General features: G+C 44.0%; 1 non-coding gene across 1 annotated transcript; it reads right to left on the reverse strand.

The window, feature by feature from the left end:
• Positions 1-83,882: 83,882 nt before the first annotated feature.
• On the reverse strand, positions 83,883-83,989 carry LOC147708088 (U6 spliceosomal RNA). The gene has a single exon (XR_015296896.1). It is a non-coding gene; the product is annotated as a U6 spliceosomal RNA (small nuclear RNA).
• Positions 83,990-144,179: the final 60,190 nt, after the last annotated feature.

Raw genomic sequence — 144,179 nt, forward strand, 5'->3', positions numbered from 1 at the left:
TCTTCCTCCGGGGGGTTTTTAATATCCATTTGGACACCGCAGAGGCCCTGGATTCTCGGGCTCTTATGGATTTATCTGACTTGATGCAGCTGACCCAGTGGATTAAGCTGCCTTTGCATACTGGAGGCCATTTGATTGACCAGGTTTGCTTTTATTGTCTCTTTCATGGACCCAAAACGAGTAACCTGGACCGATCACTTTCTGATCAGGTTCTCGTGGACCATGGGGAAGCCTTTCTCTACTTCGGCTCAGCCCCACGGCCTGCCCTCTCGGAATATCAAGATTCCGGCTGAGGCTCTGCTACTTGCACGCCTGACACCTGTTCATGATCTCGGGCGGTAGATAGCTTCAATTCCTGGGTTAGCCAGGGCATTGGCTTTTCTTCCAAACCCCCTGCCTATAGACAACAGAGATCTTCTCCATCTAACCCCTGGTTTTCGGTCACTTTGAAAGAGCTGAAATTGGGGTGTAAAAAATTGGAACGCTGCTGGCGTCTGGTGTACTGTCCTGCTGCCAAATCTGCCCTTCGCTCTGCTCAGAGGGATTATTAGCTAAGAGCAACTTTTATGCGGAACGGATCGCGAACGCCAATAATAATGGTAAGGAGATCTTCTCTATTGTCAGAAGCTTTTTGTCTCCCTGCACCTTGTTTTTCATATCTATTCAAAACTCATCCAAATTTATGTGAAGAAATGCGTGCACCTTGGTAAAGTGCCTTGCCCAATCCGGCACCAGCATTCATGACCATGTAGTAAGATGGGGCGAACTCTCGTCCCAAACCAATCGCACAGCTGTATTGCGCCTTCATGGCTAATTGTTTCACCGTTATACCATTGTTTAGTCCATTTCCCACATGTATTCCAACATTTTACTCATGTCTTATAGCTCAACTTGTTTTTTATTCTACTCCGGAATGTATTGCCAATTTTCCAAACTTCTCATGTAAAAACTGTGCCCATCCGGGCCTCTTGCTTAAACACGACAGATGCAAAAGTTCGTTCCAAGCAGTGTTTATTTAAGACCCAATGCATTTCAGGCTACACGCGCCCTTCGTCAGGGGTATTATAAAATAACAATAAACATATCACTGTTACAAGGCAGAATGTTGTTACTCCATTAATAAAATTCAATTTGCCACTTATGGGAATCCTACAACTGTTCTATCCATCGTCAATTTCATACTATATTTTTATGCAAACAAAAATTGATTATTAGAGTAAGCCATGGCACCCTGTTCACGTAATGCACCCTTCGTTCTACTAAACGGATTCCCTATATACCACTGTATTTATTCTATACTTGGCCTCTCACTGTTTGCCCTTCCCTGTCAACTAGTAAGTCAACACACACCTCCCTGAATCTCCTCCATTTCAACACCCTGTGTATCTACGTGCCGCCTCTCACAACCCCACTGAAACACGCTTTCACACGACCACCCTCCCGTCTCCTCTCCTCCTTATTCACACAAATCCTCCCATATCATTCCCACAACATCTTCCACAGTGCGTGCATCACGCACCCTGTCACATTCATTCTACCTCTTCCCCCAATGTTCGTATGAAAACAACATTCAAAAATCCACTCGGGTTCCCCGTTGTTTGTATGGAACTCCCCTCCGTGTTATCACTTCTCTAGCTCTCACGAGACTATCGTTCACGTACCTGCTACGAATGTTAAAGCTACTCCGTCCTCCCATTTCAGATAGTATGTGTACCCTCGTAGTTCCTCCCATTCATTAAAACCATACCCTCCTAAACTACTATCTCCTGTGTAGTGTAGTTCCTATTTTCCCAATAGGCTCTGCGCATTGGAATAACATAAACAGCAGTGTAGACGTAGGACTTAGGTCATCTAGGTCTCTACTGAATATGTTAGACTTAATTTAGGTTTCCCAGCTAGCTCAGAGGTCACTAGAAACTTTCTTGATTAGACAAGAAGGGAATCAGTTTCTGACAACCGCATAAACATGACAACTTTGCTCCCTCAGAATAAAGAGTGTATCTCTAGAGTCGTGTGAAAACAATAGACGGCTATTTCACTCAGTTAATCGTGCATGCTTAGTTTCACCAGAGTGCAGAGAAATAGAAAGACGAGCGTTTTCAATAAAAAGGTGTTATTTTATTGAGCAGTCTTCTTTCTCATGCAAGAGAAATGAATTGCCACAATTGCAATACTTATCATAAAGTAAAGTGCGTACAGTAAAAGTAGTATTATGAAATAATACTGTAAAAGCAATGATATGGTTTCTTAGCCATATGATACTTTAAAATATATAAAATATATACATACATAAAAACATTGACTACCAAACTCAACTGGTGCTTCTAAGATACGCCTACCCCAGTGTACCTGACCTAAGCCTAATACGTGGGAAGGAGTAAGTAAGTAGCAGTTTTAAGTTAAAGTTAGGTTTTTGCCAAGGATAGGAATCAAGAATTCTCTCTAAGGTTTTAATCAGTTCCGTACCTTGGTTATAGAATGAAGGAGGTCTTGTATCTCGCTTCTCAGGACTCGATCTCCCAGTACCCCGCAACGGAAACTGGAAACACCAGAGCTGGATTTTCTCAGCGTGAGAAAAGGCAGCTTCTCTAGCTCGTCAAAAAGGGAGGGGCGGCTTCCTTCGGCTCTGGCAACAGCTGGGCTCTCGGACAAGTAGAACGTCGCTCTGCTCCCCACCACCGTGTGTTTGCTTAGGGCAACGTTGGTATATTTATACCTGAAAGGTGCCGGGTTTGACGTAAGGTTGGACATAAGACGTCATTGAGAACTAACAATTCTTGCTGGACTCTTGGAGTTCTTGTGCAAATCAAAACAAAAGCAGGAGGAGGATTCCCGGGGCTGCTGGAGGCTTAGTCTGTTTAAAGAACGCGTTGTGCTTCCTAGGAGTCTATGGGAGTTGCCTTGCCGTGCTTTGGACTGCATGGGCTATCACTAAATATGGATCTGATTCTTATGCCTTTATAAGGGTACTATTTATTAAAACCACACAAGGGCATGAATCGGGAATATCGAATTAGGGTCCTAGATAGAAATACAACACCCACTCCACGGATTAATGTCCATCATTACTAAAAAATAAGCAATAGTAAACATACGATGCATGTCTGTTTTCCAACCCACCTCAAAATACATAATTGCATTTGAAATGGTGTACGGTTTATACAGGAAAATGAGTTTTGGTACTGTACGTTTCCAAGCAAGGTTATCATTCAGTTAAGTTCATATATATCAGCTGAATGAATTGTGAAAATTATAAATGAAATTACACATGAAATGGCTCTGTAACAGAAGAGAAGGTCGAGACCATTTCATCACATACTTATACAATTTTGTACATGTGCTAGAGGCTGAGGTAAATTATTGTCTCTAATGTTTCTAAAAATAGAAGCTCTGTTCTCTAAGAATAGTTCGACTTTAAGCAAAGAACCACGTGCCAGAAAAAATTGTAAATATTTTGATTTGATAGAAAAATGATTTCGCTTTCAGGGGAAAAATAGTTCCAAATGTTCTCAGTTGCTTTGTTTAACAGAACTGAAGGCCAAATTCAGGGAACGCTGTGTGTTTGTTGTTAAAAAAGTTATTCCCGTTGTTCAGGGGAGAACATCATATCAGACAGACTCGCAAAACATTGGTCTAAAACATCAGGCGAAAGTTCGACCAAGTTTGAAAATACTGCAACTGTGCAGTTCTCTGCGTGATTGCTATCATCAGTGTTTGGATCAGCAATGCTCACAGAAGGTTGTACCTGTTTGGTGCTGCTTTCCTCTCGTACTTCACTGCCACCTACTCGTAGTGGTGAAGTCTCAACGAATGCCGTCATCAGAATAGGTAGCCTCTGGGGACAACACATTGCAGGAGTCGTTACCAGACCTAGCAAAGTATAGATACCCATTGGTGCTGCTGATGGTAGTGTAAGACAGACGTCCAACACGCATTCTTCTCCACATAGCAGACATCGAAGCACAAGTAAGATGCAATCCTGCCAGATCGTTCTGAATGAAAGAAACCAAGTTGTACTCTGATCTCTTAGCCGGGCCAATCCGAGGACCTTAGTGATACGGTCTTGGTATCGTATTGCTAGGATCGTTTCTTCCATCGTTGCTGGAGTCTTGTCTGTGGATTGGCTTGCCATATCGGAGCAGAAGGAGCAAAAATAAAATTCATGCTACGAGTCCCAAAATTAAAGGTAGGCCGCCAAAGACAGAATGGACAAAATTCGGGAAGATGCCCAGAACTGTTTCAAATGGTGTTAACAGTCCCGAAAAAATTGTCTTAAATACATGTGCAATGCCACTGGTATCAGACATGTTTAAAATTTGGCTTAACATTTCTGCGAAATACACGGGACAATTTGTCGATAAAAGGGTATGTATCTCTGCAGCTGTCCTTACAACTTGCAGGTCATACGTTTCTTTGGATGATGTCAAAGGCACAGTTGTCTGTAAAAGAATAGACTTCATTCTGCTGAAAGTATCAATTCGAATAGAAGAGATATTCACATAAGGCCATATTGCTGCCTCCATGTCTGGATTGCTGTTTGGATACAATACTTGCATACAGCAAACGACCCCGGAAGTAACAGTTACGAGATAACATTCTCCTGGCACCAATCCACAACAGCTGTGGTCAGTTATTATAACGTAGCTACCGTTGGAAAGTTGTCTGAAGAATGGTTCTATCTGTGTTGCAGGAGTGCCTTGCAGGTGACATGAAAGGTTATTTGAAGACCCTTCGCAAGCTCCATGCAAGTTAATACCTTGACACAGAAGTGTACCGCTTAGTGTTTTTTTACAATTATTGCCACTAAGGAATACCTCCTTTTTCCTTTCACTACAACATTTGTGTGTGTAAGATAAATCCCAGGTTGATTTGATGTAACCTTTACCCAACCTTTCATACTGGCCTGCTGGTATATATTCTTGGCAATATTTAAATTGGAAAGTTGTTATCGGAATTCTAATTGTTCCGTGTATTATCCATTCAATGACAGGTCTCTCTGACATTATCAATGGTAATCTCTCAAGTTTTTCAATGCTCAGAATCGTATAATCTGCTCCTTTTTGTGCCAAACTGATTTGTTTATCAGTAAGGTTAATGAAAGAAAATAATGACGTTATGTTGATTAGACGCCATGGCACGTAGCCTGAACGTAGGTTTTGCAACGTCCAGCCAAGCTGTACAATTTAACGCAATTGAGACTGACCATGTTGTAACATTAGCAAGTCCTGCTCTATTATATCAAAGGCAGATGATACAATACTGTCCAATGAATAAATTCTGGAAGACAGAGTCGTTAACCCATTGTCCACAACAGAAAGTGATTTCCCCAAATTTATACGATCAATTTCTCGTATTTTTTCTGCTGTTTCAATTTGCATTACTTTCCAAGCTTCGTTGTATGCAGTGTATATACAGGCCGCTATGAAACGTTTTTGACGCTGTTTGCGAGGTCCCATTATGAAATCTCGCAAGTCAGCACCTTCTTTAAGTAAAGTCAAGTGTTGCTTAATTTCAGCCAGTGTGGATGTTTGTAGCCATTCAAGGCATAATTTCCCTACACTGTATGTTGTAACTATCCCTGGATGTTGTCTCTTGGAATATCTTGGGTCTGGTCTGGTCATTTTGAACCCCTGTCTTTTATTCAGGAATCTATCTTGACAGTTGTTAGTGTCTATGGGCCAGATCAACCATTTTTTCAAATCAGGATTTGTTCTGTTTTGGTGAAAAATATAGGATATGTCTATTTCCATATCAGTAGTACTGTTGTAATCAGGTATGGACGGTTTGTTTAAGTCTTTTATCTTAGCTAAACCAAGACAAGTAGTTTGTTGAATGGTATCATTCAGGAATAGTATTTGTTCTGGGATCATGCAGGCTCTAAATAATGATTCTAGACCTTGTACATGCCAGTCTTTTGTTTCCCAGATGGTTTTTGTTTCAATGTTGTTTTTTCAAAATTCAAAACCAAATGTTGACATTTTGTCATAACATTTTTCAGAATAAATCAATTTAGTATTTGTCAGCATGTTTTTCATTCCTGTCCTATTTAACATTTTTAAATAAAACGTTTCTGGATCACTGTTGTTAAACCCTGAGAAGTATGGAAATTTCTCAAAAAATGTTTTCAAACTTCCTTTTGGTGGTGTTGGACAATGTTCCCATTGACTATAAGTAAAAACATTTCTAGGTTGTGCAGATTTATGCAAATAGTGATGACCATAGTGATTGTAACATTGTAATTCTTCATAATTTGATGAACCCTGTAAATAATCATGTTCTGTAAATGTGGCTGACATTACTAAATCTGACATCATATTCTTAATATTTTCAAAATCCCAATCATCAGAAAAGGAACTAGGTTTCACAAAATCACTTAAGGAAATCTTGAACTGGTGTGGATACTTCAAGAGCTCAATCGGGCCATATATATCATAGTCAGTTTTGTCCCATGCAATACCCCCAGGTATTGGATTGGCTGTGATGTTCACTGATGATAGTTCTCTTTTCTCGATGTGAGAGGATCTGTGAGACTTTAGGACCAAGTTGATGTTCTGACTTGCTGTGTCCATTGTACTATATTTTCCATGAATGAATCTACCCAAACATAAAACCATGATGAGCCAAAGCAGGAGGAAAAGTACACCTAACACAGTCCAAAATTCAATCCATGGTGAGATCAGATATGTCTCTTTCAGTTGGTAAAATAGCTCGGTCATTTTCTCTTTGAAAGTTTTTGTTGCTGGCTTGTCTCCGTGTTCACTTGGATCATCGGAAAAGTCATCAAAGTTGATAATATAGCCAGATGCTGTTCGGTCAATTGGTGGGATCGCCTCCGGATTTCCATTGATCTTTGCATTTTCTTTTGTTACGTTTGTACATTCTGAAGCTACATCGTTGTAGATTGATGTACCTTCACGAATTGTTGCAATTTTGGTTTCAAGAGGCACTAGTTCCTTGGCTTTGTTGCATAGTCCATTTTTATTTACTGTTGGTTTATCGAATGTGATTAGTCTCTCAGTTTGAACCTCTTGGATTGTAGCAAAGTTTGGTCTTCTGCTATTTCTTGGGAGTCCACTGGGCCTGCTATTTATTATCGGCCACATGTTTGTGGTTTCACCAGGTCGATTGAAACAATTCTGTTTTCTTTTTTACCAGCAAATGGCGGTAGTACTACTGATCTTGTTCAGCGGATAGCTAAGACAGGTACTGCTTTTCTGTAAGAAGGCCCACATTCCTTCTTCACCGCGATCTTTTCTCTGACCAGATCCCCAATCTTTGGAATCCAGACAGGTCTTGCTGGGACAGGTGGTTCTTCAGTGGTTGTTGGCTTATTCTTTATGTTACTTAGACTCTTTCTTGTTTCTTTCAAGTCCTGTAAAACAGCCAAACAATCTTTGATATCAAAAGATTTGTCTTCTATCACTGAAGTCTGACGATCCAGATCCTGGACAATCATTCTAGTTCCAAACAAAAGTTCATACAGACTGAAGCCTTTTAGAGAATCCTTTGGCATGTTATTAAGACTACGTTGGACACTTATTAAATGTTTGACCCACCCATCACCCGAACCTAATACCCTCGCCGTTATAGATTGCTTTATGTCACTTTTTTTCTATCCACTACCGCATTTCCCTCAGGATGGAAGGGAGAAGAGTACCGCAATGCAATGCCCATGCTGGTCATGGCCTCTTTGTAAGCTCGAGAGCTAAACGCAGGACCCAGATCAGAGTGTAGCATGCCAATTGCGTATGTGCCGATAAAGACTTGCAAATCTTTTATAACAGTTCTGGCGTCAGCCGAGCGATGGGGTCTATATTTTTAAGTGAATTCAGTCTTAATAATTATGGTGACACATTTCTCCGGCTGGATTTCTGCGCTACAGATCGCCTGATGCTCTCTAATAGTGGTATCTGGGCTGTTGTCTGGTCCGGTTCACAACTGCGATCTCTGTTGCCGTCCTCACAATTTCTTGCAAAATTGTAGATATCTACGCTCATTCCTGGCCACCAGTAATTTGATTGTTATTCTATCAGAGATTTCAGGATCTCTTGGTGCCTCAGACCCAATCCCTTGTGTGCGTCTTCAATCAAGAAAACTCTCTGGTTCGTGTTTGGAATTACTCTATCCCCCACGCCAGGGGTTTGAGCAAAAGGAACGGAGTTTGCATCAATTATGTATGTATTACTGAGTGGATAGTTGAGAAGTAATGCTGCATAATCGCCTTTTAATGACGCTTTTACCGCCAGCACTGTTTCTCCATCTATTTGTTTTTCTGAACACTTTTTAGTGGCTACGTAAGCCGGTTGAACCGCTTCCGCTGTGGCTTTGTTAGCCACTGAATTCCCTGCAATGTGAACGCCATCACGTCGATGACTCAGTGCGTGTATCACGTGAGTCTTTTGTAGTTTTTTCTGTAAAAGAACTACTTGTTCCCAAAGCTTTTTATGCTTTATTGTGGCACCTGTGTCATCTTTGTAACCGTTTTTGCTCCATGTCTGCATGTCATTGTTGTATGATTTGACGCAGTAATGTGAATCGCACACTATTAGTGTGGGGGATTCGCAATCGTCATTTTCAAGCACCATCTTCAAAGATCTTATTTCAGCTCGCTGAGCTGAACAGTTTCGGAGTGATTCAGTTTTGGTAATCATTGGTTTCAATTTACCAGAGCGCCAGCGACCTTTAACAATCGCGCATGGTGCATTGTAGGATTTTTTCTCTACATCGTAATGGTGTGCAAATCTGTCCATATAGATCACACATGTATATTGTTCGAGAGGCAGAGTTTCGATTGGCAGAGGATATTCTTGTTCATATTCTAGATTATCTAGTTTTTTCAATTTCGGGTCAAAATAGTATTTCACGTCTTCTGTAGCAGGAGGATTTTACCATTGTATCCATTTTTGATCTAATGCCACTGTATTCAGATTACGTGGACTTGTCAATGCCTCAAGGGCTGATTCTGCTGTATAAACAGTTATTCTTTTGCCTTGGGCTAGGGCTCTTTCTTTTGCTACAGCAGTTTGAACCGCTGTCAGAATTTTTTCTGTAGAGCTGAATTTCATTTCAGCTTGAGTGTACAAGTGTGAGTTGTAAGCTATAGGTACCGTTTCTCCCTCATTGAAGGTCAGGTATGTGAATCCGCATTTTCCTGGAATTACTCGGATTACAAGGTTGCGTATGTTGTCGCGAGATTGCAATTTTGTTTTCGTTAACATGTCTGTTTGCAAAGATCTCAAAATTTCTGTGTGTTTTTGAGTCCAATGTATTGGTTTGAAATCAGGTTTTATTAATTCATAGAGAGGTTTAACCCTCTCTGCATAATTTAGAATGTATGTTCTACCGAAATTCAGGAAGCCTAGTATTGATTGTAAATATTTCAGCGTCTTTGGTGCTTGGAGTACTGCACACTTCTCTAAGAAGTTGTCTGCCAGGCTTTTGCCTTCACTTGATAATTCATATCCTAAAAATAAGACTGTTAGAGGGGCAATTCTTGACTTTTTAAAGTTGAATTTGTAACCCTCTGATGCGAACCCAAGAATTATGGTGTTCACTCTTTTTAAGTGAGTCTCCAGGTCATCGTCTGTAAGGTAGATGTCATCGACATATGATAATGCCTCATCATCATATATTTGTAGTAACTATGTTACCCTTGCTGAGAATAATCCTGGGCTATTCTTGAATCCCTGTGGGAGTGAGCAAAATTGTTTTTGTGACCCCATTATTGAGAAAGCGTCAAGTACCTGCTTTCAGGTGCTATGTTTTGACAGAAGAATCCATTTGAAATGTCTAATGCCGTTTTACATTTTTTGCGCACGATGTTGTTCATTAGTGCTGCACTGTGTGAATTTTGTACTGCAAAAGTTTTGCAGCAGGAGTTTAAATGTCTGTAGTCCAAAACTAGACAATATGAATCGTCTGGCTTGGAGACAGGATACAAAGGATTGTTCATTTGTGAGGTGCATGTTTCAATCACCCCTTGGTATTCAAGTTGATCTAAGATCTCCCTGACTTGCTTTTTAGCTTCTTGTTTAACTGGGTACTGCCTTTGTGCAGTAGTTTGATTTTTTAACTGGATTTTGTGGGGAGGAGAGTCCTCATCCCATCCTACAGGATTTTTGTATAATGCAGGGGCTTGGGCCACTGCCCATTTTCTTGCCAATGTGTATTTTTTATGAATTGGAATATGATTTGAGAATGCAGGCTTAATCATTTCTTCGCCATGAGGGCACTCCCTGACAAACTCTGGTGGCCAGTCTTTTTCAGCTTACAGGATGTCACAGCCTTTAGAAAGTTTCTCCCAAAAGAGACCTTTTATTTTCCTAGTTTTAACTCCCTCTATACGTAATGTTATTTCATATAATTTATGGGGCACACTAACTCGTGTGTCTGCAGTTTCCACTTGAATGTATTCATTCGTGTCCACTGTCTCCAGAAGAGCATTTGTGTGAATAAGGAGAGGAGACGGGAGGGTGGTCGCGAGGAAGCGTGTTTCAGTGGGGTTGTGAGAGGTGGCACTTAGATAGACGGGGTGTTGAAATGGAGGAGATTCACGGAGGTGTGTGTTGACTTACTAGTTCATAGGAAAGGGCAAACAGTGAGAGGCCAAGTATAGAATAAATACAGTGGTATATAGGGAATCTGTTTAGTAGAACGAAGGGTGCATTACGTGAACAGGGTGCCATGGCTTACTCAAATTATCCATTTTTGTTTGCATAAAAATATAGTATGAAATTGACAATAGATAGAACAGTTGTAGGATTCACACAAGTCGCATATTGAATTTTATTAATGGAGTAACAACATTCTGTCTTGTAACAGTGATATATTTTATTGCTATTTTATAATTCCCCTGACGAAGGGCGTGTGTAGCCCGAAATGCATTGGGTCTTAAATAAACACTGCTTGGAACAAACTTTTGCATCTGTTGTGTTTAAGCAAGAGGCCCGGATGGGCACAGTTTTTACATGAGAAGTTTCGAAAATTGGCAATACATCCCGGGTTTTGTGGAATACAAAACAAGTTGAGCTATAAGACATGAGTAAAATGTTGGAATACATGTGGAAAATGGACTAAACAATGGTATAACTGTCAAACAATTAGCCATGAAGGCGCAATGCAGCTGTGCGATTGGTTTGGGACGAGAGGTCGCCCCATCTCACTACCTGGTCTTCAGTTAGACACACTGCAAGGGATGTTTAAACCACTGTCAGCTGGAGTGTCTCTGGTCAGTGTGTCGGAATGAAAGTCTTTGTTCCCTCTAAGTAATACTAGCAAGAGGTGCTGTATTTATACAGAAAAGTATCTAGGCTTCCTTTGTCCCTTGTTTCTTGTATTATCCATTGTTGGGTTTGAGGATGACATATGAGATGATCCTTGTACGTAGATATTATGCAGGTGGATGTAGCCACAGCCAGGTTTCCAATAACACTTATGAATATTCATTCATACTGTGTCAGTCTAAAGATGAAGTCATAGAATGCTATTGTTCAGGGAAACCCTCCTTCTGCGCCCAGGACTAGAACTAGGTCAAGGTTCAATCCAAAAAGGCTTGTTACTGTGTAGTGTAGGGGAGGTAATGTAGGTGAAAGGGTATGATGTTACCCGGGCCTATATTAGGGTACCTATATGAAACATAACAGTGTCCACCTTTTTAGATAAGACTGCTGAGATGCAGCAAGGGTAAGGGGAACTTGACTGGTTACACGTGAACATGTGTTTAAATACATGTGCACATGTGAGGGGGCGCACGTGGGAGAATCCAGTCGTGCACAGCCCGGTAACAATGCACAAGTAGCCTGGTGCAGAGGGGACTCTGCAGGATTGGATGTTGAACTGTGTTAGGCCTCATAATGTTAGTGTATACTCAGAGAAAGTCAGTGTGATTTACTGTCTTGTCTGCAGTGACACTGCATGATACACCTGCGGGAAAGGCTGCCTTATAGTGCAGCTTTGCTTTCCATTGGCATTTCGAATTGGAGCATAATCCAAGCAGGGAAACCAATTTTGCAAGTTTCAAAAAGATATTTGTACAGTATATGGGTCGTCCAAGATTGTCATAGTTCTCGGACTCAGCTCAGGATCAGAGCCCAGGTCTCTTGTCACCTGCGGTCCCAAGGTAATTACATTTCATTCCAGCAATAGGAACAAAGGCCTCCCCACACAAGGTGAGCAACTAACAGTACTCCACTCAGCTCCTGAGGTGGAATGATCTGCAAAAATCAATCAGCCAGGTATGGGACTGGCCAAGCCCAATAAACAAAGGATGGAGCCCAGACCTCTGGAGCCAACACTGGAGGGGGCTCTCTTTGATGATTTAGTGGGTATGGCCCTGGCAGTGATGTCAGTGAGAGGCCGAGCTGCAGGCTCCAGAGCAAGTCTGGCAAGTGACTCCTGGGTAGCACCGTTTTGAAATGTCCCAGCAGGCTTCGCGGAAAGGTTGGGGCAGGAGCAGTGAGGTGATGTGGCACCTCTAGATAGGCCAGAGGTGCCTCACTTCTGGAACCTACCATACCCACTTGCAAGGTCTTGCGCAAGGAGAAGAGCTCTATATGGGTTGTGTTTTTCTACTGGACATTGGGGCTGAAGTTGTCAGCCATGGACAGTTAGAAGGAAAAACTCCCGGATGGCCATCTGGATTAGGGTCTCTAACTTCAGTTGACCACAGGACCATGTAAGCTGGTCCTATTACACCCCCTAAGGACTAGTTGTGGAAAAGACTAGGCTACTGAGCCAAGAAGGAGAGAGGCCCAGAGGAAATTAAGGACAAAGGCTGGCACAGGGAGCCAATGGAACCAGGTCCTTGCAGATTTCATCGCCTTAGAGCCCAGGAGGTCTAAGAAAAGGGCTCCAGGGGGAGGGGGGTAAAACTTGGAGCACAAGGAGCCCAAAAGTGTGAAATGTCCCAACCTGAACCAAGATATAAGAAGAAGGAGAAGAATTATGATATTTGCTCCCCAGAGCAAACATGGAGTGCATGGAGCTCTGCTGCCGCTTTGAAAAATGGCCCTAGGCCTGGACTCAGGGGTCGCTGCATAGAATATTTGATAGAAGTAGCCCTAGGACGGTGCTCACATGGGATCTTCTAAGACACCCAGAGCTCTAAGGGCCCGGAGTTCCCAATCCCCCGACTGGATTTTCCTCATAAGGCCCTGGATCTCCAATGCCAGGCCCCATCATTGGCAGGATGCGGTGAGTGCTGTCTCACCACAGCGAGTAAGGTCTGGGGCCCGGGACCCTCAACTCTGGGTCCCACAGAAGGAATGGTGATGGGGGAGTGCCTCCGCACACTGAGTAGTGGACAGCTTACCCCCACTTCCCTTACCTGTGTCTGGGGGTATCGGTTGGCCATCATACAGTTCAGCACCCTCCTCGTAGGCATGGGAAAGTGAGAAGGTGTCACCTCCTGCTGGCTGTGCCAGGGGTGGTCTCCCTGGCCTGTCCCCAATGACCAATGGCCTCCTCGCAGTCATGGGAAAGTGAGAAGGTGTCACCTCCTGCTGGCTGTGCCAGGGGTGGTCTCCCTGGCCTGTCCCCAATGACCAATGGCCTGTGCGTTGCCCGGGTAGGACTGGGCACCCCAAGAAAATAAAAGAGCTGGGACTCTACAGCTGGGAGTGCTGCGCTTTCTAGGGGCCAAGTCTATGGCTGCAGCTACTGTGACTTAAAGGTATCTAAAAAGAGGACACATGTTGTGCAATGCCCTCTGAGGTCAACGTTTCTGGTTACATTATATGTTATCCAAATGTGAAGCGCTCTAGGGGCTGCTTTGATAATTGCATTTTCACTTGTTGAAAGTAGATAAAAAGCACACAGAGGCATGAGAAGTTCCTTTCATAAATGCTTTATTTAAGTAATAAAGTTGACAGTAACTATTAAGTGAAGGGGATATGCTTATTAATTAACTTTAATAGGTGCATTCACACCTAGCTATTTTTTTGATTACTGCATTTACTCCTAAAATGCTAGTTCTTGACATGTGGCTTGTTGATTTTGACCCCTTAGGCGATCAGATGTGATTAAGCAGTGAACACGTCCCGAAAAAATTGTCTTAAATACATGTGCAATGCCACTGGTATCAGACATGTTTAAAATTTGGCTTAACTTTTCTGCGAAATACACGGGGCAATTTGTCGATAAAAGGGTATGTATCTCTGCAGCTGTCCTTACAACTTGCAGGTCATACGTTTCTTTGGATGATGTCAAAGGCACAGTTGTCTGTAAAAGAATAGACTTCATTCTGCTGAAAGTATCAATTCGAATAGAAGAGATATTCACATAAGGCCATATTGCTGCCTCCATGTCTGGATTGCTGTTTGGATACAATACTTGCATACAGCAAACGACCCCGGAAGTAACAGTTACGAGATAACATTCTCCTGGCACCAATCCACAACAGCTGTGGTCAGTTATTATAACGTAGCTACCGTTGGAAAGTTGTCTGAAGAATGGTTCTATCTGTGTTGCAGGAGTGCCTTGCAGGTGACATGAAAGGTTATTTGAAGACCCTTCGCAAGCTCCATGCAAGTTAATACCTTGACACAGAAGTGTACCGCTTAGTGTTTTTTTACAATTATTGCCACTAAGGAATACCTCCTTTTTCCTTTCACTACAACATTTGTGTGTGTAAGATAAATCCCAGGTTGATTTGATGTAACCTTTACCCAACCTTTCATACTGGCCTGCTGGTATATATTCTTGGCAATATTTAAATTGGAAAGTTGTTATCGGAATTCTAATTGTTCCGTGTATTATCCATTCAATGACAGGTCTCTCTGACATTATCAATGGTAATCTCTCAAGTTTTTCAATGCTCAGAATCGTATAATCTGCTCCTTTTTGTGCCAAACTGATTTGTTTATCAGTAAGGTTAATGAAAGAAAATAATGACGTTATGTTGATTAGACGCCATGGCACGTAGCCTGAACGTAGGTTTTGCAACGTCCAGCCAAGCTGTACAATTTAACGCAATTGAGACTGACCATGTTGTAACATTAGCAAGTCCTGCTCTATTATATCAAAGGCAGATGATACAATACTGTCCAATGAATAAATTCTGGAAGACAGAGTCGTTAACCCATTGTCCACAACAGAAAGTGATTTCCCCAAATTTATACAATCAATTTCTCGTATTTTTTCTGCTGTTTCAATTTGCATTACTTTCCAAGCTTCGTTGTATGCAGTGTATATACAGGCCGCTATGAAACGTTTTTGACGCTGTTTGCGAGGTCCCATTATGAAATCTCGCAAGTCAGCACCTTCTTTAAGTAAAGTCAAGTGTTGCTTAATTTCAGCCAGTGTGGATGTTTGTAGCCATTCAAGGCATAATTTCCCTACACTGTATGTTGTAACTATCCCTGGATGTTGTCTCTTGGAATATCTTGGGTCTGGTCTGGTCATTTTGAACCCCTGTCTTTTATTCAGGAATCTATCTTGACAGTTGTTAGTGTCTATGGGCCAGATCAACCATTTTTTCAAATCAGGATTTGTTCTGTTTTGGTGAAAAATATAGGATATGTCTATTTCCATATCAGTAGTACTGTTGTAATCAGGTATGGACGGTTTGTTTAAGTCTTTTATCTTAGCTAAACCAAGACAAGTAGTTTGTTGAATGGTATCATTCAGGAATAGTATTTGTTCTGGGATCATGCAGGCTCTAAATAATGATTCTAGACCTTGTACATGCCAGTCTTTTGTTTCCCAGATGGTTTTTGTTTCAATGTTGTTTTTTCAAAATTCAAAACCAAATGTTGACATTTTGTCATAACATTTTTCAGAATAAATCAATTTAGTATTTGTCAGCATGTTTTTCATTCCTGTCCTATTTAACATTTTTAAATAAAACGTTTCTGGATCACTGTTGTTAAACCCTGAGAAGTATGGAAATTTCTCAAAAAATGTTTTCGAACTTCCTTTTGGTGGTGTTGGACAATGTTCCCATTGACTATAAGTAAAAACATTTCTAGGTTGTGCAGATTTATGCAAATAGTGATGACCATAGTGATTGTAACATTGTAATTCTTCATAATTTGATGAACCCTGTAAATAATCATGTTCTGTAAATGTGGCTGACATTACTAAATCTGACATCATATTCTTAATATTTTCAAAATCCCAATCATCAGAAAAGGAACTAGGTTTCACAAAATCACTTAAGGAAATCTTGAACTGGTGTGGATACTTCAAGAGCTCAATTGGGCCATATATATCATAGTCAGTTTTGTCCCATGCAATACCCCCAGGTATTGGATTGGCTGTGATGTTCACTGATGATAGTTCTCTTTTCTCGATGTGAGAGGATCTGTGAGACTTTAGGACCAAGTTGCTGTTCTGACTTGCTGTGTCCATTGTACTATATTTTCACATGAATGAATCTACCCAAACATAAAACCATGATGAGCCAAAGCAGGAGGAAAAGTACACCTAACACAGTCCAAAATTCAATCCATGGTGAGATCAGATATGTCTCTTTCAGTTGGTAAAATAGCTCGGTCATTTTCTCTTTGAAAGTTTTTGTTGCTGGCTTGTCTCCGTGTTCACTTGGATCATCGGAAAAGTCATCAAAGTTGATAATATAGCCAGATGCTGTTCGGTCAATTGGTGGGATCGCCTCCGGATTTCCATTGATCTTTGCATTTTCTTTTGTTACGTTTGTACATTCTGAAGCTACATCGTTGTAGATTGATGTACCTTCACGAATTGTTGCAATTTTGGTTTCAAGAGGCACTAGTTCCTTGGCTTTGTTGCATAGTCCATTTTTATTTACTGTTGGTTTATCGAATGTGATTAGTCTCTCAGTTTGAACCTCTTGGATTGTGGCAAAGTTTGGTCTTCTGCTATTTCTTGGGAGTCCACTGGGCCTGCTATTTATTATCGGCCACATGTTTGTGGTTTCACCAGGTCGATTGAAACAATTCTGTTTTCTTTTTTACCAGCAAATGGCGGTAGTACTACTGATCTTGTTCAGCGGATAGCTAAGACAGGTACTGCTTTTCTGTAAGAAGGCCCACATTCCTTCTTCACCGCGATCTTTTCTCTGACCAGATCCCCAATCTTTGGAATCCAGACAGGTCTTGCTGGGACAGGTGGTTCTTCAGTGGTTGTTGGCTTATTCTTTATGTTACTTAGACTCTTTCTTGTTTCTTTCAAGTCCTGTAAAACAGCCAAACAATCTTTGATATCAAAAGATTTGTCTTCTATCACTGAAGTCTGACGATCCAGATCCTGGACAATCATTCTAGTTCCAAACAAACGTTCATACAGACTGAAGCCTTTTAGAGAATCCTTTGGCATGTTATTAAGACTACGTTGGACACTTATTAAATGTTTGACCCAGCCATCACCCGAACCTAATACCCTCGCCGTTATAGATTGCTTTATGTCACTTTTTTTCTATCCACTACCGCATTTCCCTCAGGATGGAAGGGAGAAGAGTACCGCAATGCAATGCCCATGCTGGTCATGGCCTCTTTGTAAGCTCGAGAGCTAAACGCAGGACCCAGATCAGAGTGTAGCATGCCAATTGCGTATGTGCCGATAAAGACTTGCAAATCTTTTATAACAGTTCTGGCGTCAGCCGAGCGATGGGGTCTATATTTTTAAGTGAATTCAGTCTTAATAATTATGGTGACACATTTCTCCGGCTGGATTTCTGCGCTACAGATCGCCTGATGCTCTCTAATAGTGGTATCTGGGCTGTTGTCTGGTCCGGTTCACAACTGCGATCTCTGTTGCCGTCCTCACAATTTCTTGCAAAATTGTAGATATCTACGCTTATTCCTGGCCACCAGTAATTTGATTGTTATTCTATCAGAGATTTCAGGATCTCTTGGTGCCTCAGACCCAATCCCTTGTGTGCGTCTTCAATCAAGAAAACTCTCTGGTTCGTGTTTGGAATTACTCTATCCCCCACGCCTGGGATTTGAGCAAAAGGAACGGAGTTTGCATCAATTATGTATGTATTACTGAGTGGATAGTTGAGAAGTAATGCTGCATAATCGCCTTTTAATGACGCTTTTACCGCCAGCACGGTTTCTCCATCTATTTGTTTTTCTGAACACTTTTTAGTGGCTACGTAAGCCGGTTGAACCGCTTCCGCTGTGGCTTTGTTAGCCACTGAATTCCCTGCAATGTGAACGCCATCACGTCGATGACTCAGTGCGTGTATCACGTGAGTCTTTTGTAGTTTTTTCTGTAAAAGAACTACTTGTTCCCAAAGCTTTTTATGCTTTATTGTGGCACCTGTGTCATCTTTGTAACCGTTTTTGCTCCATGTCTGCATGTCATTGTTGTATGATTTGACGCAGTAATGTGAATCGCACACTATTAGTGTGGGGGATTCGCGATCGTCATTTTCAAGCACCATCTTCAAAGATCTTATTTCAGCTCGCTGAGCTGAACAGTTTCGGAGTGATTCAGTTTTGGTAATCATTGGTTTCAATTTACCAGAGCGCCAGCGACCTTTAACAATCGTGCATGGTGCATTGTAGGATTTTTTCTCTACATCGTAATGGTGTGCAAATCTGTCCATATAGATCACACATGTATATTGTTCGAGAGGCAGAGTTTCGATTGGCAGAGGATATTCTTGTTCATATTCTAGATTATCTAGTTTTTTCAATTTCGGGTCAAAATAGTATTTCACGTCTTCTGTAGCAGGAGGATTTTACCATTGTATCCATTTTTGATCTAATGCCACTGTATTCAGATTACGTGGACTTGTCAATGCCTCAAGGGCTGATTCTGCTGTATAAACAGTTATTCTTTTGCCTTGGGCTAGGGCTCTTTCTTTTGCTACAGCAGTTTGAACCGCTGTCAGAATTTTTTCTGTAGAGCTGAATTTCATTTCAGCTTGAGTGTACAAGTGTGAGTTGTAAGCTATAGGTACCGTTTCTCCCTCATTGAAGGTCAGGTATGTGAATCCGCATTTTCCTGGAATTACTCGGATTACAAGGTTGCGTATGTTGTCGCGAGATTGCAATTTTGTTTTCGTTAACATGTCTGTTTGCAAAGATCTCAAAATTTCTGTGTGTTTTTGAGTCCAATGTATTGGTTTGAAATCAGGTTTTATTAATTCATAGAGAGGTTTAACCCTCTCTGCATAATTTAGAATGTATGTTCTACCGAAATTCAGGAAGCCTAGTATTGATTGTAAATATTTCAGCGTCTTTGGTGCTTGGAGTACTGCACACTTCTCTAAGAAGTTGTCTGCCAGGCTTTTGCCTTCACTTGATAATTCATATCCTAAAAATAAGACTGTTAGAGGGGCAATTCTTGACTTTTTAAAGTTGAATTTGTAACCCTCTGATGCGAACCCAAGAATTATGGTGTTCACTCTTTTTAAGTGAGTCTCCAGGTCATCGTCTGTAAGGTAGATGTCATCGACATATAATAATGCCTCATCATCATATATTTGTAGTAACTATGTTACCCTTGCTGAGAATAATCCTGGGCTATTGTTGAATCCCTGTGGGAGTGAGCAAAATTGTTTTTGTGACCCCATTATTGAGAAAGCGTCAAGTACCTGCTTTCAGGTGCTATGTTTTGACAGAAGAATCCATTTGAAATGTCTAATGCCGTTTTACATTTTTTGCGCACGATGTTGTTCATTAGTGCTGCACTGTGTGAATTTTGTACTGCAAAAGTTTTGCAGCAGGAGTTTAAATGTCTGTAGTCCAAAACTAGACAATATGAATCGTCTGGCTTGGAGACAGGATACAAAGGATTGTTCATTTGTGAGGTGCATGTTTCAATCACCCCTTGGTATTCAAGTTGATCTAAGATCTCCCTGACTTGCTTTTTAGCTTCTTGTTTAACTGGGTACTGCCTTTGTGCAGTAGTTTGATTTTTTAACTGGATTTTGTGGGGAGGAGAGTCCTCATCCCATCCTACAGGATTTTTGTATAATGCAGGGGCTTGGGCCACTGCCCATTTTCTTGCCAATGTGTATTTTTTATGAATTGGAATATGATTTGAGAATGCAGGCTTAATCATTTCTTCGCCATGAGGGCACTCCCTGACAAACTCTGGTGGCCAGTCTTTTTCAGCTAACAGGATGTCACAGCCTTTAGAAAGTTTCTCCCAAAAGAGACCTTTTATTTTCCTAGTTTTAACTCCCTCTATACGTAATGTTATTTCATATAATTTATGGGGCACACTAACTCGTGTGTCTGCAGTTTCCACTTGAATGTATTCATTCGTGTCCACTGTCTCCAGAAGAGCATTTGTGTGAATAAGGAGAGGAGACGGGAGGGTGGTCGCGAGGAAGCGTGTTTCAGTGGGGTTGTGAGAGGCGGCACTTAGATAGACGGGGTGTTGAAATGGAGGAGATTCACGGAGGTGTGTGTTGACTTACTAGTTCATAGGAAAGGGCAAACAGTGAGAGGCCAAGTATAGAATAAATACAGTGGTATATAGGGAATCTGTTTAGTAGAACGAAGGGTGCATTACGTGAACAGGGTGCCATGGCTTACTCAAATTATCCATTTTTGTTTGCATAAAAATATAGTATGAAATTGACAATAGATAGAACAGTTGTAGGATTCACACAAGTCGCATATTGAATTTTATTAATGGAGTAACAACATTCTGTCTTGTAACAGTGATATATTTTATTGCTATTTTATAATTCCCCTGACGAAGGGCGTGTGTAGCCCGAAATGCATTGGGTCTTAAATAAACACTGCTTGGAACAAACTTTTGCATCTGTTGTGTTTAAGCAAGAGGCCCGGATGGGCACAGTTTTTACATGAGAAGTTTCGAAAATTGGCAATACATCCCGGGTTTTGTGGAATACAAAACAAGTTGAGCTATAAGACATGAGTAAAATGTTGGAATACATGTGGAAAATGGACTAAACAATGGTATAACTGTCAAACAATTAGCCATGAAGGCGCAATGCAGCTGTGCGATTGGTTTGGGACGAGAGGTCGCCCCATCTCACTACCTGGTCTTCAGTTAGACACACTGCAAGGGATGTTTAAACCACTGTCAGCTGGAGTGTCTCTGGTCAGTGTGTCGGAATGAAAGTCTTGGTTCCCTCTAAGTAATACTAGCAAGAGGTGCTGTATTTATACAGAAAAGTATCTAGGCTTCCTTTGTCCCTTGTTTCTTGTATTATCCATTGTTGGGTTTGAGGATGACATATGAGATGATCCTTGTACGTAGATATTATTCAGGTGGATGTAGCCCCAGCCAGGTTTCCAATAACACTTATGAATATTCATTCATACTGTGTCAGTCTAAAGATGAAGTCATAGAATGCTATTGTTCAGGGAAACCCTCCTTCTGCGCCCAGGACTAGAACTAGGTCAAGGTTCAATCCAAAAAGGCTTGTTACTGTGTAGTGTAGGGGAGGTAATGTAGGTGAAAGGGTATGATGTTACCCGGGCCTATATTAGGGTACCTATATGAAACATAACAGTGTCCACCTTTTTAGATAAGACTGCTGAGATGCAGCAAGGGTAAGGGGAACTTGACTGGTTACACGTGAACATGTGTTTAAATACATGTGCACATGTGAGGGGGCGCACGTGGGAGAATCCAGTCGTGCACAGCCCGGTAACAATGCACAAGTAGCCTGGTGCAGAGGGGACTCTGCAGGATTGGATGTTGAACTGTGTTAGGCCTCATAATGTTAGTGTATACTCAGAGAAAGTCAGTGTGATTTACTGTCTTGTCTGCAGTGACACTGCATGATACACCTGCGGGAAAGGCTGCCTTATAGTGCAGCTTTGCTTTCCATTGGCATTTCGAATTGGAGCATAATCCAAGCAGGGAAACCAATTTTGCAAGTTTCAAAAAGATATTTGTACAGTATATGGGTCGTCCAAGATTGTCATAGTTCTCGGACTCAGCTCAGGATCAGAGCCCAGGTCTCTTGTCACCTGCGGTCCCAAGGTAATTACATTTCATTCCAGCAATAGGAACAAAGGCCTCCCCACACAAGGTGAGCAACTAACAGTACTCCACTCAGCTCCTGAGGTGGAATGATCTGCAAAAATCAATCAGCCAGGTATGGGACTGGCCAAGCCCAATAAACAAAGGATGGAGCCCAGACCTCTGGAGCCAACACTGGAGGGGGCTCTCTTTGATGATTTAGTGGGTATGGCCCTGGCAGTGATGTCAGTGAGAGGCCGAGCTGCAGGCTCCAGAGCAAGTCTGGCAAGTGACTCCTGGGTAGCACCGTTTTGAAATGTCCCAGCAGGCTTCGCGGAAAGGTTGGGGCAGGAGCAGTGAGGTGATGTGGCACCTCTAGATAGGCCAGAGGTGCCTCACTTCTGGAACCTACCATACCCACTTGCAAGGTCTTGCGCAAGAAGAGCTCTATATGGGTTGTGTTTTTCTACTGGACATTGGGGCTGAAGTTGTCAGCCATGGACAGTTAGAAGGAAAAACTCCCGGATGGCCATCTGGATTAGGGTCTCTAACTTCAGTTGACCACAGGACCATGTAAGCTGGTCCTATTACACCCCCTAAGGACTAGTTGTGGAAAAGACTAGGCTACTGAGCCAAGAAGGAGAGAGGCCCAGAGGAAATTAAGGACAAAGGCTGGCACAGGGAGCCAATGGAACCAGGTCCTTGCAGATTTCATCGCCTTAGAGCCCAGGAGGTCTAAGAAAAGGGCTCCAGGGGGGGGGGGGTAAAACTTGGAGCACAAGGAGCCCAAAAGTGTGAAATGTCCCAACCTGAACCAAGATATAAGAAGAAGGAGAAGAATTATGATATTTGCTCCCCAGAGCAAACATGGAGTGCATGGAGCTCTGCTGCCGCTTTGAAAAATGGCCCTAGGCCTGGACTCAGGGGTCGCTGCATAGAATATTTGATAGAAGTAGCCCTAGGACGGTGCTCACATGGGGTCTTCTAAGACACCCAGAGCTCTAAGGGCCCGGAGTTCCCAATCCCCCGACTGGATTTTCCTCATAAGGCCCTGGATCTCCAATGCCAGGCCCCATCATTGGCAGGATGCGGTGAGTGCTGTCTCACCACAGCGAGTAAGGTCTGGGGCCCGGGACCCTCAACTCTGGGTCCCACAGAAGGAATGGTGATGGGGGAGTGCCTCCGCACACTGAGTAGTGGACAGCTTACCCCCACTTCCCTTACCTGTGTCTGGGGGTATCGGTTGGCCATCATACAGTTCAGCACCCTCCTCGTAGGCATGGGAAAGTGAGAAGGTGTCACCTCCTGCTGGCTGTGCCAGGGGTGGTCTCCCTGGCCTGTCCCCAATGACCAATGGCCTCCTCGCAGTCATGGGAAAGTGAGAAGGTGTCACCTCCTGCTGGCTGTGCCAGGGGTGGTCTCCCTGGCCTGTCCCCAATGACCAATGGCCTGTGCGTTGCCCGGGTAGGACTGGGCACCCCAAGAAAATAAAAGAGCTGGGACTCTACAGCTGGGAGTGCTGCGCTTTCTAGGGGCCAAGTCTATGGCTGCAGCTACTGTGACTTAAAGGTATCTAAAAAGAGGACACATGTTGTGCAATGCCCTCTGAGGTCAACGTTTCTGGTTACATTATATGTTATCCAAATGTGAAGCGCTCTAGGGGCTGCTTTGATAATTGCATTTTCACTTGTTGAAAGTAGATAAAAAGCACACAGAGGCATGAGAAGTTCCTTTCATAAATGCTTTATTTAAGTAATAAAGTTGACAGTAACTATTAAGTGAAGGGGATATGCTTATTAATTAACTTTAATAGGTGCATTCACACCTAGCTATTTTTTTGATTACTGCATTTACTCCTAAAATGCTAGTTCTTGACATGTGGCTTGTTGATTTTGACCCCTTAGGCGATCAGATGTGATTAAGCAGTGAACACGTCCCGAAAAAATTGTCTTAAATACATGTGCAATGCCACTGGTATCAGACATGTTTAAAATTTGGCTTAACTTTTCTGCGAAATACACGGGGCAATTTGTCGATAAAAGGGTATGTATCTCTGCAGCTGTCCTTACAACTTGCAGGTCATACGTTTCTTTGGATGATGTCAAAGGCACAGTTGTCTGTAAAAGAATAGACTTCATTCTGCTGAAAGTATCAATTCGAATAGAAGAGATATTCACATAAGGCCATATTGCTGCCTCCATGTCTGGATTGCTGTTTGGATACAATACTTGCATACAGCAAACGACCCCGGAAGTAACAGTTACGAGATAACATTCTCCTGGCACCAATCCACAACAGCTGTGGTCAGTTATTATAACGTAGCTACCGTTGGAAAGTTGTCTGAAGAATGGTTCTATCTGTGTTGCAGGAGTGCCTTGCAGGTGACATGAAAGGTTATTTGAAGACCCTTCGCAAGCTCCATGCAAGTTAATACCTTGACACAGAAGTGTACCGCTTAGTGTTTTTTTACAATTATTGCCACTAAGGAATACCTCCTTTTTCCTTTCACTACAACATTTGTGTGTGTAAGATAAATCCCAGGTTGATTTGATGTAACCTTTACCCAACCTTTCATACTGGCCTGCTGGTATATATTCTTGGCAATATTTAAATTGGAAAGTTGTTATCGGAATTCTAATTGTTCCGTGTATTATCCATTCAATGACAGGTCTCTCTGACATTATCAATGGTAATCTCTCAAGTTTTTCAATGCTCAGAATCGTATAATCTGCTCCTTTTTGTGCCAAACTGATTTGTTTATCAGTAAGGTTAATGAAAGAAAATAATGACGTTATGTTGATTAGACGCCATGGCACGTAGCCTGAACGTAGGTTTTGCAACGTCCAGCCAAGCTGTACAATTTAACGCAATTGAGACTGACCATGTTGTAACATTAGCAAGTCCTGCTCTATTATATCAAAGGCAGATGATACAATACTGTCCAATGAATAAATTCTGGAAGACAGAGTCGTTAACCCATTGTCCACAACAGAAAGTGATTTCCCCAAATTTATACAATCAATTTCTCGTATTTTTTCTGCTGTTTCAATTTGCATTACTTTCCAAGCTTCGTTGTATGCAGTGTATATACAGGCCGCTATGAAACGTTTTTGACGCTGTTTGCGAGGTCCCATTATGAAATCTCGCAAGTCAGCACCTTCTTTAAGTAAAGTCAAGTGTTGCTTAATTTCAGCCAGTGTGGATGTTTGTAGCCATTCAAGGCATAATTTCCCTACACTGTATGTTGTAACTATCCCTGGATGTTGTCTCTTGGAATATCTTGGGTCTGGTCTGGTCATTTTGAACCCCTGTCTTTTATTCAGGAATCTATCTTGACAGTTGTTAGTGTCTATGGGCCAGATCAACCATTTTTTCAAATCAGGATTTGTTCTGTTTTGGTGAAAAATATAGGATATGTCTATTTCCATATCAGTAGTACTGTTGTAATCAGGTATGGACGGTTTGTTTAAGTCTTTTATCTTAGCTAAACCAAGACAAGTAGTTTGTTGAATGGTATCATTCAGGAATAGTATTTGTTCTGGGATCATGCAGGCTCTAAATAATGATTCTAGACCTTGTACATGCCAGTCTTTTGTTTCCCAGATGGTTTTTGTTTCAATGTTGTTTTTTCAAAATTCAAAACCAAATGTTGACATTTTGTCATAACATTTTTCAGAATAAATCAATTTAGTATTTGTCAGCATGTTTTTCATTCCTGTCCTATTTAACATTTTTAAATAAAACGTTTCTGGATCACTGTTGTTAAACCCTGAGAAGTATGGAAATTTCTCAAAAAATGTTTTCGAACTTCCTTTTGGTGGTGTTGGACAATGTTCCCATTGACTATAAGTAAAAACATTTCTAGGTTGTGCAGATTTATGCAAATAGTGATGACCATAGTGATTGTAACATTGTAATTCTTCATAATTTGATGAACCCTGTAAATAATCATGTTCTGTAAATGTGGCTGACATTACTAAATCTGACATCATATTCTTAATATTTTCAAAATCCCAATCATCAGAAAAGGAACTAGGTTTCACAAAATCACTTAAGGAAATCTTGAACTGGTGTGGATACTTCAAGAGCTCAATTGGGCCATATATATCATAGTCAGTTTTGTCCCATGCAATACCCCCAGGTATTGGATTGGCTGTGATGTTCACTGATGATAGTTCTCTTTTCTCGATGTGAGAGGATCTGTGAGACTTTAGGACCAAGTTGCTGTTCTGACTTGCTGTGTCCATTGTACTATATTTTCACATGAATGAATCTACCCAAACATAAAACCATGATGAGCCAAAGCAGGAGGAAAAGTACACCTAACACAGTCCAAAATTCAATCCATGGTGAGATCAGATATGTCTCTTTCAGTTGGTAAAATAGCTCGGTCATTTTCTCTTTGAAAGTTTTTGTTGCTGGCTTGTCTCCGTGTTCACTTGGATCATCGGAAAAGTCATCAAAGTTGATAATATAGCCAGATGCTGTTCGGTCAATTGGTGGGATCGCCTCCGGATTTCCATTGATCTTTGCATTTTCTTTTGTTACGTTTGTACATTCTGAAGCTACATCGTTGTAGATTGATGTACCTTCACGAATTGTTGCAATTTTGGTTTCAAGAGGCACTAGTTCCTTGGCTTTGTTGCATAGTCCATTTTTATTTACTGTTGGTTTATCGAATGTGATTAGTCTCTCAGTTTGAACCTCTTGGATTGTGGCAAAGTTTGGTCTTCTGCTATTTCTTGGGAGTCCACTGGGCCTGCTATTTATTATCGGCCACATGTTTGTGGTTTCACCAGGTCGATTGAAACAATTCTGTTTTCTTTTTTACCAGCAAATGGCGGTAGTACTACTGATCTTGTTCAGCGGATAGCTAAGACAGGTACTGCTTTTCTGTAAGAAGGCCCACATTCCTTCTTCACCGCGATCTTTTCTCTGACCAGATCCCCAATCTTTGGAATCCAGACAGGTCTTGCTGGGACAGGTGGTTCTTCAGTGGTTGTTGGCTTATTCTTTATGTTACTTAGACTCTTTCTTGTTTCTTTCAAGTCCTGTAAAACAGCCAAACAATCTTTGATATCAAAAGATTTGTCTTCTATCACTGAAGTCTGACGATCCAGATCCTGGACAATCATTCTAGTTCCAAACAAACGTTCATACAGACTGAAGCCTTTTAGAGAATCCTTTGGCATGTTATTAAGACTACGTTGGACACTTATTAAATGTTTGACCCACCCATCACCCGAACCTAATACCCTCGCCGTTATAGATTGCTTTATGTCACTTTTTTTCTATCCACTACCGCATTTCCCTCAGGATGGAAGGGAGAAGAGTACTGCAATGCAATGCCCATGCTGGTCATGGCCTCTTTGTAAGCTCGAGAGCTAAACGCAGGACCCAGATCAGAGTGTAGCATGCCAATTGCGTATGTGCCGATAAAGACTTGCAAATCTTTTATAACAGTTCTGGCGTCAGCCGAGCGATGGGGTCTATATTTTTAAGTGAATTCAGTCTTAATAATTATGGTGACACATTTCTCCGGCTGGATTTCTGCGCTACAGATCGCCTGATGCTCTCTAATAGTGGTATCTGGGCTGTTGTCTGGTCCGGTTCACAACTGCGATCTCTGTTGCCGTCCTCACAATTTCTTGCAAAATTGTAGATATCTACGCTTATTCCTGGCCACCAGTAATTTGATTGTTATTCTATCAGAGATTTCAGGATCTCTTGGTGCCTCAGACCCAATCCCTTGTGTGCGTCTTCAATCAAGAAAACTCTCTGGTTCGTGTTTGGAATTACTCTATCCCCCACGCCTGGGATTTGAGCAAAAGGAACGGAGTTTGCATCAATTATGTATGAATTACTGAGTGGATAGTTGAGAAGTAATGCTGCATAATCGCCTTTTAATGACGCTTTTACCGCCAGCACGGTTTCTCCATCTATTTGTTTTTCTGAACACTTTTTAGTGGCTACGTAAGCCGGTTGAACCGCTTCCGCTGTGGCTTTGTTAGCCACTGAATTCCCTGCAATGTGAACGCCATCACGTCGATGACTCAGTGCGTGTATCACGTGAGTCTTTTGTAGTTTTTTCTGTAAAAGAACTACTTGTTCCCAAAGCTTTTTATGCTTTATTGTGGCACCTGTGTCATCTTTGTAACCGTTTTTGCTCCATGTCTGCATGTCATTGTTGTATGATTTGACGCAGTAATGTGAATCGCACACTATTAGTGTGGGGGATTCGCGATCGTCATTTTCAAGCACCATCTTCAAAGATCTTATTTCAGCTCGCTGAGCTGAACAGTTTCGGAGTGATTCAGTTTTGGTAATCATTGGTTTCAATTTACCAGAGCGCCAGCGACCTTTAACAATCGTGCATGGTGCATTGTAGGATTTTTTCTCTACATCGTAATGGTGTGCAAATCTGTCCATATAGATCACACATGTATATTGTTCGAGAGGCAGAGTTTCGATTGGCAGAGGATATTCTTGTTCATATTCTAGATTATCTAGTTTTTTCAATTTCGGGTCAAAATAGTATTTCACGTCTTCTGTAGCAGGAGGATTTTACCATTGTATCCATTTTTGATCTAATGCCACTGTATTCAGATTACGTGGACTTGTCAATGCCTCAAGGGCTGATTCTGCTGTATAAACAGTTATTCTTTTGCCTTGGGCTAGGGCTCTTTCTTTTGCTACAGCAGTTTGAACCGCTGTCAGAATTTTTTCTGTAGAGCTGAATTTCATTTCAGCTTGAGTGTACAAGTGTGAGTTGTAAGCTATAGGCACCGTTTCTCCCTCATTGAAGGTCAGGTATGTGAATCCGCATTTTCCTGGAATTACTCGGATTACAAGGTTGCGTATGTTGTCGCGAGATTGCAATTTTGTTTTCGTTAACATGTCTGTTTGCAAAGATCTCAAAATTTCTGTGTGTTTTTGAGTCCAATGTATTGGTTTGAAATCAGGTTTTATTAATTCATAGAGAGGTTTAACCCTCTCTGCATAATTTAGAATGTATGTTCTACCGAAATTCAGGAAGCCTAGTATTGATTGTAAATATTTCAGCGTCTTTGGTGCTTGGAGTACTGCACACTTCTCTAAGAAGTTGTCTGCCAGGCTTTTGCCTTCACTTGATAATTCATATCCTAAAAATAAGACTGTTAGAGGGGCAATTCTTGACTTTTTAAAGTTGAATTTGTAACCCTCTGATGCGAACCCAAGAATTATGGTGTTCACTCTTTTTAAGTGAGTCTCCAGGTCATCGTCTGTAAGGTAGATGTCATCGACATATAATAATGCCTCATCATCATATATTTGTAGTAACTATGTTACCCTTGCTGAGAATAATCCTGGGCTATTGTTGAATCCCTGTGGGAGTGAGCAAAATTGTTTTTGTGACCCCATTATTGAGAAAGCGTCAAGTACCTGCTTTCAGGTGCTATGTTTTGACAGAAGAATCCATTTGAAATGTCTAATGCCGTTTTACATTTTTTGCGCACGATGTTGTTCATTAGTGCTGCACTGTGTGAATTTTGTACTGCAAAAGTTTTGCAGCAGGAGTTTAAATGTCTGTAGTCCAAAACTAGACAATATGAATCGTCTGGCTTGGAGACAGGATACAAAGGATTGTTCATTTGTGAGGTGCATGTTTCAATCACCCCTTGGTATTCAAGTTGATCTAAGATCTCCCTGACTTGCTTTTTAGCTTCTTGTTTAACTGGGTACTGCCTTTGTGCAGTAGTTTGATTTTTTAACTGGATTTTGTGGGGAGGAGAGTCCTCATCCCATCCTACAGGATTTTTGTATAATGCAGGGGCTTGGGCCACTGCCCATTTTCTTGCCAATGTGTATTTTTTATGAATTGGAATATGATTTGAGAATGCAGGCTTAATCATTTCTTCGCCATGAGGGCACTCCCTGACAAACTCTGGTGGCCAGTCTTTTTCAGCTAACAGGATGTCACAGCCTTTAGAAAGTTTCTCCCAAAAGAGACCTTTTATTTTCCTAGTTTTAACTCCCTCTATACGTAATGTTATTTCATATAATTTATGGGGCACACTAACTCGTGTGTCTGCAGTTTCCACTTGAATGTATTCATTCGTGTCCACTGTCTCCAGAAGAGCATTTGTGTGAATAAGGAGAGGAGACGGGAGGGTGGTCGCGAGGAAGCGTGTTTCAGTGGGGTTGTGAGAGGCGGCACTTAGATAGACGGGGTGTTGAAATGGAGGAGATTCACGGAGGTGTGTGTTGACTTACTAGTTCATAGGAAAGGGCAAACAGTGAGAGGCCAAGTATAGAATAAATACAGTGGTATATAGGGAATCTGTTTAGTAGAACGAAGGGTGCATTACGTGAACAGGGTGCCATGGCTTACTCAAATTATCCATTTTTGTTTGCATAAAAATATAGTATGAAATTGACAATAGATAGAACAGTTGTAGGATTCACACAAGTCGCATATTGAATTTTATTAATGGAGTAACAACATTCTGTCTTGTAACAGTGATATATTTTATTGCTATTTTATAATTCCCCTGACGAAGGGCGTGTGTAGCCCGAAATGCATTGGGTCTTAAATAAACACTGCTTGGAACAAACTTTTGCATCTGTTGTGTTTAAGCAAGAGGCCCGGATGGGCACAGTTTTTACATGAGAAGTTTCGAAAATTGGCAATACATCCCGGGTTTTGTGGAATACAAAACAAGTTGAGCTATAAGACATGAGTAAAATGTTGGAATACATGTGGAAAATGGACTAAACAATGGTATAACTGTCAAACAATTAGCCATGAAGGCGCAATGCAGCTGTGCGATTGGTTTGGGACGAGAGGTCGCCCCATCTCACTACCTGGTCTTCAGTTAGACACACTGCAAGGGATGTTTAAACCACTGTCAGCTGGAGTGTCTCTGGTCAGTGTGTCGGAATGAAAGTCTTGGTTCCCTCTAAGTAATACTAGCAAGAGGTGCTGTATTTATACAGAAAAGTATCTAGGCTTCCTTTGTCCCTTGTTTCTTGTATTATCCATTGTTGGGTTTGAGGATGACATATGAGATGATCCTTGTACGTAGATATTATTCAGGTGGATGTAGCCCCAGCCAGGTTTCCAATAACACTTATGAATATTCATTCATACTGTGTCAGTCTAAAGATGAAGTCATAGAATGCTATTGTTCAGGGAAACCCTCCTTCTGCGCCCAGGACTAGAACTAGGTCAAGGTTCAATCCAAAAAGGCTTGTTACTGTGTAGTGTAGGGGAGGTAATCTAGGTGAAAGGGTATGATGTTACCCGGGCCTATATTAGGGTACCTATATGAAACATAACAGTGTCCACCTTTTTAGATAAGACTGCTGAGATGCAGCAAGGGTAAGGGGAACTTGACTGGTTACACGTGAACATGTGTTTAAATACATGTGCACATGTGAGGGGGCGCACGTGGGAGAATCCAGTCGTGCACAGCACGGTAACAATGCACAAGTAGCCTGGTGCAGAGGGGACTCTGCAGGATTGGATGTTGAACTGTGTTAGGCCTCATAATGTTAGTGTATACTCAGAGAAAGTCAGTGTGATTTACTGTCTTGTCTGCAGTGACACTGCATGATACACCTGCGGGAAAGGCTGCCTTATAGTGCAGCTTTGCTTTCCATTGGCATTTCGAATTGGAGCATAATCCAAGCAGGGAAACCAATTTTGCAAGTTTCAAAAAGATATTTGTACAGTATATGGGTCGTCCAAGATTGTCATAGTTCTCGGACTCAGCTCAGGATCAGAGCCCAGGTCTCTTGTCACCTGCGGTCCCAAGGTAATTACATTTCATTCCAGCAATAGGAACAAAGGCCTCCCCACACAAGGTGAGCAACTAACAGTACTCCACTCAGCTCCTGAGGTGGAATGATCTGCAAAAATCAATCAGCCAGGTATGGGACTGGCCAAGCCCAATAAACAAAGGATGGAGCCCAGACCTCTGGAGCCAACACTGGAGGGGGCTCTCTTTGATGATTTAGTGGGTATGGCCCTGGCAGTGATGTCAGTGAGAGGCCGAGCTGCAGGCTCCAGAGCAAGTCTGGCAAGTGACTCCTGGGTAGCACCGTTTTGAAATGTCCCAGCAGGCTTCGCGGAAAGGTTGGGGCAGGAGCAGTGAGGTGATGTGGCACCTCTAGATAGGCCAGAGGTGCCTCACTTCTGGAACCTACCATACCCACTTGCAAGGTCTTGCGCAAGGAGAAGAGCTCTATATGGGTTGTGTTTTTCTACTGGACATTGGGGCTGAAGTTGTCAGCCATGGACAGTTAGAAGGAAAAACTCCCGGATGGCCATCTGGATTAGGGTCTCTAACTTCAGTTGACCACAGGACCATGTAAGCTGGTCCTATTACACCCCCTAAGGACTAGTTGTGGGAAAGACTAGGCTACTGAGCCAAGAAGGAGAGAGGCCCAGAGGAAATTAAGGACAAAGGCTGGCACAGGGAGCCAATGGAACCAGGTCCTTGCAGATTTCATCGCCTTAGAGCCCAGGAGGTCTAAGAAAAGGGCTCCAGGGGGGGGGTAAAACTTGGAGCACAAGGAGCCCAAAAGTGTGAAATGTCCCAACCTGAACCAAGATATAAGAAGAAGGAGAAGAATTATGATATTTGCTCCCCAGAGCAAACATGGAGTGCATGGAGCTCTGCTGCCGCTTTGAAAAATGGCCCTAGGCCTGGACTCAGGGGTCGCTGCATAGAATATTTGATAGAAGTAGCCCTAGGACGGTGCTCACATGGGGTCTTCTAAGACACCCAGAGCTCTAAGGGCCCGGAGTTCCCAATCCCCCGACTGGATTTTCCTCATAAGGCCCTGGATCTCCAATGCCAGGCCCCATCATTGGCAGGATGCGGTGAGTGCTGTCTCACCACAGCGAGTAAGGTCTGGGGCCCGGGACCCTCAACTCTGGGTCCCACAGAAGGAATGGTGATGGGGGAGTGCCTCCGCACACTGAGTAGTGGACAGCTTACCCCCACTTCCCTTACCTGTGTCTGGGGGTATCGGTTGGCCATCATACAGTTCAGCACCCTCCTCGTAGGCATGGGAAAGTGAGAAGGTGTCACCTCCTGCTGGCTGTGCCAGGGGTGGTCTCCCTGGCCTGTCCCCAATGACCAATGGCCTCCTCGCAGTCATGGGAAAGTGAGAAGGTGTCACCTCCTGCTGGCTGTGCCAGGGGTGGTCTCCCTGGCCTGTCCCCAATGACCAATGGCCTGTGCGTTGCCCGGGTAGGACTGGGCACCCCAAGAAAATAAAAGAGCTGGGACTCTACAGCTGGGAGTGCTGCGCTTTCTAGGGGCCAAGTCTATGGCTGCAGCTACTGTGACTTAAAGGTATCTAAAAAGAGGACACATGTTGTGCAATGCCCTCTGAGGTCAACGTTTCTGGTTACATTATATGTTATCCAAATGTGAAGCGCTCTAGGGGCTGCTTTGATAATTGCATTTTCACTTGTTGAAAGTAGATAAAAAGCACACAGAGGCATGAGAAGTTCCTTTCATAAATGCTTTATTTAAGTAATAAAGTTGACAGTAACTATTAAGTGAAGGGGATATGCTTATTAATTAACTTTAATAGGTGCATTCACACCTAGCTATTTTTTTTGATTACTGCATTTACTCCTAAAATGCTAGTTCTTGACATGTGGCTTGTTGATTTTGACCCCTTAGGCGATCAGATGTGATTAAGAAATTTCATCTAAAAGTATTTCTACCAGCCTTATGTAAACTTGTAAATTACTGCATAGTATTGAGTAGTGTATGTGTAATAAATGTACTTTTTCTCTTTCAAAAGAAAAAGCTCAGACTGGACAATTGTTTATTGAGTGTTATTATAGCGAGCCAGAGTACGGTGATTACGAGCCCTCACTACCTCCATTGATTAGGTCTTAAACTGCTCTGCTCAACTACCCTGAGAGAGTCAAACACTACAGGGTGTTTGGTTCCCAGTGGAGGGCAAATGTGGACCCATTACTTGTACAGGCCACATAACTAATGGCCCATTTTATTACAGAGAGATAATGCAGCCTACCAAGGTCTGATTTCCTGTGAAAGTAAATACCTTCTTTAAAATCCACATTATTGCCTGCCACAGGGAGAGTGAGAAAAAAAGCAGCTGCAAGCACTTACCTGGTTGGATCATGGTTATCACTTGGTGCCTCTACAGTAGGTGTGTATCTGAAGCATCAACAGCCTTATAGGACCCAGCTGAGATTTCTTCTGTAAAGAAGTCTATGGGCCCTACTGCTATGTGCAGGTGGTCTCTTCCAAGTGGGCACATTCCAAGCAGAGGTTCCCTTTAGGGAAAGAGCCAACCCAGCACAGAGGTTATTTCCACAAACGATCAGTGCTTGACCAAGACACAGAAAACCTTGTAACAGTTACTAACACTGACACCCCAAGCTCAAAGTGGCAATTGATAGAGTAGACAGACTTGGTAGACTCGTTCTTTGCTTCACGGGTGACAGTCTTTGTCGGCAACAGCAGTACCAGTACTGCCTCTTCACCAACCCGGGAGGGTTTTATTGATGCCAAAGATGTTGTTACAGAGTCCACAACAGCTACTGACAGTTTAGAAAGACATGAAGATGAAAGGTATTTAGCAGACTTCCAGGGGACATTGCTCGAATGGTACTATGAGTAGATACTGTAAATGGCAGAAGAGTGTGTTGTGTGGATGCATGTGTACCTACCTTTTCTGTTTTGCCCATTCTGGCTGCATTTCCTGTCTTGCCTGTTTTGCCTGGTATTAGTGACATTTAGGATACCACAGCATACGCCAAGATATGTTCACTGAATATGGGTCTGACTGTCATTGAGAATTGCCCTGAATCTACACACATGTTTCTAGTGAAGTGAACACTGCAACGATTGCTGCCGCTGAGGGCTTTGCCGTACTCCATAATAATAATCTGGATTCAGCAGGGTATTTGAATCTCTCATACCAATGAAAACAAACAGAAAAAGTTGAAACTGGAGGATTAGGGGGGGACTCATTGCCAGGTTAAAAAATAGAGCTCTCTTTGATATACTGCATGCACATTGAGGGTGCAGGAGAGACTGACCCCATACCGACCCATGCCAATACTGGGCATAGACAATTAGATCAATTAAGATCTGTTGCTGCCCCTAGAGTTACTGCTAAATTGAATATGTCTGCAACAAGAGCGAACGGCACAAGATAGGTATGATGTAAAAATACGACAAGAAGAAAGAAGGGGTCTGGATTCATGGTGTTTGAGAGACCTAAGAGCACCAAGAGAGACTGGATCCTACACAAAAGGCTCTGTAGATGCAAGGGTTCAAATTATGTCTATTTCCACACAGCCGAGCAAGAACACGATTCTGATTAGTGGGTCAGACCATTAGTCAACAAACATGACCCATCAATCAATAAACCAGATTCAGTTGCCCCAAGACACTGTAAGGTCCATGCTGAAGAGCACATGGGGACCACATGGACTGATGCATGGAGAAAGAGCAGACAGAGCTGTCTATGGTGACTGCCTTACTTCCAATGGCAACCGCTTTCCCTCGATCCTGTTACAGGAGCTGGGGGAGCCAATCAGAAAAACCTTTACATAGGAAATACATTTTGGATTAACATATTTACAAAATAATAAACAGTATCTTGGACATGGAATTATTTCAGCCTATCTAAAACAAGCAAAAGAGATGCAAGTAATGTATAGAATGAAACGTGAAAAAGACGAATGGGGTACCCACGATGCAGATGTACACAATTAATTTCTAAATTGTAACAGAAAACTTCTCCACAGATCCTACTGTTACCGCCTGGTCCTCCTTCGACCTCGTCCATGAAGCCGAGATCCTCAACCTAATCTCCTCCTCCAAACCCTTCTCCCACAACCTCGATCCCATCCCCTCCCAAATGGCCAAAGACCGCAAACTAACCCTTGCTCCACTCTGGTGTGAAATCATCAATAGCTCCCTAAAGACTGGCACCGTCCCGGACTGCCTCAAAGTCGGCCAAGTGACTCCTCTCCTGAAGAAACCAGGCTTAGACACCAACGACCTCAATAACTTCAGACCAGTCTCAAGTCTGCCTTTTCTAGCCAAAATCCTAGAAAAGTGTGTATTACGGCAACTCAACAAACAGCTCGACAACAACAACCTTCTTGACCACAATCAATCGGGCTTCAGAATAGGATTTAGCACTGAAACCGCAATACTGAACATAGTAGATGACATCCGCAATTCCCTTGACGCGGATCGGTGCTGCCTACTCATCCTCCTAGACCTGTCAGCGGCCTTCGACATGGTTGACCACAAGCTCCTCATCAAGACCCTCAAGGAAAGAGTTGGTGCAAACGATGTGGTCCTGCAAAGGTTTGACTCCTTCTTTCAGAACTGCTTCCAAAGAGTCAAAATAAAATCCTTCACATCCGACCCTCTCCCTGTGACCAGAGGGGTTCCCCAAGGATCCGTTCTCTCCCCTCAACTGTTTAACATATACATGGTATCCCTCACCATCATACTGAAGAAAGCCAACATCCCCTTCCATCTCTACGCAGATGACACACAGATCTACATAGAAACCACCTCCTTCAACGACATTCTAAGGCTCAACAACACTCTCAAAGAAATCCAAACCTGGCTTGGGACGAATCACCTCAAACTCAATCAAGGAAAAACCGTACTCCTCCTCATCTCCAACAAGGACGACAACCCCCAAATCACAGAATGGGTGAAAGCTATTGACGCTCTCAATGAAAATCTCACTCTGACTAACTCAGTTAAATCTCTTGGAATCACCCTTGACCATAAACTTTCAATGTCAAACCACATTAAGAACTCCGCAAAGAGCGCCTTCCTCAATCTCAAACTCCTCAACAAAATCAAACCGCACATCCCGCAAAGGGATCTTCAACTAGCCACCCAATCTCTAGTGTTGTCCAGACTGGACTATGGGATCGCAACCTTATCAGGCACAGCCCTTTCACACCTTGCACCAATGAAAACCACCCTCAATGCAGCTGCCAGAATGGTCTCAGGGGCAAAGAAATTCGACCACATATCCCCCGCACTCAAAAACTTAAAATGGCTCCAAATGGAAATGCTCGCCAGCTTCAGAACGGCCTGTCTTACACACAAAGCCTTGCACACAGGGAAACCGGAATACCTAGCCTCCAAACTCAAGAGAGTGGGCCAATCCAGAAACCTCAGAAGTTCAAACTCCCTACTACTCATCCCCTTGAGAACCCGGAAACAAAAAACCGCAACTCGCTCATTTGCCGGCAATGCCCCAAAAATATGGAACTCCATCCCAGTGGACATCAGGACTACAGCTTCCTTTCCAGACTTCAAGAGACGCCTAAAAATCCTCTACCTCAACCGCGCATTCCCGAACTCTACCTCAGCAGCCCACCCTGCAACTATGTCTACCTCATAATCACTACCTCAAACACGCCCCTCAGGCGCCAAATATCAATGTTAATCCTTGAACTTGTATGAAACTTTTTTTTGATATACTGCTCTACACTTGTTCCCTCCAGCCGATTGTAAAGCGCTCCAATACCCTCGGGTCTGGCCAGCGCTATAGAAAACTCCAAAAATAAATCAATAAAAAATAAATAAAATAAAAATAAATATTCTCACAGATATCCTATCTATCTTCTCTTTTTTCTATCCTTCCACTCTGATTTTCTTTGCTCCCATCATTATTTTCTTTGTGTCACAACGCATGCTTACTCTCTTACATAATTGTGATTATTCAAATTCCAATTGTGAATGTCCTCTGTTCTCAATGCATTATTGAAGAAGGTTATGATTTTAATGTGTTTTACTTCTTAGGACCAGCTGATGTTCTTATCCTTAATAAAACTTCCATGTGAACTCCAGTAACATTTCTAAATGTAGATTTTCTTTTGCAAAATTCGATTTTTCTATTTTCTATCTTTCTTTTTTTCTTCCACACTCCATGAGGTCAAAACAGACAAGTATCTTCTCTGTTTTGACCTCTATTCACACATGCAGGACTTAGAGAGGTATTATGCTTCCTTCAACAGTCCAAAAGGTACCTACGCTTTTGTCGCATGTGGAATTAGTCTGTACGTAATCTCTTTCATCATTGCTTCTTTTCAAAGCTTACAACTTCGTCGAGCCATCTGCATTCCTTCTTTGAGCACTTTGTTCAACCTCTCAACCATTTTTTTAGTCTCAGAATGCACACTTATAATGAGTTACATTCTTTACCTTAGAAAATCTTTCATCTCTGGCCAAACTAAGGTGGTCATTATGATGGCGGATTCCCCGCATACTCCGGGTCGGCGGAAGCCACCGCCGGCCTGGAGTATGCGGGGAATCCGCTGAGGAGGCCTGAAAGACCCACCGCCAAATTAGGATGGCTGGTGGGTCTCACAATCTGCCCTCCACTTTTCCGCCGCGGTCGGAAGGCGACCACGGTGGAAAAGCACTAACATGGCTGGCGGTGTCTATCAGACACCGCCAGCCATATTAGGATGTAGGGAAAGTAATGCTTTTCCGCGGCGGCTTTTCCGCCGTGGAAAAGCATACGGACATTCACTTTGGGGGCCCGTTGTGGGCCCCCTGGGTGAAGGTTGCGTGGGGGGTGCACATGGGGGGTACCTATGGTACCCCCCTGCCTTTGCGTGCACAAAGCAGCAGGCACCGCGCGGTGCCTGCCGCTTTGTGCATGCAAATGCACTGCTTTCATTTTTTACATTGCGGCGGGTGCTGCTTCAAGCAGCACCCGCCGCAATGTAAAACATACAGGATGTGACCGCCAGGGTGGCGGTCACATCCTAATTGCCATGGAGGGACCGCCGCTGCCCATGCGGACGGTCCCTCCTACTCAGGGGTGGCGGACGGACGCAAGTCCGTCCACCATCCTAATCGACCCTTTACTGTATTCCGACATACATTAGTATACATTTGGTAGCAAATCTTCCTTACTAACTACTTTACTAAGAGACTCGATTGCTCTTTTTCTTGTAATGTTGTTACCTATAGCAATTTCCAACTAACAAGAGTACATATCTAAACACACCAGCAAGTTCTGCCCTTCTTTTATGCCATTTACTGGTCCTATTATATCAAATGTTACATCAATCCATAGTTTTTCCAGTGGCCTTCTCGGCCCCTTGTTGTACCCTTGGTTTACAAACCTTATTAATTGTGCAGCATTCTAAGCTTTCTTTCATTATCCTCCCTATTGTTTTATCTAACCTAAGCCACCAATATGTTTGACACAATCTTTGTTTTCTTTTGCATATGCCCATATTTCCTTCATGTGTATATCTCACTAATTTATCTCTTATGGCCTGTGGTGGATCAGGTACTACTTCTTTCACATGCTGTAGGAAATGCCCCTCTTTGCGAGATAATCTCCATTTTTGCTACATTTTATTGCTCTTTATTTGACTCTGCACACTGGGACTCTACTGTCCAAAGCCCAGCGTATGAACTCTGCCCACTACAACATGTCAAAATTGGCTATACTGCTGATTGGCATATTTAACTTACCTATAAGTCCCTAGTATATGGTACAAAAGTGAAGTTCTCCCAGCACCCGTAAGTCAAATGTCACTAATAGACTACAGCACATAGTGTGCCACTAGTAAAGTGACAATGCACAACATGTCCTCAGATCTGTGCTTGCAGCCTAGGTATGCAGTTTTAAAACTGACAATTTGACCTGGCAAAATAAACCTTTTGTTATACTAAACCTCCCATTTCAATAATTATACGTACCCCCCTAATACAGGCCCTCACAGCCCACAGGACAGGGTGCATTTTATTTAAAAGTTAGGACATGTACATTTTATGTTAACATGTCCTGACAGCGGAAAAACCTCCAAAGTCATTTTTCACTGTGGCAAGGCTGGCTGTCCCTCTACAAAAGCAAAGGGTTACGATATAACACATTGTAACACTTCATTTCAATGTGTGAGTAGCTAGAAAAATGGCTCAGTTGAATATTAATTTAAAATCCAACTTAATGATCAAGTTAGATTTCATATTACTATTTTGAAAATGACACATTTAGAAAGCGAGTCTTTTTCTGCCCGAGCCAAATGTACCTTTCTGCCAATGTTCACTGTCATCAAAGAGCTGAATGGCTCCTTGATTAGATGTGAAGTGGCTCCTAGAGCTGTGACAAAGGGAGCGGGTTGACCTTCCCCTGATAGGATGGCAATCTGGGCTGCGCCGAGGAACGTTATTAACTTCAATGGATGCCTACCCTATCACAGGTCTAATGTAGCTCATACCTAGGCCTGCTCTCTCTATTGTCCTGCTAGCCAGCCACGCATAAATCCCAGTGGGAGTGGAGCTACCCCCAGAGTGCCCTGGATGATCAAAAGAGATGGCTTGCCCATTATCATAGCCACACCCAAAGGTGGGCATAAGGAGCTGTGCACAAGAGAAGAAATATTCTGCCATGTTGGTTTTAGGTAAAGATGGCCCCAGTGGGATGTTTCACAGCAAAACACACAGAAAGTGCTGCAAAAGTAGGCAGGGTCACCACTTGGAACTTTGATCCCTTCGGTTAGGGAGTGACCAGGAGTTTCCTCCTCCCACAAGAAGGCACTAGGTATGAATGTGGCACCCCAATACCCTCCTCAGAACACTGTTGGATCTGTGGTAGACATAAAAATTAATGCAGCTACAGTTGTAACACGTGAGGAGAACCCTAAGGGCTGGATCTGCTCTGACTTGTAGCGAGGACCAGGAACTGGACTCAAAGTGTCAGTTTGCTGACCTCCTGTTAAGCTATAGTGCCACAAACACTGCAAGAAGCCCACTTTCTTAAAGAGCCCAGCTGACCAGTTTCAACCGGACCAACCCTGAAGCATGCTGGTGGCTTCTATTGGATTGAGTCCTGACCTCTAAGTGGTGAGCCTAGGGTCCTGAGGCCCTTAGACAGGTGTCCAGAGTGTATTTCCCCTGCCTATCACTAAAACCTGGGACTTAGAAACATTTTCAAGGATTATTGACAGGAGAACTGACAGAAAATCTAGACCAAACTAGGCCAAGTCATTCTGACAAAGGTGTTTTGGAGCTGGGCCAAAGAATCAGGTTGCTCCCACTCTGAGCTTTTCTGCTGCAGCGAATCGGTTTCAGCCAAACAGCATAAAGAAGTTATCTAGCCTCATGGACCCATGTCTCGATACAGCTTTCAGCGGTGTCTTCAGGATGAATCAAGCTCTGAAAAAGTGATTAAATCTGAAAGAAGAAATCTACACGGGCAAAGGTGCCAAAAGTATCCGGCTGGCGAGGGACCTTCCTTGGGTATGAATTTTGAATTTCTGCAACTCACAGCTTTCCTGCCAAATGTCAACAGCTTCACCTGGACTTTGTCTGGTGGTAATCCTGGCTCATGGAACCCATCTGGGGCACATTCTGCTGCCTTGCCCTGCTGAGAATATTTATACTTCCTTTTCAAAGACTAAGTCAGAAGGTAAAACTTTCAAACGGGAGGAACCTGATCACTGTATCTGACCTACACTTTACCACAGTCAGCCTTAACTCTTGCCTATACACCAGTCAAGCAAAACTAGATGACCATGGTTGGTGCTTAACGCTTGTTTTGCCACTATTTTTATTTAAAACTTTAAACATTAATATTCCCGGTTCAAATGATTGGATTTTTGTCCGTTTGTTGTCATTTTGTTCATTAAAACATTTAGTTCTTACAAATTGGCATGGGATTTTATTTATGTGGTCACTTCAACTCTTTAAATGTTTTGGCACTTTCAAATGCTTTTCACAGTTAAGCCTTTCAGCTATGTGCCATAGCTACCTGGGGTTGAGCTCAGGTTTAACCTACTGAAACCCTTACTTGACTTAACAAGGATAGTGTCACTATTACTTGTGGTGGACTACCATCCACCCAAAGTAAAAATCTACTTTCTCACACTTGCCAAAATATTTTGCATTCTTTATTGCATATATCCTGGTTTACCACTTCTCCGCCAAATACTTCTGCAGTTTCGGTAACACAACATCACTAATCATTTCTTCCTTTCATTTTTTTTCCTAGTGGTCCTTCAGTACCTATGCACACTTTCATTTCTGTTCTTCTTCATCGTCCTCTACTATATCTTCCTTATAACTGCCACTCGCAAATAGTGTTAACAAACAATCTGCTATACAATTTTCAATAACTGGAATGTATACAACTTTGAATTCATATTCATTCAATGCCACTACCCGCTTTTACATGTAATCTATCCCTTTCTTTGTGAATACTTCCTCTAGTAGTCTGCAATCTTTTTTTAATGCTGAAATTGCTCCATGTTAGAACTGGGGGTCTCTAGTTAGCAATGATTTGCACCCTTGTCCAAACTGGGACCCTTGCTTCTAGTCAGAGTAAGGGGGCAACACTCTTAAAATAACCCCTGCTCAACCCTGTGGTAGCTTGGCATGAGCAGGAAGGCTTATCTCAGAGGCAGTGTATAAAGCATTTGTGAACACATACAGTAATACAGTGAAAACACTACTGATGGACATAACACAGTTTTTATAAAAATAAGTGTACTTGTTATAGACTTAACACAAGACCCAAACAACAAAATTCCACAATACAGTATTAAGAAAATGACTTTAAGATAGTAGAAATAACTCAGTTCACTTTAGATGGTAAATGCAACACGTTTCTCACAAAGTACCTTTGGATGCGTCACACAAGTTAATCAAATAGTTTGCAGGGAGAACAATGTGTTGGTTCCTTGCCTTGAGGGGAAGGCGATGCGACTGTTCCTTAGTGCTTGCGCAAAGTAGGCGATGCGTATGTTCCTTACCGGAGAGGAGGTGATGCGACGATCTTGTGGTGCGGCCCGGTTGCGATGCGACAAGATGGTGCCTTGATGCGATGTAACGATCTGGTGCGATGCGAGGAGATGGCGCCTTTGATGCGATGCGACAATGTGCAGACGATGCGTGCATGCCCAATGGCAGTGTGGCGACTCTGTAACTTTGGAGCCTCGACAGGCCCTGCAACACACTTCTCCGTTGATGCGACGGAGTCCCTTGCAGTAGCGACACGCTTCTCTGGTGATGCGACAACACACAGCTATGGTGGAGACACGCTTCTACGGTGATGCAATGGCGGCCCTTGCGGTGGCGACACGCTTCTCCGATGATGCAACAGCTGCGGATGCGACATGCTTCTTCTCGTTGAGTCGCGCTTCCAGCTCCCAACAAAACACAGGATTCTGCAGACGGAATTCCCAGCAAGGAAATTCAGGGGGGAGCTGGTGGTGAAGCCTTTTTTTCCCTGAGACTTCAGCAGGAGGAAAGCACAGTTCAAGTCCTTTGAAATTCTTCTTCAAGATGAGGAAAGTTGAAAATAAAAGTCTGTCTCCTTTCCTTGGCAATAAAGAAACCACTGCAGCCAACCCCATAAAGCAACACACTGGCACAGGGCAAGTCAAAAATGCCTGAAGATTCCCTGGTTCTTCTCCTTAGCAAAAGGTGCATCTTGATGTCCAGAAGTGATTTAAAGTTCTGGGGTTGGGTCCCCCTTTTTATAGACACAAATCATTTGTCTCTGAAGGCAGAGAGTGTCTGTACCTAGTCCAAGCCAGTTCTGAGTGCATTCTGCCAGTGCACAACTTCTTCCTTTGTCAGTGTGGGCCAGTGTTATCAGACGCACCACAGGAGGTGGAGCCAGCATTGTGGAAGGCAGGCACAGCCCTATTCAGCAGGAGGGGGTGACCACCGCGCCTCCCATAGGCCTGGTCATCCCCTCCTGCTCCTGCTGACACCGACCACCACTTGAGAGCACCAGCCACCACAGAGCCGGCCGCCAGAGCACCCCAGCCACCACAGAGCCAGCTGCTCGCTCCGACTTTTCCCGCCACTGCCTCCCTGCGGCCCCGCCCCCCGCCGCCCATTCGCCGACACCCAGCCGACCCGCCCTCCCGGCTCCCTACTTAAGGGGACCGCGGACAGCCCTCATCAGTGACCACCGCGCCTCCCATAGGCCTGGTCACCCCCTCCCGCTCCCGCTGACGCCGACCGCCGCTTGAGAGCCCCAGCCACCACAGAGCCAGCCGCCAGAGCACCCCAGCCCCTCAGAGCCGGCCGCCAGAGCGCCCCAGCCACCACAGAGCCGGCCGCTCGCTCCGACTTTTCCCGCCGCTGCCTCCCTGCGGCCCCGCCCCCCGCCACCCATTCGCCGACACCCAGCCGACCCACCCTCCCGGCTCCCTACTTAAGGGGACCGCGGACAGCCCTCATCAGTGACCACCGCGCCTCCCATAGGACTGGTCACCCCTCCTGCTCCCGCTGACGCCGACCGCCCCTTGAGAGCCCCAGCCGCCACAGAGCCGACCGCCATAGCGCCCCAGCCACCTCAGAGCCGGCCGCCAGAGCGCCCCAGCCACCAAAGAGCCGGCCGCTCGCTCCGACTTTTCCCGCTGCTGCCTCCCTGCGGCCCCGGCCCCTGCCGCCCATTCGCCGACACCCAGCCGACCCGCCCTCCCGGCTCCCTACTTATGACGCCAACTCCCACACGCAGCGGGCGCGCCGATTGTGCGCCGAAGACGCACCAAAGGTAAGCCTGCCTGCGCCCGTCCGCGACTGGACCGCGCCCAGCGCCAGAACCCCTGGCCCCCGAAGATGCCAGCCCACCCGCGGGACCTATGACGCAGCCACCCTCAACTCACTCAACACCGGCCGAACCCCCGGCTGCTACCGCGCCACCCCGAGACGCACCCACGGACCCTTCACCTGCCAGTCCTGCGACTTCTCCTGCATCCGGACCTGCACCGCACCCACCAAGCCAACCCCCAGCAGCAACCACCTCAAGTGCATCCTGCTCAACACCCGCTCCATCCACAGACACGCTGTGGAACTCTGGAACCTCCTCGACTCGACATCCCCAGACGTCGCCTTCCTCACGGAAACATGGATGAACTCCTCTTCAGCGCCCAACATCGCCATCGCCATCCCGGAAGGATACAAGATCACCCGGAGGGACCGCGTCAACCAGACGGGAGGAGGCATCGCCATCGTCCATAAGAACACCATCCACATCAGGACCAACACCGACGACACCCTCACAGCTGCACTTCCAGATCCACACCAACCCCAAGACCACCCTCAGAGGAACCCTCATCTACAGACCCCCGGGACCATGCACACAATTCAGGGAAGACATTGCCGACCTCATCCGCCAACACGCCCTCCCCTCCGCTGACTACATCCTCCTCGGGAACCTCAACTTCCACCTGGAGAACAACAGCGACCGCAACACCACCACCCTGCTGGACAACCTCGCCAACCTCGGACTCAAGCAGCTGGTGACCACCTCCACCCACTACGCCGGCCACACGCTTGACCCCGTTTTATCCTCCAGCAAGGACATCTCCTTCAGCCACGCCACCGGACTCCACTGGACGGACCACAGCTGCGTCCACTTCAGCTTCAGAAATAACACGATCCACCACCACCAGCAACAGGTTCCACGCAGAAGCTGGAACAAGATCACAGCCGACCAGCTCGCCGCTCCCCTGAGCCAGAACCCTCCCGCCAGCTCAGCGAACCCCAACCATGCCGCCGACAACCTGATGAGGTGGATCAGCAACTGCGCAGACAACCTCGCCCCACTGAGGACCCCTCCCAGCAGACCCGGCAGCAAGAAGGCATCCTGGTTCACCGATGAACTCAAGAGCTCCAAGAAAAACTGATGAGCCCTCGAGAAAGCCTGGCGCAGAGACCCGACACCAGTCAACATGACCACCCTCAAGCTCGCCACCCGAAAACACCACCAACTGATCCACGCCACCAAGAAAACCGCATTCAAGGACTGACTGGACAACAACGCCCACAACAGCAAGGAACTCTTCAACATCGTCAAAGAGCTCTCCAACCCCAGTGCCGGAAACAACGACATCACCCCATCGCAAGACCTCTGCAACTCACTTGTCTTGTACTTCCACAGCAAGATCGCTGACATACACAACAGCTTCAGCACACAGCCGACGCACCCTACAACCGCAACAGCGCCCCCCACCACCACCCTCTGCGCCTGGACCCCGATCAACACGAGGAGACCATACGCACGATGAACTCCATCTACTCCGGATCTCCAACCGACCCCTACCCTCACCACGTCTTCAACAAGGCCGACGCCGTCCTCGCACCGCATCTCCGGGACATCATCAATACCTCCTTCGACACCACAACCTTCCCGGAGAGCTGGAAGCATGCCGAACTCAGCGCCCTCCTGAAGAAACCATCAGCCGACCCCACCGACCTCAAAAACTACTGCCCCATCTCGCTCCCCCCGTTTCCTGCCAAAGTCATTGAGAAGACCGTCAACAGACAGCTGGCCGCCTTCCTCGAGACAAATGGATCCCTCGCAGTCCGGCTTCCGGGCCAACCACAGCACCGAGACCGCCCTCATCGCAGCCACTGACGACATCCGAGCCCTGCTCGACAACGGTGAAACAGCGGCCCTCATCCTCCTGGACCTCTCTGCGGCGTTCGACACTGTTTGCCACCGCACCCTAGTGCAGCGCCTCAGCAACGTCGGAATCCAAGAGAAGGCTCCGAATGGATCATCTCCTTCCTCGCCGGAAGGACACAGAGAGTCCGCATCCCCCGTTCAGAACAGAAGCCACCGAAGTCATCTGCGGCGTACCACAAGAATCATCACTCAACCTCACGCTGTTCAACATCTACATGAGCCCCCTTGCAGCCATCGCACGCCAACACAACCTCAACATCATCTCCTACGCCGACGACACCCAGCTGATCCTCTCCCTCACCAACGACCCGCCACCGCCAGAACCAACCTACACGAAGGGATGAAAGATGTAGCCGAGTGGATGATGAACAGCCGCCTGAAACTGAACTCAGATAAGACGGAAGTCCTCATCCTGGGATCATCACCATCCGCCTGGGACGACTCCTGGTGGCCCCCTGCCCTGGGCAGCGCTCCCAAACCAACGGACCACGCACGCAACCTGGGCTTCATCCTGGACTCCTCCCTCTCCATGTCCGGACAAGTCAACGCCGTCTCCTCGTCATGCTTCAACATCCTACGCATGCTAAGGAAGATCTTCCGGTGGATCCCGACCGAAACCAGGAAGACGGTCACCCAGGCCCTCGTCACCAGCCGTCTGGACTACGGCAACTCCCTCTACACCGGAACCACTGCAAAACTCCAGAAAAGACTCCAGCGGACTCAGCACGACTCATCCTGGACATCCCCCGACACAGCCACATCTCCACACACCTAAGAAACCTGCACTGGCTTCCCGTCAACAAGAGAATCACATTCCGACTCCTCACGCACGCACACAAAGCTCTCCACAACCAAGGCCCAAGATACCTCAATGACCGCCTCAACTTCTACACTCCCACCCGCCAGCTTCGATTGACCAGCCACGCCCTTGCCGCCGTCCCCCGCATCCGAAGAGCCACAACAGGAGGAAGATCCTTCTCCTACCTGGCCGCCAAGACGTGGAACTCCCTCCCCACTCACCTCCACCTGACCCAAGACCACTGCGCCTTCAGGAAGCAACTCAAGACCTGGCTGTTCGAGCAGTAGCGGACCCCCCCCTCCCAAGCGCCTTAAGACCCTCCGGGTGAGTAGCGCGCTATACAAATGCTTTGATTGATTGATTGACTACTTCTCCCACCACTCCCAATAGGTCTTTTCAGCCTAGTGCGGACTCACCCTGCCTCCTGGAGCTCCTCAGCCCCCGTCACTCACAAACCAGACACGCAATACACAACCTAGCAGAGGCAGGCTGGATGGTTTAGGCAAGAAAATACCTACTTTCTAAAAGTGATATTTTCAAACACAGAATGTTAAACCCAAGATGTATTTTATCATTCTGAGTTCAGGCATACTAAATTAGTTTTTCTACCATGTTCCCTGGGTCAGTTAGGATTATAAGATGTTATAATCAAACTGCCCATTCTGGCCTATGGGGGCAGGTAGCCTTGCAATAGTGAAAAATTTAATTGGCTGTAGTTCACTATCAGGACATACCACACACATCGGGGCACGTCCTACCTTTTACATACAATGCACCCTGCCCTAGGGCCTACCTTAGTGGTGGCTAACATGTAGAAAAGGGAAGGTTTAGGGACTGGTAAGTGAGTGCACTTACCAAGTAGACATAGCAGTACTAAACTGCACACAGGCTCTGCAATGGCAGGCCTGAGACACACTTTACAAGTTGCTTCTGTGGGTGGCACAATCAGTGCTGCAAGCCCACTAGCAGAATTTGATCTACAGGCCCTGGGCACACATGGTGCACTGTACTATGGTCTGATGAGTAAATCAAATAAGCCAATCATGGAGTTACCAATCCATTACAGTAATTAACAATAGGGAGCACTTGCACCGTGGCACTGAATAGCAGTGGCACAGTGCCCAAAGTATCTTACCAGCAAAAACATATCAAAAACAGAGGAGACAACAGCAAAAAATAGAAGGGAGACTCACGCCAATGGTCCCAGGTCTAACACTCCCCCATGCAAATTATTTTGTCTCCTCACTGCCCAGAATACAACTAATGCTTCTCTTTCAATCACTGAATATATATGCTTAGGGACCCATTAAGATCCTAAGTATGATTGTAATAATTCTAGCACCTTCTGCAGTAACACAGCACACAACCATTTCATTTTGGCATCTATTGCTGTCCCACTTTCTTCTTTCTCGTTGAAATTTTGTAATGTGGATGCACACCCTAATTTTACTTTTACCCTCTCAAATTCATTGCTACCTGCTTCATTCCATTTAAATTCAGGCCCTCATTAGCAAATTTCTTGTGTGTTTAGTGTTCTCAGCCAAATTGAGAGTAAACCTATAAAATTCAGCCATGGCTAAATGTGTTTAGTTCATTCTTCAGATGAGCTGCTGAGAAGTTCCTGATAACATTCGCTAATTCTTCTTTAGGTTTAATTCTGTTACTAGTCAGTTTATATCCTATCTAATTTATTTTGTCCTTCCTGAGTTTGCATTTCTCTATCTTCAGTGCCATCCCACTCTGTTGCAGTGTACTTCATACACATTTAATTCTGTAAAGAATAACAAAAGGAGTGAGGTCCCTTAACTTTTCATTTAATCTTACTTGGTGGTAGGACAATACTGGGTCAAGGGTTGAAAAGACTTTTGTACCTCTCAACAATGCCAACATTTCTGTAACATTGGGAAGAGGAAATGTGTCTACCACCATGCACTTGTTGAATAAATCCAGGCCAATACACAATCCTATTTTGCCTCCAGGTGCCACAGGGGCAAACCTTTCCAAGGCTATGGCTTCATCATTCCTGCCACTTTCAACTTTTACAATTATTTTGTGGCTGCATTTACCTTTCCAACTGTAGGTTAAGCATCTTTTTTTAAACTTTATTTTGCAGATGAACTCTTTTAAGCAAACCAATCTATTTCTAATTATAGCAGGAAACTGTTTCTCAAACTCATTTCCTTTCTGCCCCCACGTTTTATTATTTAACTGCTTGAGCCTACGTTAAAAATAGGATGCACTTCTCCACTGTGCGCAAGAGCACATAGTTAACTGGGTGCACCAGGTGCATACTGGGACAGTGCTCACTGAATGCACTGTTCCCAGTGCAGGTGTGAATGCACTCCTGTCCTAGAACAATGTGCAAGTGAATATCAGATCTGCTGTTTAAAGCTGCTCATCTACCTTTCACTGCAGGTGTCAAGCCAGAATATAATACAAAGAGGCATGGAGATCTCCCTGCAAGCGGGTGCAGTGTTACTACTCTCGCCAGAAGAGGAATGTTTAAGGGGTGCCTAGTAAATGCTGTTCCCTTTCATGTGGAGCGTCTGAGGAGTCACTGACTCTGTGCCACCTCTACGTGGCACACCGTCAGTGTGTCTCCTGAGAGTCTCTTTGCATTTGTAGCGGGATCTGTAGCAGAACGTGGGTACATAGGTAAAGCGATTCATCATTTGTCCTTTCTGTCAAGTTAAGGTTTTGTATATGCAAAGTTTTTAACGTTTGAGAAAAGAAAACTTTTCTCATAGCTTATGCCTGCTTCGAGGAGGCATAGGTTTTTGGGGCAAATCCATATCTACCAATGTTAGTAGATAGGGATTGGTATCAAAACCCATGGGTGGTTGCTTGAGAACACCCATGTACTTTCAATGAAAGGACCCCCTTGATGCAAAGTAGCTCAGAGAGCTACTTTGTGTTACTTTAGGTGACTTTCGAATGCAAACCAGGATTAATCAATCAGGGAATTGTGAAGCATGCTACTCACCCAGGATGGTCTGAAGGAGCTGGGGGCAGTGGGTGCAGCTCCAATTTAGCCAAAAAATCAGGTCTTGAGGCTTCTCCTGAAGATGTGCAGAGTAGGGGAGCATCTGATCTTGACCGGTAGCTCGTTCCAAGCCTTGGCTGCAACGCAGGAGAAGGCTCTTCTACCCTCTCTGGTTCTGAGTTTGCATCAGCATTGTGACACAAACCTGGTGCAAAGTGTTGATAAATTCTCTGAAGAGTCCCTGGCTTACACCATACCACATTAGTGCCACAGCAGTATCATGCTACTCAGGATTTTTTGAATGCATATCCGGCAGAGCACTTTATGATGAGGCAACAAGGATGCAATGAAAGTTTTCTGGAAGAGCGCATGATGATAAGGTGAATTTCCATCTGAGCCTGGAATGCTTCCTTTTCTTACCTCTTGCCAGCCCCATTCACCGACTCACTTTGCAGGAGCACTACAGCTCTGTTGCATTGATAGAGACAAACGCTTGAGTTTTGAATAAGTACATTCACTCCGGCATCATATATGGACACTGAGGACAGTGGTAACCCACCCAGTAATCCACCAAGTTGAACTTATGGTTGGCTTTTTATTTTCATTTTCTAATAGAGTGACAGTCTTTTCTGGTCCTGGAGAATGCCTGTGAACTTGAGAAAGTCACTGAAGAGCTGAAACATGTTTACCCACTGAGATAGGGGAGTTGTTACCCCCTGTTTTTGCACCCTTTTAACCCTATCCAATGGGGGCACCAGAATAAAAAAGGTTTGCTCACCAAGATATAGTTTTATTGGCACAGTAGGTTCTTTTTTTCACTCTTCCCCTCACTCATTAACATCATTATTCTACTCATCAAAATACCTCTGCTCCAACCTGGCTGATGCTCGGGATTTGTAGCCCACCCAAGGCACCTTTCAGTCACTTTCGGGTGAGTGAGGGTTCTCATCCTAACAGCAAAATGCTCCTTCCTCGTATTACCAAACATACAATAGTGTGTGAGACTGATAATTTGGGAGCAGCATGTTGTTGGTAGGGTAGGTGCTCCTTTAGAGACTCAGTGTGTGGTAGTAGGCTTCCTTCCCACACTCTGTGTACGTAATTCAGAGTTCTGCATTTAATAAATCTTTAGATGCGGCACAGTGTTGGCCTGATCTTACAGGCAGTCAGGTACTGCAGGATGGGCCAGCTTGAAAGGCCTCCGTGTGGGCCCACAGCACTGGCCCTTTCATACTATTTCACCTGGCAGTGCCAGGCTGCCTGATAGGCCAGGACTGCACTGGTGCAGCATTATCACTCAAAGCTTTCAGGTGATGCTCCATGCAATCGGACTGCAAGCAGAAGATTCTTGTACATGCTCAGCTGCCAATGTCTCTGATAGAGCGCTTATAGCACTCTAAATTGTATGGGTGCACTATACTCATGGTTTAAACGCACTCACATGTATTTTTATCGTTTGCAGTGTTTCATGATAATTAAGATGCATTTATTCGGGTTATATTGGCATCAAAATGTGGTGTGCACATTTAGGTAGGCCTTTGTATGTATTAAAGAAACTTATAATTCCTATATGTGTAATGTGCAGGATGAAATTATACTTGTGTAATGTAATTCATATTTAGTTTAAGTTTACTGAATTGTAGGCCCAAACTGTAGGTTGTTTTGAGTTTCGTTTCTCCTTGGTTGCTCAAGAATTATAATTAAATGAATCCTCTTTGTGCTCAAAGACAGTATGTTCTCATCCTACTGCAGGTGCAGGAATTAGACCTCGTTATTCTTAGATTTAAGGAGATACCCAGCCTTTAAAGAAGTCTGGAAGGCGAAATGGTAGGACATCTTTCGTGTCTGGCCTCTCAGGGAAACAAGGCCACTGGAAGAAGAGTCAAATTAATTAAATCTTCTGTGGAAATGTACTGAAGATGGTGCAAATGGAAAAGTTTACCATGTGACGTATTGTGGGTTGAACATTGTCTTTTTGTATAATGCGCAGGGACAGATTCGAGAGACTTCTGTTTTTAGTAGGAGAAGGTGAAGCTTTGAGCAAGCTGTATGGCTTTAAGCTATGAGACCCATTTGATGTGAGTACTTCTTAGGAAGTCAACACACGCACACGCCTTTGGGATAGGATATTGGGGAAATAGACTTTCATTTAGAGCAGAGTAGGGAAAGATACGTTTGTTTTTCTCTCAAATGAAAGAGAATTGGACTCACCTTCTATCCTTTGTTGCATTTTGATTTTGGAGTTCATTATATTATACCTCTTATGCCAAATGAATTATATACATAGATTCGGCTCTGTATTGATTGTTATGTATCTCTATACTTTGATATTGAGGTGTGTTTATATTCAATAATTGTTGGCATTATAATAAATCTGCAAAATTGGAATTTGGAGTCTGTGGTCCTTTAGAGCATGACTAAATTGAAAATATAATCTTGAATTGGTTTCCTCCCCTCCATACTTTTTTAGCAGACAATAAAAGACCATCTGCCTTAAAATTGGATGGGAAGGTAAGAAGCAAAATTAGCTTCACCATGTCACATGAGTTTTAGTGTTTTTGTGCTGTTGTTTATCCCTACTTTTATACTGTTAATCTCTTGTCTTTCTTCTTTTCCATGAGATTTCACTTAAGTACTGATTTCGGCATCTCTTCCTAGAAATGCATCAAAATAGGGCGATAGAGCCAAAATGTGTTGCAATTATAAATAGTGAGCAGCTTAACTCTGGCACCTCATCTTGTTGCAAATCCAGATGAAGTAACAGATAATACTTTGAAACAACTCTCCCTCAAACCAGGCAAAACACCACTGCCTATCATGGCCAATCTATTTACAAGTTGAGACACTGTACATCCTTTAATGAGGGATTTTTTTTATATGTAATCCCCCCAGATTCCCAATGTGTGCTTCTCACCAGTGCATAAAAGTACGCTTCACTAGTATGTCTTGGAATGTTTATTCTATGTACCTCATACATGTATCTTTTCAGGTTCGACTTGCTCCAGCTCCTTTGAGCATCTAAAAATGCATAATCTAAGTTCAGTGTAACCCACTGACATTCTCTCATGGCTGGTGGATCAGGGCCTATGTAATAAGAACAACTCTGATATGCCACAGTGTCTCATCCCACAGTTTGATGAAACAGCAGTTGGGACTCCATTTTATATCAATGACAGACAGCTAGTACATGATAGATATTAGATTTAAGGGCACAATGCATTTGCAGTTCTGCTACTTGCTCTTTATCTCTTTTGGCCTTATGACCATGCTACATTGCCTGGGTACTTGTTTCAGTTCATCAGATTTCACAGTATCTTTTGTAATGTGACATCCTGAGAGGCTAAGACTCAATTGCCATGGATAGACACGTCTCTGGGCGGCCAATCAAGTATTCTAAATTCCTTACATAATGTATGCTCATTTGACCTGAAATTGCACCGTAATTGCATACTCATCACAGCCTGATGTACATGTGACAGACTAAAAATAGACCTCTTTTGAAAGTCAGGGTCCCTGATGTTCACAGCGACAGGCATCCAGGCTCGGGTATTTTTGGAATGAGTGTGGGATGGGAATGGACACTGGACTGATTGGGCATTTTTATCTGTGATCCAGCTCTGTAAAAGCTGTTTGAGTAAGGGAGTGTTGGCATGCAGGTTGACATATTTTTTAAAGGTATACATCTAAAATAGCGATGAATCCAAATAAAAATCTCTGTTGCTGAGTGGCTGAGGCTTAAAACTGCAGTAGATGATGTCAGTCTGCAAGAATGAGGCCCAAGTAAGAGGGCTGGCAGGGAATGTATGTGACAATATTAAATGACAAAATATTACCCTACAATATTATACTAGCCAGAATATCAACTACCACAAAAGTGTGAAGCAATTATAAATAAGTATTGATTTACTTTTCTTAACTCCTGAGCTATTTGCCTTGATATTCTGATATAAAACTGGGACAACCTCACCCATCATTCCATCCCGGAAAAGGCTAGTCAGCACCTTCTGAACTTCCTATCAGCCATGGAGGAGTGGAAAAGCTGCTAACAACAGTCAAAAAATGCCAACATTGCCAACAAAATAAAGAAAGGATACTTTAATCTTTATGTCATGCGTACCCAAAAACTACAATAAAGAAGTCTCCATTGATAATCAAACGCAAGGGGGAAAGTGAAAAATGAATAACTCACAAATCCAAGCATTGAAAATGTCCCAATTTCTAATATTACAATATACAAATGGAACGTCACCTTCTCCAGCGGAGAGCTGTGCTCATCACGAGCTGAGCTCGTCATAAAGGCTATGGAACGCCATGCGGGGCTAATTCCCCTCCTGTGCGGGGTGTTCCATTGAGTGGGTGGAGTCATCAGCACAGCTCAGCTGTGCAGCATGATGAGCTGAGCTCGTCACAAGCACCGCAGTGCCGCACGTGGCCCCTGTCCCCCCCCCCCGCACTGACCTGTTTGAAATCTTTCAGTAGTTGAATACCCAAATTTAAAGCAGGCTCTGCCCCGTATTCGTTTAGAATCTGTTTCACGACGTCTGGTATTACCACCATGGACGGAACACCATGTGTTTTAGTGTAGATAGCAGCAAAGAATGTACCCCGAGTTGTGCAGTCCTACAGATGTGGTGTGATCCCCATTGGTAAACAGATTGTTAAAATTCTGTGTTTCTCATGAGGGCAAGTATTAGGAAATACTGCTTCGATTTGAGTAATTTTTTGAGCTATCCAGAACGTAATTTGTTCACGCTTTGCAGGTAATTTACCTACGACTGAGTGTAAAGTCTGTGGTATGATTTTCAGTGTATTCCCCTGGTGAGAGGTATGTTGTGGAATTACTACTGGTGGTTGGACTGTAAAAGTCCGCATGACATATTGAACCAATTGTCTGTAAATTTTTATTAACTCTTTGAGTTGAGTTAGTTACTCTTTATTTGACATTTCTTCAATGTCAGGATGTGGTGTATAGCCAGCTAAAATCGGCCATGTTGCTCTTGGTCTACCTAGTGGATCGAGCCTGGTAATGTGATTTAAATGTTTTAGGGCGCCTTTAAACCAGAGCTCATGCTCCTGGTATGTTAGTGAAATCTCAATACCCTCGAAAGAACTGTATTCCTCTGGTGATTCATCTTCTTTGTAGAAGTGAAACATGTGTGTTACTAGATTTGTTTCTGGGAAGATTATCCATGAATAGAATACCTCTCTCTGGTGATATTCATGCGCCTCTATCACAAAAAACTTCCCTACCACCTCTTGATGTTAGGCCATGTTTTATAAGTTTTTAGTGATAGCTTTCCTTAAATTTGGAGGAATGACTACAGCATTTTCATTGGTTTCTTGGAAACCTGTTAAGTTAAAGCTGCTGGATCAGCCACTGCTCCACCGGTTTCGGTGTTGTTATCCTCGTCGGCCATTTTGTTGACTGAAAGTTTGCAGAGCAAGTTTCAATAAAACAAAGATAAGGTGCACAATATTTTGGAACACTGTATCCTTCAACATTGAACAAACCAAAAAGCTAATACATAGGATTTTCTTCCTACTCAGCTATGGCGGATATTATCCCATAACCCACTCCAGACGTCTATTGGAGTATTACAGAAAAAGGGGTCTCTGAGAAAAGCACAACCGAGTTACTTTAGTATCTAGCATTAAATTAGTGCCTTACCAAACAGCTGGGTGCCATGTGGTATAGTTCCTATATTCCCAATAGGCTCTGCGCATTGGAATAATATACACTATAGATTTGACATAGGACTGAGGTCAGTATGTCTCTATTGAGTATATTAAACGTAATTGTGTGTGTGTGGCAGCTAACTCAGAGGTCACTAGAAACGTTCTTGAATAAACAAGAAGGGATTAGATTCTGACAACCGCATAAACATGACAACTTTGTTTCCCCTAGAACCGGAACAATATCTTCAGAGTCGTGAAAACAATAGAAAACTAGTTCACTCAATCGTGCATGCTTCGTTTCTACAGAGTTGCACAGTAATAGAGAGACGGGCGTTTCAATAAAAGGATTTATTGAACAGTCTTCTTTCTCATGCAAGAGAGGTGAACTTCTACAATCGTTAGACAGAATGCAAAGTATAATGTTTCAGTGTAAACAATATTATAAAATAATGCTGAAATAGCAATGTCTGTTTCTATGACATATAAAAAGACATACATCAATAAGACAGGCTAAAATACTCAACTGGTGCTTTTAAAATACGCCTACCCCAGTGTACCTAACCTAGGTCCAGTAGAAGGGAAGGAGTAGGTGTTTGTCTTTAGCATAGGTTTAGTTCTGCCAAGAATTGCCAAAGGTTTCTCTAGGTTCTAATCAGCTCCATACCTTAGAATGAGAGGTTGGTATCTCTCTCTTGGGACTTGATTTTCCAACACCCCGCAAGGGGAGTCAGAAACCCTGGAGCTGGATTCTCGTCAGGAGGAGGACAGCTTCTGATCAGTGCATCAGCTGGAGAGTTGGCTTCCTTCGGCACTTGCTGTAGCGAGCTGCTTCGGGCAAGTAGGTAGTCGAACTGCACAGAACCACACTGTGCTTTGCCATAGCAAGTGAAGGTATATTTATACCTTGAAGGTGTTTTAGGAATGCCAGTATTGATGTAAAGTCGGGCATATGAACATCATGAAAGAACCCCTAAGGAATAGATGATCCTGCATAATAACTGAGAACTTGGAGAAATCAATATCCAAGCAAGGGGAAGTCCCTAACAGCTTAAGAGGCCGTTTTTCCTAGATCTCATTGTGACGTAGATGAACGGATGGAAGTAGCCATGCCTGTATTTGGGTAGCATGGACTATGCCTAAAAAAGGACTGGATATCTATGCCTATATAATGGCAATGTGAGTGTACCTATATAAGGGCATGTATTGGGAAATGCATTCAGAATCTAAAATCAAACACAACAGTACGTTTTATGTTTTTAAATTTTTTGTGTTTTGAGTGCATGCGTGTATGTATAAATGCATGAATTTGTTGTGAGTTTGTGTTGTGAATGTGTGTGCATGTTTGTGAATGCATGGGTGGGTGTTAGTATAAATGTGTGCATGTATTGCCCGCCTGCCCCCACCCCTGTCAAAATGACCATCCGCCACTGGCCTGAGAAGAAGGATTCAAAACAGATATAAGATTCGCAATAGTACATTCATCTCTATGATTGCTATTCTACCCAACCACAAGAACTATTGCAGCCTCCAATTGGCCTGATCTGTCTTTATGTCTTTTATTAGAGCTGGATATTCAGGGATATTGCTTGGGCAATGGAGCTGCAAAGTTTGATCCCCAAGTATGTTATGGCGGTCTCCCCAAAATTTATTAGGAAAGTATCATTCAGTTCCAGTGTTTGATTTAGCTTCTGATTTGGCTGTCGATTTTAAACCTCACTAGCTGTTGCTGTAGATCCAATTTCTGTATTAACCCCTTCGGCCCTGCGCACATTTTTGCCCTGTGTGGGTGATTTAAATAGTGGGCAGGATTTGGTCGGCTCCCAGCCATCCTCCGCACATGCCCACCGTGACACATGACGGCCGGGGGCCGTCATGCGCACTGAAGGGGTTAAGGGGCCTATTGAAGATGTTTAGTTGTGAACCATCACCATAATTTCATCTGCAAACATTGTCAATTACCCTCTGAATATCTGGTCCAGCTCTAATAATTTTTGCTAGGGATTCAAGAGTGAGCCCGAATAAGAGAGACAAGAGTGGGCAGCCCTGTCTTGGTCCTCTTTTGATATTAAAGGGCCCTGAATTCTGTCTATCAACTAATACATACACCTTGAGAAATGAGCAACCCACTAGAATCCATTTAAAAAGGAAGACACTGAATTCCTTTTTGTGTAAAACTTTATCCATTCAGGTCCATTCAACTTATGTAAAAGCATTTTCCTCATCTAGTTTAAGAAAAAGCAAATTCATGTATTTCTTATGTGCAGTTTTTATTATATGAAATAGTTTTTTTATTGTTATCTCTGCATTGTCTTTTGAAGATGATGCCTGATTGATCTGCATTGACCAACTGGGGCGTGATTCAGCTTAATCTAGCTACTAACATGGTTATGTTTAATTACATAGAAAAACTGTTGCATGATATGCAGTTGCTGAGAACCAATTTGGCCTCACAGTTTAATAGAAATTTGTGGGATTAAAGCAATTTACCATTTTTAGAAACCAATACATGGAACGTCTGTTTTTTAAGCTGGCTTTGAATGCATATTTATTTAAGGTCTAAATGCAATAATTACAGGTCTTACTTTCGAAAATGTTTTCATTGGAGGTATTTATAGCACTGGTTTACTTAGGGGACATTTTGAATGTATGTATTTTACACTATCAAAACATTACCATCCATTCCTCACTTTCTCACAACCACTAAACACCATCCATCCCTGCCCTCTGAAGCTCCGTACTGAACCTGAACTACACCCATTCCTGACCCCTATACTCTACCATACCTGAGGGCTGAAACTCTTCCTACTCTTTAAACTCTGCCCATCCTTGAACCCTAAAACTCCTTATTATACCTAAAAACACCAATCCCTGATCTCTAAACTATGCCCAATCCTGGACCCTAAAATCTCTTACTTTCCATAAACTTCACCCAGTCTTGAACCCAAAACACCTGTTTCTGCACCAAAATACCACCCATCCCTTAATCCCTAAAATCCCCCACCACCCCTAAATACCACCCACCCCTGACCCCTTACAACCATTTACCACCCCTAAACTCCACCCATCTTTGAACTCTAAAAACACCTTTCTACATCTAAACTCCACCCCTCCCTGAACCTGTAAAACCCCTCACTACTCTAACCTCCATCCATTCCTGCACCTTAGAACTCTTTCTACCCATAACCTCCCCATCCCTGACCCCTAAAACCCCTAATCACTCCTGAACTCCAAACATACCTGAACCCTAAGTAGCCATGAACTCCACCCTTCACTGAACCATAAAACCCTCCTCAGCTCCTAAATTGCCCCATTTGTGAACCATGAAAAACTCTCAACATCCCTTCACTCCACCCATCTCTGAAACCTAAAAAACCCTCACCACCTCTAAATCAATCAATCAATCAATCAATGACATTTATAGAGCGCACTACATACCCGTAGGGTCTCAAGGCGCTGGGGGTGGGGGGGTGCCGCTACTGCTCGAACAGCCAGGTCTTCAGCTTCTTCCTGAAGGAGAGGTGGTCTTGGGTCAGGCGCAGGTCGGTCGGGAGGGAGTTCCAGGTCTTGGCGGCCAGGTAGGAGAAGGACCTTCCTCCTGTAGTCGCTCTTCGGATGCGGGGGACGGCGGCGAGGGCATGGTTGGCTGATCGGAGGTGGCGTTTGGGAGCGTAGAAGTTGATTCGGCTGTTGAGGTAGCTCGGGCCTTGGTCGTGTAGGGCTTTGTGTGCGTGGGTGAGGAGGCGGAAGGTGATTCTTTTGTTGACGGGGAGCCAGTGCAGGTCTCTCAGATGTCCGGAGATGTGGCTGGTTCGTGGGATGTCGAGGATGAGTCTGGCTGAGGCGTTCTGGATCCGCTGGAGTCTCTTCTGGAGCTTGGCGGTGGTACCGGCGTAGAGGGCGTTGCCGTAGTCCAGTCGGCTGGTGACGAGGGCCTGGGTGACGGTCTTCCTGGTCTCCGTGGGGATCCACCAGAAGATCTTCCGAAGCATGCGCAGGATGTTGAAGCACGACGAGGAGACGGCGTTGACTTGCCTGGTCATGGAGAGGGAGGAGTCCAGGATGAAGCCCAGGTTGCGTGCGTGGTTCGTCGGTTTGGGTGCGGTGCCCAGGGCGGGAGGCCACCACGAGTCGTCCCAGGCGGAGGGTGAGGAGCCCAGGATGAGGACCTCCGTCTTGTCCGAGTTCAGTTTCAGGCGGCTGGTCGTCATCCACTCGGCTACCTCTTTCATCCCTTCGTGCAGGTTGGCTCTGGCGGCGGCGGGGTCGTTGGTCAGGGAGAGGATCAGCTGGGTGTCGTCGGCGTAGGAGATTATGTTGAGGTTGTGTTGGTGTGCGATGGCCGCGAGGGGGCTCATGTAGACGTTGAAGAGGGTGGGGCTCAGTGAGGATCCTTGAGGGACGCCGCAGATGACTTCGGTGGCCTCTGACTTGTACGGTGGTAGACGGACTCTCTGTGTTCTTCCGTCGAGGAAGGAGATGATCCATTCCAGCGCCTTGTCCTGGATTCCGACGTTGCTGAGGCGCTGTACTAGGGTGCGGTGGCAGACAGTGTCGAATGCTGCGGAGAGGTCTAGGAGGATGAGGGCCGCTGTTTCTCCGTTGTCCATCAGGGCTCGAATGTCATCGGTGGCAGCGATGAGGGCGGTCTCGGTGCTGTGATTGGCTCGGAAGCCGGACTGTGAGGGGTCGAGGGATCCATTCGTCTCGAGGAAGGCGGCCATCTGCTTGTTGACGGTCTTCTCGATGACTTTGGCTGGAAACGGGAGGAGCGAGATGGGGCGGTAGTTCTTGAGTTCGGTGGGGTCCGCTGTGGGTTTCTTGAGTAGAGCGCTGAGTTTGGCGTGCTTCCAGCTCTCAGGGAAGGTGGCGGTGTCGAAGGATGTGTTGATGATGTCTCGCAGGTGGGGTGCGATGACAGCGTCAGCCTTGTTGAAGACTTGGTGAGGGCAGGGGTCGGTCGGTGATCCGGAGTGGATGGAGTTCATCGTGCGGATGGTGTCTTCGGTGCTGATCGGGGTCCAGGCGTGGAGGGTGGTGGTGAGGGGTGGTTGTTCGGTCTTGGTGTGCGTTGGTTGGTTGTTGAAGCTGTTGTGTATGTCCGCGATCTTGTTGTGGAAGTATGAAGCGAGGGAGTTGCAGAGGTCTTGCGATGGGGTGATGTCGTTGTTTCCTGCGCTGGGGTTGGATAGCTCTTTCACGATGTTGAAGAGTTCCTTGCAGTTGTGTGCGTTGTTGTCCAGCCGGTCCTTGAAAGCAGTTTTCTTGGCGGCGCGGATCAGCTGGTGGTGCTTCCGGGTGGCCAGCTTGAAGGTGGTCCTGTTGTCCGGTGTAGGATCCCTTCTCCAGACTTTCTCGAGGGCTCGGCAGTTCTTCTTGGAGCTCTTGAGTTCGTCGGTGAACCACGGGGCTTTCTTGCTGACGGGTCTGCTGGGCGGGGTCCTCAGCGGGGCGAGTTCGTCCGCGCAGTTGCTGATCCACTTCGTGAGGTTGTCGGCGGCCTGGCTGGGGTTCGCTGAGCTGGCAGGAGGGTGCTGGCTCAGGGAGGTGGCGAGCTGGTCTGCTGTGATCTTGTTCCAGCTTCTGCGGGCGGCCTGTTGCTGGTGGTGGTGGGTCGTCGTTCTCTTGAAGGTGAAGTGGACGCAGCTGTGGTCCGTCCATTGTAGCTCTGTGGCGTGGCTGAAGTCGATGTCTGTGCAGGACGAGAAGACTGCGTCGAGTGTGTGTCCGGCGAGGTGGGTGGGGGTGGACACCAGCTGCTTGAGTCCAAGATTGGCGAGGTTGTCGAGCAGGGTGCTGGTGTTGCGGTCGTTGTTGTTCTCCAGGTGGAAGTTGAGGTCCCCCAGGAGGATGTAGTCGGCGGAGGGGAGGGCATGCAGGCTGACGAAGTCGGCGATGTCCTCGCTGAATTGTGTGCGTGGTCCCGGGGGTCGGTAGATCAGGGTGCCTCTGAGGGTGGTGTTCGGGTCGGTGTGGATCTGGAAATGCAGGTGTTCGGCGGTGGTCAGGGTGTCGTCGGTGCTGGTCGTGATGCGGATGGTGTTCCTGTGGATGATGGCGATGCCTCCTCCCATCTGGTTGGCGGTGCGGTCCCTCCGGACGATCTTGTAGCCCTCCGGGATAGCGATGGCGATGTCGGGAGCTGAAGAGGCGTTCATCCAGGTCTCTGTGAGGAAGGCAACGTCAGGGGCTGTGGCGTCTAGGAGGTTCCAGAGTTCGATGGCGTGTCTGTGGACGGAGCGGGTGTTGAGCAGGATGCACTTGAGGTGGGTGCTGCTGGTGTTCAGCTTGGCGGCTGCTGGTGCGAGGCAGGTCCGGATGCAGGTGAATTTGCAGGCGTGGCAGCTGAAAGGTCCGTGGGTGCGTCGTGGTGTGGCTTGATGGCATTCTGGGAGTCGGCCGGTGTTGAGAGCGATGAGGGTGGCGGCGGAGTACGTCTGGCGGGTCGGCCGGGGTCTTCGAGGTCCAGGGGTCCTGGCACTGGGCGCGGTCCAGGCGCGGACGGGCGTAGACGGGCTTACCTTTGGCGCGCCTTCGGCGCACAATCGGCGCGCCCGCTGCGCGTTCGCACGGTCGCCATATAAGGCCAAGTGCGCGGGTGGGCGGAGCAGCTGGGAGGCGGGAGCGGGGAGGGAACAGAAGGAAAAAAGGGGCGGGGTCAGCGGTGGTGGCGGGAAGCGGGGAGCGGGGAGGGAAGACGGAGGGCGGCGAGGTAGGCGGGCAAACAGGAAGGAAAAACGCTGACACTAGCACAAAACAACAATAAAATACAGCAGGCACAAATGGAGATCAGTACGTTAACACGGGCACAAGGAAAATAAAAACAGGCACAAATGACGGTAAAAACAAATCCAAAACAAACAACAGCGGAGTCAGCCGGCAGCGAGGCAGCGAGGCAGGCAGCGAGGCAGAGGGCAGGCAATGGGGCACACGCAGCAGCTGGTGGCCGTGCGGCACGGGGGTGTCCCACAAGTGGGTCACACTCACCTGTGTCGCACGGTCGCCATATAAGGCCAAGTGCGCGGGTGGGCGGAGCAGCTGGGAGGCGGGAGCGGGGAGGGAACAGAAGGAAAAAAGGGGCGGGGTCAGCGGTGGTGGCGGGAAGCGGGGAGCGGGGAGGGAAGATGGAGGGCGGCGAGGTAGGCGGGCAAACAGGAAGGAAAAACGCTGACACTGGCACAAAACAACAATAAAATACAGCAGGCACAAATGGAGATCAGTACGTTAACACGGGCACAAGGAAAATAAAAACAGGCACAAATGACGGTAAAAACAAATCCAAAACAAACAACAGCGGAGTCAGCCGGCAGCCGGCAGCGAGGCAGGCAGCGAGGCAGAGGGCAGGCAATGGGGCACACGCAGCAGCTGGTGGCCGTGCGGCGCGGGGGTGTCCCACAAGTGGGTCACACTCACCTGTGTCGCACGGTCGCCATATAAGGCCAAGTGCGCGGGTGGGCGGAGCAGCAGGGAGGCGGGAGCGGGGAGGGAACAGAAGGAAAAAAGGGGCAGGGTCAGCGGTGGTGGCGGGAAGCGGGGAGCGGGGAGGGAAGACGGAGGGCGGCAAAGTAGGCGGGCAAACAGGAAGGAAAAACGCTGACACTGGCACAAAACAACAATAAAATACAGCAGGCACAAATGGAGATCAGTACGTTAACACGGGCACAAGGAAAATAAAAACAGGCACAAATGACGGTAAAAACAAATCCAAAACAAACAACAGCGGGGTCAGCCGGCAGCCGGCAGCGAGGCAGGCAGCGAGGCAGAGGGCAGGCAATGGGGCACACGCAGCAGCTGGTGGCCGTGCGGCGCGGGGGTGTCCCACAAGTGGGTCACCACTAAACACTACCGATTCGTGATCCCTAAGAAAAGTCCCTAAGAAAAGTCACCACCGCTAAACTTCACTCATCCCGGAACCCTAAAGAGGCCTTTCTATGCCTCAACTCCACCCAGTCTCTGAATCGAAAAAACCCTCTACCCCGAAACTCCCCAAAGTTTAATGTCATTTTGGATCTTTCCCTAAAATTATTTTTCCTTTGAAATGTGAACTTTAATTATAGATTTATTTGTATTTCCTTAAAATTGTCTTCCCTTGCAATTAGTTTTCCATAATCTTGTTTCTTCAGTTTTTGTTCTCCTATCAATTCACATAATCAGCTAAGATAGCTCTGAATAACTTAACTTCTGTGTTCAACCTGGAAATCGGCCTATATGAGTCACTTTGGGTTTTGACTTTTCCTGGCTTTGGAACAAGGATCACCACCGCCTACCTCATAGATTCAGTCACCACCCTTCTCTCCAAAACAACTTTACAGTATTGTAAGTACTGGAGCAAAGGTAAAGCATAACATTAAGTAGAAGTCATTGTTGATCTCCGTAAAGTCACTGTGCCTTCCTGAGTTTCAGCTTGTGTATCACTCTCTCCGCTCCCCAGCTTTTTCTAAGGGTTCATCGAGTTTCTGTTGCCACTCAATCAGACTTGTGTCAGATAGTGTTGGCAATTTCCCTATCTTTCCAGTGTTATATGCCCTCCTCATCTTTGATGCCATGGACTCTTGTTGATGCCATCCGTGACATTAGTAGTAATGTTAAGAGTTTCCCTGCTTTATTTCCGGCTACATACAATATTTGCTTAATACACAAAATATTGTATTCAGCTTTGCTATAGTCAAAAGCTTATAACTGGCAGCCCCAAAACTTGGTGCAATATTTTAATAGAGCCCATCAGTTTATGGTGTCTTTGTAAATTAGTCAGTTTAGCATCTAGTCCCTCCCTTACTCTCTTTCTAGTGAGTTTCAAGAAGGATGCTGTTCATGTCCGGGTGTAGTTGATCTGTATGTATTCTACATGTATTTGCTCTATGTCTGCTTTGGTAGAAGGCTCCCTCAGTAAGTTGTCACTCAATAGCTAATTCCTGCTTGAGGATTGCTTTAACTGCTTCTATGTGTACTTGTAATGGTACATAGTGTGGGATAGAGATAGCACCAATGTGGTTCTCTCTATTTGGGCAGAAATGTTGTCCAAAACATCTAATCTGTATACTCTGCATGAAGGGTTTCTAGCTATTTACTCTTCCCACTTCCTTGAAACACCGCTTCCCACTGTATTTCTGTAATGTGTAGTCTTTGGAAGAATCAAGTGCCAGATTGAGAACCCTCTTATAATAAGTTCTCCCAAATCCAACTTAAACAATTCTGTGATGTGCTTATTGATGGAGGCCTTTTGTTTGTCACTTGGAGCATTCAGAGTCACTGTAGAGTATGTTTGTCTGAACTGGATCACTATCCCCACCTTTTGCCGGATTTGACCATAAATACGTTTAATATCTTCCTCTGGAATGTAGTGCTACGAAGTATCACTACCCTTGTTGTTTTTGATGAGTGGTACCAAAAAAATGTTGTGAGAAAAATCTGGAGTTCAGCCTATGTTGATCTTTTCTGAGGAGATGGGTTTCCTACAATAAGCAGATTTCGGGGTTTGATGATTTTTATTACTCTAATACAGATCATCTCTTCTGAGAGGAATTTAGACTCTATACATTTTGGCTAATTATTTTGAAGTTGTCTGTGCTAGCCACGTCCCTTCCCATAAAGAAGAGTCAACTCCACTTTTGTAAGCTTTGCAAGGGATTAGCTATAGAAACAGAATCATGATTTAATGTGTATGTAGAATTTGAGGTGCCTGGTGTTAAATCATCCTCTTCCCCAAGTCTCATTCTTGTAGTTTAACCGTGATAAACACTTAGGAAATGAAATTGTGTAAACTGTTAAACTGTTAAATAAGATATGTATGAACTTTAAACCACTTTGCTGGTATAAGTCATATTTTACAGTCACTATTTGGAGCCTCCTACCTCAGGCACCATTTTTCATTAGAATCCCTCACCCATTTGACCCATAAACAGCAGAAGTATTTGTTGATATCAGGCTGGACACTGCCTTCATGAACTATTGATGCTCGCTCGTCTAGGTAGTCCTTAGCATCCAAGCATATCTGAAATGTAGATACCTTTTTAATTCCTGCTTAGCTTCCTCTATTTCTAATAGACTTACAGAACTAACTTAAGACAAAATCCTAAACTTACTACCATTTTGGTATTCACAGAAGGCACTTACTCATTTTGGTATTCACAGAAGACACTTACTCCTTTCGGTATTCACAGAAGTTAGGAGTCCTAACTTTAGGACTCCTAAATGCATTCTATGAATACCGAAAGTCTTAAAATTAGGATTTTTCTCAATTTAGTAGTAGTAAAGTTAGGACTCCTAACTTTAGGACTCCTAAATGCCTTCTGTGAATACCGAAAGTCTTAAAATTCGGATTTTTCTCAATTTAGTAGTAGTAAAGTTAGGACTCCTAACGTTAGGACTCCTAAATGCCTTCTGTGAATACCGGAAGTCTTTAAATTAGGATTTTTCTCAATTTAGTAGTAGTAAAGTTAGGACTCCTAACTTTAGGACTTCTAAATGCCTTCTGTGAATACCAAAAGTCTTTAAATTAGGATTGTTCTCAATTTAGTAGTAGTAAAGTTAGGACTCCTAACTTTAGGACTCCTAAGTGCCTTCTGTTAATACCAAAAGTCTTAAAATTAGGATTTTTCTCAGTTTAGTAGTAGTAAAGTTGAGAAAAATCCTAATTTTTAGACTTTCGGTATTCACAGAATGCATTTAGGAGTCCTAAAGTTAGGGCTCCTAACTTCTGTGAATACCGAAATGAGTAAGTGTCTTCTGTGAATACCAAAATGAGTAAGTGCCTTCTGTGAATACGAAAATGGTAGTAAATTTAGGATTTTGTCTTAAGTTAGTTCTGTGAATCGGGCCCTTGGTGTCTCGGGTCATGGTGTAGTTTTGCTGTGATTCCAAGGATCTCTTTGGCTTATTTAAGGGATTTGAGCTTGAGTATGTATTTTTGGGAATTTCACATGAATATAAGTCTAAACAGATGACCCCATTGGTACAAAGTGGCGTAGTTGAGTGGGTAGTCTGTGATTTCTCTGAATTCTCCACTTCTTCTTTGTGGACTAGACTCTAGGTCATTGAAAAACAGGGGCTTGTAGCCTTGATAATCAAGTGAGGTGTTGTTCCAGGAGAATTCTATTATTTCTTTCTTCTCATCTTCGCTATCAGACCCATTGGAAATTCTCTATGGGCAAATCGTGACTGCTATTCTATGTTCTCTGTGAATTTCACTGTTCCTATAAGTAGCCCTCATAGTCATGCATTGTTCTGCCTTTATATGTCTTCAATATCTTCCTGTTTAACGGCTAGGTATTCATAATGCTATTCAAGTGTTGCTATCCTTTTCTTAGCATGGTGGATCTCCTCAGGGAAGTTGTGGCTGTATTCTCCATGTCATCTACTCTTCTTATGATATTGTGTATGTCCTTCTGCATCTCTTTAAGGTATTCCTTTAGCCCCCCAAATCATTGATACTTTCCCATTAAGATGAAGATATTATTGTGAGATAGGGGACGCTGAATCTAGGCCCTCTTTTCTGTCTGAAATGGGGCAATCACTGTCCATGTCTTGTCCTGTTTATCTCCTTTCTGAGCATGTGTTTGATTGAGGTAGTTTAATGTGGCTTGTGATCATCTGTTTTCATCTCCGGGCACCGCCGCCAACTGATGTCAGTGACACTGTATCAGACTAAGCCTTGTATATGACTTATACTGTTCTAGAAACATGTATGTCATGACAGACATACTACTTCAAAAAAAAGTGGGTAAGCTATTTGAACTGCACATCTATTAGTACCAGAATTCTATTTATTTTGTTAATATTCTTCAAGCCACATCTCGAGAGGGTGCTATCATAGTGCCACAATACCCGCTCACTAGGGTATAAGTCCACTAGAGTTGAAAAACAGCCTAGAAACAATGTCCAACAAGTACTCTGAAGCACACCACTTGGTCGTAACTCTTATCCTTAATGAGTGATCTGTATTACAACCAGTCAAAAGGAATTTTCTTTAGAAGAATTTCACAACTGTTGATGAGTCAGGTGACTTGGATTAATGTATTCCATTATGTTACAAACAGAAAGCAGCAGCAGCTGACTCGAATTTCGTCCTCCTGGAATTTCTGAAGGCTTCACTCCAAATTAACAATTTCAATTCTTATTTATATTGTTTCTTAAGTGAATTTCTGTTTGAGTTTCCAATAAAATAGCCAAGTCGATTACAATATGTCATGTCAAATATGAACCCAAGTAGCAACCAATGTAAATGTTACAAAGGATCCAAGTGTCTCACATCCCGTAATCATCTATGGAGGGCTCTCTTTTCCTCCGACAGCATAGGACCCTGATAATTCCACTCTTCAACTATGAAGAATTTGTGCTCCTCGTACCAACAGGAACTCATTGCCTTTGCATGGAAATGTCCCACCACTTCTCCTATATTGACCTGGTTCACGCTGCTTTGGCACTTTATGACCATGGAACACCTATCCCACAAACTTTCTCTTTTGGAGAAGAAATTAACACATCACTGGAAAACCCACCTCGATTATATGTCCCGAACAAAGTATTTATGCTTCAAGCCACCTAGGCTTCCCGCCCTTCACCTGTTTGATTGAATAACGGGAACTGCAATACAGAAACCTCTGCTTGGTCTTGACAAGCTATATTGCCTACCCAGCTTTTGCAACTGACCACTCCCCTCCGTCCATCTCCCTTCACATCTCTGGCTTGCACTGTGTCCTTATGGAAAATGCTGGAGGCATGTTTCTTCTTATTTTTCACGTTCTATATCCTTCTTGGCCCATTGCCCCCGTTGATCTCCTCTAGGTACAGTACAAGTATGAGGCATGCAGCTCTCCTTCCCCCTCCCTGCTCCTGAGACACCACACCTCCAAAGACTATGCCTGTAAGTGTATAATGTGGCTCCTCTTTGCCTACTGAGTGGACTTCCTTCATCACGAACCACTGTAACCTTCTCCTGCTACAAGTATGGCTGTATACCATTACACCCCTCCTTATTGTACTACATTGCCCCCCATTTGCTGCCTCTATCCAGCACTTAGTATTACTGTGCTTACCTTGCTAGCTGTTTGTTATATGGCTTTGCTATCTAAAGATTCTACTTCTCCTGTTTCCATTTGCAATGTTTGACACAAACGCAATAAACAGATTTGAAATTAAACTTAGACTTCAGGTCTACGTTTACCTTTCTAAATCGAGCCCCCAGTCACTAAGGCATTCCTTTATCGCTGGGAATGTTACATTCTGCACAATTATTGCAATTATGCATCTCACCAGCACCTTTACCAGCGTCATTACTGTCATACATATTTTCGTCTTAAATGGCACAACAACCCAATCATTGAGTCCAGTTCCACCAGCTTGAAATATTTGCATTCCAAATGGCAGAAGGATAAGCCTTTTTCTCTAGCGCTGAACTGTGTCAGCTTAAATCTTATATTAAGGGAGAACAAGGTGCCTTTCGCCCTAATGTTGAACTGTATCAGCTTAAACCTCATATTAAGGGATGTTTTTGAGATCGACCTACATGCCTTAGTCTAGCCCCCATATGTCAACTGCATTTCATAATCCTGTTCCCATTGTGTTTTAATTTTCATGGGCAGTTGAGAGTGTGTCCCACAAATGCTTTATACAATCTGTAGTCAAACACAGACCCATGTCTACCAAAGCACATCATTCAATTAACTGGTGGGAAGGTCATCCTGAAATTATCCCAGATGTCCTCGGTGGCTATGACAACACCTAATGCAATGTCGGTTTTGTATTGAAGGAAAACAACTCCCACTGTGTTTAAGGTAACAGTTTTTGTTTTGCTGTAACTTCTGAGTCCTCCATACTATTTTCATAATGTTTACACTCAACCCGTTTGAGCTAGAATCACTTAATAATAAACAGTTTTTTTAAAACTAGACAATGTTTGATTGTTGGTATTCTTTTGTTATTTTTTTTGTATTCTTTTTATTAACCATGAAACATATGCTTCCATAGAAAACAGTACAATATACATAGTGGTGGTTCAGCGCATACAAATACGTAGCAGTTCCCACTAGCCAGTCGTAACCCCCAAGGTGATCAGAGAAGTCACAAACCACATGCTCCCAGTCCAGGGGCCCACACGTGTAGCTAGTCAGTGGTCTCTGTAGTTCATCCAGGCCCCCCATATCTTTTCCCTCTTGCGTGGGCACCCTCTGCTCTGATATACAGTCTGTTCAGCCTGTTGACACCAATCATTTTTCCAGCACTCCACAGTTGATCCCTCCCCAGCACTCCATAGTTGAGCAATGCTCCTTTTTACCACCACACCCACCAGTGCGAGCCGCAGTTTGGCCCATTTGGGCCAGACTATATCCCCAGTCACCCTTAGGAAATGCCATGTCGCATTTACTGGGACCATGGACCCGACAACCTTTGGCATCACCCAGGCCAGGCTTCCCCAATATCTTTGAATCCTGGGGCACGCCCACACTATAAGAAAGAATGTCCCAGTCTTACTACACCCCCTTGCACACTCCTCAGAGAAACAATGTCCAATATGATATTGCACAGACCTGGGGGCATAGGACCTATCGAGAATTCAGAGTTGAATTAATCGGACTCTTGCCTTCATAGCTATTTCGTTGGGGCACTGCAGGGCCTCTGCCCAGTCATTATCCTCGAGGAGACCCACATCCAACTCCCAAGGCCTCTCTTAATGGTCCCAAGGGGTCTGGTGTGATATTCATCAGCTTCTTATAAGTGAGGGATATGGCCCTATCTATCATGGGATCAAGCTGGAGTCTCCAGTGGAGTGTACTCTAGCAGTGCATCCCCCTCTTTCAAGTGACAGTGAAGTGCATGTAGCAGCTGCAAATATCAAAAATACTCACCCTCCCCATCTGGTACTCTGTTTGTAGAGTGGCAAATTATAACAGTTTCCCACTTTTCCAGACATCACCTAGGAGGTCTATGCCTATGTTGCTCCATCTAGTGAAGCCCTTGAGGTGTACTGTCTCAGCCAGAATATCTCCCTCCCACAGTGGGGTTTCCTCTGTGAGTTTGGTCTCCCACCCGGTAATCTTGGTTGCCTTCTGCCATACTGCCACCACCGTCCAAGAGTAAATTGGGAGGGACTTGTTACCCCTTCTTTTCGTGTAGAGTGCAGAGAGATAACTACCCCTACCCAAGGCCAATCGATCAACCTGATATGCTGGCTCCTCGGTCGAAGAGAATACTCCCCCTTAGCATTGACAGGCTGTGTCGCCCAGTAATATTTTCTAATATCCGGCACCACCAGCCCTCCCTCATACACCCCCTGCTGTAGCTCGCGCAGGGTGATTCTGGGACTCCCCCCTACAACAGCGTACGCTGCTCTAACTCAAACGCATGAATAAAGCCTCTGGGATCAGAAAAAGAGCGTTCTGTATTGTGTACAGTAAGTGAGGGAGAGCCAAAATTTTAAACAGAACTGCTCGTCCCATGAGAGATACTGGTAGGCATCGCCAGTGGGCCACGTCTCCCTTCAATCTATCCAGTTGTGCATTTAGGTTTAATTGCATAAAGTCTTCCTCCGATTTGGTAATCCAAATACTCAGGTATTTGATAGTCTATTTGTGTACCAATTCCTTACATGCTGACATCAACACAGGAGGCTTAACCGAAAGCGAGAACACTAGGGATTTATCCCAGTTTATGTGATACCCAGAGTACGCACCAAAAGACTGTATGATGAGGATAAGTCTATGAAACATATGTCTAGGTTTGTGGGCATAGAGCAGGATGTGGTCCGCATAGATGGAGATACGCTCCTCCCATCCCCCTCCCATATCAATGCCACTTACCAACAAATCCCCTCATACCCATGAAGCCAGCGGTTCGATCGAGAAAAGGATCGGCGCGAGCTGGCAGCTCTGCCGTGTACCCCCATGCAATTCGAAGACCCTTGACATGACCCCATTCCCCCTAACTCATGCCAATGGCTCCGGGTATAGAAGCCAAACCCATGCCCAAAAACTTGGACCCAATACCAGTTTAGTCAAAAGTGCGAATAGATTTGGCCATTCGATATTGTTGAACGCCATGTGGGCGTCGAGCGACAGGAGTGCTGCCGGCACCACCTGCCGTTCTGAAACTATATGCATCACACCATATAAGCGTCGGAGATTTAACCTGGTGCTTCTGTGGGGCATGAAGCCGGACTGGCCCGGATGTATCAAGGATTGTATTACCGGGCATAATCTGTTAGCTAACACCGTCGCTAGCACTTTGGCCTCAAAGTTAAGCAGTGAAATAGGCCTGTAGGAGCTACAGAGATCCTGAGGCTTTCCCTTTTTATGAATTACAACAATGGTTGCCGTTCTCAGGTCCCTCTGCAGTTGGCCCTCTGCATTTGCCTCTTGAAACATGTCAAGCATGTATGGTGCGATTGTCCCCACAACACACTGGAAAGATACTGCAGGGAAACTGCTGGCACCCGCCGCCTTCCTGGCCCCCACAATTTCTTCAATTATCAGTTCCAAGTCAGCCGCTTCCAGTTCTTCTACACTAAGCAATGGCAGCATTATGTCCTTTAGGAACTTGTTACAGTCATCTTCCCCTCTCCCAGTCTGTGATTGGTAAATCTCCTCGTAGTATTGTGCAAACGCCTCTTCTATATCTGTGCCCGCAGCCCGCTGCCAGGTGCTAGAATCATTTATGTTTGTTAAAATATACCACTGATGCAACCTGTGATGGATTACGTGGTGAGTGTAGTGAATTCATATTTACCCACAAAAGGTATGGTTGCATAATTCCATAAAGCCAGCCAGTGAACTTACTTACTGTAATCAAAAGAGATGCATAAAATGCTATACTACACTATACTAAACTATACTATGAGGATTTATAAAGGGCATGGTAACCCATTGGCATCCCAGCGTTAAATGAGGTGACAATACCTCAAGAAGACTCAGTAGAGGATTAGTTGTCAAATAGCCATGCTTTAATGAGTTTATGAAACATGCATTCATTGCCACAGGAGAGAATTCTAGAGAGTGGCTGCAAGGAAGGTAAAGGACCTTCCCCTGCTTCTAGTTTTTTTAATGCGAGCAACAGCTGCCCTATACTCATTGGAAGAACAAATGGCCCTGGATGGGGTATACCGAATATGAGCTGACAAGCAATGGGAAGTCCCTGTCTTCTCAAAGCTCAAAAAGCGGTATAGAAAGCCTTGAATTTGATTCTGTGGGAGACTTGTAACAAAGGAAGGTCTTTTCTCACTGATGTGTGTCTCAGTATTTGTAAGAAGACATGTGCTGCAGCATTTTCCACTACTTGTAGTTTGCTTATTACTGCTTTGGGAGCTCTTAGAAAAAGAGCGTTACCCTAGTCGAGGCATGAAAGAATGAGCGACTGGACCCCTATTCTTCTAAATATCATGGGAAGCACAGGCAGATATTAACAAAGCATTTTTGAAAATTCCCATGCAACAGGCCAAGTGTTTGGTAGCCTGAGTCTCCATTGTAAGGTTTTTATCCATCCAGACTCTTTTATAGACATTTTGGTGGTAAGGGGAGGACCTAAACAGTCTGGCCAGCCCAGAGACTGTTGGGTGAATGGTAGTTCCCCATAATCATCAATTCGGTTTTATTGTCATTCAGCTTCAGACAAGATTTGTCCATCCAGCTGGTCGCTGCTTCCATGCAATTTCCTATGGTAGCTAAGGATGGATTGTGATCCAGTATGATCGAAAGGACCAGTTGGGTATCATCTTCCTATGACACTATAGAAATCCCAAATCGTTTTAACAATCCCGCAAGTGGTTGCATATACAAGTTAAAAAGTGTTGGGCTCATAGAAGAGCCCTGCATGACACCACATTGTAGGGGAAAGATGGCTGAAGAGAAAGACTTCTCATAGACCTGAAAAGATCTATCAGGGAGAAAGGACGTCGGCCAATCCAGGGCAGTCCCTGAAACTCCAGCCCTATGTATCCTTTCTAAAAGTACATCATGATGCACGTTGTCAACGGTTTAGAAGAATAATAGCTACAATGTCACCACGGTCAGGCCTCATTTTAGCGTCCTCCACCATCGCTAAAAGGGCGGTCTCAGTATTGTGTTTGGGCCGAAAGCTTGTTTGGGTAGTGTGAAGTCTATTGTTAGATTCAATAATTCAAAGAGGTGGATATTAACTTGTTTTTCCAACACGTTACTCAGCACTGACAGCAAGGAAATTTGGTGGCCGTTTGACAGGCAGGTGGCATTTGAATTTGATTTTTTTTAAATAGCTTTAAACATTGTGTACTATGACTTTTTCCCTTTTCTAGAGACAGATTAACCATCTTCCGAAAAATTGGGAAAATGGCTTAGGCAGCTATAGAGAGGATCATCAGGGGTGCAGGATCACGAGGGGAGCCAGAGTTAACTTGGCTAAAAAAAAATCACAAAGCTGTTATAAGACAGTGGAGGGTTTCTGTGAAAACCTTAGATCTTCCTTCTAAACTATCAGGCTGATCAATAGGGTCCCATGTTCCTTTGACATCTTGAAAAGATCTATAAATATTACTTACATTCGTATGAAATAAAGTGGAAAGCTGGTTAAATCTGAGATTGGTGGAATCAGGATCCAGGCTGTTAGATCTCGACTCTCATAGAGTATTAGCTACTTTGGACATCTCGCTGGAGGAATTTGCAGCACCATTGATTTTGAGTACATTGTAAGTAGCCTAGGCAAGCTTTAGCTCAGTGTGGTAAGACCTGACTGCTTCACAGTATTTCGCTTTTGAAATTTCACTGCAGTCATTCCCCCATGTCCTTTCTGCAGTTTTACACTTTTTTTCCATTCTCGCAGAAGAGGAGTACAGCAAGGTGCAGACATATCTCCTTTTAGATGCTTGAGTTTTCATGGATTTTTTTGGGGGGAGATTTATATAGCGCAAACTAGACCCAAAGGTATCAGAGCGCTTTACATGAACACCAGTTGCGTTACAGATGGACACATTCATTATTTTTGTTAGGCAAAGGTGCAGATTTAAAAGCCCCTTGCGTCACTTTGCGTCACTTTTAACATGGGTAAAGTGACGCAAAAGTGGCACAAGGGGCTTGTAAATCTGCCCCTAAGTGATCTGGCCAGAATCACAGGATGTTGAGCGTCCGTGCTGAGACTCGAACGCGGTTTCCCAGGGTCGAGGTCGACCACTATTTGGTTTAAAGAGTACCAAAGCCATTCTGAATGTATACTTATGAAATACATACCTAATGCAGATAGATGTAAGTAAAGTTGAACGCATAATTTATGGCAGCGAATTGGTAGTAACTCTTTGCCGGTTGGGACGGTGTTCTTGGTTGTGAATCGCGCTTTAAACAAAGGGAAGCTGCACATACGGCAAGAGACGCATTTAAAGAGAGGACAGTTTATAGTGAGACTTAGGGTGATGCCGTTGTATAAGAGCTTTATCACCCAGAGAGAAGTAACATCGCTATGTAGGACTTTAAGGTTTCATCCTAATGACAGGTAGCAATTTATTTGGGTCATAAGCCACAGGTTTTGGTGGGGAATTGTCAACAGTTCTTGGTAAGGACCCATAAGGTGCCTTAGGAAGGAAATAAATTGCGCATGATAATTACAATATATCTGCTACTTAATAGGGCTTCCCTTAATTGGAATGTGATCTCTTTCCGTCACCGGTCGGTAGTTCTTAGTAACAACAGGGTAACAGGTGGTGAGCCGCAGGCAGGCCATACATCATCATAAGGGAGGTCTGTTGGCAAGCAACACAATTACTAATGATTGGCCTTATGAAGGAAATTCATTTTGTAAGCACATTGCTATAACAGGTTCAGTTATGGGACGAAAACGTAATTGCCTATTGCTTTCCGGCAAAGTTTCTTTTCTTGTCATTTTCAGCAGAATCTACTAAGGATTGGGGGTGTGCAGCACTCTAAGTGCAATGCTACCCCTTTTGGCACCAAATACGCATATAACGCTTGTCTCAGCTACAGGTGGTGCCCACATCCTCGCAACAGGCGAAGGGTTATCTCAGGCGTACATCACAAGCATTAGGGATTGCTGGGTAACATTTCAACAATTGGGTGACTTTACTACATTGTCATGCATAGTGGGAGTCAGGGAATCCATTTACTCTGTGGGTGCCTGTCCTGAATTCAAACTGGGGGAGATTGTCCAGTTTTCTGGCACCCCGGTGGGCCAATGCGGGATGCGGTACCCTGGTTTTCAGGTAATAAAGTTTGCTGTAGCACATGGGGGCTTACTAGCTCGGCAGGATGGGACGGTCAACTTCCATGGTAAGGCCAAGCTCAAACGAAGGTATAAGGTGGTGCCTAATTTTCTAAATATAAAGTGGTACCTAATGTTCTAATATCGTGCCGGATTACTTAATGCCTCTTAAGGATAAAAGGGGTAAAGCATGATGCTGTGTATAATTTTATATATCCAAACAGTATGGTGTCTCCTAGTGGGCTGTTATTCTTGGAAATGTAAGGACAGTACGGGAATGCATTTACATTAGGAGGGCTACAGCCCAGAATACAACCTGGGGGAGTTTGCCCAGTCTGAGGCCCCCGGTGGGCCACTGCAGTATTCAGTGCCTTGGATCCCAGGTAATATCAGTTTGCTGTTGCATGTTGGGGCTAGTCGGCTCCATTTGCGCAGCTAAGTGGAGAGCTTGGCTGGATGGGTCAGTCAACTTCTATGGCAAGGCCAAGTTCAGCAGCAGGTATATGTTGGTGCCTAATTTTCTAATATCGTTCCTAATTGGCTTAATGCCTTTCACAGATTAATAGTGTAATGCTGTGAATCATTTTATATATCCAAGCAGTATGGTTTGTCCTACTGGGTTGTTATTCTTAGAAATTTCAGGCCAGTCCAGGAACCCATTCACGTTAGGGGGGCTACTGCCCTGAATACAACCTGGGGGTGGCTGCCCAGTTTGAGGCCCCGGTGGGCCTCTGCGATTTTCAGTGCCCTGAATTTATGGTAATGTGCGCAGCTAAGCGGAGAGCTTGACTGGATGTGTTGGTCAACTTCCATGGCAAGACCGAGCTCAATTGGCTTCCATTCATATATGAAGCCAACACTAGCTAAAATAGGTGGCAGGTAAGGTTTTCTGTCTCCCGCATTGGCACTTCTACTGCCTTAACACATTACTTAAGGGCTGAGATGAATTTTGGGGAGGCTGCCTGTGTTCAGGTACCTCAGAGGGCCGGTGCGTTATGCGGTGCCCTGGATTTCAAGTAAGGCAACTGTGTGTTGTGGCACGTTGTGGCCTGCCGGCACAATGTGCGCAGCAGAGGATTCAAGGATATGAACAACTTAATGCTATGGTCACTTGAGACTACAATTTTAATTTCATGGTGCCTTTGATATGGGTATGCAGGAAGGGTACCACGTTCTGGCCTGCTGGCACAATGTGCGCAGCAGAGGATTCAAGTCTACGAACAATGTAATGTTACGGTCACCTGAGACGACAATTTAATTTCATGGTGCCTTTGTATGAGTATGCCGGAAGGTTTTGCCATTGGTCAGGTACCTCTAAGGGCTGATGCGTTATGCAGTGCCCTGGTTCGGGTGATGCAACTGTTTACTGTAGCGCGTTGTGGCCTGCCGGCATAATGTGCACAGTAGAGTGTTCAGGTGGATGGTCAGCTTAATGCTATACTGAATTGTAATATCTGGTTTACCCTATGAGTGCTGTGACTTATGAATGTTGCTAGATTGTGAAGCATGTATATCTTTTCTGTACCCCAAGTAGGGCCGATGCGTTAGGCGATGCCCTGGTTCAGGTAATGCAACTGTTTACTGTAGCGCGTTATGGCCTGCCGGCATAATGCGCACAGTAGAGTGTTCAGGTGGATGGTCAGCTTAATGCTATACTGAAATGTAATATCTAGTTTACCCTATTAAGTGCTGTGACATATAAATGTTGCTAGAGTGTGAAGCATGTATATTTTTTATGTACCCCAAGTAGGAAATTATACTCATGTAGTGGTTATGTAGTATGAGCCGGTTCGAGGTGATAAAAATAGACGCCCTGGTCAGTCATACGTTAAGGTAGACATCATTCACTGGCAAAGCAATGAAACACGTCCTTTAATTGGGGCAGTGTACAAAGGTCGGGATTAGGCCTATAAACAGGTACCCCCAGAGAAAAATGGTATCTTTGGTACAGCCCAGGACGGGTTCAAGGGTCTGGCTTTGCTTAATTTTCCTTAAGGCCATTAAGTTAAGTTCTATAACAGTCCGGGGTTACGTTGGGTTGGCTCATACAAATAAGAAATCCCATACAAATAAAAAATACAACACCGTTCCCCTATCTGTCCCTGAGTCATTCATGCGGGTGGGAAGGGGATAATATCATTAATAAAGCATCTGTTTTAGGAGGCCTGGTTCACATATGTGGTCAGACGTAATACTGCAAGAAGGATGGGCTCAGGATGTCCCTGTTCAGGCAATAATAAGATCGGTAGAGCTGTCCCATTTCACTATAAAAAACCTGGCGGAAGCCACAAAAGGCACAAGTTGGATCAACTTGCGCGTGTATTTATAAGGGACCTCCCACAAAGAGGGGGTGCATCTCACAGGAAAGGCCCATAAGCTCTTTAACCGTGCTAAACTACTGGTGATTCAGGAGCTCTGTCAGCGCCATGGGGGGGGATGGTGAGTACGCCGGGTAGCTTCTCACCCTGTGGCGGAGCACTGACAGTTAACAAAGGGGTATGCACAACAAGGAAAGTTCCACAACTGGATGGACCCCAGGAGGGGGTAGGATCCACGTGTGCAGAGGGTAGGTGGAAAAGGAGGACCGACCTGACGACGGTCCTGGACTTTTACTGCACTAACACGCAATGTATGGACTGAGTAAAAACCTTGGGGAGGATGCCTGTGTTCAGGCACCCCGGTGGGCCGGTGCGTTATGCGGTGCCCTGGATTTCAAATAATGCAACTGTTTGCTGCCGCACATTGGGGCCTGCCGGCGCAATGTGCGTAGCCGAGTGGAGAGCATGGCGGGATAAGTTGGTCAAGTTCCATTGTAAGGCCAAGCTCAAGTGATGGTGAAATGTTGTGCCTAATGTTATTATTACCCTTGACATTTTGTTGCTGCTAAAGTGTACTGCCAAAACTGAAGTGCAAGTAATGTCGTGCCTGATTTACTGAAAGCCTTTGACAGATTGATGCGGCTAAAGCATGATGCTGTGAATAATGTTTATATCCAAATAGGATGCTTTTCTTCTATTGGTCTGTGGTGAATTACCTGGTTTGATGTGAATAAAAAGGCTACGCCCTAAACAACATACTCCGACTCTGAGAGTTATTGGGCATAGCGGGTAAAATGTTGGAAAGGGGGAACGTCATGTTGTGCGCATACTATGATCAGGCGCCCCCCGCACCTAGGGGAGGGGCGCCCTTAGTTGTGCCACAGGACTGAGCCCAGATTGGGTACGAAAGGGGGGTGTATGGTGATAGCCGACGTGATGTCATCAGGGCGCGCAGGGAGAGTTATTTAAGGCTATGCCTGGGAATAGTCAGCCTCTTTGTCCCCTCAGACCTCCGGCAAGCTGCAGAGGCGCGGAGTCGACCACCCACCCACCCGGCAGAAGAATGTGGCATCACGGAAGTAGCGGAGCACTGACAGTTAACAAAGGGGGATGCACAACAAGGAAAGTTCCACAACTGGATGGACCCCAGGAGGGGGTAGGATCCACGTGTGCAGAGGGTAGGCGGAAAAGGAGGACCGACCTGACGGCGGTCTTGGACTTTTACTGCACTAACACGCAATGTATGGACTGAGTAAAAACCTTGGGGAGGATGCCTGTGTTCAGGCACCCCGGTGGGCCGGTGCGTTATGCGGTGCCCTGGATTTCAAGTAATGCAACTGTTTGCTGCCGCACATTGGGGCCTGCCGGCGCAATGTGCGTAGCCGAGTGGAGAGCATGGCGGGATAAGTTGGTCAAGTTCCATTGTAAGGCCAAGCTCAAGTGCTGGTGAAATGTTGTGCCTAATGTCTTATTACTTACCGGTAATCTTCATTACCCCGATTAGGGTCCTCCCCGTCCCAGTCCTTACCACGTGAGGCAGTCCTGCCTCCACCCAGCCAATCAAAACGCCAGAAATACAAAGGTCGAAGGTGACATAAGCCACACCCACCCACCGCCATGCCTGTTATCAACAAGACTCAGACACAAACACAGCGGGAGGGAGGGAGGGAGGGAAGAGGACTGGGACGGGGAGGACCCTAATCGGGGTAATGAAGATTACCGGTAAGTAATAAGACATTACCCCCTCATGGGTCCTCCCCGTCCCAGTCCTTACCACGTGAGGAACTCACAAGCAGAGAACCAAGAAGAAAAAATGCAGGACACCAGGGATCCATGCACAAGTACAAAACATTAAACAATAAAGCATCAACGAACAGCAGCGTACAAGACGCCAACAGAAATCGTCAGAAGAGGCAAGAAAAACATCAAGCCGAGAATGTCGCACAAAAGTGTGACGGGACCGCCAAAAGGCCGCCCCACAAAGCACCAGGATAGAGACCCCGCCCCATCAGCACAGAAAGCAGACACAGAACCCACAGGAGACAAACAGGGCAGGAGAAACCCAAGACTGTAGTGAACATTGGAGGCAAAAAAGAAGAGCCCCGCGAACACCCAAAGAAGGGGAACAGGAGAAACCCCCACAGCAGGCAAAACAGGAAGCAACACCTCCAGCCGCAAAAGGAAACATGAAGAAACAGGCGGAAAAGCCCGATCTAAGCCGCAAAACAACTCAAACCTGCAGAAACTGCAAAGAAGGAAACAAAACGAGCAAGGCACCCAACCGACAAGCGGAAGTGAAGGCCAGCAAAAAAAAACCACAGCAGTGGACAACCACAACACGTCCGCCACCAACAAGGACATGAAAGGGGCAACCGCAGACCATGCAAAACAGCAGGCAAGGCCCAAAGAAGAAACGAGCACAGGAGAGCCCGGACAACGAAACAAAAGCTCAGAAGAAGCCGACCCACCAAAGGGCAACCACCACTGAGGAAGTCCCAAGGCCCCGACAAGCACAAACCGCCGTCAACGAGCAGACAAAGCGGAAGGGGAAAAATCCCAACAACAAATCCAAGCTGGAGAAACCAGCACAGAAACAGGAACCCCAGCATGGATTCCGACCAAGAGAAGAGCACCAGGAAACAAAAGAGCCCCAAAGTGCATCACAGCTCCAAAGAGCGGAAGGCCAACGCAACCAACACATGCCACAGGCCACCACAGAAGAACAGCCCAAAGACGCTAAAGACAGCCGCTCAAGAGACAGGCAGTCAGAAGCAAGCGCCAAAGACAGGGCAAAGACAGCTGCGGACCCAGAAGCAGAGCCGGAGGCAAGGGAGGCTGGCCAAATCCGACTCCCACCAGCAACAGCAGGAGCGGAAACCAAAAACAGCAAGGCCAACCCAACAACACCGACACCCCGCAAACCTCCGCAGAGCGCCCGGGAGGAGAACAACGGGAGGGAAGGTATACAGAAAACCCGAAGGCCAAGGAAACGAGAGAGCAACCCCCAAGGACAGACCACCCCGGAACAAAAACCGGGGGAGAAGAGCAACAGGAGGGGAAGCAAAAATGACCAAACCAAGAGTCCCAAACCAAATACAAAAGGACCAGGAACAGAGGAACAGACAGAAGGAATGCCACACGAAGCAGCAAGACATCCCAGCGCAGGGCCATTCCAAGCACCAGCGCACAGTCCCAAGCACCCACGCAATGTCCCAACAAAAGGACAGGTCCCGTCGAAACGAGCGCCAGAAAGCACCAAACAGAGGACGGCAGGAAGCGGCCCAAGCCACCAAAAGAAGGCACAACTAGAGTACCATTCCATTAAAGAAACCAACCGCCGTAACAGGGATGCCTCTCAAGACCCTCTGAAAGACAACAGAGAAGCCGCCGCCCAGACACAAGACAGGGAAGCCCGCAGGAACAGAGACACGTACTGGGACCCCCCAAGAAGGCCCAAACAACAACGAGCCCCCAGAGCGCCAGCCCGAACAACAGACAAGCCGGCCACCAAGGACCCCAATGGGGCCCCCAATCCAAGGACAGGCAACCAAGGACAACAAGAGGAGAGAGGAAAGCAGAAATACACCCCCCACACCAGGTCAGGAGAGCAAAGCCACCAGACCAGGGGAGAGAGGAACGAGAGCCCCGTAACCAGCAAGAAAAAGGACCCAACAAGTCATCAGAAGAAACACCAAGGACACGAGGTGCACAAGAGCCCAAGGAACCACAGCCGAGGAGGCAACCACCATCTGCCGAACACAAAACCAACCCCGAGCTGGGGCAGGAGGGAGACCCAGTAGGACCTGCAGAAGATCCAACAGGACAGAGAACAGATCCGGATATATGGAACGCCTCATGAAATGCGTGTCATCCTAGTGCAGGGGCCACGTCAACCCCCTCCAGCAACGCTCAACAGAAAGCATACGAGCCGCTGAAGCGAGCACTGAGAAACAGCCCCCAGCAAAGCGTCAAACCGGTCCCGAGGAACCAAAGCCCCCGAACAGGAACCAGATGAGGAACGGCCAGACCCAAAACGACCCCAGAAACCGGAACCAGGCCAGCAAACCCCCACAGCAGGAGCCAGCGCCGTGGAAAAAACCAGAGGAGCATGAGAGAGACCGAAAGGAAACACCTGAAAACAGGAAACGGAACTCAACCACCGCAAACCTCTGAGCAGCCGGATGGAGGGGAACGAGAAAAACAGGCGACTCCCACACCTAGGGAAGCCAAAACTACCCACCAAGAAGAGGGGAAAACCGGGCTGCAAGGGGCACAACTGAAAGGGACACAGCCGCACCAACCCGACCAAAGCCCCGGGAGGCAGAACCGAATAGAAAGACCAACGGGAGCCAGGACCTGGAACAGAGAGAAAGAGGACCCCCGGCCCCACTCCAGCACCGAAACCAGCACCACAGAGCGTAGCGACAAAAAATAGGCCGACGCCAAAGAAGATGGCAGAAAGCACCACAGCGCCAGCGGACAACGAAGCGACCGTGAAAACAGCCTAAAAGGGGGACGGCCCGGAATGGAAACCGGCAACCAAGAATGACGACCAACAGGAATCACCATTCTCAAAGCAGACCGGACCAATGACACCAAAGGAGATAGGTGACCCACAAGCAGGTCAACACCAGTAGCGGAACACATAACCTGAAGAGGAAGAGATGCAACCACCAGGCCACGGAGACTCCTCCCGGGCACAACATATCCCACTGACATTCAGGGGCAGCAGCAGGCGCCGCAGAGGCAGGGAACCAAACGCAGTGCAAAAAATGCAGGCATAGGACCAAGGCACCAGGGGAATGGCAAAGCACCAAAACGCAGGCCAGAGAGAAATCTCACAAGCCCCCGCCGCCCCGGTAGCCGAGGACAAGGCCCAACCATCCGGGACTGGAAGGAGGGACCCCTAAGAAAAGAACTTGTGAAGCACAGACCGAAAAAGAGCAAGCACACACCCCAAAAAGGAGAAGCAGCATACGAACTCTTGAGAGCGGAATCCACCAACCGCCCAACCCGGACCTCCAGGGAAGAAGCCTCCGAAGACAGAGGGAGAAGGTGCAAAAAAGAAGAAAAATGGAGGATACCAGGTGACAAAGATCGCCAGGCGAAATTGTGTCCCCAGAAAGAGAGGAACACCCCGCATGGCAATGTCAAGCCACACCAGGACAGCATGAAATGGCCGGTAAAAAACGGGAATAAACCCCGCCGGAGCAAACGAACCAGGGAGAAAGACCCAGCAACAAAACGCCAGAAATCTCATGGACCATCCCCGAATGTATACCCCAACAGGGAAAAAACGTCCACGACCCCACCAACAAGAGATGATGGCATAGCCGCATGCACCAGCAGCGCAGACAGCGCAAAACAGTCCAAGAAAAATAGCAAAAGATGCCACGTGGACAAAGAGAATGCAAATTTCCAAAGCACTGCATGAAAAAGAACATCCCAAGTCACATCGACAGCATAGGCAGGACTTGAACCCGCAGCACATGATAGCCTGTGACACCAGAGGCATATGACATACTAATGAGCAACAGCTCCGTGGATGCACCGGAGAGGAAGCCCTCTCAAACATGGCGAGCAAAGGAGTAAACCCCAGATATGGAACGGTTTCACGAATTTGCATGTCATCCTTGTGCAGGGACCATGCTAATCTTCTCTGTATCGTTCCAAGCTTAGTATATGTGCTGCCGAAGCGAGCACCAGGAAAACACCCAACACACCAATAAAGGAAGTGCCCAGCAACCTCCAGGAAACACTGCCCCAAACAGTAATCTCGTATGTGAGAACAGAAAATAAACAAAAAAGGGCAGCCCTGCAGTCTCCACCCACAGCCACATATGAAGAGCATGGCCACAGGGGCCGGCCGCTGCACTAAAGCACCAGCGCCGGAACGACCTGGGGCCAGAACACCAGGAGGGCTCCCCGCCCCAGCCCAGCACATGAACGGGGAGCATCCTGACCCCAGAACAGGAGCGTGGCCGGCCGGAGGACCGGAGCGGCCGCGCCGGTAAAAACATGAAAAGACCATAAACAGAAGCATTTAAAAATGCAAAAGAAACACTCACAGCACCGCCAAACCATCCAGAAGCAAACAGGAACAGAGGCAGGAACCGGGAGCACCAGCGTTCCGACAGCCATCGGAGCAGAAAAAAAACAGGCATGGCGGTGGGTGGGAGGGACTTATGTCACCTTCGACCTTTGGATTTCTGGCGTTTTGATTGGCTGGGTGGAGGCAGGACTGCCTCACGTGGTAAGGACTGGGACGGGGAGGACCCATGAGGGGGTAATGTTATTATTACCCTTGACATGTTGTTGCCGCTAAAGTGTACGGCCAAAACTGAAGTGCAAGTAATGTCGTGCCTGATTTACTGAAAGCCTTTGACAGGTTGATGCGGCTAAAGCATGATGCTGTGAATAATGTTTATATCCAAATAGGATGTTTTTCTCCTATTGGTCTGTGGTGAATTACCTGGTTTGATGTGAATAAAAAGGCTACGCCCTAAACAACATACTCCGACTCTGAGAGTTATTGGGCATAGCGGGTAAAATGTTGGAAAGGGGGAATGTCATGTTGTGCGCATACTAAGTGAAAGTGTTGTTCTACTACAGACATATAAGCTAGCTGCTCAAATTTGCCAATGAAAATGAGGTTTAGCCACTTTCCAGGGGAGTTACACCCCATCAATATTAAGAATTGCATTTTACGGATTGTTTCTCTAGCAACAAAAATACAACAAAAGAAGCTACTGGAATGAAAAAAAAGAATCCTCAGACAGCAGACATGTGAATGCCAGTCTACTTCGTTCTGACAAAAAAAAATCTTGCATTTCGTTTTCAGAACCTTCACGGAGCGGTGCATCTTTCATTTCCCGTGGAGCGCTGGGAGAAATTCGGCAAAAACATCTCACAACTGCCTTGTACATTTTTTGGGGTATTACTATTTAGGCTTGCTCTGTCTCTCACGCTGAGTTTTTGAAAATGTGCTAGTGCTGGGCAACTAAAACAGACTATTGTGTGCTTTGCTTAAAAGAACGCGCACTCATGGCAGTCTTTGAGGATTGGAGCCTGAGGATGCCGTTTAAAATGCAGTCGGCTGCATGTCAGCAGAGTGGCGTGGAATGTTCGGAATGTTAATGAGGCTGATGTCACTGCGTGCGCCGTCAGCACCACGCTGCGGGAGGCAACAGAGGTTAGGCAACAGATGCGAAAGAATGCGTGCCCGCTCAGTGCCCGGCCAAAGGACACGTATCCGGAATGTCGCCACCAAGGTACGACATCAGCATGCCTGGAAGGTGACCGAGTGCATTACTTTATTGTCCAATGACAAGTTGCCTTTGAGTCCTTAATACTCTTTCCTTAACAAAGACATCACAGGAAAAAGTACTCTGAACAATTTCAAATAAAACAGTTGAACCTTACAGCTTTTTTGAGATGAGATGAAAAACGGAACACAAATAATTTAGTAACTCTCCGATAATCTGGATATATTATTGCAAACTATTGTCTGACAAATGCAATCTTATCTGCATGCAAGTAAGTGTAACATTTGAGCTACAATGTATTCATAATATCAAGGCGGGCATATTCATGAACAATATTATGATTAGAAGCTAACTGTTTTAGGGTATTAATTCATTAGGCATTTCCGTCTGTACTTAACAATATATTTTTTGGGGTGATTTTATCTGTATTTTCCATATTTATTTTTGATTTTGTGGAAAAATTAAGCTAAAACTAGTATATTTTCACATTTATTTAACCAGTTAATGTACGTTGGTACTAGAACACCTGACAATTTTCAATGGAAAAAATAACACAATGAAAAATCCGCACACTGGTATTAAAGCATGTGTATTTTAGTGTCAACCTTATACACATCTACAGCTGTTTAAGCTTCATTTAGAAACTTTCTTTATTTTTTTTACTTCATTGCCTGTCAATCTGCACTGCTATTGGCCTGGAAGTTATGACTGTCAGCATTTAGAATCCCTCAAAAAAACACAATTCCGTTTTTATCAATTTTAAAGATAAATTCAGACACGAAAAAAGTTTTCTGTCTGTATTTGTAAGTATCAGTAAGAAACTGGGGGCATATGTACAAGGAGTTAGCAACGCCTTAGCGGCAGTTTTCTGATGGTTTTGCAGCGCTATTTATATCCCCATATGTACAAGCTCTTGCTAACCTCTGTTAGTGGCAGTTTTCCGGCAAAAACGTCCATAGAAAAGACCGCCACTTCTGTTAGTGATAATGACATGCAAGGGAGGCGTTTCTGTGCAAAAACGGTCGCTAACCTTGAGATGTGTACAAGGGAATCCTTGAAGGTAGATTTTTAAGACCAGAAAATAGGTGGTCTTAAAAATGGAGAGAACACCTGAGGCCTCATTTAAGCAGGCTTTGGTGCTGGACAGCGCTGAAAGCAATGTTGCTGTGTTGCGATAAAACTACAGGGCAGGAATGCGCACCATCAATAAGATAGTGTGCATTCCTGGGCCTCAATCATGAAAAGTGTTGCACCGCTGTAACAAGATAGCCTTGCAACACTTTTCACTACACCCTTCTTGCGACTCCACAGATGTGCTGCATTCACTGGACAGATCTCCATTACGCAAGTAATGACAGATATTTCTGGAATCCTGACTTATCTGTCCACGCCAAAGTCATGCATTGCTGCAGTCATGTCACAAGCATGCTGCAACTCCAGCAATGCATGGGGTCAGCCTACACCTGTGGCACTGCGTCACCCTTACGCCTGCCTGATGGCAGGCGTAAGGTACTGAAGCAGTGCCGTCCTACAATTGTCGCAGTGAAATCGGAGGGATTTCACTGTGCCACTCCTATCAGGACTTGTCGCGTGGGAACGCACACTCTGCGTATATCATACCTGATGCAGGTATGATGTGGCAGAGGGCTTCACAAGGTCATGCATATGCCTACATGTGTCACTGAAAATGCGGCGCAACGTGGTAGTAGCTTTGCCCGGTCCATTCTTGAGGGGTGCCAGGGTGTTGACGCAGTTGGAGATCCATTGGTGGCAGTTGCGCGCTGTGGTGTCATCGTCTTTAAGTGTTGGCTGAGTGGTGGTGCTGGGGGAGTTGACAAGACATTCTTCAGTGGCCTTTATCCAGCTGCGAGGGGGGACGATGATGGCAGTGGTGTACGGTGGGCATAATGAAAACGTGATGTATACAATGCTGGTCGATCCAGGACAGTCCGGTGGTGTGGCTGTAGTTGAAGTTCCCGCTAGGGGAGGAGACGTGCTCTATTATGTGTCCTGCTATGTGGCTTGCTGCGGTGACTAGCTGCTTGAGTCTGATGTTGGGGAGCTTCCCCAGGAGGGGTTGTTGTTCTGGTCACTGGGGTTGTCCAGGTGGAACAGGAGTTCACCGAGTAGGAAGTCATCGGTGGATGGGAGAGCCTGGGCTACAATGAGGTCTACAATGGTATTGGAGAATGGGGTTCCTTGGCCCGGGGGGTCTTCAGATGAGGGTGCCACAGATGATGGGGAAGGGGTTGGTCTGGATGTGGAAGTTGAGGTGTTCCATGTTCACCGTTAGGACATTAGAGTGCCTGGTCAGTCAGAGTGTACTTCTGTAGGTGATGGCAATGCCTACTCCTGGATGGTCCGGGCGGTCCTTGCCGGCGAATTAGTAGCCGTCAGTGATGGCAAAGTCCAGTCTGGAGCAGAGGTTGGTCCTAGCAGGCGATGTGGCATCCAGGGTTGATGGCGAGGAGGGTGCTGGCATTGTAGCGGTGGAGTGTCCAAGAGGAAGGGTGCTTGGTGCTGAGCACGTTCCAGGGGCAGACGGACGCAGACAGGCTTGTCTATGGCGTGCCTTTGGCACGAGAGATGTCCATTACAATGCAGGCATTACATTGTAATGCCTTTACAACCCAACTACAACAACGCAGTGCCTTTACATCACATTCCATTACAACGCACTGTGAGGTCAGTATTTGGATATTTTTAAGTTTTAGGGCGGGTATGGGTTTCGGGTGTCGGAGATTACATTTGGGATGTAATATGGGGTAAAATTCAAAATTTGGGATGTGTTTCAGGGTCAAATATGAAAATTGGGGCGTGCATTTGGGTCAAATATTTTTAGGGTATGGTTTGGTGGCTCAAAGATTAATTTTAGGACTCAGGGTTTGCTCTGGGGTGCAAGGGTTAGTTTTAGGGATGCACTCACTGCAGTTGGAATAGTAATATTTACATCTCCGCTATCCAACACCTTCCCTGCTGTTGCCATATGCCTAGTATTCGTATGCATTGTAATGGAATACAATGTGATGGTATGTGTGGTAACTTCATATGTACCTTTGGCACACCAGGCTGCTATTGAGAAGTGCTGCGGGGGGGACTGGAAGCTGAGAGGTGAGAAACGCCGGAAAGGACACTGGATAGGGGGTGTGTGTGAGAAGGTGTTGTAAATATTTAATCTAGGGAATTCTTACCTCGAGGCCGGGTCCTGTGTCTTCATTGCTCTTGCTCTCCTGAGTCTGCTTCCAGGAATGGGAAGTAGGCAGCCAGGCTCCCTCCCCAAAGCCAATCACAACTCTGAAATGCAGCGTTGGGATTGATCATTGGCGCTGGGACAAGGCGTTCAGCCAGGGGCTGGAGGGGTGGGCATGTTCTTCATACAGGCTGTAATGCAGCCTGCATTGCGAACAGGACAGTGTGCATGACTGCTTTGGGCGGTCTGAGTGGGCTGACCAATCAGTCACTGCACACTTGAGTGGGTGTGCCAATCCTCCCCTACCCTGCTCCATGAGTGGAGCAGCCCTACCCACCCTCCAGCCTGCAAAGGAAACATAGCACAATTACATCAGGAAGTTATCATCATGTAATGATTTTTCCTCTTCTTGCACTGCTTGAAAGCAGCGGTGCAGCGCTCTTCCAGTATATCAGATGAGCCGCCACTGGGGGTGTGTCATCTACAGGTGCTAGGCCTGTGCGACTCGATCCTCAGGGATCCTCGGCTACACGTCCCACCTCCTCCTTACCTGGGCATTGAAACTGTGGCGCAATCCGCTGCACTCTCTCCAAATCTGGATACAGCAGTCGCCGACAAGTCAGCTGGTGAACCTCCTGATGCAGTTGATGCAGCAGGGCCCCCATAGGCGTGCAGTTGCAGCACTCCTGCCACACAAGTTTGGTGCAGTTCAGGGGCCACACCCTCCACAGCATCCTGCCAGCGCAACATCATCAGACCAGTTATGCAGTGATGGGATGTTGGTAATGCCCTCCGTGCACCCCGGTGGATGGTGGATCGTAGTATGTGATGCAGTTCCCTACGTTGGTACGCAGGAGAATCTCTGTCATTCACAGCTCCAAGGTGCTCAAGGCAGTATTCTCACACAGGCCAGCAACGTGTCTCCATGCGACCTGCCAGACTTCACCTCCAGGTACGGGTGAACGCCATGCCTCAATGTCTACCGCCATGGCTCATCGACTCCACAGCGTCTCTGCCTCCCACTCCAGGCTCAAGAAGCAGGTTCAGCGAGGCAACCAGGCTCCAGGCACAGGTCCAGTGAGGCATCCTTGCTCCAGACGCAGGTCCAGTGAGGCATCCAGGCTCTAATCCTAGTCGTCCTGGTCGTTGGGTGGCTTGAGGGTGTTTATGTGTGCTGCACTTCGCCCTGGCTGCTCCATTCTGCATTTCATTGTTTTTTTTACCTATTGAATATTTGAGGATGACTGATTGGCTGTTTTTTCCAATAGAGGCAAAAAAACTCAAGTTGGGCTAACTAACGTGCGTTTTTTGCCGCTAATAGGACTTTCGTTGGTTTTCGCCCGCTAATGCCGGAAATCCTATCACCACTGCGCTAATGTAAGCGGCAGTTTTCACCGCTGATCCCTGAAGCTATCGCCATGCAGCGACGTCTTGTTTATATGTCGCTAACAAGGCGATAGTTTTCAGTGATACATATCGGTAAGAAAACTGCCGCTAACTAGCTTTCGCTGTAGTTATCGCTAGTACTTGTACATATGCCCCTAGGAGCCTTAATTATAATTAATGAATGATCTGGTTTGCAATTAGTTAGAGGAGAGGATGTACATACAAGCAATGTTCAGAATCCTGGGGAACAGATAAATCAGTTCATAGTCTTAGGAACAAAAAAATTGTCTACCTATGATTGCAATCTTATAATTTAAAAAATGAGATTAGGGAATATTATTGTCCTGATAAAGTTGTTTGGATGATTGTGATAATGATAGAGTATGAATAAAGATTAGTATTAGCACAAGTATTAGTACAATAATTTGTCAAATTTACCATTTGTATCTCAAAAGAATACAACAATAAGTGGAAACTGATATTTGGGGTCTGAACATGCAGAGTTTAATACCACCATATCATAGGCTTATCACTTAAATTTAACATAAACAAATTGCTATTTGTATTTTTCACATACTTCTCTTTGGAAAGAAGCATTGACTACTTAAGATCCTAGAAACAGAAAATCAAGATTTACTAGGCTTAGCACTTTGCATTTGAAAATGACATAATTAGTTCTACAAAGTTGACATGGGACCGAAAAAAGATTTATTGGGCTCCATGAGTTCCATAACGCAGTGAATTTTGACATACACATTTTTTACCTTTTAACACAAATATACATTCACAATTTGCAATATAGTTCGAGTAAGGATCTCACAAAACTGACAATCATCAAGTCTCTCCCTTTCCCTGGTTTCACTTTGTAATAATGGGGGTTTTGCAGTCGCTATTAAGATTGTGATAACCAGGTAGACTTTACCACACAAAGTCTTTCTTTAGTATGTGAAGATATTTTTGCGTTCAAGTCAGATCTTGTGCTTGGCAGTTTGGTGAGATTTTTGATATACCATAACAAACAAATAGAAAATGGCACCTTGACCTATGGAGCCATACTAGACCAAAACGATGATCTAATCTCTTGGTGAATGAGCCATAGAAATAGACTCTACCAAGCTGCATGCACATATATTTCTTAAGATCTTATGAGAATTGGAAATTGCAGATACTAACAACAATACTTGTTATTTGTATCCATTTATAGACAATACTTGTTATTTCTATCTGTTTGTAGATTCCGGCTGGAGGGTCAGGATTCTGAATCATCTGAAGGATTGCTAAGCGTCCTGGTACACATTACTAGAAAAATTTCAATGGTGAGTTTGAACACATCTATACATACTATATTTTCCTACTTTCTGACTAACGTCAAAGCTAAAGTAGTGAACACCTAGTAAACAGTTCCCTGATAATTCAGACAATAAAACCAAACTTATCTTGAAAATGCATTTTCTGTCATACTCTTTAAATCAACTATTTCATTGTATTCTCCACATCAATTAGAGGAGATAGTAAGAGCTAATCCCTACTAATACTTAAATGTTTTTGCATTCACTGTAAGATGCTCTTAGTTTTAAAACTTATCTGAGGATAGCCTGTTGAAATTCCATCCTTAATGATATCAAAATGGCAAGATAGGCGCATGCTCATAAGATTGATTACAAATCAATCATATAGGATATGATAGTAAAATACGATGTCCAAATTCATTTGCAGTCATAGATTGAAAAACACATGGGATGGGCAAGTCTTCAATATTGAGAAACCTTTCACTGTTTAAAACAAGAGACTAAATAAATCAAGGTGAGAACATTCACTTTTATTTGATGGTTCTGACTGACTCCTATATGAGGACAAATTGGAGTAAAGTGTGGGGTACTCAATATTATGATGAAGATTACAGATCGAATATTTGTTTTGCAAGACAAAAAATATCAGGATAGAAATGTATGAACATTCCTAGTTGTGAGAAATCAAGCTATGATACGTAATTGTGCAGCGTGATACAAAGTGAGATTAGAAGAATCTTTTAACTTTTCTTGATTATATATAATCTAAAGAAATTATATTAGCAATGCTAATACATAAGTGTGTTCATTCATATACAATATGAGTAAGTAGGTAGGGACTGTCTGAAATATGCTTTAAGAACATAGTTGGAATGCCAATTAATGTATCTTGAAGAGATTGTGCAGAGTCATTCTCTGGCCTAGATTATCTGAAAAAATGTAATGAGACATGTAATAGATTTAAACACAGCTCATTTGTGCAAAGACCCAGTGAGATTAACTAGACATGCCAAGGTTTTGAGAACAGTACATAGTACAATTTTATGTACTATGCAAATCCATTTTGTAGTACGACCTGAGATATCGAATGCAACTTATGTTGTTTTTGATGAGATGTTTAAGACTTGTTTTTATATATTTATTCATAGTCTTGATAAAGAGATTTCACCTAGAAACATGTGTTGGCTCTTTAAATATTGATAACAACTGTGCCACCACCACAATGTGAGGGCATCCCTGCAGAGGGCACACCACAGGTTCTTAATAAAAAGACTCCTTAGTAAGCTTCTTTGTGTTCAAAAACTTGTTTAATGTTCCAAAGTTATATTTCATGATATTTCAATTCATATCCATAGTATATTTTCATCATGATTATGTCGTTCAAAATCATCATTCCATAATGCACATTTCTAAATACTCCAATGCATTTCGGGCTGTCTAGCCCTTTATCAAGGAGTGCTGAAACAAAAGGATATAGCAATCAACATTTGTATTGCCAACATAACATATAACATTTACCATGCTGATAGAAACCTAATAACGGTGAGGTAACACACTCTACATTGTAGTGCTTAAAGGCCAATCAGTAAGTGTGGGGAATAATGCTCAATGAATAATACGACAGTGCGCAGGATTGGAATGTCGGAACATGCAGATTAATAAACGAAACATGTTGGAGTAATCGTGTAAGATGCCGTAATGTTATGTTAATGTTATGGCCCTTCATGGGATGTCTGACCACGTTGCCTTGAAGGGCCATAACATTAAGTTAAAGGTTAGAGCAACTTGTCATTCTGCCAATTTAATCTATATGGCGAAATGTCCATGCGGCAAAATTTACATTGGGAAAACCCAAATAAAAATAAAAATTCGTATTAACGAACACAAATCGAACATAAGAACTAACAATGAAAAATCGAACATTGCTGTTCATTTCAATGAATACAAACACAACATCTCCCAGTTAAAATTCATGGTTCTTGAAATCATTAAAAAAGGAGAAGGCACAGACAATAATAAATATTTATTACAACGTGAGATTGCCTGGATCTATAAATTGCAATCTATGAAGCCGTTTGGGCTGAATGCTCGAATGGAATTTAGTTGTTTCATTTAGCCACATTGAGGTGATTTCCTGATGCTGTACCTCTTTATAGTGTGGCTCACAATGTTAAATGTATACATTTACTTATGCTTATTGGTTTGTTTATGTTTATTTACTGATATTCAATCATGGCTGCTATACTGAAATGCACCTTTACATAGTCCTATGTTTACTTCTACCCGTCATGCATTGCTCATGTGATCCAAGTAGGCGGCACCGTTTGAACGCATTATTTTTTAACCGGTAACTTACATACATGGTACTTTGTAAACACCTTACGCTACTGGTGAAGACGCTCGATATCGCGCGCACACTTCTAACCTCAAGTAAGTCTAACGCTTGGAAGTTACTAACTTTCTGCACGTGACACTGTTACTGGTAAATTTCCGAGCACAATCTTTTTTGAGTGACGCGATCCGCATGCATGATGTTTGGGACTAAACCACGTTTAACTTATGAATTTAGACACTTAGTTAAACAATGCAGTGATCTTTACGGCGTCTTAAGATTACTCCAACATGTTTCGTTTATTAATCTGCATTTTCCGACATTCCAATCCTGTGCACTGTCGTATTATTCATTGAGCATTATTCCCCACACTTACCGATTGGCCTTTAAGCACTACAATGTAGAGTGTGTTACCTCACCGTTATTAGGTTTCTATCAGCATGGTAAATGTTATATGTTATGTTGGCAATACAAATGTTGATTGCTATATCCTTTTGTTTCAGAGCTCCTTGATAAAGGGCTAGACAGCCCGAAATGCATTGGAGTATTTAGAAATGTGCATTATGGAATGATGATTTTGAACTACGCAATCATGATGAAAATATACTATGGATATGAATTGAAATATCATGAAATATAACTTTGGAACATTAAACAAGTTTTTGAAACGCAAAGAAGCTTACTAAGGAGTCTTTTTATTAAGAACCTGTGGTGTGCCCTCTGAAGGGATGCCCTCACATTGTGGTGGTGGCACAGTTGTTACTAGTATTTGACGTGCATGGATGGACACGTCTCCTGTTGGAGCACCCGCATATATTGAACTTTGTTTTGTACATTATTTATAAACGTATGGAAATATAATTGCAGTGCACCTCCTCGCTATTGCTCTTTAAATATTGAATCATAGGCACAGCATCATATAAGGCTATTTGGATATTGAGTCATACAGACAATATAATATAAGGACTGTTTTGAAATAAAAATTGCTTTTTGAATACTCATTCCAGAGCACAACAGATTTCATTGTTTTGAGTCTAAATTTAAAATTATTTGAAAAATACCTCCTATAGGGTACTATCGTTTAAAGGGTTAACATGAAAAGGAAGGCAAAAATGGAGAGCAATTGTTGTGATATGTGAAGCATATCTACAAAAGAAGACTATCGAGAAGAAACTTAAATTAAACAGTGGTGCTTAATTTGTGCTGAAGGTTCCATTGGGTTGGGCTCTGATACTCATTTTTAGTGACCAATACCTACTTTTCATCATCAGATCTTGACCCCAAGAAAGGAAGAGAAAGGCAGAAAACGGAAGAAATAGGGAGGATGCAAAAGATAGGTAAAGAGTGAGAAGGGACCAACCATGGCAGAACAACAACATGCAGGAGTGTGTTGGAGTCAGTAAATGTAGGCTTGTAGAAGAAAGAGAGATGTCTGGAATCAAGACTAGACATTCGTGGTATTATCCAACCCAGAATTCAGCAATGCAGTGGAGGGTTCCTAAGAAAAGCTTTGAGCCCCTGCACCTTTTACACATGAAGCACTGGGAGAAAGGAAACGAGACAAATGAAAACCAATACAGGAGAAGGGTAATAACGGAGCACAATAAAAGTATAAAAACAATTGAACAAGAATAGGGGGGAGTTAATGGAATTATAACCTCTACTCCTTAAGTGATGTAAGCGTTGCAATTTGCAGGTATTACCAGTGAATAGGGTTAGAGATGTCTGCACATACTTCTTATTGCGTCAATATGTAGGGTCTCTGATATGTAGCAATCAATGTATGTTTTCGTTCAAAATCTATGGCTTAGAAGAATTGATTAATGAGCAGTAAAGGCAGGGAGTATGCAGTGCTTATAAACTGTGGGTGTAAAAAAGAAAATATGGGCGCTTTTAACCGCTGGTTGAGGGATATGGCAAAATGGCTACAAGAATTATGCAGCAGTGAGGAGCCAAATTGTGTGGCAAGGATGACTAAAGTAATAACAGAAGTGGAATTGGGCAGCAATTTGAGACAAAATACATTGAATATTATGTGATTAAAGAAAAATTATGCAAAAAATACTCTTCAAAGGCCTACAAATTATCTTTGGTTTGTGCTGTGTGCTCATATATTAGGGCTTCTTAAAGAACAGCTTTCCATTAAGAACCAGCCATAAAGAACAGTTAGAAAAATGTATATATATGACATACGTGTCTGATAAGAGGCACCTTAGGATTCAAAACAATGGATCTTAAAATGAGATACAACATGGTTAGGTATTATCTAAAATCAGAGAGGAATCTCGAAATGATTACTACTTTGCCAACAGTGTCTGTGAAGTAAACATGACTTTTTATGACTTGCAAAACAAACCTTTTTTTTACAACAGAGTGAATTATTCTTTGCATCTTCTTTCAATACATCTAAGCCTTTTAGTTTTTTTTAATCTTCACCTATAGAAAAACACCCATTTCCAATCCATCAAATAAGGAGCTTTACACACTCCTGTCAAATATGTAATCCCTTTAAATGCCTGAATACTTTAGTTGTTGTTAATATGTGTAATGTGCCAGACACTGGAATTACAGCATATATGCCATAATTCCACAAATGAAATACATTTGAACTTTTTATTTGAACATCTGAAAATGATGGAGGAGATGATGGATTATGTCACACGTCCAATAAGTTCAAATTTATGAGGAAAAAGATGCAGCATTGGAATTGTGTTTTCCAGTGGACCTGAAAATGGCACACACCAAGTGTTAGGGCACAATGGAATTAGAGCACTTTTTTAAAATTTCCCTAACGAACGCAGAATCACACATCCCAATTCACAAAGTAAATGTTTTTAATTCCGTGCAATGTATACTGCACCTTAACCAGTAAAGAATTACCAAATCTGCCCTCTCTAGCCAAGAAAAAAGCTGGACACAGTGGTAACAGAAATTAAGTAGAACAACCTCAGGTGCTAGGTGTGTACAGGAATTAGACTCCACCATCACCACTGTGAAAGAGGGAGCATCTACCAGCAAGGATGGTTCACCCACCTGGATAGTCACTCAACCCAATTCAAAAGATTTCAGGCGGGGGTTTGGGAAATCACAAAGGGGGTTTCTGATCTGTGTGTCACATGCCAGGAGGAGGCAGACAATGGGATTCTTCCTGGCCTACAAAATCTGTCATCTGTGGTTTCCCAGGAACAGGTCACTCAATCATTAGGACTTGAAGCAACTCTTCCCCCATCAAGAGGCCTCCATAAATGCGGGCCCCCAGTACGTAACACCCAGAAGATCAGCATCAGATGATGATCTTCACACCTGATGCCCCTGAGCACTCATGTGTTCTTCCACCCACGTGTAATGTGCATATACAATGGCTGCTTTTCAGTAGTTAATGAAGCAGGTGTTTGCTGGTCATCAGACACTCAATATGGACCTTAAGCAGGTGGTGTCAGAGGTGAAAGCACATTGAGAGGCACACGCTGACCAGTGCTGCAAACTCTGCTGCGTCCTTTCTTCCTGAACAGGAGCCATTTTTACTTGTTCTGTTGCCCAAACCTCTCTTGCTAGAATTCCTGTATTCCACAGCATGTCTCTCCCAACTACTGCTGTTAGAAATTGGGTCTGTAGTTGGCAGAGGTCCAAGGAGGGACAATAATCCTAGTCAGGGTAAGTTAAATACACAATTTACATTAACTTGTGCTCACCCTTTGGTAGCTTGGAACAGAGCAGTCAAGCCTAACTTAAGATGCAATGTGTAAGGTATGTGTGTACACTTAAAACAGTAACCCAAGAAAACACTGTAAAAAGACTCCTCACTGATTTAGAAAAATAGTACACTCTTTACTGTATGACATAAGACCAAAACAACATTAACTCAATGAGTACTTTTAAAGTTATGCACTTTTAAAATCCTAAACTTCAACACAGTGATTAAAGATACGAGTGTTGAGAGAACACTCATATTTGGGAGGTTATTTACGGCCACGTCGACCAGATTACACTGTGTAAGGTCCAAGCAGTGGATGGTCCGATATGCGGTTACAAGACATCTGAAAATCAGGGCTCTACACGCTGCTGGACTCACAGGGGGCAGAGTCGCATGGCAGTTCCTGAGACTTCCTAAATAATGGGCAAGCTGGCAAGCCCTTTGCGTTAATTAGGCTTTAAAAGGTGGTTGAGAGTAGGTTTAGTCCACCTCCCTGGCAGGCAAAAGGCAGCAGGCAGAAAGCCAACTGAGCAAAGCAAGTTGCAAAGTGTCAGTCGCTCCTGGCAGAAGAGCAATCAGAAGGCAGCAGGCCAACATGGTAAAGCAGTTAGCAAATTGGCAGTCCCTTCTGCAGTGCAGCCCCTCTTCATGGCAGCCTCCTTAGGACCCAAAAGTGAACTAAATACATGGTGTCAGAGGCACAGTTCTTATACGATGTCATCTTTGAAGTAAGCAAACTTTAAAGAAACCTTTGAACCTCACAAAGTCCCTGTCCTTCCTTCCCTTGGTCCAGATGCACTACAGGAGAGTATGTGGCTCTTTGTGTGGGGACAAGCACAGCCCTATTTAGGTGCAGGTGTCAGGTCCTCCCTCTCACCCTATCTTGGGGAGACCCCTCAGCCTGCTGATGGACCATCAAGATATGCGTGGTACACCACAGCTCCCTTTGTGTGTGACTGTGTCTCAGGTGCTCAACACCCATTGAACTCAAAGGGCTTCAGCCCCCCGTTGTGTGTCAGCCCGGGCTGAGAGAGCTTCCCGGGCACACACACAGCCACACCCAAGCACTTCACAGGTCTTCAAAAGACCATTTGCGTGTTAATGAGGCTTTGTTGTTGTTTCACCCCTTCTAAGAGCCCCTGCAGCTCCGCTCTGCCTATTGCTTAAAGTTTCAGCCCCCCCAAAATGTTTTCTTAGCCCCCCCCCCGAAATGTGGCTCTATTTGTGCCTCTGATGTGTCTATGGAATAAATGAAGCCCAGCTGTCATCCAACCCTGAAGTGTGTTCAAAGACAGGCAGAGGCACAGAATGGTTGAACTAAGAAAATACCAACTTTCTAAAAAAGTGTCATTTTCAGACTGGCAACTTCAAATCCAACTTCATCATAAGTTGAGATTTTAAATTATGAGTCCAGAGACATCAACCTCAAAATGTCTATCTTATCCCAATTGGAAATTTCACTTAAAATGTTTTAAGGCAATCCCAATACTACCCTATAGGCGAGATAGGCCTTGCTGTAGTGAAAAACGAATTTAAGAATATTTCACTACCAGGACATGTAGAATTTGAAATTACATGTCCTACTTTTTAAATACACTGCACCTTGCCCTTAGGGCTACCTCAGGCCTATCTTAGGGGTGACATACATGTAATAAAAAGGAGGGTTGGAGCCTGGCAAGTAGGTTAACTTGCTATGAAGAAATGGCATTTTAAAACAAACTGCACACAAAGGCTCTGCAGTGGTAAGTCTGAGCCATGTTTGAAGGCTATTGACGTGGGTGGCACAATCAGTGCTGCAGGCCCACTACTAGCATTTCATTTATAGGCCCTGGGCATATATAGTGCACTTAACTAGGAAATTATAAGTAAATTAAATGTGCCAGTTGTGGTTAAACCACTGTTATCATCTTTAGAGTACAGAGCACGTGCACTTTAGCACTGATTTGCAGTGGTAAAGTGACCTGTATCCTAAAGCCAACAAAGCTGAGGTCAGAAAAAGAAGAGGAGGAAGGCAACATTTTGGGGTAACCCTGCAAAAAAAAGGACATTTCCAAAAGTTACTAAAACTACTAGTGTCTAGATTCTCAGGCAGTATCTGATCCTGTCCATAAAAGCTGAGTGACTGTGAAAGAAGTCCAGGTGGTAGAGGTCTCTGAAGATGAAGAGGAAGATACACAATACATTTGTCCCTCAACTCATCAAAGCATTGTTTATCCTCCTTCTGGGTTGGGGGATTGATTTTACATTTATTTTTAAATTTTACATTTTAATGGAATATTCACTGAGAATATTTGAACATTGTTTGAAACTATATATTTTCTGATCAAGTTGGATTTTTAGTGATTATTATTACAATATGACAATATACATAAAAAGGTCTTCTGAGCTTTCATGAACACATGCTCTATTTTTGTTATTGACCTCAATAACAATAGCAATTGCCTTTCCCATGAAAATTATGCTAAACCATTTTTTTCTCATCTTTTTAATTATGTTGTACATAAATCTTGTATTTTTTAACTTTAACTGCTTATGTGTTAGAAGTTATGTTATTACATTTTATGTGTGTGGCTGCTTAGATGTCTGTAACTGAGTTGTTGTAAGGGTTATTGTTAAATGTTTCAGTGTCAAACACAATGTTTAAGACATACATATTTATGGTTATGCAAGAGGTGACATAAAGGTGAAAGGTAAAAGCATCTGAAATAGGTTAACAAGAACTGGTATGCACAGTTATGGCAACGGATTTTTTGTTTTTACCAATGTAGCTGTGCTTTGTGAAATGGGTGATTGAGTGGTAGTCAACTGGTGTGACCTCTTCCTGGTGGGATTCATTGTTTTGGAGTATCTTCCCATTCAACAAATATACATCCTTGCAGAGGATTTTTATTGGAAAAACGGTTCCACTCAAAGGATAGAATGTACCTAGGCCAACCAACACACTCCTTCCTCATACATGGGTATCTAAACATACCAACATGTTCTAGATATTGGAAAGCGATGACATCTAGGACATTTTGGGTAGGACATTGTTGAATGAGGAAGAAGTCCTCAACATCTGAGGTATTTTCTTCCCCAGGAGATTGAGAGAAGAGTTTCACCTGCATTGGCAGTGGAAGAGTAGAGGTATTTTGGTTACCTGTTGCCTGAGGGGTAGGTTGACAAGAGTCTTGTGTAGTAAGTATGCGCATTGACTGCTATTTAGATGTAGCATGGGTACTTGCAATTTAAGTGGTTGCTGAAAAATGAGACTGCATTTTGTATTAAAATAAATGTGTGCGATTAGGTGTAATTTAGACTAATTTTTCCCAAATTTTGTGTAAATTTGCAAAATTAAATGAAGAAAATTTTACACACACCCACCCTATATGTCATCTGAAACCTGTGTCATGGAAGAAGGTAGATGTCTCCTTACATTCAGCACCATGTGAAAAAAGTTAAGGAAAATCAGTTTGGTGATGGTGGGAGTGAGGACACATGTGGAAGTTAATACAAATATTACCAAGGCACAAACAATACATACATATTTTTTTAATAAACTTTGGGGTTGATTATGATGGCGGACCCGAGGTAGAGGGACCGTCCGCAGGGGCAGCGGCATTCCCTCCATTAGAATTAGGATGGGACCGCCACCCTGGCTGTCACATCCCGTATATTTAACATTGCGGCGGGTGCTGCTTTAAGCAGCACCCGCCGCAAAGTTAAAAATGCATGCTGTGCATTTGCATGCACAAAGCAGCAGGCACCGCGCTGTGCCTGCCGCATTGTGCATGCAAATGCAGGGGGGTACCATAGGTACCTCCCATGTGCATCCCCCCACCCCCCTTCACTCTGGGGGCCCGTAACGGGTCCCCAAAGCAGGTACTGTATGCCTTTTTGTGGCGGCATTGCCACCATGGAAAGGCATTTTCTCCCAGGCCATCCTAATATGGCTGGCGGTGTCTGATAGACACCGCCACCATATCAGGCCTCTTCTGCCACGGTTGCAAGGCGACTGCGGCGGAAAGGAGGCGGACGGTATTCCCCTCCGCCACGGTCCCCCCGCCATTGTAATATGGCGAGGGAAGAAAGGTGGCGGATGGGTAAGGATGGTGGACGGATCGCCACCGCCTACATGGCGGTGGAGATCCATCCGCCATCCTAATGGACCCCTTAATTTTGATCATTTGGATCTTAACAATACATCACATGAATAATATACAAAAACAAATATAAATATACATATAACCGAGGTAAAAGTCATGGAGTTAAAATATGCAACAGAATGAAATTCGAAACTGCCATCTCAAGAAATAAAAATTGAACCACAATATCATAAAATACATTTGAAAATGTTTATGCTTTGGCCAGAACCCTTGCTATGTGGTAAACGTAATCATCAGTTGGGTAGTCACACCCACCAAAGCTCATGATAGGTCCCTTGGAGACAACATGCAAAAAGGTTTTTCAGATTAAACTGGTCTGCTCAATTTTAGCTAAATTGATTAATAACATGAACCATTTTGACAACAATAATTTGTACTATTACAGTTTCAGTTAACGTGACCTGTGCTGTTGCAACTTGTTTTATAACTCCACACACACTTTTAAGTCAAACTGTATATAACCCCATGGTAAGCATTAGCCACATACAGTAAAGTGTGTCAAGCTAAAAACACATAAAAATTCAACTTTGTCGACTTAATGACCTGAGGGGGCACAACACATTTCACCATTCCCAGGCCTTTTCCAAAAGTGGAGGTTGCATGGAGGGCAGTAGAGACAAATGCTAGAGTTGTCGTGTTGTGGAATAATTGCATCATTACATTTGCCCATAGCAGGGAATAACATCTCTCCTATAATTTGTTTGTAAGGGATCACATACCTAATAATAAACCATATTAAAAGTTAGGTATAGCAATAAATATCTGCATTGGGTTTCCTTGAAATGTGGGGGCCCAAACTAATACAGCATAAAACAATCCATGGGCTAGGGAGATAAACAAATACATTTGTTGTTCCGACATCAATTGTTCATTTTTCTTAGGAATGCTCTTTGAAGAGTTAATGCATAGATACTTCAACTATTTTGCCATATCAATGTCTACTACTCCATTTGTATCAGTAGTAAGTATTCTATGTGCTTCTAGATGTTGTCCAGTGCCAAGGTTCCTCCACAGGAGGACTATCCACTTTGCCCGTAGATTGTTGTAATAAGGGCTAAAGAATAGTATATGTATCAGGGTTTCCGCCCCTACACATACTGGACACAGGTCATCTGGTAAATCATTCGCTAGCCATTTGCCACAAAACAATTTGGTGGGAAGTGTCCTGTACATGAACTGAAGATGCAGTTTCTTTGCTACAACCGGGGCAAGTTCATCAATGGTTGGTTCATACTGTGGGCAATGTTTGAAATCTATAACGGCTAATGAGATCTGTTCCTTGCACTTGGTCAACATTTCTACGGCTTTGGACCCCCAACACATTTCTGTCTTGGCACTAGCTCTAGAGAAAACACATCCTCTCAGGTGAAATCCAATAGATTTTCAACCCCAGCCCTAATAGATCTCAACCAAAAAAGTTTTGCAGCACATTGGATAATACAAACAGAGTGTAGCCTGGTCAGTAAGATTGAGGGGGTTGGGGGGTGAGGTTTGGATTACCAACAATCACACTGGCACATAACATTAAAATACATAATACGACAAGAAGGGTGCATGACAGGGTACAAAGGGACACTTATTCATACATAAATATGGTTATACAGAAGTCTTATCAAGCTCAGCCATCTATCTTGTGTGTTTGCAGGCCATTTGTTGGCTCATTGGTTGAAGCAGAAGAAGCGGTAGTCAGTGACAGTTGGGATTGAACAGACAACACAGAAGCTTCATGGTAAAACATTATATTACTTTTATATGAGCACATTAGAGGCTAATAAATTGCAATAAACATATCTGTTGAGCACATTTTGTCTCAGCATATCATCAAGAGACAATAATGTCAGTCTTGTGATAGGGCAAACACATACTATTCTATAGAGTAGTGTACACATTTTATATGAGTGTGGCATTCCTGTGTGGGTGGTAGGAGTGTGTATAGAAGTGTAGCCTGGTTGTTGCCCTGCCATAGTGGAGGCTCTACCTGCTTCGGTTATTGCTACCAATGATTGTGATATGGGGACTGTATGAAAGCAAGATAGAATGCAATTGAAATAATATTACTAATTAACACTACAAAGGGTGTTATAGCGGAATGCAAGTGAGATACGTGGGATGTGTGCCTTTCTTTAGGAAGGAGGTGACTGAGATATTAGTGAGGATCACTCACTTGTTGTGGAGAGCTAAAGTAATTTAGTTTCTTAACTGCTTTGACATTGGGATTTCTGGGAACAGGCAGGCCAGAAAGCAAGCCAGAGTGCATGGTATTTATCAAGAGAGATGAGATAAAGATGGGTTCCAGGTCCACCTCTAGGTAAATACTTTGCCACCTGAATCCTAGGGAACTTCTCCTTCACCTGCCACTTTTGGTCTTACCCTTTTTTTCAGTCCCTCCAAGGTGCATAACTCCACCCCAAATACATCAACAGAGTCTGGAATTACTTACTACATGGATCTTCTTCACTCCACTAAAGGTGTGCGAAGGCAGATCATGTAGCTCTTTGTAATGATCAACAGCAAAGGTATCTGGAAGGGCATTTTCCTTTTCACTGAAGATCCCCTCCCTCTATAGTATGGTTGGCTGCATCTTGAAGGGTGGAGCGGGACTGTGGTAGTTAGCAAAGTCAGGCAATCAAAAGGAATTAGGGCAGTGACTAGGGTGTAGGCTTTACTTATGTGCTAGCAGGGTTAATATTTGTCAAATGTATGTGATCTAGGTCTGGAGAAGGCTATTTTCCTGTACTTTGCCATGCTGAGTTGTCTATAGTGGAGGCAGATATATCTGCCTGTTCTGCGGAGATCTCCACCAATAGGCATAATTTTCAATTCAATACTAAATTTATATGTAGGTAATTTACAATAGTGAATTAAAATGGAAGAGTCTCCGAACCCCCTAGTGTGGGAAGTCAGAGACTCATAAACTTAGTACTGGATGGATATTTCTATCCAGAATTTGGGAAAACCATCCTGGTGGAAATATCCCTTAGACATAAGTGGAAATCTATGAGTTCAGAGCTCTCCAAATGTAGATATGCCTTTCAGAATAGGCCCCTTTGTATCCATTTGGTTTATCTGGCTCATAACATATCGATGATATGCACATGATTATGTATTTTGGACAAATATTGATCATGGGGACTGCAGCAGATCTTGAAATAATAGAATATTTCATGCTTCCTCTCCGGAACCATCTGTAATTCCAAAACAGAATTAGCCATTAAAGCAGGATTTAAAAATATATTCTTTAAAATAAATTGCATAGATTGATTAATATTAATATTTTCCTTGTGGGAACACCTTCAAACTGCATCTTAAAAGGGTTTGGCTTGCTTTCTATTCTCGTTCACATGATGCAGTAAGGGGCTGGTTTGAGAATGTTTGCTATGGCTGAATATAACTCCCAGAATAGATATGTACTAAAGTAGGGAGATGGGTGAAACAGTGCCAATCAAATGCTCTCCCTGTCTTTGAGGTAACTGAGAAGTTTGCAGGGCATCAGTGTTTTCCTTGTGAATGTGCGCCAGGGGAACACCCAAGGAAGTGAAACATTCCAGTGTTAGAGTTGTGTGAGTGTGGCATGCTTTTGATCTCTGCCCACATCCACAGGATTATAGAATTGCTTTTTATGCTTAGCAAGGGAACCCTGGCATACCTATGATGAGCTTTATAAACAAGCACCGAAACCATCCCCTCTGGAATCATCTGGAAAAGGTAAGGAACAAAATAGGGAAAATACTAAAGTTGCTTGCTTTTGCTGAAGACTAGGTTCTTAATTTAGGTCTCTGAATGTGGAAGGAAATAAAATTGGAAAGTGCAAAGATCTCAAGCATATACAAGGGAAACTCGTGACCATTCAGGATGCTCTGGAAAAAAAGCCAGCCTCCAATGCACAGTGTCCAGACTGAAATTTAGTGGTGGCTGTAGGAATGAAACTGAAGGTGACAACACAAGAGCTGGAAAAAAATGATAAAGTGATGGGTGACCAGATCACACATTTGGGAGAGTTAAGAGTATGATATCTCCATTTCAAAACTGCTCTAAAGAATTCATTCTGCAGGCTGAAAGTAGACTGGAGTTAATAAAAAAAATTCAACAGAACATTAGAACGAAGAGTTGAAAGAATCCCTAGAATGAAGGAGGTTATATGCTATAAAACCTTCAGGTAAATTCTTGCATCTAGCATTCAGCACCATTTCATTATTTACTTTATTCGATTTCATTTGAAGAAAACCATAAAAGTATAAATATCTTAAAACAGTACATTTTACAGAAAAATACATTAATTGTTTGTTAAAATCAACACAATGGTTTGTATATAGATTAAAATTTACATTAAAAGTTTTTCAGTTAAAAAAAGACATATGACAAGAATTTAAAATTCATCAAATCTCAAATTACAAATTAGTTTGATGTCGGATACAGAATTTTAGGAACCTAGATATATTTATAGCAAAGAGATCTGATTCCAGAAATTGAAGAACCAAGAGTGCGGGCCGACATTTGCGCAAGCCCAAAGTTTTTAAAATAGGTACGAGCCATTGCTTTCTTGGTTCAGCATAAAATTTGCAAAAAAGGGTTATATGTAGGAGCGATTGAGGAGATGTACCATCACAGGGACAGTGGTTTAGCAAGTGGAATCAGTCGTTGACCGTTGGAAAGGTAATAAACCGATGGATCTTAAGGGATGTTTGGATTTGCAGGGAATTCTAAACAGTGGTTTTATTTACTAAAACGAAGTCCTGCTAGGTGGATTATACATTGGTTTTTTAACGTCTTCCTTGGTATCGTAAAACACACAATATGATGGACGGAATGTTGCACAATGGCAAAACATTCACCCCCAGTCACAGATCTGGGTTTAATCCATCGTTATTTTGCTCACCAAGCCACCCCAGTTTAGACATGAACATTTGCAAATCAGTCTAGACCCTGTGACTCATGGGAACAGTCCAGACCGAACTACCAAGCCATGTCTTTCTTGGACCGGAATCAAGCATCCTAGGACCGGTTTCTGGCTATCAGCTGTCTTCATCCAGGATAGCTTGACTCCAGTGGCATAGTGAGAACAGGACCCACGTCTGGGCATACGTTTCCCACATAGGGTGAGCAGCAAAACACACAATATGATGGACGTAATGTTGCACAATGGCAAAACATTCACCCCAGCCACAGATCTGGGTTTAATCCATCGTTATTTTGCTCACCAAGCCACCCCAGTTCAGACATGGCCATATGCAAATCAGTCTTGACCCTGTGCCTCATGGGAACAGTCCAGACCGAACTGCCAAGCCATGTCTTTCCTGGACCGGAATCAAGCATCCTAAGACTGGTTTCTGGTTATCAGCTGTCTTCAGCCAGGATAGCTTGACTCCAGTGGTGAAGTTAGCACAGGACCCACATCTGGGCATACCCTTCCCACATGGTATCGTAGCCATTTCTAAGGGGGAGTGGTAGTATTTCTCCAGCCCTAGATCGTATAGAAATCTCCTAACATAATTTATCCACTTAATTTTGTGAGCATGTTCAAGGGTGACACAATCTGTCACAACCGATTGTGTAAAACTTAACTTGTTTGACGTCCAAAGACTGTGCCATAAAATAATTGGTTGCTCCTTATGTCAGATATATGTGGCACTCCAAGTTCTAAATGACAACTGAATGTGGACGTACTTCGGGGGACTGCAAGTAAGAATCTTAAGAAACTATTTTCAACCTTTCGGATGGATTCTACCTGTACATATCCCCACATACTGCCCCATAAATGGCTGTGGAAATGCATTTGGCCTGGTAAATGCGTAACATCTCTTCAGGGGGCGTTTTCCCGATCTCTGGGTAAAGGCTACTAATGGCATTGTGGCTTTTAAAAACAATAATTTTCTGACCTCAATAGCTCTTTTCCAAGTACCCTTTTCATCTATTACTACTCCTAGGTAAGGATAAGTGGGGGTTTGGTCTACCCTAGAGTTATTTATATAGATGTCATTTCCTTTTCTTGGTTTCCGACCAGAAGTCATAATAAAGGTCTTTTTGATATTAATGTTTAGGTCTAGTTTCGACATAAATACATTGTACCGATTTAGGGAGTGTTGGAGTTCAAGGGGGGTACGAGCGATAATCACCGCGTCGTCCGCATATAGGAGAGCGGGGATTGGACGCTTCTGAACCAGGGGTAGGTCCTGGCACCGTTCCAACATGGCTAATTCCAGGCCGTTAGTATATAGGGTAAAAAGAAAGGGTGCCAGGACGCAGCCCTGTCTTACTCCCCGCTCAACCCTAAATGGGACGGATAATTGGCCCCCCCAGACCATACCCCACCCGGGCTGCTGCATTGGAATAGATTTATCGCAGATAGTTAACCAGCAGAGGCTCAACACCCATTAATGTTAATATGTTCCAGAGTTTAGTATGGCCTACGCAGTCAAACGCTGCAGTAATATCTACGTAGGCCATATGCAGTCTTCCACCCTTCACATTCACGTATTTACTCCTCAGTAACGTTAGGTTGAGGACCTGCTCGATGGTACCGAGGCCTTCCCTAAATCTGTACTGGAGGTCAGATATGAGGTTATTATCTTCCGTCCAGTACTGAAGTCGTTCTAATAAAATACGACCTACTACTTTTCCCAACGAGTCCAGTAATGAGATAGGGCGATAGCAAGATGGACTGTTGCGATCGCCCTTTTTAAAAATCGGAACCAGGATGGATTCTGACCATGAGTCTAAAAGGCCAGCATTTCCCGTGGCTTCTACTACCCTGAGCATTATTGGGGCCCAGAGATCCATTTTGAATTTATAGAAATTGACTGTACCCCATCAGGGTCTGGGACCTTACCCCCTTTACTGGCGTTTAGGGCATGCTCGACTTCTGCCAGGGTAAAGTCAAGGTCCAATGAAATGGACGAAGGCCTTTCACTGTTACTACTATTCCCTAAGTTGCAATGGGTTTGGGTGTTAGTCTCTGATTGGCAAAAGATCTGTGAGGAATGGGCTATCCAATCTGATTCGTTAATTGACACTTCAATCTTACTGGAGTCCCTTGTACCGGAGAGAAAAGGAGTATTTATTACTTCCCAAAAAGCTGCGCTGTCGTTATATTGACAGCTAGCATGTAGGGCTACCCATAATTCCTCTTTTAAATCCAACTTTCTTTGGCATAGTGCCTTGTTGTGTAATTTCCTACGTTGGATTACCTCTGTCTTGTCCCTATTAGGTTTTTTAAGAGCACTTTTAAGGTTGGAGTGGGCTTTTGTACAAGATGAGTTAAACCAGCCAGCCTTACTTTTTCTTTTTCCTTTAGGTATGATGGTTAAGGCATCGTTCACAGAGTTGGTTATTACCTTGAAGTTGTCTAGAATCTCCTGTGGAGTAGAACAATCCACCAAACATGAACTGATTATGGATATGGAGGTTCTGACAACCTTTTCAGTTGTTACTTCTGGATCTAAGCGGGCCCATTTTATGGAGTAACCATTCAGTCTGTTCAAGGTCAAATTTTCCTCCTCGTAAAGAATCGATGGCTTTTCTCTCCCTCGTACCAACTGCGCAGAGAACGTTACAGATATCGGAAAATTATCGCTATATGCGCAATCATGTGTTTTAAAGTTTATTATGAGAGGGGAGGCCCTACGTGTCACAAAAATAAAATCTATACAGCTTGATGCTCCTCTGCCATTAAAAGTTGGAGTTAGTGGGACAGAGGGGGACAGCAGTTCGTTCGCAAAGGCAAGTTGAAGGGCGAAATCGTCTCATTCATACACGCCCCGATGCGAGAGTGGGGAAAATGAGTGGTATTGTTTTCCTGATCATCCAACACTCCGCATGTAATATTATCATTTTGTTTGCTGAGGGGTAAGTTAAAGTCACCCCCCCACATGATGAAGGAATTTTTCCCGTGCTTAGAATCATTAAAGTCTAGAAGGAAATATCGAATATCCTTGAGCGTCTCTATTAATTTTATATGCTGCAAGGTATTATAAAAATTAACCAGCACGAGAAGGGCAGGGTTATCTGTAACTAGTGAGATTATTTTGTACTTCTCCTCGTTTTTTAAAGTAATAATATCTCTCACCTGAATTAAGTTTGAGATGTAGACCACTAAGCCGCCTTTTGCACGCCCAGATGTTGATGAAATTGCTGATGAAGAAAACGTTTTATACCCATTTAGGTGGATTGGTTGTACAGCCCACGTCTCTTGTAAGCACAAGATATCATAGGACCGCACAAAGGTAAGCCAATCTTCATGATTGGTCTTAGAACGGAGGCCACGATATTCCAGTATATAATGCTGAGAGAAACCCCTCTTAGAGGGTCAGTATCAGGCAGTAAGTCTGGGGTAATGCCTCCTCCTTCATTTGGACAACAGCACACCCTTAGGGGATTCAAGACTGGGTCTAAAGCATTTATTATTTGTGGTGGGCCTAGTGAGTTTGGATTAGTGTGGTAGTTAGGTATGGCGGATTTGTGACCTTGTTCAGAAGAGACCAGACTAGGGTTAGAGGAATGGGTCAGGAGGTTTATGTCATGCAGTGCTACCAGAGGGGGAGTACACGCCGTAGCGGGAGGTCCATCCCCACTCACTCCCTCATTTATGGAAGGAACAGACCCCATTACAGCAGTTGGTTGTCAGTCGACCTCCTCTAAATGTGATAAGAGCTCAAATCTATTAGAAGTTATTATAGAGCCGTTTATTTTTGCACTGGGCCTGGGAATGGGTTTATAGAAAAAAACAAGGGGAAGGGACATAATCGCTGTTGGTATTGTAGGCGATTCCTCTTTGTGGGTTAAGAGGAAGTGTACCATACTGGGCCTTCTAAAATTAATAACAATACAATCGCCCTGGATAGATTTTGAGGAAGAACCCAGCCACCCTACTCTACGGACCATCAAGATGTGGTTTGAATGCTGAGAATTAAAGTTCTTATGTTTTACCAGCCAATCCACTACTTTATTACGTAGGGAAGGCCAGGATTCGGTCTGTCCCTGTTTTAGAGATGGAACCCCCGTTGAAACCAGTACGTAGGGACAGGATGCTTGTGGCAGATTTAAGATATCTGTATTAGATTGGGCAGAGGAATTGGGAAGGTTACAGTTGATGTTATCCTGCCCTTGATTGCACGTATTTTCCATCCTGACAGTAACCCTTGTTGTGCAGTCCTCTTTTGCAAGATTATTTGAGGGTTCTGAGTACGGGTCCTTTAATGGGGCGGATTTGGGGACTTGGGTCAGTTGGTTACAAAGATTCTTTTGCAGTAGGGAAGTATTTAAGCTGTTTAGGATCATTTTGGAAGGTTCCAGATGAGCACTAATTAGATCTGCCTCATGCTTCAATTGTTCTAACTTGTTCTCGATGCGAACAAATCTTTCTTCAAGTAGGTTAGTCAACTGTGAAATCATGTCTCTAAACTTGTCTTCTAGAATATTTTTTGTAAGACCCTCCATGAATACCCGCAGATCTTGTTAGGCTGCTTGAGACTTATTAATAGGGGTACCTAACTGTGCATCAAAATGGCTAGAAGGTTCTTTTGTTTGAGTTTGAATCGAGGCTATTCCTAACGATCTAGGGCCATGGCAATCTTTTTCCCTTTCCACGTGTCCCTGTGTACCTCCCTTCTGTCTCGTCCCCAATGCTCGCCCTTTCAGTTGTTTGGTTTGCTTCATCGTTTGAGGACCTTTCCCTGTAACAATAGGATTTTCAAGCTCCTTCTCCTGAATATTGGGAAGTTGAGATTGAGTAATCAGGGAAAGGGGTGAGGGAGTTTGGGAGACCGTGTTCTTTGGGGTTAATGAACTAGAATGTTCCTCCTCCCTAGACAAAGGGAACTGTAGGGGGTCAAGTGAAAGCCTACGCTCAGTTAATTGGATTTCATGATTAAGGAGGGATTCCGCTCTGATCAGGAAGGCGTCTAAAGTGCGAAGCACGTTTTCGTTTCGTTTCTTCATCTTGATGGAATTCCTTTAGTCAGGATTTGAGATTTGAAAACTTAATGCATGTGATTAGGCGCTCAGAACTCAGCAAATAGTATTTACTGGATACCAGCATTTAGAGTGAAACGAAATAACTCATTAAACAATAACTCTCAATATAAAAAGGAATCAGCAACGTGAAGTTCGTGGGGGGGCAGTTCTTACCAGTCCAAGCAACTGAGCAGCCCGCTTCGAACCTCAAAAGGACCGGGCCCTGCCCTGCCCTTGTCTGCCCCTGATGGCCACAGATGGCCTGCCCTTTGCCCGGGCTCAGCCCGGCGCCAACCATGCATGTACCGCGACGCAATGGACATATGCGGCGTCCGGCGGCAAGGACTCCTGGGGTATGTAGTCTCCCCCATCGGCGGCCACGCACTGAGGTCAAAAGAGGCAGCGGCAGCGGGGGAGACCAGCATTGAATGTCCCCACACCTCAGCGCCAGAACCAGCAGGTGCCTCCAAAGTTCAGGGGGCCAGCAGCAGCAAACAGTCCCGGTAGGTTATCGCCCCACACTACACAGAGCACCGGCTCCGCCGGAGCACTGACAATCTTTTAGGTGCCACCGGGCCAAAATGGGCGTATGCGGCATCCGGCCCCAAGGACTCCTGGGGGATGTAGTCTCCCCCCTCGGCGGCCGTGCACTGAGGTCGAAAGAGGCAGCGGCAGCAGGGGAGACCAGTGTTGAATGTCCACACACCTCAGCGCCAGAACCAGCAAGTGCCTCCAAGAGCAGCAAACAGTCCCAGTAGGTTATCGCCCCACACTACACAGAGCACCCGCTCCGCCGGAGCACTGACAATCTTTTAGGTGCCACCGGGCCAAAATGGGCGTATGCGGCATCCGGCCCCAAGGACTCCTGGGGGATGTAGTCTCCCCCCTCGGCGGCCGCGCACTGAGATATAAAGAGGCAGCAGCAGCGGGGGAGACCAGCGTTGAATTTCCCCACACTTCAGCGCCAGAACCAGCAAGTGCCTCCCTTCAGCACCAGATAAACAGCAGCCGATCTGCTAAAACTTAGAGGGGCATAAGTTTTACAACTCAAAAGAACCAAGACAGACCGGGGCATTAAGGAACCATCCCTGTGTCCTTGAAAGACCCCCAACTTAGAAAAGATATACTGAAAGCAGAAAATGCATAAAAATAGACTTAGCTGGGGGAGAAAAATGTTGTGCTTCTCTCCAATTCCAAAACCAAGAAAAATATGGAGCATGGGACAATGGTATAAAAGCCTGCAGATACAGGTAAGAAGGCCTTAGCCTAGCATCTACCAGGCTGAAAGCCCAGAACATTATGTTCAGCTTAATGAAAGCATCTAAAGATTGGGTAGATATAATTATATTGAGTAAATGTCAGGATGGACTCCTATGGCATGTGACTGAATGCACTCTTTCAATAGGTCTGTGGGAGATGGGGTCTCGAGTGAAACTGTGAGGTCAAGTCAAGCTCTCCAAGATGGGCAAGTGAGAATGAGCATAACTCCTGTGTCCTTTCACCACCATGAGGAATTCCATACCATCTGCAGTGGATTTGGTCCATACATATTTACCTTTTATGTAACCCAATGTGTAATTTCACTGAGTTATAAGACCTATGCACCTCCTTTTTTAGGTCTCGCACCTAGCGTTGCAGTGCGCAGCACTGTCGTGCAGCGTGAGAGCTCTTGTAAGGGGGTTTTGAAAGCTGAACACATGCTTGTGCGTGTTATCAGGCTTTCGCCTGCAGGCATTGGCTTTCGCGCATATTTGTTTTAAAAAGGCAAGCGATTGGGCAAAGGCGGGCGCAGGTCTCGTTTTTGCAATGCCCATTCCCGTCTGTGTCTAGCGCGCGTTCGCCTCGCTGCCGTGCTCCCTCCCCCGCTCCTCTGTGATGCGAGCGCACCACTCGTTTTGCTTTGATGTTGTTTTTTTCACCTTGTTACTGCTATACATTTATGACTTAATAATTCCACGGGCTCGATAATTCTCACTCCGGTGCCTACTCGACTCACGGGTTCACACTCTGCGACTCTGGGCAATAGCTTGCTTAATCTCCACAACGGCCCCTCGCGGCGGGATGCCTGGCTTTCACCTTGTGGATACCCTGCCGGGGTATCTCACAGGGGAATACCAGGACGGGTTCCCTAAGCAAGCGCATAGATGCCTGCGATGTGGGCGATTTGCGCTATATAAATACATGTACATTTACATTTACATTTACTTCTGTGGATACCGGGTGACAGTGGGGCAGACTACATCAACACAAAATTAATAAATGCCTGCATCACTTCAATGTCCTTTTGAGACATGGCAGAGAGGCAACGTATTGGCGCTATACAACACAGAAGAGAAATCAGCACATCTTTACATCCATCCCCCGGCCCCACCCGAAGCTCCTCTTATGTGCCCATCTTGCTCGCCCAATCTCCTTAACATCCATGACAGCTGTCCCTTCTTCATAGCGCCACAAAGCGCTTTGGAAGTACATCTTGGAGCTCCTCTAACTGTAAATGAATCCACCATTCCTTTCATTCCTTGCCTCGTCCATTCTCTCGCTCTCTCTTTGCTGCCCCCCCAACACAATTAAACCGGGTAAAGATTTCTAGAATAACGTCCATTCATGAAAACCACATAACCTTTATCCTTCACCATGCATTGGTCCTAATATTAGTTCTTATACAATGTTCCCGAATGTCATATCGCCAAAATATATTTGCTAACAGGCAATATTAGTTTTTCACTTTTAACACAAAAATTGAATTTTCATTTGGGGTAGGTTATGTTTCTGCATCGCTGCAATGCTTTTTTACGTATTATCGCAACTCTCGGACACCTATTTCTACCCCCACCCCCTCGGGCTTGTTTGCATCATACCAGACTGTCCGATTGACTGGATTCACCTGCACCCTCACAGGTTGATTACTAACCAGCTCAGTGCGAGCTTTAACCAGCTGAGCTATGACATGGCTGTATCAAACAGAGCTGTTGGCCAGATACCTGCTTTAAGCTGCCTTCGGCGGGCGGTACTTACTACTAGGTAAACGGGCTGTCCCCATTGGGCATCTTTCGTTTCTGGGCTTGGTGATGAGAAGAGTTCACTGTCCACCCGTCCCCCAAATCACAGGCTATTTTTGTTATGGAGTCTTCCATATTTCAGGGTATACGTAAACATGTTCATCTCCCCTTAATTAATAATACTAGGCAAAGAGGGCACCCATTTCTGGAAATACACGCTAGTGTTCTGAACTGTGGACAGTTTGCCGTTTGCACATTCCCTTCCAGGTACGGAAAAGCTCTGTGTTTTCATCTTCATAAATCAGCCAAGTATCCCCTGGGCACCACCTCCACTTCTGGCCCACACATGGCCAGCCATGTCAGCAGGGATTTATAGGCAAGGGCTGTGTTTTCTTCTAGCTCAGCAGCACGTTGTTTTTAAGTTTCATTTGCAGTTTCTAAATACAGAAGTTCATAGCCAAGTTAGGGTGCTTGTGTGGTGGTTTTATCGCCCCCTCCCTGCAATAGTCGGGAAACATTTAACAGTTTGACCGAAAGTGGAATCGGACAAAGGTTGCTCAGTATAAGGCCTGTAAGCATCTAACAAAGCGGAGACATGTCCGCTTCTAATTTTTTTGTGAATTTAATATATTTTCAGCGCCAAAGCAAATACAGAGGGTTTTATTTACAAGCCCCTTGCTCACCGGTGCATCACTTTTAACATGTGAAAAAGTGACGCACAGGGGGCTTTTAAATAAGCCCCAGAAGTTTTTGGGGTGGAAAAAAATATCAACATGGATGACAGTCAGTGAGCTGTGACTCAGTACTACTAACTATACTGTCCTAGCACAAAGGTAATGGTGTGAGGAAGTCACGTGCAGCTTTTGTTACTTTTACAGCACTTGTCAGCACTTTGAGTCGTATGGATCACTTTAATCTTTCACTATTAAACAAGCACTGGCTAAGTCGAAAAGTTTAGTCTTGATTGGCTGGTAGCCTTTTGGCTTTGCACTGGTTGTTTTGTTTTCGCAAAACTTTGTGTGTGGAGATGCTAGGCTTTTATTTCTCTCTCTCTCTCTCTCCCTCTCTCTCTCTCTCACTCTCTCTCTCTCTCTCTATATATATATATATTTATATATATAATTTTTATAAATTGAGCCACACCCACTTTAAGAAAGGCGAACGTGCCGAAACTTGTCTGTCTGATGTTTTAAGCGTGCTAGGAATACAAAAAACAAGCATTTGCAATGCAACAGGTCTCGCATTTGCGAGAGTTTAAGCTATTTGCATTGTAAATGACAATGCCTTTTATTTATGTTTTAAAAAACAACACTTGAATAAAAGGCATTGTAATTAAACAATGCCAATGGCTCAAAGTCTCACAAATGCAAGACCTATTGCATTGCAAATGCTTGTTTATTCTTCTGTTTAAGTGCACACCCAGTTCAACATCAAACACATAATGAGTGAAGATGGATGTTGCAAGTACACATATTTAATATACCCAGTACATTAGAGCAGCTTGCTGTAGCACAGCGAGATACAGGGAAATGTTTGTGCCTCTCTATCTTTCATTTGTATTTGTCTTTGTGTAAGTATTGTCACAGACAACGACACGCATGCTGCCCACAGGTCTGTCTAGCAATATAATCTCTCTTAATAATTATAGTAAGATTTTAGACTTTGATGGAGAGCTGGTCAGGTAAAGCAAAGCAATTCACTCTGATCACCAGTGTTAACTTCTTACTTTGGGCCTCATTTATATATAGGTGGATGGCCCATTCCTCCATTAGGGCAGAGGAGTAAATTACTTTGTCGTCCTGATGGAGGAGCCACCCGCCTAATGTATAAATCACTGCCAAGCTGGTTGTAATTCTTAGAGCACTGGCAGGAACCGCCATCATGGTTCCTGTCAGTGCTGTTTAAAGCTTGGTGTAGGGCTCCGTCAACATGACAGCGTCCTGCACCAAACAGTTTTTTTTATTTTAAAAAAATCCTAAAGCAGTATTTATTATGGTAAAATCATACAGAAAATGCTCCTTTCGCCATATGAGCATTAGCAGTTTTCACTTCCCTATACCGACAGGGTTTTTCTGGCTGTGATGGGCAGTGAAAGCTGACCTCAAATTCGGGCATCTAAATTAGGTGGGCAGAATTAGAAGTCTGTCTCTGATGGCCCTTACTACACTGGGCCTTCAAAAGTGTTTAATCATGACAGAGATGGAGTAATCTTAGCCATGACTAAACCTAAGGCCCGCCCACTTTTGCATTTGGTGGGTGGATGTTTATCTTTTGCGATCGAGCATACATATTGCCAAGATATAAATCAGGCCCTTAGTAATATTGCAGTGGGACGTGGCAATGTGATTGTTGCCATGGACCCTACATGCCGAGCTTTGTTCAATTTAGGTAACACTGAAATCTTGAGTTTTGACACCAAAAGCTCCTAGCAGTACAAATGCAAAAACTGGTGGGTGGCGATATTTGAAAGAGATGGGGCAAAAATGTCTCACTGAGTAGGTAGAAGGGAGCAAAGTTACAGAAGCTGACTCCTATTCGGAGGCTTTAAGCTGGGTATCTCCCTTTGAAAAAATAAAATATGCACACATTGTGCATTTTGCTGCACAATTTTCAAATACATTTGTGAATATCAAGAGGTTCTGAATTAAATTATCCAATACGTTAGTACTGTGCCAGGAAAACATTTCTTCCACCTAGTGTTGTGTGGGTTACCCTGTTGTGTGGGTTACCCTTCTCAAGAAACCTCTGACAAATGGTGTAAACAAAATAGATTTTTAGCACAATTTCCCACAAAATTACCTGAGGAGTTATATACTAGCAGGTAAATACATATGTATATGCAATGTCACATGCCTCATTGTTTTATAATATCTTTCTTCACTTGATTGATGCCACTCTGTTCTCTGTGCAGCCTCTCTCTCTCTTTCTCTCTCTCTCTTTCTCTCTCTCTCTGTCTCTCTCTGTCTCTCTTTCTCTGTCCCTCTCTTTCCTTTCCTACAATTCCCTCTCCTGGCTGTCTCTTTTCTGCTATTCTATCTCTCTGTCATATGTCTCTCTTTCTCTCTGTCTTACTGTCTGGTCTCTCTGCTCTTTTGTATTTCTACTTTCCTTTTTCTATGCAACCTATCCCTCTGTTCTGCTTTGGTAATGTTGATCTCTCAAAAGTTTCATTCATTGGCAGTCTTCTACTATCCCTCCTTTCTCCAGTATGCCTCTTAGTCTCTCCTGTTATCTGTCATTCCTCTCTGCTGCCCATCTCTGCTCTGCTATCTTTCTGGTTCCAAGTGTGTCTCTCTGTGCTGCTCTGATAACCTTTCTGTCTGCAGTCTCTCACTGACTCTGTCACTCCTTTGATAACCTTTCTGTCTTAATTCTATCCATCAATGCCCCCTCCTGATATCCTTCATTGCTGCAGGGTTTTTCCCCATCTCTCCACTCCCTTAGTTCATCCAGACAGTCTAAACCTGCTTCCTTTGAAAAGCAGTCAATTTTCTATGCAGTGTGTCTCTTTACTTCATCTCTTCGGAATTATATCAGCAGTGTGTAAATCTGGTTCTGCTCATCAACGTTGGCAATAGCCACAAATGCACTAACACAAATACACTAAGGGGGCATTTATACTGTTACTTGCACAGAATAATGCAACCTTGTGGGAGGGGTAGAAAGTTTACTGAAATATTATCAGGCTATTGTTAAAAATAAATGGCAATGCCAAATGATGTGCAAAACCATCTCAGCACCTAATCAGAAGTAATACCTCTGTAATAAAGCTACATCCAGAGCCTTCCCTTCAGGTTGAGGTACTGAAATGATTTTTCACATTTTCTAACAGGACATTTTATCTACAGAAATTAGTAAAGAAATGCATGATAAAACCTCTCATTTGTGGGGAAAAATAATGCCTATCCATTTCCCTGAAGCGCACATAGGTAAATGCATCAGGAATATTTGTTATGTGTGAGGAAATTGCATATTACCCATTCTAAAAATATACTGAAAACCTAGTTGACATTAACATGCTCCATACAGCAGTTTATAGAGTGGTTAGCAATTGGAACCCCCATGAAGCTCATACAGTGCCCTGTGACCATTAGCAGGCCATTCTGTTCCATTAACATGCAATGGCCTCCCTTGGTGAATTTTCCAGCTGGCGGGGTTCTGCATAGCACTCTGTGGGCTGGCACCATATTGCTGATTTTCGCTACATTAGGAGCCTGCTGACTTTCTTATCAGAAGCTGAGAAAGAGCTCAGTGCTGACCCTCCTTGACCCCCTACTCTATCTGGAATTTTGAAAGGGCATAGAGTGAGTTTGGTGATAAAATGTCACCACTCCTGAAGGCTTCAGCCCTCGGATATGGCAAGCTGCTTTGGGCATCGGCATCAAATTGTGAATGTATGGGGGAGCATAATTGAGAAGCACCCTCACACATGCACAATCTATGGAAGGATCTCTGTTAGCCTTCCTCATTTGACTGCCTTACTTGTGTAAAAAATAGTATACTAGTAGCACAGATCACAGAAATCTGAACCGACATTGTGACAGATCTGTCATTTAATTTCTGAAATTCTGACCAGTTTCTTTCTCTCTCTGCATGCTGTCCGGTAGACACATTAAAAGTCCTAAGTGCCTGTAGTCATTGGTAGCCAATGTTCTCTAACCTCCAATGTCACTTTACCATCTTTTACCGTTCTTGGAACTACTTTCAGGCTAACTCACTTTATTGGAGCTCAAGGATGGAAGTCACTGAATGAAGACCCACAGTCTGAAGCTAAACACCGTCAAGACTGAAATCATGGTTGTCGGGAAGAGCACTTCAAACTGGGACAGCTCCTGATGGCCAACAGAGCTAGGACGCACACCGACATTGCCAAAACATCGGTACCATCATCAACAGCAAACTTGACATGACCACCCAAGTTCACTGCCTCATGCTTCCATACCCTGGAAATGCTGAGGAAGATTTTCAAATGGCTCCCAATTAGCACCCAGAATACTATCATGCACACCCTTGTCACGTGGAAGCTGGACTACGGGAACACCCTCTATACAGGGACCAACAAAAAAACTCAGTGCAAGGCTGCAGACAATTCAGAACGTATTGGCCAGCATCACTTGCAACCTTCCATTCCACACTCAGATAACATCACAACCTGAATGAACTCCATTGGCTTAACATACACAAACAAGAACAATTCAAATTCCTCACCCACACTTCCAAGACTGTACAAGCATCTGCTTTTGCACACCTTCTACACAGCATCGCTTGTCCACACTCCTACCTGCCCACATCCCACACATACAGAAAACCAGATCTGGGAGTCAAGCCTTCTCCTACATTGTTTCAAAATCGTGCCACTACATATAGAAGCCTCCTACTCAATTCTTGAATTCTGTGAGGAGATGAAGACTCATATTTTGAGTAGCCCCACTAATACATAGGTTTTGCCTGCTCTGAGCCAGGTCACCCTTCCATGTGACAGTGCGCTCTACAAATCTGGACAACATAACAAGTTGCAGATAGGCAGTACTCACAACATTGGATGCCCTCTGTGTGAGGTCCCACTGATGCTTTTTATCTTGCAGCAAGTAGCTCTGAAAAGGATGAGTCAGGTTTTTTTCACCTATAGCATGTTATTTCTGAGTATCCTCTGTTCCTTTTCTTAGTCCCAAATGGCTGAAAACCTAGTAAGTTCCAACTTCATTGAAGCTCAAGTTCTCTCTAGAATCTCCAATGGCTTTCAACTCTTCAGAAACACTTCCCATGGATAAATGTGGATAAAAGCCACAGTTCCACAGGGAATACAGACTCAGGGGCATATTTAAAAGGAAAGCAGCGAAGCATGTCGTTAAGCCAAGAAGGCTAACAGCATGCGCCGTCACTTTAGAAATGCAGAGCTGCACCATATTTACAAGAATATGGTGCAGCCCTACATTTTCCCCTGCGCTGGTGCTACATTTAGCTGCCTGGCACCAATGCAGGCACCCTTGCACCATAGTGCAAAGGGGCCAGCATTGAGATAAGTGATTGTTTATGTGCAGGAAGGTGTCCCTTCCTGCACACAAACAATCTGAAATGGGGATTTGAAACTTTTATGTGTGCTTCATAGAAGTTGTAAAACTTCATTTTTAATGATTGTTTATGTGCAGGAAGCGACACTTTTCTGCACATAAACAATCAAAGGTGCTTTGCTGTTTCCATGTGTGCTGTACAACGCAGCACACATGAAAACATCAAAAACGAGGAGAAATTAAACATATCTCCTTGTTTCACCAGGTTAAGACCAGGTTTTCCCTGGTCTTAACGTTGGAGCTGCCCCATATTTACGCCACCCTTGTAAATATGGGGCAGTGTCAAAATCAATGGGTGTTGTGGTGGAACGACTACAGCAACACCCATTGCCCTCCCCTTTCATGCTAAGCATAGTGTTCCTTATTTACAAGACGGTTTAAGCCACGTTAAGTGACTTAACACTGCCTTGTAAATAAGGCGAAGATCGTATCACCACCACAATGTCTTTAAAAGTGATGTTGTGGTGGTGACAGGGGTTTGTAAATATGCCCCTTACTTTTTTTAGAACCACAGTCAAATGTCTGAGGCAACTGCACTTGATGCTTACTTCTTCAAAGATTCCTTCTTGTCGAGGATTTCTCTCTTGATTACAGAATACCAGCTTTCTTCAGTCAGTGACTCTTACCTTCAGAGGTGTGATGCAAGGGAGAGCACGAACCAAGTTTTAAATCCTCTCCCAGGCAGATGGACAGCAGCCATACTTTCTCTTGTTCTTTTCCCTCCTAATAATGGAGTAATTCGATGTGTAAGTGGGGGGAAGTCCCCGGCGTCTAGGCATGCTTCTAAATGGCAGATGACTGTATTAGCTGAAGGGGCTCTGTCAGTCTTCCTCTGAGCATACTAATTAAAATGTGAATTATGCAGAAGTGATTGTAATTTGCATAATGAAGTTTATGCAATATTACAGATATTAGGCTATTATGCCACATTATGTAATTTCTGGGAGAAATGTTAACCATGGTGTATAGTTTGAGTCATTTTGTAATGCCATCATTTTGTACCGCAGCTGACCACTCATGTAGTTTTTGAACACTAAACTACAAATCCAAACACGAATGCCAGTCATTTGAATGTGAGCATCAGGGCCTATAATGTGGTAAGTCAATAAACATTTGACATAGAATACTGGGTGATTTTAAGCACAAACTACACATTTAAATGGGCGAGGATTTGTTTTGAAATTGAGCAAGCGGAAATCAACTCGAAATTACATTTTCAAGTTGAATTTTTAACCGAATGGATCATTTAGATAAGTGTGGGATGGATTTCACCTAATTGTGTGTACATTGCACACAACACTAATGAAAATGGTGAAATTTCATCTTCCCACAACTGAAATACTGACTCTGATGAGATGCACCTGTTCCCCTCAGAGCCATTCCTAGTAAGAGGAGCCAGCCTAGTTAAAAAAAGGCCAGTTTTAAGGGTGAACCTGCACTTTATCTGTGTTCTCTTATTAAGAAGAAAACCTAAGAGCCTGATTCACAAAGGGCTTCAGAACTCGTGGTGGATGACCTGCGGTTATGGGGGAGTCTCCGCACTCTGGGAGGAATCTCCGCATGAGAATTTTCAGCAAACTGCTTGACCAGTTCACCGCTGCATTTAATTTTCATTCCAGTTTTATAGCACAGATCATATAACCGTAGGTATCTTGGTGCTGAAACATCTAGACTAAATGAGAACAAAAGCAACTGAAGAAACTTTAAATATTTTGCTAGAATGGAAACAAAATTCCATTAATATGTTTACCTTGCATAGTCTCATTGAGGATTATGGCATTGTTTTCTACTTGACTCATGGTTTTTTTTTTTTTCCTCATTAGCCTCTTTAATGGAAAGAAAAACAATGACGTTCTTCCAGTGCAACATATTTGATGAGCAAGAGGAAGCCTGAAATCATGTGTGTTTTTAAACAGATTGGAGAGAGATATGGAGATCATAGCTCTGTTTGACCCTCAGATTTTACCTCCGTCTTCCCTGTTTTCTTTTTATCTGTCTCAGCCCTCCCACTTTCCGATTGGGAGACTAGACAAAGAAAACCTAACCAAAACCTGGTGTGGCTGAGAAGGCTTAATCATAGTACCACTGAATTTCTCTTATTAATATTTAAGATATCACACCATTCTAGAAAAGGGAGCCAGAAGTCATGATTTCTTGAGGTCCTCAAATTGAAAGTAGCAATATATTTATTATTATTATATGAAATTTATAACGCGCTCCGCTTACCCGGGGGCATCCCGGCGCGAAACAGACCAAAAGGAGAGGCTCAATCTAATCACTACTGTGGGAACAAATAGGTCTTGAGAAGTTTCCTAAACAGTAGGATCTTGGGCTCTGAGCGAATCTTAAGGGGCAAAGAGTTCCACAGAGTCGCCACCTGCACAGAGAAACGCCTGCCCCCAGAACGAGCTCTCCTTACTCTCGCTGACTGCAGAAGATGTTTTTGGTCCGAGCGCAAAAGACGTGTGGGCTTATAAGGACGGGCCATGTTAAAAAGGATGGGGGGGCCCTTGCCATGCAGAATTTTGCGGGCCGTGCATAGCGCTTTAAATTTCACCCGCTCCTTCACGGGGAGCCAGTGAAGCGTTTTGAGGGCCGGGGCGGCAGACTGCCTTCTGGGAACATCCATAAGGACTCTCGCAGCTGCATTTTGCTCCTGTTGGAGGGTTTTAAAGGTCGCTTCGGGAGCACAGAGAAACAGCGCGTTCCCATAGTCGAGCCTCGATAGGATTAAACCACGCATCAAAAGCTTCCTTGCTGGATCAGGAAGCAGTGGTAACACCTTACGGGCTGACCGCAGCAGACCAAAACAAACCCCCGCGGTCTTCCTGGCGTGGGTCCTGAAGGACAGATCTTCCTCCAACCACACTCCCAAGGTCTTGATCTCTTTCTTGGGAGATGGTGGGTCACCGAGAGACCGGGGCCAACAACTAGCAATAATGGAGGGGCTGGAATTACCCAGGAGCATCAGCTCGGTTTTTCCTCCATTAAGCTTTAAGGCAGAGTGAGACATCCAGCGATAGACATTAGCAAGGCAGTCATGTAAAACTTCAGGTTGTTCCGCCAACTGAGTGAGGCCCACCACCAGCTGAGTATCATCATTTAGTAGAACACAGCCAGCTATCCAAACTGGGGGGAACAGCATCGACCCACAACTTACAAATCTCTCTCTGCGCCAGAAGCATACCATAGAAAATACATTTTGCCTTATTTTTAGTGATTTTAAAACTACTGATTCCACATGTCCGAAAATAACAAGCATTACACTTACCTTCATATTGAGTCCCAGCATTTCAGATATTGCCCTTCTCACTTCACTCCAGAATACTTGTAGTTCTGGGCATTCGACAAACATGTGGACACCGTTCTCTTTCATCCCCCGCACTTTGGGCAGGCAACTTCACCTCCTCTCCCAAACATAGACAATTTCTCGGGCGACCGGTATGCTCTGTGAAGGGAAAAGAGATGATTTCTCCTCAGGTATGCAGATTTTACTATTTTAAATAGTGTAGTCATAGATACTTGCCATTGGTGTTCCAGCGATGACTCCGGCAAGTATTTCCCCCATAGTTCCTCCGGCAGAGTAAAATCACCGTCCTCGATTTCAATCATTAGCCACTAGATGATAGCTAACTCCTTCTTGTTAGCAGACTCTTGCTTAAGTCATGTTTCTAGGTCGTTTTGTTCACCTATCTTTGTTTCCAGGTCTTGAAACCAACTTAGCATCTGGAGTTATATAAATCTGGATAGATGAGAGCCAACTTAAAGGCTGCACTCTTCCCATGAAATGAGCTTGCTATCCACTATTATCTGCTCCTATCGTAAGATGCCCCCTCTGGCAGTGGTTTCGCAAGAGCGTTTTTGTCCATTCTGGGGAATCCGATCCATTCCAGATAGCAGCCAAATAACTATGATATGGGATTTTAGGACTTTCCTGACCTTATACCATGTCTCTGCAAGTCCACTCAATATCTTTAATCTGACTTTTTTACTACTTGACTCATGCCATGGCATACCTGTCGCACTTAGGACATCTCTTTGAGAAAAACAAAATAGTGATAGATGGATGTAATATTTGAATTGGCAATCTATTGGTAATTACTCTTGGCTAACTTCTAGTCTATTATTTTTATTTACTCTGTTACTACATGCATTGTTCAACCACATCAAAAACTCTCAGACCATCCAAAAAGGAAGAGTTACGCTAAACTGCTAGTCTATGTCCCGCCTGCCTGTGAACAAAAGCAGATGAAGACATATTTCGGTCTTGTTGGACCTCTGCATGTGAACAAAAGTAACCCCAGACAGGTTTTAGCCTGGTTGTTTCTAATCAGAGAGATTCATTTTTTGTTTTATGGCATAGTGAGCTACAAAACTCCTTTCTGTTCATCCCAATCTCATGTACGGCATCTCACAAGAATAACTTAGAACATGATGGATGGAATCTTTAAATTTATCCAAGCACTGGTAATTACTCTACTGCGTTTCAGTCCATCACTTTCTTGATCATGTGCCAAAAGAGGAAGACCAACCATGTGCAAATGCCCTCACCTTGAAAGGAAAGTTTCAACTTGAAATGCTAGGCCACATCCCATCTACATGGGAACAAACACAACCATAAAGATGTTTCTGTATTGATGGGTCACTGTTCAGGAACACATGCATCCAAGGTATCCAAGGGATGCTTTCACCCTGTTGGGCCTTACCAGTAAGGTATTGCTTGTGTCCTATAACACACTAAGTTACATGGCCCATGTGTAAAAATACCCTTTAGACTTAAGAAGTATCACAGAGAAAACACAACCTTTATGGATGGAATGCTAATATGAATCTCCGTCTCTGATAATATTCTTCTTTGGTTTCAAATCCATTGGTTGTAACTTTGACTGTGCACTGAGATTTGCTAATTCACCTCTTTAGAAATGGCAAAGTCATTCAAAACTAAGGCTAAATTGGAATTGCAATTCTAAACTGCAGTTGAATGGTTCAAAGGACAATAGCAAAACTGGTGAGTTACTGACATGTTGCTGAGTAGATTTGGGTTCCTCCTGTAATATCCAAAAAGGTAAGGAATAACATGTGACACACTATACTGCAAGGAGAAGATTGAAAAGTATCAGACTGGAACATGGAATATCAGGCCTGTATGTCTCTAAGGTTATCATCGCTTCAGCATCTCAGTGATACAGTTGCAAGTGATTGCAAATGATGGCCAAGCTTGAGGAATTTGAGTTACACTCCAGGCACAACAACATTATAATTCCTGGAATGGAAGGAGGTTTTCAGCAGGATATTCATCAGTGACTATTCTGAAGCTGAGGGTGCAAACAGAACTCTTACAGATCCCAATTGAGAAGCACAATCATAAGAAAAGCCGGGCAGCAACCCTAGCAGCATAGTACAGCTCTGGAAATGTCTAGCTCACCCCCAATTTCAAGGAGTTCCTATATACAATTCTTGCATTGAATATTAGTAATTTTGCAAAATCATCATTGTATGAGGAAAAGTATAATTTCTTTGCAAATCAGAACACAATACTAATACAAGTCATTACTTTAACACATAAGCACCATTCCAATTCTATAAAACAAATAGCCATACCCATCATATTAATATCATCATAAGATGTTCGAATAAATATGAAACATTGAACAATAAGACTTTCTCTCAGTGAATAAACCCAGTGAAGAAACAAACGAGAAAGAAACTTGTTGCAATCTTACATCCGCACCATAGAAATTTCATAGTGAGCAAAACAATACAGCAATGCAAATAAATGAATATGACCTCAATTAAACTGCATGCTCTGAAAACTGTGGGGAGAGGATGTACACCTGGAGGGGGAAGCAGGGGTGAGTGACAGAGATGCCATCCATTTTATCTAACATGGTGTCTAACATGTGGCATAACTAAAGCACTATAATAAACACAAATTTACACAACCTAGGAATTTCATTTAAATTGCAACTATGTTAATTCAGTCTGTATATGTAAAATCAAAAGTGAAAAAGTATATTAATTGTCATTATTAACACATATAATATATACATCTGAGAAACTATTCCACAAGAACCCCCTCTGATTATTTCAGAATCATTAATAAGACATGATTAATCAGGAACTGATCCAGTGGGCATCCTTTTTTGCTTTTTCCTGGAACTCTCCTCCATCATCTTTAACTTTTAAAAGACACAATTCTTGATATTCTCCATCTTGTAAGTTTTAGCCCACTTCTGAGTTAATGGAAATTTCAAATCTTTATACCCAAAGGTTGTAATCATACACCCCGAAAATGTTAACAAAAGAAACAGAATTATTCAGTAATCATTCAAATTATTCTAGAGTTTGATATTATATGGACTGTCCTCCCACAAAAATTATTGATCCACTGACAAACTATGCTAAAACACTTTCCGATATCACTAACCCAAGAACGAATAGCTTTCTATAAGCCATTCTCTTCAAGAAATTGAAGTCATATTTGTGTTATAGAGGTTAAGAATACGACTGTCATCATGAATAAAAGTGTAGGATCTCTTTAACCTTTAGTACTTTGCAAACACTGCCATTCTTTGCAAGGATATCTAATGCTAAGCATTTCTGCATCACCATAGCTCTAATACGAATTAGTTCTGAATTTATTTGAGTTAGCGCTCCAGCCGTGCTTGAAGCAAATCTGTTCACCATTGTAGATAAACGTCTAGTTTTCACATTCTTTACCACACCTAAATGGGGAATAATATCACCTAATATATCTAGAACTATCTGTTCAAATCCTCAGTTCACTCTCCTCAAATCAACTGCATTATCTGTTTCACTCATATAATAAATTCTAGGTGGCTTTAATGTAGGATAACAAGATCCAACCCAATAATGTAGCAAATTAAAATAGACAGTCTAAACACACATATATTAAATTCCTCTCAGAATCAGCTCTTCACCAACCAAATACCTACCAATTAGAACATAGCTCTTTTGTCACACAGGGCCTGATTACGATGGTGGAAGGCCCACCACCGCCAACCATGCAGTGGCGGGCCCTCTGCCATCAGAGAGCAATCATTTCTGTACTGTGGCAGTCGTAAAGACCGCCCAACACCATCCTGCCATAGGAAATCGTTCCAATTGCCTGGTAGAGCGGTCAGTATGTGTAAAATTGTGGCGGTGCCTAGCAGGCACCTTCTGCCATATTATTTTGCTGGCTTCAGCCAGCCTTTCCGTGGCGGGTAAACCACCATTGAAAGTTTGGCGAAGAATGCATTTGGGGGCCCGTTGCGGGCCCCTCTTCTGTTGGAGGGAGGCAGTGGTGCACGGGGGGGGTATTATCCATGGTACCCACTACATTTCCCTGCACTAAGTTGCAGGCACCACGTGGTGCCTGCAATGTATTGCAGGGAAACGCACTACATGTATTTTTCGCATTGCTGCGGGTGCTGCAGCCAAAATCCATATGACCCCATATGAAATCTAATCTCCACTACAGGTTGTTTTCATCACATCTTTATTTGTGTGAGTGGTGTGGGTCCACTGCGGTATTCCAGCACATTTTACAACAGTGTTAGTCATCAAAATAACTTGGTAGATTCCATTCCAGTGCTCTTCTAAGCATTTCTTTCTCATGTGTTTTTGGACCAATATCCAGTATCCAAGGTTCAATCCATGGCGTATTTTTTTTTTGTTTCACCTCATGAGCTAGACCTTAGAAACAATCAGGCACAATGTCATCAGTTATTGAAACTACCACAGTTGAGCCTAACATCTGATGCTCATCAAAACATGACAAAGAGCATTGGGCCATTTCAAACCAGTAGAAGCATAGACTTTAGCCAATTTGTTCTTGAGAGTTCCATCCATCCTCTCAACCACTCCTGAAGATTGACAATGACTACAATGGAACCTCTGACCATTTTGGAAGGCAGTACAAATTATCTGAAAAATTTCATTTCTGAAATGTTAACCCGCGATCTGTCTGAAAAGAATTTGGTACGTCGAAATGCCGAATCAACTCCCTCAAAAAAAAGTTTTGCAAATATAAGGGGATTTTATCTCCGGGTAAGGTATGCCTCAACAGAATTAGAAAACAAACAGACAGTAACTATTATGTATTTTAAGTCAATATAAACTTGGATCTTCAGAAAGTCGAGTAGAAGTCTTGTAAATGGGCCTTCTTCTCTGTCAATATGAATCATTGTAGTCAATGACCTTTTTCCTGAATATTTTTCTGGCAGACTAAGCACCTGGAACATAAACTTTCAGCAACATTTCAAAAATGGGTGTTTTCTCAATATTTTCTAAATGTTCAAACCATATAGTCTCGTCCTGAATGAGATTATGCATGAAAATACCTTGCCACTGGATATAACATTGCATCTGGGAGAATGTATTTATTTTTAAAAGAAAAATACATGTCCTGATGACTTTTCTTATGTCCTAGTTTTTTTCATCTCCTCTTTTTATCTTCTGTAGCTTCCTTTTGAATGTCAGTCTGCTCCCTCAAAGAAGTTTCAGTTGGACTTAACAAGAGACAGTTCACATTTTCTACATTTTACCTAGTATTTATTCTTGATTCGTCATTCTCAGGTTACTGAACCACGGTTTCATTCTCACATTCTCAATATCTGGGTACTTGATCAACATAATTATTTCCATGAGTAACCAGATCTTTCCCAGTCTTAAGGGCAGCACACTCTACTACAGAAATCTCATTTGGACGGTGTGTTGCTTTCAACAAATGAAGGATATAGAGACTGTTCTTTATGGAACTGCAGGCAACGTCATACAGTCTCTCTGTGTCCACAATTGACCAACATAAAACACCACACCAATACAATACTGTTGGTCTGTATAAATGGTCAGATTACAATTTTCTGATAAGCAGCAGGTTCTTGTCAAATCAACCAACTCTATACTTTTGCTAAAGTTACATTCAGCAGATAGGATACTTCATGAATTTGAGAAATGGAACATACTCCATACACAGCCTTCAATCATCGATATTGGTCTTTCTGACAAGAACCATCAACTAATTAAGCCAAATCAGCCAGATAATTTGGTAACCTCAATGCAGTCATGTTCATTCTATTCATCTTCATCCTTGTTTTCATCATTGTCCCTGTCTTCACAACCTTTATCTGGAATAGGAAGCAGCATTGCTTGATTAAGTGAATTCCATACTCTCTACTGCAAGTATGTCACACTTGTATCTTGTTAGTCACCTGTTTGTCATGTGCTTCATTCTTGTGTGGGTTAATAAAATCTCAAATGAATGTGGGACAAATAATTAAAGTATACCCCATAACTATTCCTTCACTTTGTCTAATAGTCACACAATGAGCTGTGACTGATTTCAAACAACCAGTAAGACTTACAGCTACTAGATCCTATAGAGCTAAAAGGCAGGCTACTGACATCATTATCTCATCATGTCTCAGGGTGGGGATTGATAATGCACACCCACCGCTTTCATGTCATTACTATAAGAAGGTCAAATTATAGTCAGGCATCCAAGGGCGGGTTCTTGCATAAACTCACTATTATATTTGGAATACCTCTGAACATTCATTGTCAATTGGTACTGGATGGAAGTCACCCTTATCAAAGCTTTAGCAATTAAGGGAAAACTTGGAGTTTTCTGATGAAAGTAGCCACGCATCCTCATACACATCCTTACCTCCCCATGGGTGGTAGGAGGACTCATTTTCAGAATTGCAGAAACACATTCTTTGAAACTTTCCTTGCACTAGTCTCAATGTGGCATCCAAGATAAATTGTTTCTTTTTTACAACCCTGCATCTTTGGTAAATGTTTTGACTGCTGGTAGCTAATTTATTCAGCAAAGCAATTGTATCAGGTTTACAATCCTCTTTAGTCTCTGATGGGCCCAGTAGTTCGTCAGTTTACTGTACCAAGACTGAGATACAGGGCAACCTTTAATTTTCTAGATGCTTCTTTACAATTTGACTAAAGATTGAAGAACTTTTATTATACCTTTGTGAGATCCTACACCAAACAAAAACTTTATTTTGAAATAGAAATGCAAAAAATATTGCCTCTCTTCATGGAGAGAAATTGAGAAGAATGCTTGGCATTAGTCAATGGCTGTATATAATTCTGCATCCAAAGAAATTTGGAACAAGATCACTGTTGGATTTGGTAGAACTGGATCTCATGGTATGACACTTATATCCATTTTTCTATGGTCTTGCAAAATGCACCATTTCCACTCAGTTTCTTAATTCCAATTACAGTAGAGTTGCAAGGGCTACCAAGCACTCCCCAAAGGATTCCCTGTTCAATAATTTTCTCAATAACAAGTTTCATTCCTTCATCTGCCTCTTTTTAAAGTTTATACTGTTTAATTATTGGGAAAACAGTCTCAAGTTTTAGCCTGATTAAATCTTGTTCTGCCCTTTTTAAAAGTCCATCTCTTTACTAGCAAAGTCCCACACATCTTCTTTGGCTGCGTGTTTTAAATCCAGAGGCACATCATCTTTTGTTAAGGCTGAAAGCAATTGAACACCCAAATCCTGTGATTTGATTTTGAACACTGAGGTTCCAAATCACCAAGCTTACCTTGAACTAGGTCTACATTTACCTTTATGAATCAGACCCTTAATTCTTATCTTGTATTTAAATCACAACACCACTATATGGTGTGCAGTATATCAGACAATGTATTTTGCAAACCAAATCTTTGCAAAATACATTTACAGAACTTGAATCACAGTAAATGAACTGATGCTTCTTCTCAATTTGCCCTATTTAAACTAGAACAACTTCTATAACCCGATTAACTAGTTATGTATTATTCATCCCTACACAAACTATAGAGCCCAACTTGATGGGATCAATATAAGTACCCTCCTGCCGACAAAAGAGTAAAATAATCCTTTTGGTTAACAAAGTCTCATCTACCACGGGTACCCTTTGGCGGCATGCTTCATTATTGAGTTCCTTCCTGTTCCATTGCAGAGTGTTCATATTTTACTTAGAACTTTATCAAACCATTATCTAGTTATGCTGGAGCAACAATGAAATACGAGTTGCAACGGGCAGTACTATTTGAACACAAGTGTGCATAAACAGGGTGTTTTGTGGAGAAAGCTTATGCAGCATCAGTGTGAGAGAAACAAATCAAATTCTTTTGAAAGAGCATGCCTTCATGGAGATGTTTTAGTCTACACAGATAGCATATGCATAATCTAAGGAATCAGTCTAAAATAAGTGGCTGGTCTATAAATTAAAATGGAAAATCTTGAGGTTGCATACCTCCAAACTACTGACAAGACAGCACTTCTACAGTTGTGGTGTAGAATGGAGGGGCTGAGTGAGGCAGCGAAATGTGGAGCAACCATTTTTAGACTAATGGGGACAGAATGCATGGTAAATGAGATAGGTCAGGATGTACATGTTACGGTGACTGAAAAATGAGCTGCACAGGTAATTCTGTCATTCTGAGACCGGATGTCATAGATAAAATTAGTGCAAGGTCGATGAGCAAGACCTTAATACATTTTTACCAAACAATCTAAACAAAACGTCTTTTTGCTAGCCGAGAATGAAATGTTCATTGAGTGGGTCTCATTATGATGGAATAGTAGGGGCAGGAATAGTTTAAAGCCCCACCGTTAGAGATAAAAATAGCAAAGCATGAGGATACTCTTGAAAGATGAATTATGCTGCAAAATATAAGAGATTCCAGGCTCATACTGATGTTCACTGCTGTAAAGCAGGATCAATCAGTTTTTTATGCAAACCTAGGGCCACAGACCAATACTGTGACAGCGAAGAGGTTTGAGCTCACATAAGGCTTCACTGGCAGTCTGATAACATCAAGTATTTGGGCATAGATGTCAGTTGTGGGTTAGACCTATTGATGTAAAATAACAATGGTGTGGGCCTAGATAAACTGGTTTTCCTCAGTGATGTAGTGGGCTAAAGTAAGATCTCTGTGATGGGTCGCATATCTTGAATCAAAAGGCTGTAACGCTCCGATTCTTGTACCTATCCACAAATATCTCAGTGATATTACTGGCTAAGGTTCCAAGTGCACCAGTTTCATCTGGACTGGTGGGCAGTCACAGGTGAAATAGAAAATGTTAATACATTGTTATGACAGGGATGACTTTACAGCCCCAATCTGGAAACATACTATCTGGTAGTTGAGGTGAATGACACCTGTTGAAGGGATTACAATAGATAATGATCTAATGAGATTAATGTGTGAAAGATTGCTGGGTGAGCCTGAAAGAAACGAATGGTGAAGTACAAATCCTAGGTGAATTACTGCTCATTGCTACAAGTTGTACATTTGCCAGGTGTCCCTGGCTCTGCAAAAAAAGAATGGAAGATGCTTCTGAATAAAGTGGGTATCAGAACAGTAGGTAACTTTTTTTATAAAGTCATGTTTCAGAGCATAGCTACCTACATTTAAAGAGGGTGAAGAGCGGACCTCCCTGAGATCTACACATAATTCAGGATTAGACATGCATTCTCTAATCTACTCGAGGATTGACTGTGTCAGCCACAGGCCTGATCCACTACATGTGGCTGTAAGCATGCATGGTAGAGGGAGCCTAACCCCATTATTCCACAAGATAGAGCTAGGTGGTTGTCTAAGAGCAGAAACTGGTAGCAAGCTAGTTGTTATGCTGCAGCTGGGGCTAGTATTTCTAATGATGATGTGCAGCACGTCTGCAACATATGAAACAGTTTCCTATGACTATTGTGTAGGAAATAATCTTTTGCATGGTATACCCCCAAATATTTGCCAGATTGGTATGGGCTGACAGTAGAACTCTGTGCACTTTACCCATAATAACTGGAAGTAAAGTGCCTGGCCCTCACCCCCCTTTAAGCATGGTTGAATTGGCATAACCCGAAACTGTCATATTTAACTTACCTATAAATACCTCTTATATGGTTCAAACCCTGCCCAGGACCTGTAAGTAAAATGCCACTAGTGGACTGCAGCACATATTGTGCCACCCACAACAATGGTATTCTGAAACATGGCTTCATGCCTACCATTGTAGCCTGACTGGAGCAGTTTCAAATTTCAATCTGGCAAAATACAGCCTTTTGACAGGTATAAACCTCCCTTTTAAATACGAAAAATACACCCCTACGTATGCTCATAATAATACTTGGGACATGTAGAAATGTGATGTTAAACATGTACTTACAGTGACTAGCTTTCAAAATCTATGTTTGCTGTAGCAAGACTGGGTATTCGATAAAGAACCACTGGGGTGCAATATTTAATTTAACAAAGCAATTTTCCGCCAGGAAACCACTACAAATGTCATTCTTGGACTCTTTTAATTTATTTATTTATTTATTTTGTGTACTTGTAGAGCGCAAAACCTGTCACCCAGAGGGCATCCTGGCGCTTTGAACTTCTGGACGGATACACTACTTACTGCTCAGCCAGTTTTCGGAAAGAGGTGCGTTTTCAACGCTTTCCTAAACGGCAAGTACTCCTTATGACTTCTCAGAGAAATAAGAAGGGAGTTCCAGAGTTTGGCCGCTGCAACACTAAATGAGCGGCCACCCATCCTGACTCTCTGAAACCTCGGGACAACCAGCAGTAGGGCCGAAGAGGAGCGAAGGGGCCGCGAGGCAGAGTACCAGGCAAACATATTCCGCAGTGGTACTGGGCCCAGTTGGTGTACTGCCTTAAACACCAGGCACGCGACTTTATACAGCACGCGCAGATGTACCGGAACCCAGTGTAGGTCTCTCAGAGCAAGAGTGGAAGAGCTGGACCTGGGGCGGGAAAGAGCCAACTTGGCGGCCATGTTCTGCACACGTTGTAACTTCCCCAGCAGATTTTTTGGAGCCTCCAGAAGCAGCGCATTGCATTAATCTAAACGGCTTAAAATGGTACTGCGCACTACTTCCGGCCTGGCTAAAAGTCCAATTCACTGATGAACTCAGTTGCTTAATAACAATCTAACCAACAGGACTTCCCACTAGCCTAGATTGAAATGTTCCTGGCAAAAGGTAATTTGATAACGTAAATTTTTCCCTGCCTTAAACCTCTAGAGACTAATTTGCATTAGCCCCCATCTGGAATCTCATCCCTTAGTGAGGTGTGAAAACTGCTCCCAGAGTAGAGACAAGGAATTGGTTGTGTTTCTGTTTCATTAAAAGGGTGACCCTTTGGGTGGTTCTCAAAAACGTAATTAACCTCAAAGAGCCTCCCGGGTCACAGGCAAATCTAGAATGACACCTGCATAGGCCGCTTCTTTCTTCTCCCATTCAGACAGGCTCCAGTCACAGTGTGGAAAGAGACGCCCTCACAATTAGTTTTAGGTTACCATAGAGGAGGGATTGCTCATTTCCCTGGGCATACCTCTGGTGGTACACAGGCTCTGTACAGGGGGAGAAGGATTTCATCATTTTGGAGTTAGGCAGAGAGGGGAACAGTGGCATTGTTCACAGTAGGGCATACAGCAAATACAAAATTGGTTAGGGTAAATCCTGGGAACCTTTACCCCATTGGTAAGGGTGGAGTCACGAGTCTTCCCCACCAACAGGCTGGTGCTAAACATAAATCTGGCATCCTAATATACTCCACAAAACACTATCAGACCTGAGGAAGATCAGAAGAGGACTGGACCTGATATCTGAGACTTGAAAAGACCCCAGTCAGCACACCTAACTTCTCATCCAGCCAGGCCTGGTTGTCTGCAAATTGGACGAATATGTTTGTGAATCACTGGGCCAGCTTGCTGTTGATAACCCTCACCTGTCTTTGTTGCAGCTGGTTAATTTACAGCATTGCCTGCTTAATGGTGCTGGCTTCCACCTGGTCGCCCGTGCCTGCCTGGAAGTGCGCATAAGGCCTTGACAGTTGCTGCCTCTGCAAGCACTGCGTTGAACGCAGCTGCCGGACCTTGGTGACAGGAGTTGTTGCTGCTGCTGTTGCCTGCTCGGATGTGTTGCCCTGGATGTCTGAAGTACTTGGTTGTGACTTTGCCTGGACAACGAGCCCTACCTCCATCAGGTCAGGGTCCTGCTCTTCCCCTGCTTCCACTTGTGTGTCTTGGACTGGCACAGGTGCATCTATGTGGCACATGTACAAAGAAAATGCATGTGAGAGACACTATCTCAGTGGTCGTACCATGCTCTTCAGCTCACGTCAGAGACCTACTCTATTGTTTGTGTACCTCACTACATATTTCATGATGCAACAGCTTTGACTTTTGGTGGATGAAATGGAGTGTCTAGTGGAATCTATGTTACATGAAATTAATTTGTAACCCTCTCACAATTTGTGGACATGTACAGACTTGCTTAATGCAAGCCCAGTAATTGCTCTACGACTCAATTGCAAGCCGCAAATTGAGGGACAGAATTGGTAGTGCAATTTCGTTTAGCTACTTGCAAATTGCAAGTCACTATTTTTAACAGTCGTACATCTGACCCTATATCTCGAGGTAAAACTTCCAACCAGGTAGAACCTGGTTTCTGCATCTAATCTGCACTCTATTGTGGTTGGCCCAAATACCAGATCTATAAGCCAGTGGGTATATTTTAGATGTTTAAACTTGTCATCAGTCCAAGAAGGAAAACCACTGGGTCTAATGAGACTGCCTTTCCTCCCATTTTGCTTATTTTCCTTTCATCATAACCTAGTAGTGTTTAATCACTTAGCAGCCCCAGATCATGTGGTAAAAATAAACTTATCAATGATAACATCTTGGACACAAATCTGATGCTCCAGGGAACATCCTGGCTATTCTTGCATCAGACAAATATATTTGGTGCAGGTAATTTATTTGTGTATACTTAAATTATGGGTCCCTAGCACCATTCCGTGGGTATCTGGGTCAGTGAATCACTCTATGTCTGAAAGTTCCCTCCCCAAGCACGACTTCCCCCATGCCCTCAAGGAAGTAATAGAAACACAAAAGACTGGGGCTATTTCTGTATGCAATATAGTTACCACATGTCAACAGACTCCACCCAATGAGAACTCATGTTAGTTCTTCTGACATGGTGGGTTTCACATCTAAAGTCCCCCAATGTTTGCTTAATTACTCGTCTTAGAGCGGTATGGGCCATAATGTGTCCCACTGTTATACCTGGCCTACTCAAAATGATTCAAAGGCACACAAATTTGCACTATCGTACAGATCCCCTCCTACTCTGGTGTCTGCCTCGGACCAAGATCTTTTCTCATAGATGAGTACAGACTTTGGAAACCTGGGATACTCCAAAGAGGTATTTCTGGGGCATAAAGGGATTTCCACCCTCAATCTATAAGTATATTTTGCCAATAGAGTTTTGCAGACCAACCTCTCCTAATATAACCACTCTAGTGTCCATCAACAATCCCTTAATATCCCCAGAACCAGAACTGCCCAGAATCTCCAGGGACTTCACACTACCGTAGTCAGCAATCCATCTCCCTAGCAACATGAGTTGCACTGCACAATACTATACTTCCATGTCTGGCACACCAATATAACCTTCAGTGAGCTGTCTCAATAATTTAGACAGGGCTAGCAGCTTACTCTGGAATGCCCAGACCAGATCCTAAACAAGCCCTTCAACTTGATGAAAAACCCAAATGTAGCACCACAGGATTGGGACTAAAATGGAATGTAAAGCATGGTACAATTATAATTTTTGCAACCATCTAAAGTCTTGGAAAAAGGGAATAAACAGGATTAACCCAAACTCACCTTTAAGCCAGTATATTCATCAAATGTGTTGAAAATATCAGTAACACCCCTCAATAATTGCTGTAGTTCCCTCAGATAAAGTAGAGCATCATTAGCATATACGGAAATCATATGCCCCTTAATCAGCAGCCTGATACGCCATGCCTATGTGTGTTTCAACAAAAAAACAGGCAAGAGGCTCCATAACCAGTGTGGATAATAGTGGGGAGAGCAGGCAGCCCTGTCTTGGGCCTCTCTGGATCACCCACAATTGTGATAAGACCTGTCCAGTGTGTACTCTGACCACTGGGCTCATTTTTAATACCTGTATCCAATTTAGAATACTCAGCCCCAGTCCCATCTTCCAGAGAACAGCAAATAGATAGGACCATGCACGAGTGTCAAAAGCATTCTCTGTATCTAGAGAAACTTCCACAGAGATTGGAAATTTGCATGACATGCCGTCCAGCACCATGAAAAGTCTACACAAGTTCAATTGGGTGCTACATTGTGGTATGCACGCAAATTGATCTAGTGGACGCATTTATTAATGAATGACATTAATCTATTCATGAAGTGTTTCCCAAGAATTTTATATTGTAAATTCAATAGATAAATCGGTCTATGAGACCAGACACCTAGTGATTTTTTTCCCCAGCTTTGGCAGCATTACTATCATCACCTCCTTAGTGGAATTAGGTAAAGCCTTCATGTGAAAATCAAACTTGTAGAAGGGCAACACTCTAGGAGCTAATACATCTCTGTACATGGTATACAATTTGGACAAGAGATCATCCTAACACACACAACAAAGGGAATGAGCAGGTAGACTAAAAATGTTATCAACCTCTCTGGGAACCCATATATTGATAACAAGTGCCCTCACCCACTAATACTTGCATGCTTCATCATACCGCATGCTAAAACACCCCCTGCATCGCCAGTGCTAGGTTTGGAGCAATGTCTTGTTTTATTTTCAAATAAACATTCAAAGGGATCCACAGTGTATTGTCTTCTTAAAATTACCTTAGGATTGTCCCTATCTATTTTTTATGGTTGTCCTAGGCAGGTTTAAAATTCTCCCTGAGATGGTATTGGGGTAGTGTGGCCCTGTCATCTCTTGGCTGTCAACATGTTTCGGCCACTCACCTATCGCCACTCAGGGTCATTTGCCTTCATCAGGAGTAAGATCCCTTCTGTCACTATCACCGTTACTTGCGTCCGCTTGTTTTTAAGATATGCGGTTTTGTTCTGTCATGCAGTGACCTGACTTGTCACTTCTGTTCATAAGATCAGGAATTTTCCGTAAAACAAATAATACCAATACCAATCAAATCCCACAAAAGGGTGAGTATATGTGGTCCTCACAATCAAATTGTGTCGAATATGGTCAAATGCTACCATACTTTATCGTTTCATGCACAATAATCCCTTCTGTGACCGATATCACCATTTTAATGTGAAGCACCAACCAGAACACTTGTATTTGCATAAGGGCAGTTAAATAGTATAATTAGAATTAATTTATTACTCATTTCCCTGTTAATTGTCTCATCGCTCCAAAACTGAGGTAGGGGCAGGAGCATCACCATGTAGTCACACACTCTATAAAAGCAAGAATATTATCAGTCACACTGTCAGTAATCGTTGTGGTTAATGCGGTCTACATCTGTTTATTTAAGACATCTTTTAACTTTGCACAGAACGCCATTTAAACAGAAGAAAAGTCTTTGTTTTAAATGCCCGTTAAGACTAATGTGGACAAAACTGGCTATTACTAGTATAGCTTGTCTTTAGGTTTCCTGGGATTCAGCCCTTCAAGCATGTCTCAACCGCGTTGCAAGTAATTCTTGTACAGTCAGAGTCATTTCAGGGTAAAGTATCAAATTAATTGCACCAAACGGTGCAGAGCAAAGTTTGAAATGTGGCTAGTTACCCTACAAAACAAATCTCAGCCACCGTCAGACAAATCTTAGCCCCCACACTTACTGCATCAAGGGACTGCCGCTGCCAGAATTAGCCGCTCACCTTCCTCTGTAGATGGTTATACTGCTTTGGCGTGACCTATTTGAAGTAGCCATCACGTCAGTCCCCTGATAAGTGTTGTGATTACATGCATCAGTTTTTTTTTAATGTTTTGATTCTTTTAATACAGTGCATAAACATAACAAGCATGTCAAAGTTGGTTATCAAGCCCCACCCTTCGTCCCTCCACCCTCCTCCCCCTCCTGTAGAATCAATTTACACTCCCCTGCACTCTCTAATTGAACCCTGGTGTTCCACAAACCCCCACCCGCTAAGGTACAACGTCCGCTACAGTGTTTTCCTCCATCTAGGGCAGACGGACCTCTCAACACCACCAACTCACAGTCCTCCATCCAGTCCATGGTATCGTCGCCATTTGCCCCATACTCTACCAAACTTCTTCGGACAACCCCTTGCCTTGTATGTAACCCTTTCCGCTGCCATGTATAGGTCCATACCTCTCCTCCACTCCTCCAGTTCCGGCAGCGTTGAGACCCTCCACCTCCTTGCCACGTCTCTCTTGGCCACCACCAGTGCTAGAACTAGAAAGATCAACAATGGGCGATTCAGATCTACATCATTCGACATACCTAATAGGACCAGTTTGGGGTCTAGTGGCAGGGAAACATCTAGGACCTCTCCAAGGTCCCTCATAATCTCCGTCCAATAAGTCTGTATTTTTGGGAAATCCCAAAAATATGATAGAAGTCCCCCCTCTCTTGGCCACATCTCAGGCAGTTCGGGTCACTTGCCCTCCCCATACGGTGCATGCACATTCTGTCGTGGTAGGCCCTATGTAGGATTTTAAACTAACTGAATCAGCCAAAGGCGTGACTTGATGGCCACTTCCCTCAGGGGCATCAATATACTATCCCAATCCACTGTATTCATCTCCCCTACATCCTGCTCCCAATCTCTTCTGAGTTTCACTAGTCTATCTGGTGTGTTGTTTATCAGGGTTCCATAGGTCAGGGAAACTGCCTTTCCCGGGAAACATTCCTGCAGGAGTCGTCCCTCTAGTGGTGCAAACTCTGGAATGTCCCCCTTCAATGACTCCTCTGCCTGCCAGGCATGACGCAGTTGTGTATATTTGAAATACTGTGTGTGGTGCAGTCTGTATTCCACCCTTAAAGCCTGAAATGATTTTAATTCCCCTCATTTCATTAAGTCGCCCACTACCGAAATACCTATGTCGTCCAACCTCTGGAAGCCCCTCAGCTTAGAGTGTTCCTTCAACCAGGCCCACTGCCATATGGGTGTTTGTTTCGTTGGTTTCTGCACCCACCCTAAGGCTCTAGTCGCCCTCTCCCAAATCCCCAGGGTAAGTCTGGTGGCTGAATGCAGTCAGTCCTTCCCCTTACCACCATAGAGATAGTATAGACATGTGCGCTGTGCCATAGCACTCCTCTCCAGGGCATAAGTGGGATGGACGGCCGGGGCATGCAACCAATCATTTATGGGCACCAGGTGTCCGCCCAGTAATAGGCTTCAATGTTCAGCCGGGAAATTCCCCCATTGTATTGGTGTCGTTGTAGGGTCCCCAGTGCCACCCAAGCCTGTTTCCCCAGCCACAACAGGGCAATCAGTTCTGCGTTGATGTCCTGGAACACCCTGTGAGGTAGAGGGAAGTACTCGTTCTGTAGGGCGTATAAAAACCGTGGCAGCGCTATCATTTTAAACATGGCCGCACGCCCCAGAATCATGAGGGGGAGCATCCTCCACCTAGCCGCATTCTTGGCAAAGTTATTTAGTACCCGCTTGACATTCCTCTCATAGGAAAGGTGGCTGTCTACCGTCAGATACACCCTTAGATATAAAAAACCCTCGCCCGTCGTCTGCAGTCTCCCAGGCAGGGTTGACCAGTCCGTACCCCCTCGTGGGTCGTAAAGAATGGACTTGTGCCAATTAATCCGGTAACCTGCGTGGGCTCCATATTTGTCCAACTCTGAGAACACCGCTGTGATCGCGGTAGTAGGGTGGGTGATATACATGAGGACAACGTTCGCATATAGCGAATTTTTTTTCCTCAAGGGTATCTGACTGCTTTATTTTAAAAACCCTTAATATCTTCATTCTGTCGGACCGCGCATGCTAGTACTTCTATGGTAAGCACAAATAGCAGTGGGGACAGGGGCACCCCTGACGGGTCCCCGTTCTCACAGGGAAATCCTCAGACTCCACTCCATTGACCCTAACTCTAGCTCTAGGGTCTGTATACAGCAGCCTCACCCACTGTTGATACTTGGGTCCAAAGCCAAATCGGGATAGTGTCCCTGCAATAAAGGGCCAGTGGACCGCATCAAAGGCCTTTTCGGCATCCAGGGACAAGAACAGGTGTGTGTCCCTCCTCGTAATGACCTCCATCAGCCAATTATGGGTCCTTCTAAGGTTCAATCTGGTGACCCTTTCTGGGAGAAAACCTGTTTGGTCCAAATGGACCAAGGCCGAAATCACCCGCCTTAGTCGAAGTGCCAGTATTGTTGCTAGGAGCTTTACAGCTACATTTAGGAGGGATATGGGGCGGTATTGATGGAGCAAGGATTCGCACGTAAAGCGACTTGCTCTCATTCATGAACCTCGTCTAACCTGTAATAAGCATTAACCAATCCTGTCCGTCTTAATTTTCACTTTTTCCAATACACGCGGGTGCCCGAGAGAAGCTTGCATCTATGTTTATTAATTGTAATGATGCTTGCACTACTGAATGGCCGCTTCGCAGAAATCCAGACTGCGCATGCGTCGGTCATATCCACGTGATGTGACGCACTCGCAAATTGGAGGGATGTTTTCGCTCATGCGCATTGTTGCTAAATATGGCCGCTTGTCTTTAACCATGCTCTCTGCTAGCTCATGCTGCTTTTGCACATCTGTCTTTCCCGCATTTACCCTCAATGCTATAGATATTACAAAGTAAGGGGTGCAGTGAAGCTTTTCATGGTATACAGTGTATTCATTTTTTCTGTGTTTCTAATTTGTTTTCGCTTACTTTTCATGTACCGCGTATCTGGGGGCCTGGGAGTTGGGGAGCTGCGCCATTTTAGAAGCCTGTGTGGACCTGGTCACCTGACAAGAGGACCGGGCCTTGCATCCGTGGAAATCAGCCAGCTGGCTACCGAAGCTGAGATGCTCCTGGGAACCTGCCCCATAACCCAGAGAGGAGAAGCTGAATTTCACCTGAACTGATACATTTGTTTCTTTCTACTGTATGCTCTATTGTGTTCTTCTACACATATGCCTGGGAACAGGAATTTAAGGGGTGGATACTGTCATTTGCATATTAAAACATGGGAACGTAGAATTTAGGAGGTGACAATGACCGAACCACCTCTCCTGACCAATCGTAAGTTGGGACCTTGTCACTTGCAACATTTGTGGGTGGTCTGGGGGTCCCAGAATAGTATAACTAGTCTAGTTCAGCTTAGAGAAATTGTCCGACTTGTCCGAGTAGCTGACCTGTCACTGACCCTACGAACTCTATAGGTGATTGATACAGAGCGCTGCGGAGCACTCTGTCCGTATTTTCCACAAGCTCCAAGGGGTGGAAATAGTCTTAAGTGCTGGCGAAGCACTTTGCTGGGAGATTCGAAAACCCAATCGGGGTTACTGGCGGATTCCGTTCAGAGGGGGAGTATCGCAGGCGTTGCATCCGAAGCTGCAGGTGTTGGTCGTGCCCTTTGATGAGCCCAGTCCTGACCCAAAACCTGAGGGGTATCCTGTCCTGACTGTCCTGAGCTGTACCTGCTCGCCTACTGGCATTCCGAATTCTTGAGGGTCCTTGTCCCCGCCTATTCCCAAACTGACCCGTGGCCAGGGTTAGTCCTCATTCTGTCCTAGGTAAATATAAGTGTGGGTGTCTGTCTAACTATACTCTTACGTTTCCTTTTCTTAATAAAGCACTCTTGCCTGTGATATTTTCCTATCACCTCTTCGAAAGTGACTTTTATGAAATTGCTTATTAGTAATGTTCCATTTTTCCCCTTCCTATAGGAGATTATTAAAACTGATTGCATATTTTTAGCTTGTTCCAGTATCCCTTCCCTTTAGTATGTTTGCTGTGAATTTAGTGAAGATAGCTTAGAGTTAGTAATTAGAACCCGAATATTAAGTACCCATATTAGCCCTATTCATTCATTTTGCCTTAGTTTAAAGTTCGTACTGATTAGCATGTTCCCAAATGTGCATACCCTGTAGTATTTCTTAGTACTCTATGGTGCTTGCCTTAATCCATAGCTACATTTTGGTTTTGATCTTGATCATTGATGTTCTAATTTGTATCTGCCTGTTACTCATGGCATACTTATTCTAAAACTAACTTCATATAAACTTTTAAAACTCCATCAGGTGTCTGTGATCATTACATATCACCAAGTGTCATTAAATGTACTGAATGTTTAAGGTATTTCTACTCTGATAGGAAACTTGTTACCTATTCACTGCTAGCTCCTGATCCATCAGGAATAATGTGCCTGTGGTAAGTCAGGTACATGAATAGTAAGTGGTGAGAGAGTCACCCCCTGAATTACTCATAGTAGCGTGTAAAAATCACCCGGTTCACGCAAACACAGTCATCGTATGCACGTCGGGGCCCAGTGCGTGGAAAATTGGTAAAACTAGTGACCCGGGTGAATCGCGCGCTCTATCAGTAATTTTCTGGTAGCAGAGCTATGGTTAGGACTAGATAAAATAGGTAGACAAGATAGTTAGTAAATAAACCGGGAAAATAAAAATTGTGGTGCTGAAACTTCCATGCTGTTATATTGATTACATTGCCTCCAATATTGCGCAAAAGTTTTTTTGATGTATATATATTTTTGATCGCTTTGCATTGCTGCTATATGTAATATTAACAGAATTGTCCGTAAATTGTTTTATGTTG

Source organism: Lissotriton vulgaris, chromosome 6 (assembly GCF_964263255.1).
Source record: "Lissotriton vulgaris chromosome 6, aLisVul1.2, whole genome shotgun sequence".
NCBI classification, from domain to species: Eukaryota; Metazoa; Chordata; class Amphibia; order Caudata; family Salamandridae; genus Lissotriton; species Lissotriton vulgaris.